The 144,179-nt window shown below is 42.6% G+C and overlaps 1 protein-coding gene and 1 long non-coding RNA gene across 2 annotated transcripts; one reads left to right on the forward strand and one right to left on the reverse strand.

Moving 5' to 3' along the window:
• Positions 1-21,998: 21,998 nt before the first annotated feature.
• On the forward strand, positions 21,999-27,665 carry LOC129834304 (uncharacterized). Its single transcript, XR_008756236.1, has 3 exons — positions 21,999-22,423; positions 26,829-27,200; positions 27,325-27,665. It is a non-coding gene; the product is annotated as an uncharacterized LOC129834304 (long non-coding RNA).
• A 20,654-nt stretch (positions 27,666-48,319) lies between these two features.
• Positions 48,320-99,755, reverse strand: kcnk5a (potassium channel, subfamily K, member 5a). The gene is made up of 5 exons (XM_055899168.1): positions 99,271-99,755; positions 60,155-60,266; positions 59,401-59,567; positions 59,065-59,233; positions 48,320-53,200 (listed from the first exon to the last, which is right to left on the reverse strand). The coding sequence occupies exons 1-5, from the start codon at positions 99,454-99,456 to the stop codon at positions 52,245-52,247; spliced, it is 1,590 nt and encodes a 529-aa protein (XP_055755143.1). The 5' UTR covers positions 99,457-99,755; the 3' UTR covers positions 48,320-52,244.
• Positions 99,756-144,179: the final 44,424 nt, after the last annotated feature.

Consider the following 144,179-nt stretch of genomic DNA (forward strand, 5'->3'; position numbering starts at 1 on the left):
ACATTCACCGTTGACGGAGGGTGTTCACTAGCAAACGGTGCCCGGAGGTTGTTCATTTGCAAGCGGTGGCGCGCGGTGATGTTCAATGGAAGGAAGGAAAACGGTGAGAAACGGAGAGGGCGGGGACCTTTGGGTGGTGCGTGGGAGGCGGTGAATAAGAAACACTTTTCCCAACTTTATGTAAATCACCATCGGCAACAGCTGGGTGATGACCAATCATATCAAGTTCCCATGATGAATTTGAAGCTATGCTACCCAACCCAAGGCTGGAGACTTTCTTCAGCGAAGATGACTGACAAAAATACTAGGATGGAAGCAAATGTAAGTGATATTAAGGTCATTTCGAATCATGCAAAAAAAATGTACAGTTAAGAGGAATATGTTAGTTAATGTAGAGACAAACGGTAATGCATCTTCTTTTGTCATGAAGTTAATTTACAAAAAAATCACGATTTAGCAAGCTAGCTGACTAGCTAATATTAGCCTGCTAGCTTTATGGGTGTTGTGACATGAGTATGTAATTGAAAACAAAAAAAAATTAGTATGAAATTGTAATTCTGGTTGTTTCATGTTTTATGGACTCTTGAAACAACCAGCAAAGCAGACTGTCGTCTTGTTTAACAGTGGATTTAAAGAATCTAGCTAGCTAAAGCATTTACTGCAAATTTAATGTACAATTTTGTAAGTTTGCCTTGCTGATATTTGCCATGCAGTGCAGATAGCTAACTACTTTACTTCAACTATCTATTTTCTTGCTTATTGTGCAGTGGAGGATAAAAAATAACTGTATGCCTATGGATGTGTAGCTAGCTATGTAGCCAATCTGTGTATAGACCCTAAAACATTTGGTATACATATTAGTTCAGAACCTAGCTATGAACCTCAGCTATCATAGCCAGTTGTATCAATTTCAAAACTGTTTGAATGACATTAATGAAGCCAATGGATTGAGTAGAATATAACTTTGTGCCAAGGATGCAAGTCGTTATTACATGTAGTTATTACCATGCAAAAGATCCCCACATTGTAGCCTGTACATTTAATATATTCACTGAAACATGCAGTTCAGGTATGAATGTCTGAGATTCTTTTTCAGTCATATCCAATACCAGGAATATCAAATTCCAATCTTTGAATGATGCTGTGTCTGCATTGTATGTATTACAATTATACACTTGAACAGTGTTTACCAATCTTGATCCTTACAATGGTTACACATTTGAACTATACAATAGACTATAAACATGATTTAACTAGTTAAAGGCTGATCTTTAATTCATGTATTCAGAAATAGAATAAAAAAAACAGTACACTACACTTCCTATGCATCATGTAAATACTCTAAAATCTCACTATCTAATTTCCTTCATCTGGATTGATCTGATAAACACAGGATAGGTTTAGCATTTCATCAAATGAAAAACATATTTTTTGTATTTATTTAACCTTTATTTAACTAGGCAAGTCAGTTAAGAAATTTTTATTTAGAAGTTGGGTGAATTTTGGCCCATTCCTCCTGACAGAGCTGGTGCAACCGAGTCAGGTTTGTAGGCCTCTTTGCTCGCACACGCTTTTTCAGTTCTGCCCACAAATGTTCTATAGGATTGAGGTCAGGGCTTTGTGATGGCCACTCCAATACCTTGACTTTGTTGTCATTATGCCATTTTTCCACAACTTTGGAAGTATGCTTGGGGTCATTGTCCATTTGGAAGACCCATTTGCGACCAAGCTTTAACTTCCTGACTGATGTTTTGAGATGTTGCTTCAATATATCCACATAATTTTCCTTCTCATGATGCAATCTATTTTGTGAAGTGCACCAGTCCCTCCTGCAGTAATGCACCCCTCCAACATGATGCTGGCACCCCCATGCCTCACGGTTGGGATGGTGTTCTTCAGCTTGCAAGCATCCCCCTTTTTCCTCCAAACATAACGAGGGTCATTATGGCCAAACAGTTCTATTTTTGTTTCATCAGACCAGAGGACATTTCTCTAAAAAGTACAATCTTTGTCCCCATGTGCAGTTGCAAACCGTAGTCTGGCTTTTTTATGGCGGTTTTGGAGTAGTGGCTTCTTCCATGCTGAGTGGCCTTTCAGGTTATGTCTATAGGACTCGTTTTACTGTGGATAAAGATACTTTTGTACCTGTTTCCTCCAGCGTCTTCACAAAGTCCTTTGCTGTTGTTCTGGGATTGATTTTCACTTTTCGTGCCAAAGTACGTTAATCTCTAGGAGACAGAATGCGTCCCCTTCCTGAGCGGTATGATGGCTGCGTGGTCCCATGGTGTTTATACTTGCATACTATTGTTTGTACAGATGAACGTGGTACCTTCAGGCATTTATCAATTGTGGAGGTCTACAATTTTTTCCCGAGGTCTTGTCTGATTTCTTTTGATTTTCCCGTGATGTCAAGCAGAGGCACTGAGTTTGAAGGTAGGCCTTGAAATACATCCACAGGTGCACCTCCAATTGACTCAAATGATGTCAATTAGCCTATCAGAAGCTTCTTAAGCCATGACATATTCAAAAAGTTTAAAGGCACAGTCAACTTAGTGTATGTAAACTTCTGACCCACTGTAATTGTGATACAGTGAAATAATCTGTCTGTAAACAATTGTTGAAAAAATTACTTGCATTTACATTTTAGTCATTTAGCAGACGCTCTTATCCAGAGCGACTTACAGTAGAGTGCATACATTTTTATTACATTTTACATACTGAGACAAGGATATCCCTACCGGCCAAACCCTCCCTAACCCGGGCGAAGCTATGCCAATTGTGCGTCGCCCCACAGACCTCCCGGTTGCGGCCGGCTGCGACAGAGCCTGGGCGCGAACCCAGCCCAGCCTGTGTCATACACAAAGTAGATCTCTTAACCGACTTGCCAAAACTGTAGTTTGTTTACAAGAAATGTATGGAGTGGTTGAAAAATTAGTTTGAATGAGTTGAATGAGTTGAATGAGTTTCAATGACTCAAGTGTATGATCACTCGATTAAGCATGCCTCTCCTTAATGTAAATATGCCTTGTCCATTGCTGTTCTGGTTAGTGTTTATTGGCTTATTTCACTGTAGAGCCTCTAGCCCTGCTCACTATATATCCAACCTCTCAGTTCCACCACCCACATATGCGATGACATCACCTGGTTTCAATGATGTTTCTAGAGACTATATCTCTCTCATCATCAACATTACCTAGGTTTACCTCCACTGTATTCACATCCTACCATACGTTTGTCTGTACATTATTCCTTGAAGCTATTTTATCGCCCCCAGAAACTTCCTTTTACTCTCTGTTCTAGACGTTCCAAACGACCAATTCTCATAGCTTTTAGCCGTACCCTTATCCTACTCCTCCTCTGTTCCTCTGGTGATGTAGAGGTGAATCCAGGCCCTGCAGTACCTAGCTCCACTCCTATTCCCCAGGCGCTCTCTTTTGATGACTTCTGTAACCGTAATAGCCTTGGTTTCATGCATGTTAACATTAGAAGCCTCCTCCCTAAGTTTGTTTTGTTCACTGCTTTAGCACACTCTGCCAACCCAGATGTTTTAGCCGTGTCTGAATCCTGGCTTAGGAAGACCACCAAAAATTCTGACATTTTCATCCCTAACTACAAGATTTTCAGACAAGATAGAACGGCCAAAGGGGGCGGTGTTGCAATCTACTGCAAGGATTGCCTGCAGAGTTCTGTTTTACTATCCAGGTCTGTTCCGAAACAATTTGAACTCCTACTTTTAAAAATCCACCTCTCTAAAAACAAGTCTCTCACTGTTGCCGCCTGCTATAGACCACCCTCTGCCCCCAGCTGTGCTCTGGACACCATATGTGAACTGATTGCCCCCCATCTATCTTCAGAGCTTGTGCTTCTAGGCGACCTAAATTGGAACATGCTTAACACCCCAGCCATCCTACAATCTAAGCTTGATGCCCTCAATCTCACACAAATTATCAATGAACCTACCAGGTATCACCCCAATTCCGTAAACACGGGTACCCTCATAGACATCATCCTAACCAACTTGCCCTCCAAATACACCTCTGCTGTTTTCAACCAAGATCTCAGCGATCACTGCCTCATTGCCTGTATCCGTAATGGGTCAGCGATCAAACGACCTCCACTCATCACTGTCAAACGCTCCCTGAAACACTTCAGCGAGCAGGCCTTTCTAATCGACCTGGCCGAGGTATCCTGGAAGGATATTGATCTCATCCCGTCAGTAGAGGATGCCTGGATATTTTTTTTAAATGCCTTCCTCACCATCTTGAATAAGCATGCCCCATTCAAGAAATTTAGAACCAGGAACAGATATAGCCCTTGGTTCTCTCCTGACCTGACTGCCCTTAACCAACAGAAAAACATCCTATGGCGTTCTGCATTAGCATCGAACAGCCCCCGTGATATGCAACTTTTCAGGGAAGCTAGAAACCAGTATACACAGGCAGTTAGAAAAGCCAAGGCTAGCTTTTTCAAGCAGAAATTTGCTTCCTGCAACACAAACTCAAAAAAGTTCTGGGACACTGTAAAGTCCATGGAGAATAAGAACACCTCCTCCCAGCTTCCAACTGCACTGAAGATAGGAAATACTGTCACCACCGACAAATCCATTATAATTGAGAATTTCAATAAGCATTTTTCTACGGCTGGCCATGCTTTCCACCTGGCTACCCCTACCCTGGTCAACAGCACTGCCCTCCCCTCTGCTACTCGCCCAAGCCTTCCCCATTTCTCTTTCTCCCAAATACAGTCAGCTGATGTTCTGAAAGAGCTGCAAAATCTGGACCCTTACAAATCAGCCGGGCTAGATAATCTGGACCCTTTCTTTCTAAAACTATCTGCTGAAATTGTTGCCGCCCCTATTACCAGCCTTTTCAACCTCTCTTTCGTGTCGTCTGAGATTCCCAAAGATTGGAAAGCAGCTGCGGTTATCCCCCTCTTCAAAGGGGGAGACACTCCAGACCCAAACTGCTACAGACCTATATCTATCCTACCCTGCCTTTCTAAGGTCTTCGAAAGCCAAGTCAACAAACAGATTACCGACCATCTCGAATCCCACCATACCTTCTCCGCAATGCAATCTGGTTTCAGAGCTGGTCATGGGTGCACCTCAGCCACGCTCAAGGTCATAAACGATATCTTAACCGCTATCGATAGGAAACAGTACTGTGCAGCCATATTCATTGACCTGGCCAAGGCTTTTGACTCTGTCAATCACCACATCCTCATCGGCAGACTCGACAGCCTTGGTTTCTCTAATGATTGCCTCGCCTGGTTCACCAACTACTTCTCTGATCGAGTTCAGTGTGTCAAATCGGAGGGTCTGTTGTCCGGACCTCTGGCAGTCTCTATGGGGGTGCCACAGGGTTCAATTCTTGGACCGACTCTCTTCTCTGTATACATCAATGATGTCGCTCTTGCTGCTGGTGAGTCTCTGATCCACCTCTACGCAGACGACACTATTCTGTATACTTCTGGCCCTTCTCTTGACACTGTGTTAACAACCCTCCAGGCGAGCTTCAATGCCATACAACTCTCCTTCCGTGGCCTCCAATTGCTCTTAAATACAAGTAAAACTAAATGCATGCTCTTCAACCGATCGCTGCCTGCACCTGCCCGCCTGTCCAGCATCACTACTCTGGACGGCTCTGACTTAGAATATGTGGACAACTACAAATACCTAGGTGTCTGGTTAGACTGTAAACTCTCCTTCCAGACTCACATCAAGCATCTCCAATCCAAAGTTAAATCTAGAATCGGCTTCCTATTCCGCAACAAAGCATCCTTCACTCATGCTGCCAAACATACCCTTGTAAAACTGACCATCCTACCAATCCTCAACTTCGGTGATGTCATGTACAAAATAGCCTCCAAAACCCTACTCAATAAATTGGATGCAGTCTATCACAGTGCCATCCGTTTTGTCACCAAAGCCCCATATACTACCCACCACTGCGACCTGTACGCTCTCGTTGGCTGGCCCTCGCTTCACACTCGTCGCCAAACCCACTGGCTCCAGGTCATCTACAAGACCCTGCTAGGTAAAGTCCCCCCTTATCTCAGCTCGCTGGTCACCATAGCAACGCCCACCCGTAGCACGCGCTCCAGCAGGTATATCTCTCTGGTCACCCCCAAAACCAATTCTTCCTTTGGCTGCCTCTCCTTCCAGTTCTCTGCTGCCAATGACTGGAACGAACTACAAAAATCTCTGAAACTGGAAACACTTATCTCCCTCACTAGCTTTAAGCACCAGCTGTCAGAGCAGCTCATAGATTACTGCACCTGTACATAGCCCATCTATAATTTAGCCCAAACAACTACCTCTTTACCTACTGTATTTATTTATTTTGCTCCTTTGCACCCCATTATTTCTATCTCTACTTTGCACCTTCTTCCACTGCAAACCAACCATTCCAGTGTTATTTTTTTTACTTGCTATATTGTATTTACTTCGCCACCATGGCCTTTTTATATATTTTTTATTTATTTATATATATATATTTTGTTTGCCTTCACCTCCATAATCTCACCTCACTTGCTCATATTGTATATAGACTTATTTTCACTGTATTATTGACTGTATGTTTGTTTTACTCCATGTGTAACTATGTGTTGTTGTATGTGTCGAACTGCTTTGCCTTATCTTGGCCAGGTCGCAATTGTAAATGAGAACGTGTTCTCAATTTGCCTACCTGGTTAAATAAAGGTGAAATGGAGTACTTCTCCTGTCTTATCCAGTGTCCTGTGTGAATTTAAGTATGCTCTCTCTAATTCTCTCGTTCTCTCTTTCTCTCTGAGAACCTGAGCCCTAGGACCATACGTCAGGACTACCGGGCATGCTGACACCTTGCTGTCCCCAGTCCGCCCGGCCTTGCTGCTATTCCAGTTTCAACTGTTTCTGCCTGCGGTTACGAAACCCCTACCTGTCCCAGACCTGCTGTTTTCAACTCTTAATGATCGGCTATGAAAAGCCAACTGAGATTTATTCCTGATTATTATTTGACCATGCTTGTCATTTATGAACATTTTGAAAATCTTGGCTCTCTCTAATTTTCTCCTTCTCTCTTTCTTTCTCTCGGAGGACCTGAGCCCTAGGACCATACGTCGGGACTACCGGCCGTGGTGACTCCTTGCTGCCCTCAGTCCGCCTGGCCTTGCTGCTATTCCAGTTTCAACTCTTCTGCCTGCGGTTATGGAACCCCTACCTGTCCCAGACCTGCTGTTTTCAACTCTTAATGATCGGCTATGAAAAGCCAACTGAGATTTATTCCTGATTATTATTTGACCATGCTTGTCATTTATGAACATTTTGAAAATCTTGGCTCTCTCTAATTTTCTCCTTCTCTCTTTCTTTCTCTCGGAGGACCTGGGCCCTAGGACCATGCGTCGGGACTGCCGCCCGTGGTGACTCCTTGCTGTCCCCAGTCCGCCTGGCCTTGCTGCTATTCCAGTTTCAGCTGTTCTGCCTGCGGTTATGGAACCGCCACCTGTCCCAGACCTGTTGTTTTTCAACTCTTAATGATCAGCTATGAAAAGCCAACTGAAAATTATTCATGATTATTATTTGACCATGCTTGTCACTTATGAACATTTTTGAACATCTTGGCATAGTTCTGTTATAATCTCCACCCGGCACAGCCAGAAGAGGACTGGCCACCCCTCATAGCCTGGTTCCTCTCTAGGTTTCTTCCTAGGTTTTGGCCTTTCTAGGGAGTTTTTCCTAGCCACCGTGCTTCTACACCTGCATTCTAGCTGTTTGGGGTTTTAGGCTGGGTTTCTGTACAGCACTTCGAGATATTATCTGATGTACGAAGGGCTATATAAAATAAAATTGATTGATTGATTGATTGAAATAAAAAAATAAAAAAAGTAAATTTATGACTTAAACTGTAAATACAAGTTTAATCTGTACAGAATGTGCACATCTGGTATGCACTATAAAAACAGAGGAAGGAACAGGTGGCTCCCGAATGGCGCAGTGGTCTATGATAGCGCAAGAGGCAGTACCTGGTTCGAATCCAGGCAGCATCACATCCGGCTGTGATTGGGAGTCCCATAGAGATGTGAAACAATTGGCCCAGCGCTGTCTGAGTTTGGCTGTCATTGTAAATAAGAATTTGTTCTTAACTGACTTACCTCAATGGGAGAGAGGTAAGAGCAGGGAAGGCAGCAAATGATTAATGAATCACAGAAATCACACAATCACTAATATTCTCTCAGTTCATCACAATTACATAATGGTGTCTCCTAACCAGACTTGGGCTCGCAGTCGGAAGGTTATCTTAAGAGCAGGTGACGGGACTGGGGGTTGGTATCCTCTCACGTCAAAACATACCTGCAGACGAGAGAGAGATTTTTTTTTTAAACACAAAGCTTAAACATGCTAACACTGTCAGTCATAATCATAACCAGGAGGTGAAATGCAAAACTGACCTTGGATCATTAACTCTGCGACTACTGCATCTCTATCTGTATTTCAATGTATAGCATCTCTTTAATAATACTTCCTGTTGACCTGACCAAGTGACCTCTGATCATGCTGTGCCTTCTATGTAGCCAGTTCAGATGCGGCAGGGGTTCACCGACACAGCTGATATAACCTAGATGATTTAGGGAGAAGGGAAAGAGCCATGAAGTGAAGGACTTATTGAGAAAATAAGGTAGTTAAAGACAGTGTTCAACAGGAATCTGTGTGTTGACTCACCTGGTGAGTCCACACACTTCTATTTTTTTTAATGTACATATTCTTATTCATGCCTTTACACTTGTGTGTATAAGGTCATTGTCGTGAAATTGTTAAGTTAGATTACTCGTTGGATATTACTGCATTGTCGGAACTAAAAGCACAAGCATTTCGCTACACTCGCATTAACATCTGCTAACCATGTGTATGTGACAAATAAAATTTGATTTGATTCATAGCGTAGTTATAGAAATCATGAAGTGTCTTACTATTCTCCATGGTTGGCCCTCTTGCCTATTCTTTGAAGGTGGAAGGAGCAACAGTTATACACCTGAGCCTGCTTACTGCACAACACAATCCATCAATCAGATTGATACATGAGTGTGTAGGTGTGGATTTTAGGGTGTCTAATTGTTAAAAAATGTTTCAATATGGGTGGCTTAAAACAGCCTGTTTTGTTTTTGTACAGACATCACACCCTTAACTGAGAAGTAGAAATCAAAAGGAGAGAAACTGGGAAATGAATAAATGCAGTTGACGTAGCTAAGTAAATGGAAGAATACTCTTATTGCAATGTGGTTGTGCATAGTGTAGTCTATGGGAACAGGGAACAGGGAGGTGCAGATCTCTTAGTTTCCCATAATTTTCACCCTAATTATTCATTTACATAATAATAACAAGATGGCGCCGACAGACACGGTCGCCCTGTTGCTAACTCCTTGCCAGCTTTGCAGTATTTTGTTTGTTGAGTGTTATTTCTTGCATTATTTGCTCAGAAAGTTTCTAGTATTATTACCTACAGCTGAAAATAACTTTTGGATATTATATCGGTGGTCACTCACCAGAAATGTGTTCAGACGTTCAACTTCCCTGACCTGGATCCTTTGTTTGAACTTCCTGAGGCAGCCCTATTAATTCTGGGTGCTACACCAAAACGTCGAAGAGGGAGGAGAAGTTAGGTTCTTGTCAGACTCAGGCACCGTCCACCGCTTCTGAGTATATTACTCGCTAAAGTTCAGTCCTTGGACAATAAAGTAGACAAGCTCAGGGCGAGGATCTCCTTCCAGAGAGACATAAGGGACTGTAACATATTCTGTTTCATGTAATTATGGCTTTCTCTGGATATATTGTCCCCAGCTCCGTTCATAGCATGGACAGAAATAAGGAACCTCCGGGGAACACAGAGGTGGAGAGGGTATGTCTCATCTTTAAATAATGGTGTGATTGTGGTAACGTACAGGAAATTAAGTCATATTGTTCTCCCGATCTGGAATACCTCACAATCAAATGCCAATCGCATTGCCCCATGAGAGAATTTTCCTTGGTTATTGTCACTGCCGTGTATATTCCATCCCAAGCCGACACCATGACGGCGAACTACACTGGACTTTGTGCGAACTGGAAACGGCATATCCTGAGGCAACATTAATTGTAGCTGGGGACATTAATAAAGGAAATCTGAAGAAAACGCTCCCAGAAATTCTATCATGTCTTGTAATACACGCGGGGAGAACACCCTTAATCATTGTTACTCTAATTTCCAGGATTGGTACAAAGCCCTCCCTTCGGCAAGTCAGATCACGCCTCCCCCTGCTCCTCCATGCCTATAGACAGAAACATAAGCAGGAAGCACCCGTAGTAAGGACTGTTCAACATTGGTCTGACCAATTGTAATCTGTGCATCAAGATTTTTTTGTAACCCTTTTAACCCTTATTTTACCAGGTAAGTTGACTGAGAACACATGATCATTTACAGCAGCGGCCTGGGGAATAGTTACAGGAGGGAGGAGAGGGGATGAATAATCTAATTGGAGGCTGTGGATGTTTAGGTGGCCATGACTGGACACTGGTTATCTTGGCCTTCGTCAGGGAGTACAAAGAAATAATACAATGTCCTCTTTTGAACAGCTTTTCCAATTAGCCCTAATTTGAAGAGGGAGTGGTTACACAATTGATTGGACACACCTAGTAAGCCATGGGATCTTTAAATAGGTTAATATGAGAAAAACTTGGATTATATTGATATTTATGGAAAGAAATGATTGCACTATTATGAATTGTTATTCGGCTCTTTGGATTCATCAACTTTTTTTTAAACCTTTTTTATCAACAGATTTTGTCACAGATTTCCTTTGCAACTTTGAAGCATTAGAAGATTTTGCTGCTTCTGAACCAGACTGCTGAAGCAAGACAGAACAAGAGCGCTAAGCTGAGCTGAGCAGCCCAGGCAGCGGCTCATTTGTAGGGAGGGGCCCTCTTATTAAAACTAGTATTATTTTCTTTAATTTTGCCCAAGTCACAAGGCTCCTGATGATGTGAAGCCTGAAGCAATTTCCTCTTCTGCCTAATGGTAACTCCACCAGTACAACAATGACATCACTGTCAAACTGGAGCACCATCCACTATACAGCTCCTTCTGCAATTCCTGTTCACAGCCTTCACTGTGGCAGAACAGGCTGACAAGGAGAAGCTGAAGGAGGTCTACGCCTTCTGTGGGATTGTCTCTGCTAACCCCACCAAGCAGCACATTCGGGAGCACTGCAGAATGAAGGTGCCACACCCAAGAGAGCTGGTGAAGAGAGTGGCAGATGTCCTACACCACTTCCTCCTGGCCAAGGACCCCAATGATGTTCTGCTCTTCAAGCCGTCGAAGCTGAAGGTGTGGAGAATCCAGCAGGTAAACATGCTGAGAGGCTGCCTGAATGACACGGAGGTGGAGGAAGGGAACCTCTACAGGTATGGTGGAACCCTGCAGCTCAATCACATCCAAGGTGAGTGGGCAACTGTGCCCATCTGGATCCCTGTCAGGGGCACCTCTCAGGAGTAAGGCTACCATTTCCAGCAGGCTCAGTGGGTGACAGGTAACCACGTCTCCACTGAGCTGTTCCAGGTCCAGGGTATGACTGGAGTATCACGCTGGAACATCCAGAGGCTAGTGAACTTGAAGCAGCCTGATGTGGTCATACCTGCTGTTTTTGACCTGTTGAACATGGCCTCTGTGAAGGTGACGGGGTGGGCTAAGTATCCAGCAATGCATGTCACCAACAGGGACACAGGACCCTCGACCCTCGACTGGGAAAAACACGAGACCCAGAAGAAGACGGACATGTCTGTGTTTCTGACTCCCCTCCCTGCTGATACCGACCCAGCCCTCAAAGCATCAGTCGTCTGCTGTGATGTTTCACCTTCCTGCTGCCCCAGCTCCTTTTGCTACACTGGCCGTGACAGGAGATATAAGTTATAATCACACAAACGTATACACTCACTCACTCACTCACTCTGTTTACTTGTATAATCAGTTAAGAAAATTGTGCTTGTCTTTTAGATCTGACATCCAGCTCAACCACAACTCTCACAGCTGCATTCGTCTGCCCCGGCATTTGCTACACTGGCTGTGACAGGTGATACAAATAATTATCACATGCATGTACAGTGGTTGCTCAACTAAAAGTTTTAAGATTATGCGGCGGGACTTGGAGGTAATTTGTGGATTAGTACGGTACCCTGCGTCACTTTCATTGCTCCAGACCAGAGCAAGGGGGAGTTAGAGCACTGATTAAGCTTTTGGGTCCCAAGGCGCAAACGTGTCTCTAACTGACAATGAATGGGCAACATAAACCAAATAGAAACTAATAATTGTGCACAACTTCAAAATTGAATTTCAGTGAACTGAATGATGAGGATGAAGAAGGTGATTGAGTTTAGAACAATAGTATAAGAATTGCTATCCCTGTGTCCTGCACTCGCACACCCTGAAAAATACACTTATTTTATTGTTACTACTCGTCAGTATTACTTACTAAAACTGTTGTTACACATTCCATGATGTTTTTAAGATATAAACTCAGCAAAAAAAGAAACGTAATCTCACTGTGAACTGCGTTTATTTTCAGAAAACTTAAAATGTGTAAATATTTGTACGAACATAACAAGATTCAACAACTGAGACATAAAATGAACAGACATGTGATTAGCATAAATGGAATAATGTGTCCCTGAACAAAGGGGGGGATCAAAATCAAAAGTAACAGTCAGTATCGGGTGTGGCCACCAGCTGCATTAAGTACTGCAGTGCATCTCCTCCTCATGGACTGCACCAGATTTTCCAGTTCTTGCAGTGAGATGTTACCCCACTCTTCCACCAAGGCACCTGCAATTTCTGTGAAATTTCTGTGGGGAATGGCCCTAGCCCTCACCCTCCAATCGAACAGGTCCCAGACGTGCTCAATGGGATTGAGATCCGGGCTCTTCGCTGGCCATGGCAGAACACTGACATTCCTGTCTTGCAGGAAATCACGCACAGATTGAGCAGTATGGCATGCTGGAGGGTCATGTCAGGATGAGGGAGGAGGTACATCATGAGGGAGGAGGATGTCTTCCCTGTAACTCACAGCGTTGAGATTGCCTGCAATGACAACAAGCTCAGTGCAATGATGCTGTGACACACCGCCCCAGACCATGACAGACCCTCCACCTCCAAATCGATCCCACTCCAGAGTACAGGCCTCGGTGTAACACTCATTCCTTCAACATTGAACGCAAATCCGACCATCACCCCTGGTGAGACAAAACCGCAACTCGTCACTGAAGAGCGCTTTTTGCCAGTCCTGTCTGGTCCAGCAACGGTGGGTTTGTGCCCATGGGCAACGTTGTTGCCGGTGATGTCTGGTGAGGACCTGCCTTACAACAGGCCTACAGGCCCTCAGTCCAGCCTCTCTCAGCCTATTGCGGACAGTCTGAGCACTGATGGAGGGATTGTGCGTTCCTGGTTTAACTCGGGCAGTTGTTGTTACCATCCTGTACCTGTTGTTGTGGAATATCTTGAGTCCAATATTTGCACAGATACCGGAACTTGTGAATTCAATTGAGACTTTATTACAAACGTAACAGAGCCGGGCCCTTCCATGGAAAATACTAAACACTCTAATCACAGAGTTCTGACTTTATAGTTTTAACGTTCTTTGCATTGCACGAATAGTCACTCCTTGTATGTACATGAACCACTCCTATTGGCCTTATAGTTCTCCCATCTTTGCATTACGTATAGAATCCCCTCCCTCTATACGAAAATAACTCCTCTTGACTTTTCTCCACCATTATCTTTCCATCTCAGTTCTTGCTTGTTAACGCCCACATCTGACAGCTGTATAGGTTATAATGGTAGCAGGCCCTGTTCATATATGTTCCATTCCTTATATAGCCACTCTGTCTTAGCACTTCAAAGTGGACAGTCTAAACACTGCCTGCTAATATTAGAGTCATGAGTTTTGCATGAGTTTCACTACTACACTGTCCCACAGGTGTGGTGTTCGGATGTACCGATCCTGTACAGGTGTTACACGTGGTCTGCCACTGCGAGGACGATCAGGTGTCCGTCCTGTCTCCCTGTAGCGCTGTCTTAGGCGTCTCACAGTACGGACATTGCAATTTATTGCCCTGGCCACATCTGCAGTCCTCATGCCTCCTTGCAGATGAGCAGGAACCCTGGGCATCTTTCTTTTTGTGTTTTTCAGAGTCAGTAGAAAGGCCTCTTTAGTGTACTAAGTTTCATAACAGTGACCTTAATTGCCTACCGTCTGTAAACTGTTAGTGTCTTAACAACCGTTCCAGAGGTGCATGTTCATTAATTGTTTATGGTTCATTGAACAAGCATGGGAAACAGTGTTTAAACCCTTTACAATAATCTGTGAAGTTATTTTGATTTTGACGGATTAACTTTGAAAGACAGGGTCCTGAAACAGGGCTGTTTCTTTTTTAGTTGAGATTGTGCTGAGTTTATGTGTTGACTGAATATAAGCAAGTGATGTCTTCTAAATAATCAAGTTGATGGCGCAGTCATATAGCCCCGGCACCTACATGAGGCTAAGTGACTCAGTCATTCATGTCTTTGGATCAAAATAAAGAAGTAACAACATTCTTTCTGATAGTCTTTAATAAAGAAATGTTTTGGTTATCCTGACCTGAACACCATGTATTATAGTCTCTAAAAGGAAAAATATTACCACCGTCTCTTGCACATGTAATTTTACATATGGATCCATAACAAATTACTTTGAGGATAAATATCACTGAATTACAGAAATATTGGCACAAAGTAGGCTATTGAAGGTAAACTAATTGTTGCTTACTGGAAAATACAGCATTCAGAGGTCCAATTTGTAAGTCGCTCTGGATAAGAGCGTCTGCTAAATGACTTAAATGTAATGTAAATGTAATGTAATGTCAAGACAGCGCTGCTCTGAGACAAGCATGGGGACTGGTCTTGATATATCAACAAGATTTTTATTTTCACTGAATCTCCGTTTGGGTATTCGTTAGACTACAGTTAGGGTGTGGAAATGTTAGGATTATTTTGCTCTTACTGTAGTACTGTATCCTACTCCCGACCGGTCACGTTGTACAGCACCATTATGGGCTATTGGCAGGACAATAGACTCTTGCCAACACCTCTCTGTAGTTTGATACTTTGTGCAAGGCAATTGATCAGCATTAAAAACTTTGTGGATGGGGCCTCCTGAGTGGCGCAGCGGTCTAAGACACTTCCTCGCAGTGCAAACGTCATTGCTACAGATGCTGGTTCGATACCTGTGCCGGCCGCGACCGAGACCTATGAGACGCACAATTGGCACAGCGTCGTCCAGGTTAGGGGATGGTTTGGCCGGCTGGGGATGTCCTTGTCCAAAAAATAGGCACGGTGGGCTTTTGGTTTCTCTCCCTCTAAAAACAGAAATAAATATTTTGACCTTTGTAAATCTTATTTTGTCCTTTATTCAGTTTACAATCGCTCACTTTCGGTTATTTGAAAACAAAATAATTTCCAAAATATCGTTATTTTTTAATCAAACAATTTAGAATCCTCCAATCCTCGAAATGTTAGTATTGGCGGAGAGCCATATAGATTGCAAAATAGTTGGGAAGAGATTTTCGATGGCACAGGGTTTATGAATTGACATGCAATTTTCCGTTACTCCTGAACAATAGTGTAATATTTGCTATTCCTCTGTCCTGCACGCACACCCCAAAAAAAGACAGTTATTTTTTTGTTTCTACTTGATCAGACTGGACTGTAGCATATTACTTACACATTTGTAAATCCCAAACTCTAAAAGTAATTGGAAAGGTAGATACAAATTGTTTGTGACATGGGGGTTACAATAAAGAACGTAACCAAGATGCTTTGTTTTATTTACAGTAGTGATGGACAGCTGGAGGCATTTTGAAAGCAGGTTTTCAAACACTTGTTTTTCACTGTAGTACTGTAGCAGGTGTAGCCTATCGTGCAAACAATGTTTCCTATCAGCAGGACAATAGACTCTTCACAGCCCGGCTACTGTAGGTGTGAAAATCCCCCAATTTGCAATGTATTTGATGCTTAAGTACTATAAAGTGTTATATTTCTAACTCGGTGTCTGTATGTAGCCTCGCTACTGTATATAGCCTGTCTTTTTACTGTTGTTTTATTTCTTTACTTACCTATTGTTCACCTATTACCTATTTGGCACTATTGGTTAGAGCCTGTAAGTAAACATTTCACTGTTGTATTCGGCTTTCGTGACAAATAAACTTTGATTTGATTTGAATACCTCGATCTTGTGAATAAAGCCACCATTTCAGATTTTTAAAATGTTTTACAGGGAAGACACAATATGTAAATCTATTAGCTAACCACATTAGCAAAAGACACTATTTTTCTTTGTCCACCATTTTTTCTCAACACCAGTAGCTATCACCAATTCGGCTAAACTAATATATTGATAGCCACTAACCAAGAAAAAACCTCATCAGATGACAGTCTAACATATTTAGGTTATAGGATAGGTTTTGTTAGAAAAATGTGCATATTTCAGGTATAAATCATAGTTTGCCATTGCAGCCACCATCACAAATCTCACCAAAGCGACTAGAATTACTACAGAGAGCAACTTGTATTACCAATTTACTCATCATAAAACATTTCTTAAAAATACACAGCACATAGCAATGGAAAGACACAGATCTTGTGAATTCAGACAACATTTCAGATTTTCTAAGTGTTTTACGGCGAAAACACAATAAATCGTTATATTAGCATACCACATATGCAAACGTTACCCCAGCATGAATTCAAGCCAAAGGGAGCGATATCGTTATCATCCAAAATATATTAATTTTTTCACTAACCTTCTCAGAATTCTTCCGATGACACTCCTGTAACATCATATTACAACATACATATAGAGTTTGTTCGAAAATGTGCATATTTAGCCATAAAAAAACGTTGTTATGCAATGAAAATAGTAGCAAAACAAGCCTGGAAATGTCAGTCGCCATCTTTGAGTGATCTAGTTTAATCAATAGCTAATCATAAACTTGACTAAAAAATACAGGGTTGACAGGAATCGAAAGACAAATTAGTTCTTAATGCAATCGCTGATTTACATTTTTTTAATTATCCTTACTTTTCAATACAGGTTGCGCCAAGCGAAGCTATACAAAACAAAATGGCGGCATAAGCGTTTAACATTTTTCGACAGAAACACGATTTATCATCATAAATTGTTCTTACTGTGAGCTGTTCTTCCATCAGAATCTTGGGCAAAGAATCCTTTCTTGGGTCTAATCGTCTTTTGGTCGAAAGCTGTCCTCTTGCCATGTGGAAATGCCCACTAACGTTCGGCATGAACTGGAAACGTGCCCAGCGGTTCAAAGTGTCTCAGAAATAAATGCCTCAAAATCGCACTAAACGGATATAAATTGCTATAAAACGGTTTAAATTAACTACCTTATGATGTTTTTAACACCTCTAACGAGTAAAAACATGACCAGAGAAATATTACTGGCTAAACAAAAGGTTGGAAGGAGGCGAGTCCGACGTCCTTCTTGCGCCAGGCGCAGGCAGCAAAGGGAAGCTACTTCCGCTATTTGGTGTCTTATAGAGGCACTGATTGCGCAATCGACACCATTCAAAGCGTCATCACGCACTGACATCCAGGGGAAGACGTAAGAAGTGTCTGTTTCTCCATAGCATTTACACAGACCTTTAAACTGACTCCAGATCAGGTGCCAAGATGTCTGAAATCTGACTCCCTATCATGAAAAGTGCTGTAGATGGAGTTCTGTTTCACTCAGAGACAAAATTCCAACGGCTATAGAAACTAGAGAGTGTTTTCTATCCAATAATAATAATAATATGCATATTGTACGAGCAAGAATTGAGTAGGAAGCTGTTTAATCTGTAGTGCAAATTATGCTAATGAGAAACAGCACCCCCTATAGTTGCAAGAAGTTATACTGTTACACATGGTAAAAAAATGTTTTTTAACTCTTAACAAATTATATAGCCTAGACTAAAATTAGCATTATTACAATATTATTTTCACTGGACCAAGAAAGCTGTGAATTCTGCAAACAACATTTCTAGGATGGGCTATTAGCAGGACAATATATATTGGTCATGGCTCCCGAGGGGTGCAGTGGTCTAAGGCAAAAGGCATCACTAGAGTCCCTAGTTCGAATCCAGGCTGTATTACATCCGACTGTGATTGGGAGTCCCATAGGGTTTTGCACAATTGGCCCAGCATCGTCTGGGTTAGGGAAGTGTTTGGCCAGCCGGATGTCCTTGTCCAAAAAAATAGGCACGATGGGCCTAAAAAAATATATTTTGGCCTTTATAAATATTATTTTGGCCTTTATTCAGATTACAATCGCTCACTTTCAGTTATTTGACAATGAAATATTATCCAAAATATTGTTATTTTTTAAACAAACAATAATTATTATTATTATTAATTCATTTAGAATTATATAAAAGCCACTTAGATATTCTCACAGATCAGATTTTCCCTGATGAAAAATGCCCCTTAGATATTAATTTAGAATCCGCCAATCCTCAATTAAATTTTTGGCAGAGAGTCACATAATTGAAAAAAATATTTTTAGATATACTGTAGGCAAAGCATGGGTACTGGTCTTGATAAATCAATGACATTTTTATTTTCACTGAACCTCCATTGGGGTATTGGTTAGACTACAATTAAGCTGTGGAAATGTTAGGATTATTTTGCTCTTATGTTATGCTCTTAGTACTGTAGCCTACTCCCGACCGTCACGCTGTATAGCGCGTTGTATAGCGCCAAACCCTGGGGGTTTTGTTTTTCTTGCAATAGAAACACCATAATATTAATCAAATGAATTAAGTTAAATATCTTAAAGAATCCCATATACTATGTTCTTACAAGAAAGTTTTTAAATTCTCTAGTACAGCCAATATTGAAGACTATCAAATGCTTCTCAAAGATGCCCTCTGGTGGTCAAACTAGCACTAACTAGCATTAATGGCAACAGTGACTGACAATTAAATAACGTGCCATAGAATTCTGCGGCAGCTCGCAAGGTGCGCAGCAGTATGATGCAACTTTTACAGAAAAACCACTGTATACACACATGCATACTCTCGCTCACTCACTCTGTTAAGTTGTGTGATTTATTGTCTCTCTCTTTTAGATATGACACCCCCAGCACTTCAGCTGCAGTCACAGCTGTGTTATTTCATTTACTGGATGATTCAGTTCCCGCTACACTGGCCTTGAAGTGTAAACATTTAATTGATACAGGTAATTAAGAACTATATTACATAGACACTCACTCACTCCAACAGACGTGCACACACAAACATGTTGTTGAGCTGTATACTTACTGCCACTTTGTGCACCTCTTTCAGATCTGCCATGCACTCCACCACTGCACCGATAGCTACATAATTACTGTAAATATTAAAATGTGATTGTAATACAGTATTGTTTGTCGACGTGTACAGTTGTGCGGAAATTCTGTGTGAGTTTAAAAACATGCCTCTTTTTGCGATTAAGTACATGCACAATTAAAGCGACGTTGTCACGGTGTGATATGAGTGGGCATTCTATGTTGTATGTCTCGTTTGTCTGTTTCTATGTGTTTGGCCTGATATGGTTCTCAATCAGAGGCAGGTGTTTCTCGTTGTCTCTGATTGGGAACCATATTTAGGTAGCCTGTTTTGTATTGTGGGTTGTGGGTTATTGTTCCTGTTTTATGTGTACTTATGTTCGTCGTCGTTTGTTTGTTGGTTTTTTGTTTTTGTTTTGTTCAAGTATTCTATTAAAATGAATACTCACCACGCTGCATCTTGGTCCTCCTCTCTTTCGCCCGACGAAGATCGTGACAGACGTCTTTGGTTTATTGGATATTGCTCTAATTAAAATGTGTGAATAAGTAAGATTGGTGAAAACACTGGTCTGATATTGCTGCAGTTCTAGTGTAACTCTCTAGACTGCAGTTAAAATTATTAAATGAATACATAATAGAATAATCATAATAAAGTGACCAATAGTTACTGTATTGTGATAATTGACCCAGGGTGGGATTGAAACGTGTCTCAAAAGCAGACAGAAAAGGTCAAATAAGGTCCCAAAAATGCAGTTGGGTAAGTGAAGAAAAATAGGCCTCTTATGGATCTCATCAGTCCCCTTCTTCAAAGTGGTGACATCGTCCTGATTTAACCACCAAACGACTCATTCTATTTTTTATTTCATTATGTTTATTTGTCACTTTCAGAGGTTCGGGAGGGCCATGGTCATCACACCCTCCCCCACAACGGCACTGCAATGGTCCCATGGCCGGAATGACACTCATGGGATGAGTGGTGGTTGGGCTTGTCCCTATTCCAACTCAAATTTACCTGGCAGGGGAGACATCTTGATCATGAAGGAGGTTGACCCACGGCGCGGCTCGGCCATTGCACTCTGGCCATCGACTGTATAAGTTGTGGTAGTGGGGGACCGCGTCCGCACTCTCCCTTGATCTTCTGTGTTAAAGGAATGAAAGGACAGGAACTGTAGTAAAAGCGGGGAGGAGGATGATCTCTTCAGTCACCCTCCCATAGCAACATCACACATGAGCACATGAGTGTGTGTCCACACTGTGGCGCTGTGGATTAATGGCCTTGGGCCCTCCACAGGAAGGAGTGCCTAGCAAAACGATGAGGCTTTATTTGAATCTTATTTCAGAGCTTTAGCTGGAGTACCAGTGGGGTTCCAGTGGCCCCTGCTGGAGAAAGGGAGAACAACAGAGAGAAAAAGCTTACAGCCCCTGGTAGTCCCAGGCGGTCTCTGATCCAAGTAATAACCAGGCCTGACCCTGCTTAGCTGCCAAGATCAAATAAGATTGGCCGTGTTGTGGGTGGTATGGCCATAAGCAACGGCACTCGTGGAAAAGAAGCCACTTGTGGCTGGTGTCAGCCCCCTCCTTCAAAGCAGTGTCACCTTTTTAATGTTTTTATTTTTTTCCAGTCACAACATTACAATTAAAACATAAAACTCAGAGGAAATTTGACACAACAGAGAGAATAAACTTAAAGCATCTGGTATTCCCAGGCAGTCTCCCATCCAAGTACTAAGTATGCCCAACCCTGCTTAGCTTCCAATATCAGATTAGATACATTTCCGTCCATTTCCACCTATGCCAACTGATGCTTGTATCTGTGCAGACGTGTAAGTCTGAGCATTGTTAATGTTGGTGACAACCCTCAGCCTAGGGAGAACCTGACATGTCTCTTATCGTGGGTTTGTTCATGTTAGGACAGTGGTGTTCACTAGCGTGAGGACAATGGAATTCCTGAGAGAGGGTTAGGAGGGATTTTCTGTGTGAGTTCAAAGGTCAATGAAACCCATTATGCCCATGCTCCATTAAAGCAGACATTGTTTTAACCCCCACCCCTTGTCTACAAGCACCCCCCCCCCCCCTCTTCCCCTTGTGTTACCAACTCCTGCCCTCGCTCCCTTCCAAACAGTGTAAACAGCGCCTGACCGATTGCGACAGAACCTCCTCCCAGTGTCCCTGCCGGCCATCCCTCTCTCGCCGGTCCCCACCAGGGGTGTCCAAAAGTTCCCGCTCCGGAAGGCCGGTCACAGAAACTCAGCAAACAGTTAGCCTCATGGTGGGCATTCTGTCTGTAGCCCAGACCTTTTTTCTCCTAACCTGCAGGTTGAGGGTGTTGTTGACAGGGATGTGAGCTGGTATTTTCCAGGGTCAATGTGGATACAGTATCTTGACCAAGGTACACAAGGGTGTAGGCACTGCTATGCCTGGAGGTTTATTAATACCCACATTAGCAAGTTGTTGTCCTAGTGCAGCTAGTGGCCCTTGAGCAGGGATTAAAATTATAATTTTACTCTGTCTTTACCAACTGTTTTTATCAGATAACTGTCCTACTCTAGTTAGGCGTCTATGGTACTGTGACGTGAAAAATAAATATTGCCACGTGATTCTATTATTGATTGATCAGAGTTCAACATCAAATGTCAGACCATTGGACAAAGAGGAATAACAATCCATGATTTAAGAGAATGAGCCACATCAGATTATCGTCATCTCATTTGTTTTGGTTGGGGGACTGTTTGAAATGGATAGAAATTCTTATCAACCGATAACATAACATGTTATATTTCTTCCATATATTACAGCCTAGTGATGTGTTGTTCTCAAATGGAGATATATTTTTCAACCCATGTTTCAAGTTTGTTAATTTGCTTGTCAAATTAGGTTAAATTTTTTCTTCCATTTAACCTTCATTTTACCATAAAGTCTACGGATGCTTGTTCCTGCTTTTCAAAAATAGATCTAGACGACTGATCTGTTCAATGAATTGAGGATATACCAACCGTGCCAGTGAATGTGTATGCCAGATCACAGGAGGTTTGTGGCACCTTAATTGGGGAGGACGGGCTCCAAAAGGTATTTCCCCTACAAACACAGACACACAAATAATCTAATGAAGCTAACCTCACCATTATGATGAATCTCCACAGTAAATTGCTAGTATCTATGTTAGCGTTGGCTACTGCTCATTGCCTGTGATTTCTCATTCTACTTATTAATGTCAGACTTCCGCTGTCCATCACACCTGAGCTTAATTTTCCTGTTCCACTATACATGAGTCAAGGTTGTAATTTGTGGGGTGGAACAGGGGAGACATCAATATTTAAACAGTTACATTTGTCACCCCCACATTCAAGTACATTTTTTAAAGATATATGTAACAGGGTTAAGTTCAATTAGAATAAAGTCACTCAATTTAAGAAGTGATTTTTATTTGAAATTCAGAAATGTTTATATAATAGCTTTTCCTTTTCAGTTTATAGCGAAATCATGGAACATGAAGGTGCATAAAGATGTTGCAATACAGAAAAGTATTGTAATGTATTTACAACAACAATTATTTGAAGTGGCTTCCTCTTCTCGTCTCTTTCCTAGTAACCATTTAGGTACACTTTACTCTAAATGATCCATATACCGGTGTATTCTTAATGGCATAACTACAATAATAACATTATATTGCTATAATTATATAGCACTCAACTCCATTATTACGCAATGAAAATGATGGTGTGTTTCAGGTCAAATGAGTGCATAGCGAATCAATTAGGCCCCTAAACCTAGACAGTGTTCTACGTGATAATCCAAAAACATGGGAGAGCCCTTGCAATCTCTCATATTTGTGACCCGTTTCAGGAAGCTAGGCGTATGCCGCACGTCACAACTTCACAGGAGAGGCATTTGAGCAGCACCTAATGCCTTCTGGAACATGTGAACTTTCATGTGCCCTAATAAAAAAAAGTGTATGCCGTCTATAAATAGAACAACATTGTTAATTTACGAGCTTAGTTCATTTAGCCACGGAAAAAGACAGGAACCTTCTCATTAGCCAGGATTAACTGCGATAATGGATGGGTTGGACATGCCGAGAGATGAGTTTGGATTGGTCTACCATGTAGCATGCTTCTGACTATAACATGAGCTTCTCAGTATGTGTAGATAATCCTTGCTACCACAGATTTTTTTTTAAGTTATGGAGAACTGCAAAAGTGTTGCTACTACTCTCAACAACATTGCTGCCCTGAATTTAGTAGGTGCTATCAACAAAGTTCAGTGGGAAAAAGTTTGTTCTTATCTGACTTGCCTAGTTAAATAAAGGTTGATTTAAAAATACAATAAAAGCAGAGTATGATAGCTAAGGAAATGGAGATAATTCTGGCATTTGATTGCAAATGTGAAGGGTGTCAAAAAGAGAACACAGAAGGCTGTTGTATAAAACACCTGACTCCGGATTACATCTTAAAACTAAGGGCAACCATGTCATCTGTGACAGACAGGGAGAAGCGTCCGTTCATGTATACGGGTAAGAGTCTAGCTAGCTACATTTTCAGATATTATACATTTCTAATAGTGTCAGAAAGTTGTTTTCATTGCAAGTTAAAGCGTACTGTTAGCTAGCTAGCTAACGTTAGCTGGCTGGCTCGCTAGCAAACATTACGTGTATGATCTGTGTAGTAATATTATTTGTATCTCAGAAACCCATTTGCATTGCTAGTTATAGCCTAATGTTAGCTAGCTGCTAACATTGAACCTAGTTGGTTAGCTTTACCTACTTCCCAGGTTGAACAAACATCTAGCCTGATTCCGGCATGCCAGATCTAAAACTGCTGGCCCGGGTCTGGCAGCTGGATCCGTCCCGAGTTCAAAATGAATGATGGTACAGACTAGGCCTGAGTCATTCGGCGGCCAGATCGGACATCCTGAACTGAGCCAAAGCTGCCATTTTAGGGCCATAAACGACCCAGCAATGGCCCAAATCCACTCGATTCTACTGCCCAGTATTCATGGATACAGCTCTCAGATGATAAACATATGGTCCGTGCTACTTAGAATACTTTGGACGTCCCCACCCCATTGAAGTTGACATATAAAATGGTTAAGGGATTTGGTTATGTGTAAGGTTTGGGTAAGGGTTAAGGTTAAGGTTATGGTTTATGGAATTTCCAAGGATCCCAGATAAGCCTCACCATAAACATATTGTTGAATTTGCGATTTCCAACTTGTTGTGTAATGTTCATGCCCAATCGGCGATGAGCACTGATACATTTTTTCTATAATGTCTCTGAGACATTATAGAAAAAATGTATCAGTGCTCATCGCCTTCAGCATAGGTAGCAGATTATCAAACGGAAGATATAGACCTACGTTTTTAGAAAAAAACATTATTCTACATCCTAGGCTATAACAACACAGTCCAATGAGGAATTTATTATTGTTAGTACATAATTGTCTAGGCTGTAAACTGCAGTGATGTAGGCTCATTTGAATAACCCCTCAAACGTCCTTTTGAGTTTCATGCCGAAATAAAGCCCTGATTATACAACCATTTGGGATCAGTTATGGATTATTTCTCAACAGTTTACAAGATACAGAAAATTACATTAGGCCACTCATATGGTGTATTTTGTCAGGATGCATTGGCATTTACAGATAGCCGGTTTTTCAATGGTAGGCCTATGACACTGTCGTGGATCATGTATGCCAAGTCGTCCTATAATTAACATGGCCACCAGCAAATGCCTAAAAATCACTAATGCCATTATATTAAGTCAGGATTGGCCGAATGACTGACATAGAATAGTGTGAGTGGGGTTCCTAAAAGAACATCTGTAGTAAAATCTCATTCATTTATAGCATAGATTCTCTAGGGTCCTTCTCCATCTAAGTGTCACACCCTGATCTGTTTCACCTGTTTTTGTCCTTGTCTCCACCCCCCTCCAGGTGTCGCCCATTTGCCCCCATTATCCCCTGTGTATGTATGCCTGTGTTCTCTGTTCGTCTGTTGCCAGTTCGTCTTGTCTCGTCAAGTCTACCAGCGTTTTTCCCATACTCCTGTTTTCGCTCTAGTCCCTGTTTTCTTGTTTTCCCGGTTATGACCATTCTGCCTGCCCTGACCCTGAGCCTGCCTGCCATTTTGTACCTTGTGACACTGCCCTGGATTACTGACCTCTGCCTGCCCTGACCCTGAGCCTGCCTGCCATTTTGTACCTTGTGACACTGCCCTGGATTACTGACCTCTGCCTGCATTGACCCTGAGCCTGCCTGCCGTTCTGTACCATGTCACAACACCCTGGATTACTGACCTCTGCCTGCCCTGACCCTGAGCCTGCCTGCCGTTCTGTACCTTATGGACTCTGCTCTGTATTACTGACTTCTGCCTGCCCTTGACCTGTCGTTTCCCTGCCCCCTGTTTTTGTAATAAACTTTTGTTACTTCAAACTGTCTGCATCTGGGTCTTATCCTGAGGTCTGATACTAATAGCCTAATAGGCCAAAATGTTCCTTGCAAATGACCTGGCATATTCGAGGTGAAATGATTACATTAATTCGTTTTTTTATTCTTCCATCACCTGCCAAATAAAAACCTCATATGGCCCTACTTGTGAAAAAGTTAATCGGAACAGATATGCTGAAGTGGACTCGGTCCGAGTACCATTAGCCGGAACCCATAGTAATATGATTTTGCCAGACTTAGGAAAAGCTCGGCCCATATGAAGCCCCCCGAGTCCGAGTCGATGCCGAGTACCCAGAGACTCAAACGGAATAGACACAAACCCACCGTTTTTACTGGGCTTCAGATTCATATTACTGCGTTTCATGCATCGTGGTTAGCTACGACAATCGGTTTGTTATGCTAGTACTGCATGACTTGGGATTATGGTGCATTGTATAGATAGCTAACTAATTTACATGTCTAAATTCATATTGATGTCTATTTTCTGTAATTTCTGTAATTCAGGGCTCATCTGTAAAAGAGACCTTGGTCTCAGTATAACTGCCTGATAAAATAAAGTTGTATTTTTATATATAAATGGAAAGCAGACACACGTCTTTCACTGACCCGTGTAAAGACAGACTGACAGGGATGTGTACAATTCATTTTAATTTCTCTTAAGATATTATAAATTTCTAATTTTGTCAAACTTGTTTTAATTTCAAGTTAAAGCGTACTGTTAGCCAGCTTCGTGTATGATCTGTGTAGTAATATTATTCGTATCTCAGAAATCCATTTACATTGCTAGTTATAGCCAAATGTTAGCTAGCTAGATAACATTGAACCTAGTTGGTTAGCTTTAGCTACCTGCAGATTCATACTGCAGCATTTTATGCATGTTGGCTAGATATGACAATCGGTTTGTATTGCTAGAATATTATTGGTTGGTATTATGGACCCAGGCACGTGTCTTTCACTGACCTGTGTAAAGAAAGACAAAGGGATGTGACAATTCATTTTCATTTCTCTGTTATTTTGTTGTTGTTTGCAGATTCACTATCCTTCTGACCCTATGCAGCCAGGTCTCATCTACTTTTTAACAAGAACAAGATTGTGCTCTGGTATTGTGCCTGGCGGACCATGCACAAGCTCCACCACAGTCTGGAGCTTCACTTCCTGATCACACCAAGTTTGCCCCTGACTGGTTCTTCGGCCTCATCAAGCAGCGCTTCCGAAAGACCAGAGTGAACACTTTGTCTGAGATTGCTGGTGTTGTGAAGGACAGCACTGTGACAGGGGTCAACATCCCACAGCTGGTTGGACTGGAGGATGGTACGGTGCTGGTGGAAAGCTATGGCTGGCAACAACACCTGACTCCGTACCTCAGGCCACTGCCACAGATCAAGCAGTACCAGCACTTATGGTAAATATCATTTTCATTACATTGTATGAGGTTATTCTTATTATCTAAACTAGGGAGGTGAATTGATGTTATGCAAGGTTGTAATGTCTTCCACATTTGTTTTGTCTATTTTCATGTTTTACAGCTTCAATGCTCTGGTGCCTGGTGTTGATGTTGCCAACGAGTGTTCAAATCATATAAAAATTTAGTTGTCACATACATGTGATTAGCAGATGTTGTTGCTGGTATAGAGAAACGGTTGTGTTTCTAGCTCTAACAGTTCAGTAATATCTAACAAGTAATATCTGACAATTTCCCAACAATACACACAAATCTGAAGTAAAGGAATGGAATTAAGAATATATAAATACTTGGACAAGCAACATCAGTGCGGCATAGACTAAGATACAATAGAATACAGTATATACATATGTGATGAGTAATGCAAAATATGTAAACATTATTAAAGTGACTAGTGTTCCATCATTAAAGTGGCCAGTGATTTCAAGTCTATATATATATATAGGACAGCAGCCTCTAATGTGTTAGTGATGGCTATTTAACAATCTGATGGCCTTGATTCAGTCAGGACCAGGTTTCAGCTGCCTCGCAATGCTGACGTCCTTCCTCCCATAAATTGTCTCACTGTACAACCACCACCTGGACTGGACACAACTAGACAAACATATATTTTTGAGAAGATCAGGGAGTTTTGAGACGAAGAGGGCATGGACGTCACATGCCCTGCACCAAAGTCAAGGGCAGGACCGAAACAAGCTCTCCGAATACAGATTCCCTTGTTCATGCATAGGGCAGACGGACCAGCCCATCACTCGAGGCGCGTTTCCAGTCATCCGGACTATCTCCAATGCCTCTATACACATTCACATGACTCTCTCCTAACACACACACACACACACACACACACAAACACAAACACACACACACACACACACACCATAAGTTTATGCTACTAATAATGTTTTTATCCTGCTGCTCAGCCCCTTTACCCCTGATTGTATGCATATACCTACCTCATCTATCACCGCTATCACTGATATCATTATTGATATTGTTTGTATTCACCCCCTTTGCTATGAAGCCCCTAAATAAGATCTGGTGCAACCAATTACCTTCAGAAGTCACATAATTAGTTAAATATAGTCCACCTAAGTGTCACATGATCTGTTACATGATCTCAGTATATATACACCTGTTCTGAAAGGCCCCAGAATCAGCAACACCACTAAGCAAGGGGCACCACCAAGCAAGCAGCACCATGAAGACCAAGGAGCTCTCCAAACAGGTCAGGGACAAAGTTGTGGAGAAGTACAGATCAGGGCTGGGTTATAAAAAAATATCCGAAACTTTGAACATCCCAAAGAGCACAATTAAATCCATTATTAAAAATTGGAAAGAATATGGCACCACAACAAACCTGCCAAGAGAGGGCTGCCCACCAAAACTCACAGACCAGGCAAGGAGGGCATTAATCAGAGAAGAAACAAAGATACCAAAGATAACCCTGAAGGAGCTGCAAAGCTCCACAGCGGAGATTGGAGTATCTGACCATAGGACCACTTTAAGCCGTACACTCCACAGAGCTGGGCTTTACGGAAGAGTGGCCAGAAAAAAGCTATTTCTTAAAGAAAAAAATAAGCCAACACATTTGGTGTTCGCCAAAAGGCACGTGGGAGACTCCCCCAAACATATGGAAGAAGGTACTCTGGTCAGATGCGACTAAAATTGAGCTTTTTGTGAGTATAACAGAACTCATATGGCAGGCAAAAACCTGAGAAAAAATCCAAACAGGAAGTGAGATTTCTGAGGCTGGTCGATGTTCAACTCATCGCCTATTCAAATCCCTGTAAGATATGGATCTGTTAGCACTTCCTACGCCTTCCACTAGATGTCAACAGTCTGTAGAACGTTGAATGAAGCCTCTACTGTGATGTGGGACCGGATGGTAGGTGTTTCAGTCAGTGGTCTGGCAGAGTGCCAGTTCTTGGTCACGCGCATTCCAAATTATATCGCCTTGCGTTCCATTATTTCTGTAGACACAAAGGAATTCTCTGGTTGGAACGTTATTGGATATTTATGATAACAACATCCTGAAGATTGATTCTCTACTTAGTTTGACCAGGTTATTCGACCTGTAATATAACTTTTTGAAGTTTTCGTCCGAGTTCGCCTGAATCTGCGCGAGCGTTTGGACATGTGTACTAAACGTGCTAGCTACTTGGAGATAAGTAATGGACATTATTGAACAAAACAACGATTTATTGTGGAACTAGGATTCCTGGGAGTGCATTCTGATGAAGATCATCAAAGGTAAGGGAATATTTATGATGTAATTTTGTATTTCTGTTGACAACAACATGGCGGAGAAATGTTGTTATATCTGAGCGCCGTCTCAGATTATTGCATGGTGTGCTTTTTCCGTAAAGTTTTGTTGAAATCTGACACAGTGGTTGCATTAAGAACAAGTGTATCTTTAATTCTATGTAAAACATGTATCTTTCATCAAAGTTTATGATGAGTATTTCTGTTATTTGACTTGGCTCTCTGCAATTTCTCCGGATATTTTGGAGGCATTTCTGAACATGGCGCCAATGTAAACCGAGATTTGTGGCTATAAATATGCACAGTATCGAACAAAACATACATGTATTGTGTAACATGATGTCCTATGAGTGTCATCTGATGAAGACCATCAAAGGTTAGTGATTAATTTTATCTCTTTCTGCTTTTTGTGACTCCTATCTTTGGCTGGGAAAATGGCTGTGTTTTTCCGTGGCTATGTACTGACCTAACATAATCGTTTGGTGTGCTTTCACCGAAAAGTCTATTTGAAATCAGACATGTTGGCTGGATTCACAACATGTGTAGCTTTAATTTGGTATCTTTCATGTGTGATTTAATGAAAGATTCATTTTTATAGTATTTTATTTGAATTTGGCGCGCTCCATTTTCTCTAGCTTTTGGCCAAGTGAGAGTAGCGTCCCGCCTAAACTCAGATTTTTGGTTATAAATATGAAGTTTACAGAACAAAACATTCATGTATTGTGTAACATGAAGTCCTATGAGTGTCATCTGATGAAGATCATCAAAGGTTAGTGATTAATTTGAACTCTTCTGCTTTTTGTTACTCCTCTCTTTGGCTGGAAAAATGGCTGTGTTTTTCTGTGGCTATGTACTGAGCTAACATAATCGCAAGGTGTGCTTTTGCCGTAAGTCCTTTTTGAAATCAGACACTTTGGCTGGATTAATGAGAAGTTTATCTTTAAAATGGTGTATAATACTTGTATGTTTGAGGAATTTTAATTATGACGCTACCGTCCCACATATCCCAGAGAAGTTAAACAAGCGTCAGTATAGAGACAAAGTATAGTCGCAATTCAATGGCTCAGACATGAGAGGTATGTGGCAGGGTCTACAGTCAATCACGGACTATAAAAGGAAAACCAGCTCCGTCGCGGACCAGGATGTCTTGCTCCCAGACAGACTAAACAACTTCTTTGCTCACTTTGAGGACACTACAGTGCCACTGACACGGCCCGCTACCAAAACCTGCGGGCTCTCCTTCACTGCAGCCGACGTGAGCAAAACATTTAAACGTGTCAACCCTCGCAAGGCTGCAGGTCCAGACGGCATCCCCAGCCGCGTCCTCAGAGCATGCGCAGACCAGGTGGCTGGTGTGTTTACGGACATATTCAATCAATCCTTATCCCAGTCTGCTGTCCCCACATGCTTCAAGAGGGCCACCATTGTTCTTGTTCCCAAGAAAGCTAACTGAGCTAAATGACTACCGCCACGTAGCACTCACTTCCGTCATCATGAAGTGCTTTGAGAGACTAGTCAAGGACCATATCACCTCCACCCTACCTGACACCCTAGACCCACTCCAATTTGCTTACCGCCCCAACAGGTCCACAGACGACGCAATCGCAATGACACTGCACACTGCCCTAACCCATCTGGACAAGAGGAATACCTATGTTAGAATGCTGTTCATCGACGACAGCTCAGCATTTAACACCATAGTACCCTCCAAACTCGTCATCAAGCTAGAGACCCTGGGTCTCGACCCCGCCCTGTGCAACTGGGTCCTGGACTTCGTGACGGCCGCCCCCAGGTGGTGAGGGTAGGTAACAACATCTCCACCCCGCTGATCCTCAACACTGGGGCCCCACAAGGGTGCGTTCTCAACCCTCTCCTGTACTCCCTGTTCACCCACGACTGCGTGGCCATGCACGCCTCCAACTCAATCATCAAGTTTGCAGACGACACTACAGTGGTAGGCTTGATTACCAACGACGACGAGATGGCCTACAGGGAGGAGGTGAGGGCCCTCGGAGTGTGGTATCAGGAAAATAACCTCACACTCAACGTCAACAAAACAAAGGAGATGATCGTGGACTTCAGGAAACAGCAGAGGGAGCACCCCCCTATCCACATCGATGGGACAGTAGTGGAGAGGGTAGAAAGTTTTAAGTTCCTCGGCGTACACATCATGGACAAACTGAAATGATCCACCCACACACACAGCATGGTGAAGAAGGCGCAGCAGCGCCTCTTCAACCTCAGGAGGCTGAAGAAATTTGGCTTGTCACCATAAACACTCACAAACTTTTACAGATGCACAATCGAGAGCATCCTGTCAGGCTGTATCACCGACTGGTACGGCAACTGCTCCGTCCTCAACCGCAAGGCTCTCCAGAGGGTAGTGTGGTCTGCACAATGCATCACCGGGGGCAAACTACCTGCCCTCCAGGACACCTACACCACCCGATGTCACAGGAAGGCCAAAAATATCATCAAGGACAACAACCACCCGAGCCACTGCCTGTTCACCCCGCTATCATCCAGAAGGCAAGGTCAGTACAGGTGCATCAAAGCAGGGACCGAGAGACTGAAAAACAGCTTCTATCTCAAGGCCATCAGACTGTTAAACAGCCATCACTAACCTTGAGTGGCTGCTGCCAACATACTGACTCCAATCTTTTTTTTAACCCCCACCCCTTGTCTACAAGCACACCCCCCTCTTCCCCTTGTGTTACCATCTCCTGCCCTCCCTCCCTTCCAAAGAGTGCAAACAGCGCCTGGCCGATTGCCACCGCACATCCTCCCAGTGTCCCTGCCGGCCCTCCCTCTCTGGCCCCCACCAGGGGTGTCCAAAAGTTCCCGCTCCGGAAGGCCGGTCACAGAAACTCAGCAAACAATTAGACTCATGGTGGGCATTCTGTCTGTAGCCCAGACCTAATACCCACATTAGCAAGTTGTTGTCCTAGTGCAGCTAGTGGCCCTTGAGCAGGGATTAAAATTATAATTTTACTCTGTCTTTACCAACCATTGTTTTTATCAGATAACTGTCCTACTCTAGTTAGACCCCTATGGTACTGTGACGTGAAAAATAAATATTGCCACGTGATTCTATTATTGATTGATCAGAGTTCAACATCAAATGTCAGACCATTGGACAAAGAGGAATAACAATCCATGATTTATGAAAATGAGCCACATCAGATTATCAGATTATCGTCATCTCATTTGTTTTGGTTGGGGGACTGTTTGAAATGGATATAAAACCTATAACATAACATTATATATTTCTTCCATATATTACAGCCTAGTGATGTGTTCTCACATGGAGATATATTTTTCAACCCACGTTTCAAGTTTGTTCATTTGCTTGTCAAATTAGATTTACATTTTTTATTTGGTTGTTTACTACACTACTTTACTTACTGTCACATCTACTCCCCCTCCCCGGCGCTCAACGCAGTTTACTAATCACTAAGTCACAAGGTCTGACTACTATCAATACACACACACCTGGCACCTTCGTTAAGTGCACCTGCATCTCATCATGAGACACACCTGGACTCCATTACTTCACAGAACTCCCTTAGTCAGTTCCCTTCTCCAGGCAGAACTTTGTGTTTCATGTCTCGACGCTACTCTTGTCTTGTATCATTCCATGTTCATTATATTATTAAACTCGCCACCTGCTTCTCGACTTCCCAGAGTCTACGTTACACTCACTCTGTTTAACATATGGCCTCACACGTTAGTCCTTAAAAAGATAGGTGAGGCTAAGGCTTAAGAGGGTGTGAACAATGCTGAATGAGTGTAGACTAAGAAGAGCTCTCCAGTAGGTGTACCAAAACATTTTCTCAAAAGTGGAGTTACAAGTTTATCAACTGCAGTGTATAATATTGCATTTTGTAGCTCTGAGTCTATACTTTATCCAATGTAAAAAACACAATTTGAAATTTTGCTACGTTACACTGAATCGAGGCAGTCGGTCACATTTGTACTTCCCAAATACATTTTTTGACCTTGTGACTTAGAAAGGCATCTTGTGAGCCGCATTGAAGACAGTGTTTGAAAACGCAACAGGGCCACACAAAGTGCATTTGACTGTGAGCCATATTTGTCTCCCTCCTTAAGGAATGTGATCGATGACATTGAGTCTTTGAGATGGCACAGTTACCCATTTCAATCACACGGCTGGGAAGTGTGGAGTGTGAATAATTGGGAATATCTATTAAAAGATCAATGGCAAGCCTGCTAGTGCCACATGTATGGTGTTCCCGAGGAGTTTGTTGAACTTGTGATGAGGAGGGCGGAATCTGTCTCGTGGTTTACCAGTAACACTGCACTCTGTGTCAGCCTCAGCGCAATCAATGGATGTATTGTCAAATACTTATCAAGGCCCCCAGATAGCACCTCGTTTCTCTTTTAAACAGATAAAATGATGGTAATGGGAAATGTGCTCTCCTGAGCATCTTAAATATCTGCCATGTAAATGAAGAGATGCCGAGTATACTTAAGGATTTGGATATGGATAATAGATGTGATGAGCCTGGCACTCTTGTTAAGTTGTGTGGCATTTTGGTGTCTTTGAATATTGTGTTAACATCTCGATCTTGAGGAATTACGCTCAAATATTTGTTATAGACTAATAATATAATATTTGAGTTTGTGACCCCTTACTGAGCCACAAATTACTTATATATCTACAGGAACTGCTGTGTACCATGGACACATTACTGGACATTTTTACTACAGTAGCTGAAAATATCAAAATTCATGCATATCTTTTAGTTGAATGGCGCAAAGGACAAACCTTTCCCTGCTCCCTAAATGAACTCTTGGTTGGGGCCTCCGGCATCCCACTCTGAAACATCTTATCCACTTTCTGTAAAGGAGATAGACACACACATTTCAATGGTATTTCATGAGATAGTCGTGAGAAGTTGTTACAAGAAGATGTACTGAGTAAGATGGTAGGAATGTGAGGACCAGGGAATGGAGAATGAAGTCAAGATGTGGAGGATGAAAAGGAGGAGGACGAAAGATATCTGGGGATACCAGGGTATTTGATCTGGAGTCTAGGATCATGTTCAATATATCTAGGGCAGTGGTCATTCACCTTTTCTCAGTCAACATTGCTTTACTAGCTTCACGAATCAAAATACAAGCCAAATACAAGCGATCTTCCACTCAGAATTTTTAAAAGGTAAAAATGTTACCTTTTAAAAGTGTAGGAATGAGGTTTGTGCAATAGGTCTAATCCATTATCACAGTATATTGACTATGCTTGCCAATGCTGTTCTTCTCAGACCACAATTAGATTTCAAAACTCGATGATACTGTATATGATAATACGGGTAATATATCAATTGTTGTGTTACTTGAGGCACAGCTGAGAATACATTGAAATAATTAGCTTTTAGACTGAAGGTACCTGTAGCTGTTTGTTTTGAAAACCCCTCCACTGAGACTGACAGAGTCCACAAGACACAGAACTCTGTGGCTTTTTGCAAAACAGTAAATGCCTTTTTCAAAATGTAGATGCCTTCTCAAAAAATAAATACATGAATCAAAACTATATTTTAGCGTCGAAATTGCAAATACATTCATCAAAAGAACACGACTGCCTGCAAAATATAATTATCCAACAATACTTATCTCTTGAGTCCAAGCAGACAAAACAAAAAGATAGTCACTGTTTGAAAAATCCCAGTAGATCAATACATTTTCTTTACAGTCACTACATCATGATGACTACAACTATCAAAAGGTACAGAATTATGGGCAATTACTATTCTTTTATGCATACAGTATTTCACTGAACAATTTCATACACATCAAATCAAATATGATTCATGATAAAACATTCAATATAAAAAAAGCACAGTGTGCAGGATTCATTCATCGGTATCATCACAATCCAATTCAATCTATTCAATAGAAAGGTTTGTTTAGACTTTCAATTGGTGCAAAGAAACACAATCCACAATAGAATAAAGGAAAGTTGAATACAATGGAGGAACACAACTGATATGCATGTACTGTATATGTCTAAATCCACACCAAAGCAAAGCTCTATAATGGAAGGTCACAATGTTGGAGATGATCATTTAGGAGTAACCCAACTTTATTCTCTGCATCTCTGCATGTGCGCAATAATGCAAAATAAAAAAAATTAGACCAGGGCTTTCCAATGTTCCTGGAGAGCTACCATCCTGTAGGCTTTTGCTCCAACCTAATCTAGCGCACCTGATTCGAATAATTAGCTGGTTGATAAACTGCATCAGGTTAATTACAACTCGGGTTTGAGGGAAAACCTGCACGAGGGTATCTCTCCAGGAACAGGGTTGGAGAACCCTGAATTAGACAGTCCCAATTTCCTAGACCTTTCCATATATCCTTATTTCAACACCAAACCCACAACTGGTGTGCATGGCAAAAGTGTCATCTGACCTTAGCACCGGTTCCAATCCAAGTGCCAATGCCGTTTACGTTTGTTGGATGACATGAAAACAGAGCTCTTTGGCCACACGCACGAGTTGTGGGTTTGGCGTCGAAAAAATTATGCATAAGCAGAAAAGTACCCCATACCTAATGTAAAATATGGTGGTGGATCTTTGACATTATGGGGCTATTTTGCTTCCACTGGTCCTGGGCCCGTTGTTAAGGTGAACGGCATCATGAACTTGACTTAGTATCAGGACATTTTTTTGCAAAAAACCTGGTTGCATCTGCCAGGAGGCTGCTGCAAGTATACCTTCCAGCAAGACAATATCCTCAAGCTCACAGCAAAATCCACGAAGAAATGGTTAATTGACCACAAAATCAGGCTCTAAACCCCATTGAAAACCTTTGGTTTGAATTGAAGATGGCAGTCCATAGGCACAGATGAAGGATATCAAGGATCTGGGAATATTCTGTAAGGAGGAATGGTCTAAGATCACTCCCAAATTGTGATCCCTCCCAAACTCCAATCTCATAAGAAAAAAGGCTCAGTGCCATTATCCTCGAAAGGTGAGTTATTGAAGGTTATAAAATGGATGGTTAAAAGCGCATTCCAGCTGGTGTCTATTGCACAAGTTACCACCGGCTAAAACTATGAGGTTAAAATGCCTATTTACTCTATTCCATCTGACTGCGCCAACTAATGTATTATCAGCCCAGCCAGTCAATTTATAAACTTGAGCACCACTATAAAAAATAATCTAGACATTATCTCCCATTTCTTTTAAACTAGCGTTTTCCACAGCAGAGATATGTATAAACCTTGCTGTCTTTTTCTCCCATATTTGCAACATTGTTTCAATATTGAACTCAAGCTGCCCCGTAGTAATGAACGTGTCGGGGGTCGGAACGAAACAGACCGGCAGGCAGCTTTTCTTAGCCAGTCGAAATCATGAATCAGCTGGCATCATTTTTTAGCTGTAGTTGGCTAGCTAGCAAGCAAGGGATAAGAGCATTGCCAGCCAGCATGGCAATGGAACATTTAGAACGAACGATGAGGTCGCGTCCATAGATACAGAACAAAAAGACTGATCGACTGGGTCGCGTCCCTGGCAACCGAACCGAGAGAACGAACGACCACCCGGCTTGGGTAGCAACCCTAGATTTGTGTCGAGACTATATATTGTGGAAGGATGAAATAGTATGAAGAAATGAATCAAAATAATGTTTTTAATGAAAATATGTCAATCGTTATTTGAATATGTTGGTACCCATTGTATTAAAGTGATAATGCCCTTGAAGCCCGTGTTTGGAGGATATGGAGTATTGGCACAGTTTACAACACGCGTTCCAACACATCCTCCATACACCAGCTTCTCGGGCAATATCACTTAATTTTTACCTTTCATTTGAGAAAAAATATATTATTTGTTAAACATTACTTGCTAAGCTTTACCTGGGCAATTGTATGAGTATAAAATAATTGAAACAAATGCATGCAATATAGCTCAGTACTTGAATTATTTTAAACAGTATTTTCTGCTCATTTTTATCAAGGGTACCAATCATTTTGGATCTGACTGTATATTGTACATGGTATGACAGCCCAAAAGCCGGCAGATTGCGATATTGAGGGTTTCATCTTACCCTCCAAACACATTGTAAGCAGATGGCAATACACTCGTATACCACGTGGACTGGTTCGTACCTAAAACATTCTCCATTCAGGTTGCAAATGCGTTGATTTCCTCCTTAACTAGATTTAATGGCGAGAAGGCAGACAAATCATCTTTATAGCAGAAAAGCAATGATCAAATAGATGTACAGAACTTTTGACTTTTGTTTGCCTTAGTACCTGACTTTTACATTTACATTTTAGTCATTTAGCAGACGCTCTTATCCAGAGCAACTTACAGTAGAGTGCATACATTTTATTACATTTCTTACATACTGAGACAAGGATATCCCTACCGGCCAAACCCTCCCTAACCCGGACGACGCTATACCAATTGTGCGTCGCCCCACGGACCTCCCGGTTGCGGCCGTCTGCGACAGAGCCTGGGCGCGAACCCAGACACTCTGGTGGCGCAGCTAGCACTGCGATGCAGTGCCCTAGACCACTGCGCCACCCGGGAGGCCTACCGGGTGACTTGAACGCATACTCTCATATAAATCTGCAGCACCTATCTAACCTATAATTTAATAAAATAATATTAATTGATTGATTTAATGGTTATAATGTATTATTACAGTATAGGTATATAAGTGCTCCAGATTTTTACAAGGGTATGCGTCAGTTACTAAGGCAAGAAAATGGTCAGATGTTCTGTATATGTTTTTGAGCATTTGATCATTGCTGTTCTGTTTGCCTTGATGACAGCTTTGCACACACTTGGCATTCTCTTAACCAGCTTCACCTGGAATGGTTTCCCAACAGTCTTGAATGAGTTCCCACATATACTGAGCACTTGTTGGCTGCTTTTCCTTCACTCTGTGGTCCAACTCATCCCAAACCATCTTCATTGGGTTGAGGTCAGGTGACTGTGGAGGCCAGGCCATCTGATGCAGCACTCCATCACTCCCCTTCTTGGTCAAATAGCCCTTACACAGCCTGGAGGTGTATTGGGTCATTGTCCTGTAGAAAAACAAATGATAGTCCCACTAAAGTGGTTCAGAGAATGGCAAGAGTGTGCAATGCTGCCATCAAGGCAAAGGGTGGCTATTTGAAGAATCTCAAATATACAATATATTTTGATTTGTTTAACACACACACAAACAAGTTTGGGGTCACTTAGAAATGTCCTTGTTTTTGAAAGAAAAGCACATTTTTCCCCCATTAAAATAACAGTGTAGACATTGATAATTTTGTAAATGACTATTGTAGCTGGAAATATTTAATGGAATATCTACATAGGTGTACAGGGGCCCATTATCAGCAACCATCACTCCTGTTCCAATGGCACATTGTGTTCGCTAATCGAAGTTTATAATTTTAAAAGGTTAATTGATCATTAGAACACTCTTTTGCAGTTATGTTAGCACAGCTGAAAACTGTTGTCCTGATTAAAGAAGCAATAAAACTGGCCTTGTTTAGAATAGTTGAGTATCTGGAGCATCAGCATTTGTGGGTTCGATTACAGGCTCAAAATGGCCAGAAATAAAGTCCTTTCTTCTGAAACTCGTCAGTTTATTCTTGTTCTGAGAAATGAAGGCTATTCCATGCCAGAAATTGCCAAGAAACAGAATAGCTCATACAACGCTGTGTACTACTCCCTTCACAGAACAGCACAAACTGTCTCAAACCAGAATAGAATAGTACCCGCAAAACACCAGTCTCAACATCAATAGTGAAGAGGCGACTCCAGGATGCTGGCCTTCTAGGCAGAGTTCCTCTGTCCATTGTTTGTGTTCTTTTGCCCATCTTAATCTTTTATTTTTATTCGACAGTCTGAGATATGGCGTTGTCTTTGCAACTCTCTTGGGGTATGTCTCTATAAGCTTTGCACATCTAGCCACTGGGATTTTTGCCCATTCTTCAAGGAAAAACTGCTCCAGCTCCTTCAAGTTGGATGGGTACCGCTGGTGCACAGCAATCTTTAAGTCATACCACAGATTCTCAATTGGATTGAGGTCTGGGCTTTGACTAGGACATTTTTTATTTTTTTATTTTTTATTTTATTTCACCTTTATTTAACCAGGTAGGCTAGTTGAGAACAAGTTCTCATTTGCAACTGCGACCTGGCCAAGATAAAGCATAGCAGTGTGAACAGACAACACAGAGTTACACATGGAGTAAACAATAAACAAGTCAATAACATGGTAGGAAAAAGAGAATCTATATACAATGTGTGCAAAAGGCATGAGGTAGGCAATAAATCGAATAATTACAATTTAGCAGATTAACACTGGAGTGATAAATCATCAGATGATCATGTGCAAGAAGAGATACTGGTGTGCAAAAGAGCAGAAAAGTAAATAAATAAAAGCAGTATGGGGGTGAGGTAGGTAAATTGGGTGGGTAGTTTACAGATTGACTATGTACAGCTGCAGCGATCGGTTAGCTGCTTGGATAGCAGATTTTTAAAGTTGTTTAGGGAGATAAAAGTCTCCAACTTCAGAGATTTTTGCAATTCGTTCCAGTCGCAGGCAGCAGAGAACTGGAAGGAAAGGCGTCCAAATGAGGTTTTGGCTTTAGGGATGATCAGTGAGATACACCTGCTGGAGCGCGTGCTACGGGTGGATGTAGCCATCGTGACCAGTGAACTGAGATAAGGCGGCACTTTACCTAGCATAGCCTTGTAGATGACCTGGAGCCAGTGGGTCTGACGACGAACATGTAGCGAGGGCCAGCCGACTAGGGCATACAGGTCGCAGTGGTGGGTCGTATAAGGTGCTTTAGTAACAAAACGGATGGCACTGTGATAAACTGCATCCAGTTTGCTGAGTAGAGTATCGGTAGGATAGTCAGTTTTACTAAGGTAAGTTTGGCGGCGTGAGTGAAGGAGGCTTTGTTCCGGAATAGAAAGCCGACTCTAGATTTGATTTTGGATTGGAGATGTTTGATATGAGTCTGGAAGGAGAGTTTGCAGTCTAGCCAGACACCTAGGTACTTATAGATGTCCACATATTCTAGGTCGGAACCGTCCAGGGTGGTGATACTAGTCGGGCGTGCGGGTGCAGGCAGCGAACGGTTGAAAAGCATGCATTTGGTTTACTAGCATTTAAGAGCAGTTGGAGGCCACGGAAGGAGTGTTGTATGGCATTGAAGCTCGTTTGGAGGTTAGATAGCACAGTGTCCAGGGAAGGGCCGGAAGTATACAGAATGGTGTCGTCTGCGTAGAGGTGGATCAGGGAATCGCCCGCAGCAAGAGCAACATCATTGATGTATACAGAGAAAAGAGTCGGCCCGAGAATTGAACCCTGTGGTACCCCCATAGAGACTGCCAGAGGACCGGACAACATGCCCTCCGATTTGACACACTGAACTCTGTCTGCAAAGTAGTTGGTGAACCAGGCAAGGCAGTCATTAGAAAAACCGAGGCTATTGAGTCTGCCGATAAGAATATGGTGATTGACAGAGTCGAAAGCCTTGGCCAGGTCGATGAAGACGGCTGCACAGTAGTGTCTTTTATCGATGGCGGTTATGATATCGTTTAGTACCTTGAGCGTGGCTGAGGTGCACCCGTGACCGGCTCGGAAACCGGATTGCACAGCGGAGAAGGTACGGTGGGATTCGAGATGGTCAGTGATCTGTTTGTTGACTTGGCTTTCGAAGACCTTAGCTAGGCAGGGCAGGATGGATATAGGTCTGTAACAGTTTGGGTCCAGGGTGTCTCCCCCTTTGAAGAGGGGGATGACAGCGGCAGCTTTCCAATCCTTGGGGATCTCAGATGATACGAAGGAGAGGTTGAACAGGCTGGTAATAGGGGGTGCGACAATGGCGGCGGACAGTTTCAGAAATAGGGGGTCCAGATTGTCAAGCCCAGCTGATTTGTATGGGTCCAGGTTTTCCAGCTCTTTCAGAACATCTGCTATCTGGATATGGGTAAAGGAGAAGCTGGGGAGGCTTGGGCGAGTAACAGCGGGGGGGCGGGGCTGTTGGCCAAGGTTGGAGTCGCCAGGTGGAAGGCATGGCCAGCCATTGAGAAATGTTTGTTGAAGTTTTCGATTATCACGGACTTATCAGTGGTGACCGTGTTATCTAGCCTCAGTGCAGTGGGCAGCTGGGAGGAGGTGCTCTTGTTTTCCATGGACTTTACAGTATCCCAGAACTTTTTGGAGTTAGAGCTACAGGATGCAAATTTCTGCTTGAAAAAGCTGGCCTTTGCTTTCCTGACTGACTGCGTGTATTGGTTCCTGACTTCCCTGAACAGTTGCATATCACGGGGGCTCTTCGATGCTATTGCAGTTCGCCACAGGATGTTTTTGTGCTGGTCGAGGGCAGTCAGGTCTGGAGTGAACCAAGGGCTATATCTGTTCTTGGTTCTGCATTTTTTGAACGGAGCATGCTTGTCTAATATGGTGAGGAAGTAACTTTTAAAGAATGACCAGGCATCCTCAACTGACGGGATGAGGTCAATATCCTTCCAGGGTACCCGGAAGGTACCCGGACATGCCAATACATTTACATGTTTCCCCTTAAACCACTCAAGAGTTGCTTTAGCAGTATGCTTAGTCATTGTTCTGCTGGAAGGTGAACCTCTGTCCAAGTCACAAATCTCTGGAAGACAAACAGGTTTCCCTGTATTTAGCGCCATCCATCATTCCTTCAATTCTGACCAGTTTCCCAGTCCCTGCTGATGAAAACATCCCCACAGCATGATGCTGCCACCACCATGTTTCACTGTGTGGATGGTGTTTTCGGGGTGATGAAAGGTGTTGGGTTTGCGCCAGACATAGCGTTTTCCTTGATGGACAAAAATATACATTTTAGTCTCATCTGACCAGAGTACCTTCTTCCATATGTTTGGGAAGTCTCCCACATGCCTTTTGGCGAACACCAAATGTGTTTGCTTATTTTTTTCTTTAAGCAATGGCTATTTTCTGGCCACTCTTCCGTAAGCCCAGCTCTGTGGAGTGTATGGCTTAAAGTGGTCCTATGGTCAGATACTCCAATCTTCGCTGTGGAGCTTTGCAACTTCTTCAGGGTTATCTTTGGTCTCTTTGTTGACTCTCTGATTAATTCCTCCTTGCCTGGTCTGTGAGTTTTGGTATGCGGCCCTTTCTTGGCAGGTTTGTTGTGGTACCATATTCTTCAATTATTTTAATATTGGAATTAATGGTGCTCCTTGGGATGTTCAAAGTTTCTGATATTTTTTATAACACAACCCTGATCTGTACTTCTCCACAACTTTGTCCCTGACCTGTTTGGAGAGCTCCTTGGTCTTCATGGTGCTGCTTGCTTGGTGGTGCCCTTTGCTTAGTGGTGTTGCAGACTGGGGCCTTTCAGAACAGGTCTATATATACTGAGATCATGTAACAGATCATGTGACACTTAGGTGGACTTTATTTAACTAATTATGTGACTTCTGAAGGTAATTGGTTGCACCAGATCTTATTTAGGGGCAAAGGTGGTGAATACATATGCACACACCACTTTTCCATTTTACATTTTTTTTGCATTTATTGAAACAAGTAAAAAAAAAAAAATTCACTCCACTAATTTGGACTATTTTGTGTATGTCCATTACATGAAATCCAATTAAAAATCAATTTAAATGACAGGTTGTAATGCAACAAAATAGAAAAACGCCAATGGGGATGAATACTTTTGGAAGGCACTGTATATACAGAGGGGAGAACAAGTATTTGATACACTGCCGATTTTGCAGGTTTTCCTACTTACAAAGCATGTAGAGGTCTGTAATTTTTATCATAGGTACACTTCAAATGTGAGAGACGGAATCTAAAACATAAATCCAGAAAATCACATTGTATGATCTTTAAGTAATTAATTTGCATTTTATTGCATGACATAAGTATTTGATACATCAGTAAAGCAGAACTTCCGTATTGAGCGAGTTACTGGTACTTCCTGCTTAAATCTTTGCTTGTAAGCAGGAATCAGGAGGATAGAATTGTGGCCAGATTTGCCAAATGGAGGGCAAGGGAGAGCTTTGTATGCATCTCTGTGTGTGGAATAAATGTGGTCCAGAGTTTTTTCACCCCTCTGGTTACACGTGACATGCTGGTAGGAATGAGGTAAAACGGATTTAAGCTTGCCTGCATTAAAGTCCCCGGCCACTAGGAGCACCGCTTCTGGAGGGGCATTTTCTTGTTTTCTTATGGCCTTATAAAGCTTGTTGAGGGCGGTCTTAGTGCCAGCATCGGTTTGTGGTGGTAAATAGACGTCTACGAATAATATAAATGAGAACTCTCTTGGTAGAAGGTGTGGTCTACAGCTTACCATTAAGTATTCTACCTCAGGCAAGCACTACCTAGAGACTTCTTTAATATTAGACATTGCACACCAGCAGTTATTGACAAATAGAAACACACCCCCACCCCTCGTTTTAACAGACATAGCTGCTCTGTCCTGCCAAAAGACGGAGAAGCCAGCCAGCTCTATATTATCTGTGTCGTCGTTCAGCCAAGTCTCTGTGAAACATAAGGCATTACAATTTTTTATGTCCCGTTGGTAGGATAGTCTTGATCGTAGACAGTCCAGTTTGTTTTCCAATGATTGCACGTTGGGCAATAATACTTGTCGGTGAATTATTCATGCTGATAATGGGGATTTGGGCCTTGTCTCCATAAAGCAGTATATCCGTCGCATCGGACTCATTAAAGAAAACATCTTATCCAGTTCAAGGTGAGTAATCGCTGTTCTGATGTCCAAAAGGTATTTTCAGTCATAAGAGATGGTAGCAGCAACATTACGTATAGAATGAGTTACAAACAATGCAAAAAAAATCTTTTAGAAGCCCGTAAAACAGCAGCCCTCCTCTCCGGCGCCTTTATTACCACTGTCTGGATTACATCTTCAAACCAAGAGCAACCATGGCATCCGTGACAGAGAGGGAGAAGCGTCCATCCATGCATACGGGTAAGAGAGTCTAACTAGCTACATTTTCAGTTATTAAACATTTCTAATTTTGTCAGAAAGTCGTTTTCATTTCAAGTTAAAGTATACCGTTAGCTAGCTAGCTAACATTAGCTTGCCCCGTTAGCTAGCTAACGTTATGTGTATGATCTGTGTAGTAATATTATTCATATCTCAGAGCCATTTGCATTGCTAGTTATAGCCTAATGTTAACTAACATTGAACCTGGTTGGTTAGTTATCTGCAGATTCATGCAACGTTATGAGTTGGGATTATGATTCATTGTTTCGCTAGCTAGGTACATGTCTAAACACAAGACTCCACTATTCAAGTAACTACACTACCGGTCAAAGGTTTTAGAACATGTACTCATTCAAGGGTTTTTCTTTATTATTACTATTTTTTACATTGTAGAATAATAGTGAAGACATCAAAATGATGAAATAACACATATGGAATCATGTAGTAACCAAAAAAGAAATTAAACAAATCAAAACATATTTTATATTTCAGATTCTTCAAATAGCCACCTTTTGCCTTGATAACATTCTTGGCAGTCTCTCAATGAGCTTCCAGGAAGTCACCTGGAATGCATTTAAATTAATAGGTGTGCTTGGTTAAGTGTTAAATGTGGAATTTCTTTCCATCTTAATGCATTTGAGCCAATCAGTTGTGTTGTGACAAGGTAGGGAGGTATACAGAAAATTGCCCTATTTGGTAAAAGACCTTATTATGGCAAGAACAGCTCAAATAAGAAAAGAGAAGAGAAACGACAGTCCATCATTACTTTAAGACATGAAGGTCAGTCAATACGGAACATTTCAAGAACTTTGAAAGTATCTTCAAGTCGCAAAAACCATCAAGTGCTATGATGAAACTGTCTCTCTTGAGGAATGGAAGACCCAGAGTTACCTCTACCGCAGAGGATAAGTTCATTAGAGTTAACAGCCTCAGAAATTGCAGCCCAAATAAATGCTTCACAGAGTTCAAGTAACAGACACATCTCAACATCAACTGTTCAGAGGAGACTATGTGAATCAGGCCTTTGTGGTCGAATTGCTGCATAGAAACCACTACTAAAGGACACCAAAAATAAGAAGACTTGCTTGGGCCAAGAAACACGAGCAATGGACATTAGACTGGTGAAAATGTGTCCTTTGGTCTGATGAGTCCAAATTTGCGATTTTTGGTTCCAACCACCGTGTCTTTGTGAGACGCAGAGTAGGTGAACGGATCTCCGCATGTGTGGTTCCCACAGTCAAGCATGGAGGAGGTGGTGTGATGGTGTGGGGCTGCTTTGCTGGTGACACTGTCTGTGATTTATTTGGAATTCAAGGTACACTTAACCAGCATGGCTACCACAGCATTCTGCAGCGATACGCAATTCCATCTGGTTTGCGCTTAGTGGGACTATCATTTGTTTTTCAACAGGACAATGACCCAACACACCTACAGGCCGTGTAAGGGCTATTTTACCAAGGAGAGCGATGAGGTGCTGCATCAGATGACCTGGCCGCCACAATCCCCCAACCTCAACCAACCAAATTGAGATGGTTTGGAATGAGTCGGATCGCAGAGTGAAGGAAAAGCAGCCAACAAGTGCTCAACATATGTGGGAACACCTTCAAGACTGTTGGAAAAGCATTCCAGTTGTAGCTGGTTGAGAGAATGCCAAGATTGTGCAAAGCTGTCAAAGGCAAAGGGTGGCTATTTGAAGAAGGTCAAATATAAAATATATTTTGATTTGTTTAACACCTTTTTGGTTACTACATGATTCCATGTGTGTAATTTAATAGTTTATGTCTTCACTATTATTCTACAATGTAGAAAATAGTCAAAATGAAGAAGAACTCTTGAATGAGTAGGTGTTCTAAAACTTTTGACCGGTAGTGTATTTCAATAGAATGTTTATGTCACTGCGACAACTGTCGATAGACGTAGCTGGTAAATTCGCTCTGACTATCTACTCCCGATTTCAGAGCACTCTGGTGAGAGGGGCCAGAGTGCAAAATAACTGACGAATTTAAGAACACTCAACACCCGTTGAATATGGCCGGTGTCAGTAAACGTTGGCAAAAAAAGCGTAATTAAATTGTTGCCAGCAGCACAGTTGCATCACCAATACTTTGGATAACATAAAAACAGCCCAACCAGCCCAACTCACTAGGGTGAGTAAAATGAGCGGTTCTCTCATTTGTGTCTGGAATTAGCTAGCATGCTAGCCAATGTTAGCCAGTTAGCTTGGGTTCTTCACGGCTGCTGTTAGGTCAGAACGCTTGGATCAACCATACTCCTCGGCCAGAGCATCCAGCGTATGCTTTGAGCGCTCCGAGAGTGGAACACTGAATTTACAAAGATGGACAATTTGACAATGCTCTGAGACAATGCTCTGTCACTCAAGATTAAATTCACAAACACACCTGCAGTCTAAGCCAGCCTTTAGTCTTGAAATGTTTTGTTGTTTAGTACATAGCCTCACATGTGACTCTTTAAAGAGATGGGTGGGGCTAAAGCTTAAGATGGCGTGAATGATGCTGAATGGGTGTAGACAAAGAAGAGCTCTCCAGTAGGTACCAAAGCTTTCAATGGGCATATTCTCAAAAGTCAGGTTACAAGTTTTTCAACTTTGAAAGCATAGTTACTTTCCCATTGTTCCTCAACTGTAGTGTATGATATACCATTTTCTTTCTTCGAGTCTCTACTTTTATCCAATGCAAAAAACACAATTTCAAATGTTGCTACATGAGACCGAATCGAGCCGGTCGGTCACATTTGTTGTGGGACTCATCACATAAGCTGCTGCTACTGTTTTATCTCTCCTGTTGCCCAGTCACTTTATTCCTAGGTATATGTACATATCTACCTCATTTACCTTGTACCCCTGCACATCGACTCGGTACTGGTACCGAGTCGTATATATACTCATTGTGTATTTAATATTACTTTCATTGTGTGTTATAACTTTTCTATTATTTCTCTATTTTCTTCCTCTCTGCATTGTTGGGAAGGGCCGTAACTATGCATTTCACTATTCGTTTACACTTGTTGTTTACGTAGCACGTGACAAATAACATTTGACGTGTTGACGTCATTTCACAGGATTCGTTTTTGGACAGAAGCCAATCATTGGATGTAGCCAAATATTTTATCAATTGTTTTAAGCATTAAATGACCTGGTATGATGGTGCATTGATCAGTTATACAGTTTAAAGATGTTCTTTTTGTGTTTACCCAAAGTCTAACTTTAAGCAGAAGTAGTAATTCATGTCCTCTACTGTATGTCCATTTAAAATATATTATCATATCATCAGCTTCATCGACTGAGTGAGGCCTCACACACTAGCGATTCTTTCCATGCAGAGTTAACGGATGAGTAGGCACTGTGTTTTGAGTGTTGGTAGTGCATTGTTTAATGCAACCTCATGCAACTGATGCGCCAACCCCTCGCACCTTCACCATTGAAATACACTGAATTGTCTCCGTCAATTGATGCTGCGTTGCTCAGTGTGAAAAAGCCTTAAGACCATATATTTGTAGGAACGGAGCCATGATGAGCCATGATTTTCCATATCAATTACCTTTGCCATGCCCTGTGTGTGGAGTAACACTACCAAATAATATTAAAAGTCATCCTTGAGTAAGTAACTACTAGCTCCGGTTCATTTAACTCCTTGTTTGAAAGAGTGGAAATTATGATCCTGTGTTTGGTCTTTTTGAGGTTAGCATGCTCTACCGGCACAGTATTTGACACATTTTGACAGTAGATGGTGCTATTTTAATGTTTTACTGTCAAAATCAGGGTTTGATTTAGATGTGAAGAACATTTTTTTAAATAAACACTTTATAAATATGTTTATTCAAAATGAAATATATACAGTTTTGCTGTGATTTCATGTACAAAACAATCATAAAAATTGCAATAATTTAATAATAAAAACAAAAGATGGAGTCAATTTTACACAAAGGAGCAATGACAGGAGTAAAACTTAAGACATAGTCCAACCAACATAACTTGTTCTTTGTTGATAAATGTTGAAACAGTTTAAACGGTTTAATTTAATGAGAATCTCGGAAAGTACCATAGCTGCATTTAAACAATGCTGCACTCAAGTGGTCTGGTGAAACCATTTGTGACTGGTGTAGCCTCAGAATTTAACTCTGTACTCGATCTAACAGGCAGTTGGACAATTTTCTGGAACACACTCACCATTTCCCAGTAGTTCCACATACCTGTTCTGTAGAAAGATGTGAATATAATGTACCATTTTACTGGAGATGGTGAAAGTGTGATGATTTAGGACATTTACATCTGGTGTCGGTATACACAAAATGGACGCACTCTAAAAAATAAACACTAAGATAATGTAAGCAACACTAAAGATTACGCTAACACAGCCATGGAGCATTAAGCGCTCATGAACACCGTTGTAATACAACTGGGGCCATATAAGCAACTCGTTTTTTCCCCTCATGATGTACAGATATGCACTAACAAGGTCACCTCGGATCCATGCTGTATTCAGCACATTGGAAACAACATTCAAGAGTCAGAATGTAGAGGAGTGTGGATTCAATATGGATAGCAGGCAAATAACAAGATGAAAGGTATCTGTCCACTAACAAGATAGGTCAGACGTAACTGAATCTTCTGGGAAGGGGGAAAAAAACACTAGTTGTGAGTAAATGGTATGGGCATCCTTAATATTGCACAACACTTATATAATATGCAGAGTAAGGTTTTTGTGCGGGGGGGGGGGGGGAAGCAATCGCTGTGGATGAACACGGAGGAAAACAAACAGTGAACACTGACATTGCTGCCTCCTTGTCTCATGACGAACCTGATGCTAAGGGAGCATTACGCTGTCACGTGTTAACCTTGACCGCCCACATGAGTTACATTTCAGGCATTCACACCAGCACGAGCCCCCAAGAGTAAATACAGGCAGCAAGGCCATGTCCTGGACAATGCAGAGTGGGTGGCTACTGACGGGCACTTTTCCAATGTTTACATGGCAAATACGAAAAGGTCTCTCAAAAGGGAGACAGTAAATAAAAAGGAGGAGAGATTACGTGAGAAAATGAATATTGTGACTGGAGAAATTCCTTACGAACACCGTTTCAAATGAGCCGATTCAACATTCAAAAGAGGCAAGGGACCATAACATTTTTACAAAAGAATAACAGAGAAAAAGCCATGAGACAAAGTGAGAGAGTAAAAAAAAAAAAAACTTGACACTAGGAAACCAGGCTCTAAACTCAAGGTGGTTCTGTGCCGTGGCGCAGAACTAGCGTGTAAGAAGGCGTCGCATGAATACAATGAAGGGGGCCCTTATGGATATCCCACCTATTGGCTGAAATGTCTAATGGAACACTAATCCCTATTTTGCATGCAAGTCTACTCTACATTGGTCCACAAAAAGACTTCAAGGTTTCACTTTCCAGGTCGGATCCAATTGGTTCAGGAAGCTCTCAAAATGTTATTCGTGTTCAGAATTTGACCCCTAAAAAAATACAGTCAAACAAACATCAATCTCAGACATGGGTTTCACTTAGTGAAACAAAGAAATGATAAGAAAACAAAAGGTGAGAGAAAGAAAAAAAGTGCACGCAAACCCACTCAACCTCTTCAAGGACAAGGGCTTGGCTCAGGTGGTCAACATTAATCTGCATTGAAATGGATTTTACACTGCACTTATCAGTTGATGAAATTGTGCATCGAGAGACATTTACGCCAGTACGCAATTAAAGTTGGCCAATCCCCAATTGAAATAGTTGCAAAGCAGTCAACCTCCCACTGTTTTGTAAAAAAAAGCTGAAGGAGGGGGCTGTAGAAATGTAACCACTCTTAAAGTCATCCACAGAGCTATGGATACAAGGACGAACCATCCGTGATATAACATCGTTTTAACCATGTTTTGAGGCTAAAGTGTTTGTTTACATTTAGAGTTTACAAACACTAGAGTAAAACAAGTTAGTGATGGGGTACAACAGCTGTTCTAGTTATATTCTTCAAGAATCAATGAGTATGCACCGTGTACGAAACATGCTCTTTCAATGACAGAATGACAAGGTGAAACCAGGGGAAAGCTATGATCCCTTATTGAAGTCACCTGTTAAATCCACTTCAATCAGTGTAGATGAAGGGGAGGAGACACGTTCAAGAATGATTTTTAAGCCTCCAGACAATTGATACACGGATTGCGTGTGTGTGCCATTCAGAGGACGAACGGGAAAGACACAATATTTAAGTGCCTTTGAACCGTGTATGGTAGTAGGTGCCAAGCGCACCGGTTTGAGTGTGTCAAGAACTGCAGCGCTGCTGGGTTTCAACAGTTTCCCATGTGTATCAAGAATGGTCCACCATCCAAAGGACATCCAGCCAACTTGACAACTGTGGGAAGCATTGGAGTCAACATGGGCCAGCATCCCTGTGGAACGCTTTCGACACCTTGTAGTGCCCCGGCGAATTGAGGTTGTTCTGAGAGCGAAAAGGGGTGCAACTCAATATTAGGAAGGTGTTCCAAATGTTCTGTACACTCAGTGTATCTCGTTAATGTATAAGTCCAAAAATGTATGTAGCAACTGTGGATTGCCCCTTTAACAAAAGGGCTGCTTTTTCCTTCATGGTATAAATATTACAAAAAAACACCAATATGGTGAATATAAATCAAAGAAGCCAGGAGTAATCCTCTGAAAAATGTATTCACCCTTGCTATTTCCTATTAACCTTTGAGCAAAAGACTAAGGCATCATCTCAAATTGATTGAAAAACTCAATCTTGTTTCAAACAAATGGTAGACGATCATATCTTATGAAAACAGTAGTGAATTAATGTAGGACAAAATCCATCGGTGTCACTCCATTCAGTCTATAACCAGAAGGAGTTAATAAGTTCATAAACTCATTGTTTAACAGACACTCAACCAACCAGAGGTTGGCACATTATTTGATCGTTTGAGGGAAGACTGTTCGTCCTTTTCAATCACTCTGGTGCAATTTTCAAAAGCATCTATTACACTTTTACAATTCTTAGCACAAAAATCTAAACATTTCATCAAAATGGCTGTTTCAAAACTAAGTGCATTTACAAAAAAATTCACAGTCACTTGTCCACTCCAAGTATCTGCTTTTCATTACTTTTTATATGATTATCTTGTAAGTTCTTAATTTAACTATAACCGAATTAACATGCTCAAAACTGAAGACTACTGAAACAAAAGTGTATAGTGCCTATTTACTACATTGTCCATTGTCATCCTTCATCAGCCAGTATTCTTCAATACGATCTATTATTCCTTCGCTTCAGCACTTCAAAAATATCAGTTTTGAAAATTGTACAATGTATTTTCTGCTATCGGATTAAAAGTTAGTTAAAATGACTAAACGGTGAGCCTGTTATTATCTGATGTATTGGTGACTAAGCAAAATGTTCTCATGGTTTTTGAGAAAAAATTGCATGAAAGACTCCAGGACTCGGAGATGAAAGATGTGTTCAACTCCAATGAAAGGTTTTGAACATAAGACACGGGCAATATACCACTTACATCTAAAAAAAAATGCACCAGAGTGATAGACATAAAACCTGTAATGTTAATTTCACAGTCTTTGATTTTAACAGAATATTAAAAGATTTCTCCTTCATTAGATCCAAGTTCAACGAGAATGTGGCAATGCCTTAAATTGTAAAAAATGTTTTTGTCATAGCGATGACAAATGAGGGATTATTCCAAGTTTAGTTCAGTCAAGTCCAGTTCAGTTCCTCAGGACTCTGTGTTGTCCTCCTTTGAATATTCCTCCACAAGCTTCTCATAAGAGTGGTCATGTTCTGATCCATCGCTGGTGAACACAGACTCTTCTGATTCAGAGCCCTGCTCCTCTTTGGAGTCAGTCTCCGACTCTACATTTTCGTCGCATGTGGTGATTGACAGCTTGGCTTTAGCATCATCATCCTCATCCTCCAGGTTGTTGTTGAGGACGTTGTCCTCGTCAATAAAAGTGATGTTCGCATTTTGGAAGATCAGGGACTGGTACTCTTTGGAGTCCCACAGCCGTCGGCCACCCATACCGCAACCTCCACCACCGCCCAGGCCACCACCTCCGCTCTCCTGGTCCACCTCTTTGTCCAGTTGGTTCTCGTACATCCTTTCCTGGTCCCCGTCCAAATCACCCTCCCCATGGTCCTCTGTGAGCAGCATCCCGTTCTCCGAGCCCAGGAGGTAGTTCTTGGACTTTGAGAAGGCCACGGTGACGCGGTCACTGAAGCTGTAGCGCCGCTTCTGCCGCGGTGAGCGGTCCAGGCTGAGGATAGTGTTGCCGTTGCAGGTAACCGTGTCGCTGCAGCTCTGGGAGCGGTTCGCCTCCTTGGCCTTGTTACTGGCATCATTACCACCACAGTGGACCCCGCCACCGTCTGTCTTGACACCAATCTGTTTGATGAGGTCGTTGTAGCCTTCCTGCTTCTTGGACAGGAAGCTGAAGATGTTAACGTCGTTGGCGGTGGGCGGCAGGTGGAGGGCCTTGTGGCTCTCCTTGTAGTGCCTCAGCTCGTCAAGGGAGAGCTTACGCCGCTTGCGTCGTTTCTTCAGAGCCTTGTGGGCCTCCACGACCATGCGCACCTTCCAGTTGAAAAACAGGGAGAGCCAGGCCAGACCCAGGTAAATCCACACCTCCACAAAGTAACGGTACAGAGTAGGGTAGTCTGCATTTGGATCCACACCTGAATAAAGAAAAACAGGAAGGGAAAGTTTGAGTATGTATAAATGTCAATGTCCAATTTTTCGAAAGAGGTACACTGCCGTTCAAAAGTTTGGGGTCACTTAGAAACGTCCTTGTTTTTAAAAGAAAAGCAATTTTTTTGACCATTAAAAAAACATAAAATTGATCAGAAATACAGTGTAGACATTGTTAATATTGTAAATGACTATTGTAGCTGGAAACGGACGATTATTTTACTTTGTTAATTGAATTTTCAACACCAGCATTTACAAAATCATTGCACTTGTAAGTTGGAGTCGGAAGTTCACATAGACTTAGGTTGGGAGTCATTAAAACTCGTTTTTCAACCTCCACAAATTTCTTGGAAATAGGGGGCGCTGTTTTCACTTTGGGAAAAAATCGTGCCCAAATTAAACGGCCTCGTACTCTGTTCTAGATCATACAATATGCATATTATTATTGGATAGAAAACACTCTGAAGTTTCTAAAACTGTTTGAATTACATCTGTGAGTAAAACAGAACTCATTTGGCAGCAAACTTCTGAAAATGGGGCTCTAGGTCAGGGCCTGCCTATTCAATTGCCTTATATTTATGGATCTGTATGCACTTCATACGCCTTCCAGTAGATGTCAACAGGCAGTAGAATGTTGAATGGGGTGTCTAGCTTGATGTGAGACCAAATGAGAGCTTTTGGAGTGACAGGTCCGCCCTATCGTCAGTATTCAGCTGCGCACCAGGGAACACGACATTGTCTTCTGAAATACGTTAGGTATACACGACAAAATGCTCCGTCTCGGACTTTATTGGATACATATGATAATAACATCATAAAGATGGATTTTCAACCAAGTTTGACCAGTTTATTTGACGTTTATTGTGACTTTTGGAGTTTTTCGTTCCATGCGCCAAGACTTGATGGACACGTGTGCGCCACAATGCTAGCCAAAGTTGCTAATTCGACAGAAGAAATGGACATTCTAAAACAAAACAACGATTTATTCTGGAACTAGGACTCCTTGCACTACATTCTGATGGAAGATCAACAAAGGTAAGAGAATATTTATGATGTTATTTCATATTTTTGTGGTTATGTTGGCTCCAGCAAGGCAGAGAATTTCTGGGCGCTGTCTCACAATATTGCATGCTGTACGTTGTACTAAAGTTATTTTTAAAAATCTAACACAGCGGTTGCATTAAGAACCAGTGTATCTTTCATTTGCTGTACAACATGTATTTTTTAGTAAAGTTTATGATGAGTTTTTTGGTTAGATTACGTGACTGTCCAAAATTTGTCCGGACAATTTGGTGCATTATGGCTACGTATTCACAATGTAAAACCACCATTTGTAGCTCTAAATATGCACATTTTCGAACAAAATATAAATGTATTGTATTAACATGATGTTATAAGTCTGTCATCTGATGAAGTTGTTCAAAGTTTAGTGATTCATTTTATCTCTATTTGTGGGTTTTGTGAAAGCTATGTTGGCGGTGAATAAATGGCGTTGTGTGTTTGGCTATTGTGGTGAGCTAATATAAATATATAGTGTTTTCGCTGTAAAACATTTTAAAAATCGGAAATGATCGGCTGGATTCACAAGATGTTTATCTTTCATTTGCTGTATTGGACTTGTGATTTCATGAAATTATATTATATGATATCCCTGTGGCGCTAGACTAGGCTATGCTAGTCAGCTTTTTTGATGAGGAGGATCCCGGATCCGGGAGGGAGAAGCGGTAGAGGTTTAACAAACGATAGTTTTGGCAAGTCAGTTAAGAAATCTACTTTGTGCGTGACACAAGTAATTTTTCCAACAATTCTTTACAGACAGATTATTTCACTTATAATTCACTGTATCACAATTCCAGTGGGTCAGAAGTTAACATTCACCAAGTTGACTGTGCCTTTAAACAGCTTGGACAATTCCAGAAAATTATGTCATGGCTATAGAAGCTTCTGATAGGCTGATTGACATAATTTGAGTCAATTGGAGGTGTACCTGTGGAAGTATTTCAAGGCCTACCTTCAAACTCAGTGCCTCTTTGCTTGACATCATGGGAAATTCAAAAGAAATCAGCCAAGTCCTCAAAAAAGAATTGTAGACCTCCACAGGTCTGGTTCATCCTTGGGAGAAATTTCCAAATGCCTGAAGGTACCAAGTTCATCTGTACAAACAATAGTACGCAAGTATAAACACCATGGGACCACGCAGCCGTCATACCGCTCAGGAAGGAGACACGGTCTGTCTCCTAGAGATTAACGTACTTTGGCGCGAAAAGTGCAAATCAATCGCAGAACAGCAGCAAAGGACCTTGTGAAGATGCTGGAGGAAACCGGTACAAAAGTATCTATATCCACAGTAAAATGAGTCCTATAATCGACATAACCTGAAAGGCCGCTCAGCAAGGAAGAAGCCACTGCTCCAAAACCGGCATAAAAAAGCCAGACTATGGTTTTCAACTGCACATGGGGAAAAATATTGTACTTTTTGGAAAAATGTCATCTGATCTGATGAAATAACAATAGAACTGTTTGGCCATAATGACCATCGTTATGTTATCTCAATACATCAGTCAGGAAGTTAAAGCTTGGTTGCAAATTGGTCTTCCAAATTGACAATGACCCCAAGCATATTTCCAAAGTTGTGGCAAAATGGCTTAAGGACAACAAAGTCAAGGTATTGGAGTGGCCATCACAAAGCCCTGACCTCAAACCTATAGAACATTTGTGGGCAGAACTGAAAACGCATGTGCGAGCAAGGAGGCCTACAAACCTGACTCAGGTACACGTCAGGAGGAATGGGCCAAAATTCACACATCTTATTGTGGGAAGCTTGTGGAAGACTACCAGAAACGTTTGACCCAAGTTAAACAATATAAAGGCAATGCTACCAAATACTAATTGTAAACTACTGATCCACTGGGAATGTGATGAAATAAATAAATCATTCTCTCTACTATTATTATGACATTTCACATTCCTAAAATAAAGTGGTGATCCTAACTGACCTAAAACAGGGAAATTTTACTAGGATTAAATGTCAGGAATTGTGAAAAACAGAGAGTTTAAATGTATTTGGCTAAGGTGTATGTAAAATTCTGACTTCAACTGTACATAGGCGTACAGAGGCCCATCATCAGCAACCATCACTCCTGTGTTCCAATGGCACGTTGTTTTAGCTAATCCAAGTTTATAATTTTAAAAGGGAAAATTGATCATCAGAAAACCCTTTTGCAATTATGTTTTCATAGCTGAAAACTGTTGTGCTGATTAAAGAAGCAATAGAACTGGCCTTATTTAGACTAGTGGAGTATCTGGAGCATCAGCATGTGGGTTCGATTACAGGCTCAAAATGTCCAGAAACAAAGACCTTTCTTCTGAAACTCGTCAGTCTATTCTTGTTCTGAGAAATGAAGGCTATTCCATGCAAGAAATTGCCAAGAAACTGACAATCTCGTGCAATGCTGTGTACTACTCCCTTCACAGAACAGAGCAAACTGTCTCTAACCAGAATAGAAAGAGGAGTGGGAGGCCCTGGTGCACAACTGAGCAAGAGGACAAGTACATCAGAGTTTCTAGTTTGAGAAACAGACGCCTCACAAGTCCTCAACTGGCAGCTTCATTAAATAGTTCCCCCGCAAAACACCAGTCTCAACGTCAACAGTGAAGAGGCGACTCCGGGATGCTGGCCTTCTAGGCAGAGTTCCTCTGTCCAGTGTCTTATTTTGCCCATCTTAATCTTTTATTTTTATTGGCCAGTCTGAGATATGGCTTTTTCTTTGCAACTCTGCAACTCTTGTTTGGTAATTTTTTTTAGCCGAGCAATTGCAAATAGATAATTTTTATGTTACGTAAAACCAGTCTGATTTGCATCTGTCTCAGTGGACTAATCCATTGAGGAGGCCTTGGGGATGCCACGGTCCAATAAGAAGTGAAATCAGCTAATATCTATAAGGCACATCTCTCTCAGGAATGCGCACTTTCCCACCATTTCATGCACATTCATTGTTTCATAAATTGTGTGAATCGTTTGCCCTTTACATGTTTGTCAATCAATTCCCCATTACATACTGTATTTCACCAGTAGTAGCTTACATTGACCGCTAATTCCCATAATAAACTACAATGTTTGTTTGGTTACAGTAAATTCTGTTAATGCATTCCATATATTAGTCGATTACCGTTCTCATATTGTCGGGACAATTTTCAGAGCTCACAACATATGCTACACTTGAGAAACAAATGTTGCTTTATTTCATTCAATTTTCCGAATTGTCAATTTATTCATTGTGTTTTGTTTGGAGCGCTCCTGTCAATGTTAAGGACACACACCTGATTACGCATATAGAAGTAGGCATAGGCTACCTGGCCTGCGCGCAAATGTAGGCCTATAAATTGTCTTAACTTTGGAGCTTCAAAGTCATTTTTTCTTCACCTCAAAACAGGAAGTAAGATTTTAGAATCCATTGAGAATGACAATAGCTTGTCAATGTATGAGAAAAATATTTCCAGCTCTCTCCATTTCGATAACCACTCGGCATGAAAGGGAAAATTGTAATGCTCTGTTCGAGAGGAAACTTCATAAAACACTTGATTACTTTTAATCCCTTGCAGAAATAGCCTACAGTTTTGTCTGGGACGAGCTCACTGGCGCAAGAAACTCTGAGGGCCCAGAATATTTTATACAATGTTGCAAATCAGGCCGGACACAGTTGACAGTTGATACAATGTTTAAAGTTTGTTACAGACGGGCAATGTGTAGCCAATGGGATTTTACAGGATATTTATTTTTAATCATGATATTTTCTACCTGCAGGCTGCAATGTTTTTATTTTTTGACTTTATGTAGGCAATTTTTTACATAGTTGGCAATGGCAGTGTAAGTTACTTTTATATTTGTATCATTTTCATTTAGATAGCATTTAAATTAACCATATGACAATGCTTTTTGAGATCCAAAGACTTATGAATTAAATGAAACTGTTCAAACGAAAATGTGCATATAAAAGTCAGAACCGGTCCTTTCCTGTTTCAGCATGACAATGTTCCTGTGTTCCTGTCCATACAGAAATAGTTTGTAGAGATCGGTGTAGATGAACTTGACTGGCCTGCACAAAGCCCGGACCTCAACCACCTTTGGGATGAATTGGAACAACGACTGCGACCTAATCGCCCTCGCAGCAATGTTCCAACATCTAGTGGAAAGCCTTCTCAGAAGAGTGGAGGCTGTTATAGCAGCAAAGGAGATAGCAACTCCAGATTAATGCCCATGATTTTGTAATGAGATGTTCGACGTGCAGGTGTATAGTTGATTTTATTGAAACACATAGGGTGTGTCTATATATGGAAAAATATATGTTTAAAAATGTAGAACAATTGATTGGTCGAAAGAAAAGACGACTCTATTTCGACCAATATTTTTTGGGGCGGGGACAGTCCTAATGCGAGTAGACTGCTGACTGGCTATGAAATCCTCCTCTATGAGGAAATAGCAAGAATTTTTGAAATGGTCTGTTTGAGATACAAGTTTGAGTTGGGGTTTAAGTGTTTTCTCTCCAATTTATGCTTTGGCCACAAATACAAGTATAGGACGAGTCAACAACATTATTTTTTGTATGCGTTAACAGAATATAAACTTTCAAAAGTGAGATTATCACTTCACAGTTTTATTAAGCACATTTCTGAGGAAGTGGGAACATTGTTGCATGAGAACTACCAAACCATATTGGGTTAAAAGGTATGTTGAAAATAATTAGTACCTTACAAAATACAAGTTGGCAAAAAAATATAACTTGCAAAGTGTAAGGACAAATACCCATAAACATGCGAAGAGCTTGCTAATGCAAAGGGAGGATGAGCTTACCTGCTACAAGGTCACCAAAGCCAATCGTAGTCAAGGTGACAAAGGAAAAGTACAAGCCCTCCACATAGGTCCAACCCTCTTGAGACATAAATACAAATGGGGGGATGACCAGATGGACTAGTACACCCCAAAGGACAAAGATGGCTGTGCAAGTGAACTGGGCCTTTCGCTGAAAAACAAAAAAGAATGCAAAAACCGACGAAGTGAGTCGAATGCAGTGGAATGCAAGGAAACACATTCACCTGATTTCCCTCTGATCATTTTAACTTAGACAAAGACAAATTAGCCATGCTAGATGAAAAAAAATATTTCTAAGACAAAAAGTATCTTTCTTACCAGTGAAACACCTCTCTTGGTAAGGTACTGGCCCAGGTGCTTGGCCCTGCCTCCAAAGAACTTCCCCAGCTCACTGATCCAGGTAAGACAGAGTGGCACCCCGAAGAGCCCATAGAAGATGCAGAACACCCGTCCTGCTGATGTTTTGGGGGCAATGTTGCCATAACCTGTCAGAGCAAGAAAGGACAGGAAGGGGTTTTAATAGTAGTACTCAAATCAACAGCATTCAAACCTTAACACTTCTTTGTTTTGACCAATTCAGATAACACATTCTACCAAAAGAACGCACATTTCATAACCACAGTTTATAAAATATTTTTCAGTGATGAGAAATGATAGAGACTTGGCAAGGCTGAATAAACATATAAAATCATCAGAAAAAAACCTGTTGGCATTCAGAGTACCAAAATAAGATAAATTACTCTGCTGACAAACTAAACCGACAATAAAGACCAGTTCTTTAATATGGCTTTTCTTTACCCGATCCCATTTTATCTGTACCGTACATTTAGATTATACAGACATGGACTAAAAGGGAAAGCAGTCCATCCTAAATGAGAGTTTATCCCATTAGAGTAAAGTTAAGCAGATCATTACTGAAAGATTTTGAAATAAGACCCACAAATCCTTGCACGATAAATTATTATGGAATATATTCCTGTCTTGTTGCATCAATTAAGATATTCCCTTTTCTCCTGACTATAAACCACAATTACATAAGCTCCATGTGACACTCTCAGGACAGTTTGCCTACCTATAGTTGTGATGACAGTAGCAGCAAAGATGACAGCATTGGGCCAGTTCCAGTTGTTGAAAGTCTTGCTGCCAGTGATGGTGACACCTTGGCCGGCAGCATCCGACACCACCTGGGGACAAAAACAGCAGTGTGGCAGTTAGTGAAAGGCAAAACTGGGATGCATGTAATTTCTCTCGCTATAAACAGGTCCATTTCCCAAACCACATCATTCCTGTGAGCCGGTGATTGTATCTCCAGGTGCACTGATGATCCAATGATTGCAGATGCACTGATGAGCCAATGGTCAAAGCGCCTTATACCACCAACCACTGCGACCTGTATGCTCTAGTCGGCTGGCCCTCGCTGCATATTCGTCGCCAGACCCACTGGCTCCAGGTCATCTATAAGTCTATGCTAGGTACAGCTCCGCCTTATCTCAGCTCACTGGTCACGATAACAACACCCTCCCGTAGCAGGCGCTCCAGCAGGTATATCTCACTGGTCATCCCCAAAGCCAACACCATCCTGGATGGGTGGGAGAACAGTCTCAGTGATGCACTGGGCCATCTTCACCACCACCTGGAGGGACATGCGGTCGTGGACGGAGCAATTCCCACACCAGGCCATGACGCAACCGGTCAGGACCTTCTCGATGGTGCAGCTGTAGTTTTTGGACAGGACCCGGGGCGGCATGCCGAATTCAGCCGCCTTAGGAAGTAGAGACGCTGTTGCGCCTTCTTAACAAAAGTGGTGCTGTTGATCCATGTCAAGTCCTCGGTGATGTGGACACCTAGGAACTTAAAACTGCCAACTCTCTACTGCATCCTGCAGTCAACAATCAATTCCTTTGCTTTGCTGACATTGAGGGAGAGGTTGTTGTGCTCGCACCACAATGCCAGTTCCCTTACCTCCTCCCTAAATGCTGACTTGTCGTTGTTGGTTATCAGGCCTAGAACCGGGGTGTCATCAGCAAACTTGATGTCGTCAGCAAACTCCCCGTTTACCCAGTCATGGGTAAAAAGGGAGTACAGCAGAGGGGTAAGGACACACCCCTGGGAGGCCCCTATGTGACGAGTCAGTGTGGAGATGATGTTGTTGCCAATCCTCACAGCCTGTGGTCTGCCCATCAGGAAGTCCAGGATCCAGTTGTGAGGATCCTCACATAGGTGTTTCTCTTGTTCAGATGTGTTAGGGCCATGTGAATAACAATAGAAATGGCATCTTCTGTGGATCTGTTGGAGCGGTAAGCATTTTGGAGTGGGTCCAGTGTGCCTGGCATGCTGGCCATGACCAGCCAGTTGAAGCACTTCATGATGACCGGGGTGAGTGTGACCGGGTGATAGTCATTTGGGCATGTCACCTTGTTTTTCTTGGGCACTGGGACAGGTTGAAGATTTCTAAGATGCTGGTCAGCACTCACTCGGAGGACGTGGCCAGGGATGCCATCTGGGCCGGCGGATTTGTGAGGCTTCACTCGAGAGTTTTCCTAATGTCAGCTTTGGAGAGCGAAAGCACCTGTCCGGACAACCGAGACTCTTCCTGGTTAGCTAGGTATTATCTGCATTGAAATGAGCATAGAATGTGTTAAGCTTATCTGGGAGGGAAGCTTTAGTGGGTACCACACAGCTGGATTTGCCTCTCTAGTCCGTGAAAGACTGTAGTCCTTGCCACATGAGTCGAGTCTGAGTTGTTGAACATCAATTCCAGTTTGAGTCTGTATTATCTTTTTGCGTCCTTAATGGATTTTTGCCGCTCATACCTGCTTTGTACACGTCGCGCCACCGAGTCATCGGAGTTCATTCTGCTGACACTGAATGCTGCAGTATGGGCTCTCAGCATGGTACGGATATCCCTGTTCATCCATGGTTTTTGGTTGGGGTATGTCCGGATTGTTATTCTGGGTACAACATCATCAACATATTCCCTTATGAAGCCTGTAACTAAGGATTTATATTCCTCAATGTTGATGGATGAGTCCTGGATGGATGAATATTTGATATTCCAATCAAAATTTTAAAAAGTCTGCCTCTGTCCAGAGCCTCACTATTCTAGGTGTTGGTAGCTCCCCCTTGGGTTGCTGCTTTTAGGCGGGGAATAGGAACAGAGACATGTGATCCAAATGGCCAAAGTGGGACCGGCTATGTAAGCGTCACGGATGTTTAAATATATATATATAGTGTGTGTATTAGAGGTCGACCGATTAATCGGATTGGCCGATTTCAAGGTTTCATAACAATCGGAAATCGGTACACCGATTTGGCAACAAACAAAAAAATGTACACCTTTATTTAACTAGGCAAGTCAGTTAAGAACACATTCTTATTTTCAATAACGGTTAACTGCCTTGTTCAGGGGCAGAACGACAGATTTTTACTTTGTCAGCTCGGGGATTCAATCTTGCAACCTTACGGTTAACTAGTCCAACGCTCTAACCACCTGCCTCTCATTGCACTCCACGAGGAGCCTGCCTGTTACGCGAATTCAGTAAGAAGCCAAGGTAAGTTGCTAGCTAGCATTAAACAGAATTTTACGTAATTATGACATAACATTGAAGGTTGTGCAATGTAACAGGAATATTTAGGCTTATGGATGCCACCCATTAGATAAAATACGGAACGGTTCCGTATTTCACTGAATACGGAATAAATGTTTTGTTTTCGAGATGATAGTTTCCGGATTCGACCATATTAATGACCAAAGGCTCGTATTTCTGTGTGTTATTATGTTATAATTAAGTCTATGGTTTCATAGAGCAGTCTGACTGAGCGATGGTAGGCACCAGCACGCTCGTAAACATTCATTCAAACAGCACGTTCATGCATTTTGCCAGCAGCTCTGCTGTTTATGACTTCAAGCCTATCAACTCCCGAGATTAGGCTGGTGTAACCGATGTGAAATGGCTAGCTAGTTAGCGGGGTGCGTGCTAATAGTGTTTCAAATGTCACTCGCTCTGAGACTTGGAGTAGTTGTTCCCCTTGCTCTGCATGGGTAACGCTGCTTCGAGGGTGGCTGTTGTCGATGTGTTACTCGTTCGAGCCCAGGTAGGAGCAAGGAGAGGGACGGAAGCTATACTGTTACACTGACAATACTAAAGTGCCTATAAGAACATCCAATAGTCAAAGGTATATGAAATACAAATGGTATAGAGAGAAATAGTCCTCTAATAACTACAACCTAAAACTTCTTACCTGGGAATATTGAAGACTCATGTTAAAAGGAACCACCAGCTTTCATATGTTCTCATGTTTTGAGCAAGGAACTTAAACGTTAGCTTTCTTACATGGCACATATTGCACTTTTACTTTCTTCTCCAACACTTTGTTTTTGCATTATTTACCGTAAACCAAATTGAACATGTTTCATTATTTGAGGCCAAATTGATTTTTATTGATGTATTATATTAAGTTAAATTAAGTGTTCATTCAGTATTGTTGTAATTGTCATTATTACAAATAATAATAAAAAAATTGGCCGATTAATCGGTATCAGCTTTTTTGGTCCTCCAATAAATCGGTACCACATTCATCTGTACAAACAATAGTACGCAAGTATAAACACCATGGGACCACGTAGCCGTCATACTGCTCAGGAAGGAGACATGTTCTGTCTCCTAGAGATGAACGTACTGTGGTGCGAAAAGTGCACAGCAATCCCAGAACAACAGCAAAGGACCTTGTGAAGATGCTGGAGGAAACAGGTACAAAAGTATCTGTATCCACAGTAAAACGAGTCCTATATCGACATAACCTGAAAGGCTGCTTAGCAAGGAAGAAGCCACTGCTCCAAAACCTGCATAAAAAAGCCAGACTACGGTTTGCAACTGCACATGGGGACAAAGATCATACTTTTTGGAGAAATGTTCTCTGGTCTGATGAAACAAAAATAGAACTGTTTGGCCATAATGACCATCGTTATGTTTGGAGGAAAAAGGGGGATAATTGCAAGCCGAAGAACACCATCCCAACCGTGAAGCACGGGGGTGGCAGCATCATGTTGTGGGGGTGCTTTGCTGCAGGAGGGACTGGTGAACTTCCCAAAATAGATGGTTTCATGAGGGAGGAAAAGTATGTGGATATATTGAAGCAACATCTCAAGACATCGGTCAGGAAGTTAAAGCTTGGTTGCAAATGGGTCTTCCAAATGGACAATGACCCCAAGGATACTTCCAAAGTTGTGGCGAAATGGCTTAAGGACAACAAAGTCAAGGTATTGGAGTCACCATCACAAAGCCCTGACCTCAATCCTATAGAAAATGTGTCGGCAGAACTGAAAAAGCGTGTGCGAGCAAGGAGGCCTACAAACCTGACTCAGTTACACCAGCTCTGTCAGGAGGAAAGGGCCAAAATTCACCCAACTTATTGTGGGAAGCTTGTGGAAGGCTACCAAAAACGTTTGACCCACGTTAAACAATTTAAAGGCAATGCTACCAAATACTAATTGAGTGTATGTAAACTTCTGACCCACTGGGAATGTGATGAAAGAAATAAAAGCTGAAATAAATCACTCTCTCTACTATTATTCTGACATTTAACATTCTTAAAATATAGTGGTGATCCTAACTGACCTAAAACAGGGAAAATGTACTCGGATTAAATGTAAGGAATTGTGAAAAACTGAGTTTAAATGTATTTGTCTTAGGTGTATGTAATCTTCTGACTTCAACTGTATATACACACACATATCTATTAGACACACACACACACACACACACACACACAGAACAAAAATATAAATGCAACATGTAAAGTGTTGATCCCATGTTTCATGAGCTGAAATAAAAGATCCCAGAAATGTTCCATATTATGCACAAATTTGCTTACAACCCCATTATTGAGCATTTCTCCTTTGCCAAGACAATCCGTCTACCTAACAGGTGTGACAAATCAAGAAGCTGATTAAACAGGATGATCATCACACAGGTGCACCTTGTGCTGGGGACAAAAGAATGCCACTCTAAAATGTGCAGTTTTGTCACAACACAATGCCACAGATGTCTCAAGTTGAGAAAGCATGCAATTGGCATGCTGACTGCAGGAATGTCCACCAGAGCTGTTGCCAGATAAATGAATGTTAATTTCTCTACTAGGGTACATGTTGGTGATATTTTGTGGGAAAATGTTGTGAAAACTTGCTTGTTTAAAATCTCCCACCACAATAAAAGACTGCTCCGGGTGAGAGGACTCTTGCTGGCAAATGTTCTTGCACAGTTCGTTGAGTGCCAGCTTGATGTTTGCTTGAGGCGGTATTGTACACAGCTGTGATAACTCACGTGAATTCACTCGGCATATAGAATAGTTGCTATTTTAGCATCAGAAACTCCAGGTCGGGTGAACAGGAGCTCATGATCTTTTAAACTTTGGTACACCAGGAATTGTTCATGAAGAAGGCACTCACAAGAATTCTATTCTTACAAGAAGCCGCCGTTCGATCCATACGGAAAATGGAAAAGCCATCTGGTCGAATAGCAGAGTCGCATGTATTGTCCGTAAGCCATGTCCTGTAAAAACAACGCTGCAATTGAAGCTTTGCTCCGAGTTCAAAGATCATTTTCCAGCGATTGGACATTAGTCATCAGGATACTAGGAAGAGGAGGCTGTAGCCAGTCTTTCACCGTAGCTTGGAGTCACCCTTTCCTTCGTCTCAGGCATTGCTTTCAGTTATCTAGATCAGCAGCAACAAGTAAGCCTGCTGTGTGGGGAACAAAGGAGCTTATGTGGTATTCCAGTTCTGGGAGGCTGAGAGATAAGTGCGGTAGCTTCCGATTCATGACCCAGAAGTATTTGTCGTCGTAGGAAATTATTGGACAAACATTCTGAGCAAACAAAGTAATAATTCATGCAAAAATAGCCATAAAAAAAAGGTTGAGTAGGAACGGGAAAGACGGGGCACGCTCCTCAGCACCACCATCTTATAACTTTAATTACAGAATCCATCAAGCTATGCGTGTGCTTGAGCAGCCACAAGGAAAAGCCAAAGAAGCCCATTCCCCCAGGTATGAGTGTACACCCTTAGGCAATAACTTCTAAACTGGGATGGGGCAATGCATTCCCACACACCAAAGCTCTTTTAGATTCATCCAAATGTGCTCGAGGGCAAAATGTGCTTGAGCTCATAAGTGCTGGCAGTGCAGCAGATGAGGGCTCTCTCTAATAACGGGCCTGCGACAGTTCAGCTCTGTAATTAGTCAAGCACTAGAGGAGCCAATTCCTTTGCCTGCTGAATCAACAGTCATTCTTCGTCTCCATCAGGCCCCATGACAAGGGAATTGATGGACTCGTTAAAGAAGAGACACAGAGGACCGATGCTCGGGCCGAAAGCAGTAGGTGGCCATCCTATCGCTTGCTGTCGCCACAGTGTGTCATAGGGACCACTTGCATGTAGAATCGGAAAATCCGTTGGTGCTTCGTTTTCACACCCTTGTGCCAAATCAGAGTGCTAGAGAGCTTCCCCCCAATGAAAACAAGTGTTTAGCTGTTATCTGGGCAGACAACCCAGTTAATAAAGGCACCGAGTAGCAGTTATTTTGGTAAATTTTGGGCTTGATGAGTTTTGAGTAATGGGCAAACAGATGGAAAAGGGGTCTTACAAAAAGACAATGTATTATAAATACATCAAAACACAATCAAGTCAAGTAGCTTATTTGCAGGTATTAAAAGTAATAAATAGGAATTCTTTGTTGGAGTTGAAGTAAAGAACACAGCTAACTAATATCAACACATTTCATTTTGGAGAAATTATTTGGCTTCTGTCAGACTATACACCTATTGCCTGGTGCGTTGTCATTTCGTTACAAAAACCCCACATATCTTTAAGATATTTTCTACTTTCTCTCCCTCATGGGGGTGGATGATGAAAGTTTGCAGACGTTACAAGTATCATTTTTACTGATATACATTATAAAACTCATCATTACATTACCAAATCGGTAACGAAATTTCCCCCAAAATTTAACGGAATAACAGCAATTAAATTGACTACAATGGCAAATCATAGTAGTCACAAACTACCGTTGGGTCACCTGCTACTGTCCTCCCTTCTTGGCATACTGTTCAGCTCATAGCTATTTTCTTTCTCTTTGTCGTCTGGCGGTCAAAGCGTGAGTGTGAAAACAGTCTGGCTAGCCCCTTGCTCGCTCTCCCTTTCGCCCTCTGGAAATTGTTAAGAAGTCATTCTCGTGCATAGAGTTACATGGTTTGTTAAACTTTGCAATCACTGTTTATTGTTTGGGATACATTTGAAAGTGAAACATCTGTCTCAATAAATTTCCGTTGACGTGGAATTGCCCTTCATAAGTGGGGAAATGACTCTCTGGCGAGAACCTGCGGTGAGCAATGAAGCAATTTTTATAATCTGCAATGTCAATTTATTCCTGCACGTCTTGAAAGGAATTTAACCCCGACCCAAGATAAAGTTTTGAGTTGTCATTCCTGAATGTGTTTTTTGTTGTTGTATTTTTTTCAGATGGGGATTACCTTAAATGGCAGTGGCAAGCCTATCAGACTACCGACCGTGAGAAAGGAGCACCTGCCGACAGCAGCTGAAAGTATTTTACACTAATGGAAACAAGTCAAATATTGTGAGTCGAGGGCTGCACATAAACAGGAACTGAAACGAAGCCATTTCATTAGGACATTCTGCTTCGCTCCAGACATTTTGCTCCGAAAAAAAGAAGAATTGGAAGGCCTGCTCGCGAAAAGTAAACACAAAGGCTATAGATTGTGTCCGTCATCTCGTCTCCAAGGAACTGTTCCTCTCTCTGGAAGTAGTTGCTTAGAAAGGCAAAGTAAAAGATCCATAATCCTCCAAAACAAACATCAATGCATTACAGTGAACCCTTTGGAGATCAGCTTGTAATATTTACTCTAGGATGTTATTTCACCCCCCTCCCACACGGGATAAACAGCTGCTTTTTGTGGCTGTATTATAGATATGTTTTGGGGTTTTGAAGATGATGATGTCTGTATATCCATATCTGTGGCCTGATGTGGTCAGTACTCTTGTGCTTTAACCCAAATACTTGCATGGCATCTAGAAACTGATAAAAAAGCATATACCGCTTGAGGAAAAGTGCTTAAGTGTGGAGAGTCAGAGAAAATGCTGACTCCGAGGAAAAGGCACGGAAGAATTGTCAGGGCATAACGACAGCTGTTCCCATCTCAAGCTGAAGAGCAGCCAAAAATAAGTTTATGATTTAATGGTCGATTACGGAGCAAATTGAAAAGCAGTTGCAAGGTCGTGGGAGTGAACCTAGAGAGCCTGCTCCATTTCTTCATCCTATTGTAAGACCCGGGTTTACTTTTGAAAAGCTACAGATATCCAATGGTAGGCTGGCTGACAAACACTGCCGCTAAGTTGGGCTGCGTCTAAAGTGTGCATTTGTCATGGATTTAAAAGCATTGGATTTGGTGTATAGATTGGTCTATGTATTGGCTGTGGGGAGCCCCCATGGTGACTCAAATCCATGAGAGTGCACACTAAATGAGAGTGAAGAATTGGGATCAAGTCATGTTATTTGTCACATGCGCTGAATACAACAGGTGTAGACCTTACAGTGAAATGCTTACTTACAGGCCCTTATCCAACAATGAAACAAAGAAAAAGTGTTAAGTAAAAATTTTTTTTTTTTTAAATAATTAAAGATCAGCAGAAAAATAACAGTAGCGAGGCTATACACAGGATGCAGCCTTTGTTTCGCTGCACTAACGTGGAAGGTCAATGGAAGGTCAGCTCTAGCTCAGCAAAGGGTGCAGGAATCACTCTTGGAGGCCATGAACCCAGAGCTATGTGTGATTCACTGTGGCCAGTGGTGCTAGACCTGCTCTGTAGGAAGCTGTAAAGTAGGATAGTACATTTTACAGCCATAGGGAAGGATACGGAATATGTCTAACATTTCTGCAATATCTTTGAGTTTGCTAGCTTGAACAATGGGTCTGTCTGTAAAATGGATTTATGTAACCGTAACAAATAGATGGTGACAGAAACATAATTTCACCTTTTAAAATGGGCAAATGTTCTACAACACCCCACGTTCATGCCGGAACAGTTGCAAAAGAAAATGGGATCTAGATCTGTCAAAAAATTCCCCAACACAATTACACAATTAATTACAGGGCTCATCTGTAAAATCGACCTTGTCAAAATAACCCTATCGAAATAAAGGTTACGTACAAATAGCTAAACTGCTGTGTGAGGTGAAATGGTAGCTACACACACACAGCTTGCACACCTTATCTTTAGTTGACATGAGCAAATTAACTTCGGGCCTGACTGCCTTTTCGCAAAAGACTTCTTGTTCCTACAAATATTTTGAAAAAGTAAAGTAGAATCAAATAGATTTCAAGATGGCGTAGCAGTTCAGACGTCTTTGTCTTGTCGTGTCCTGTGGATATATCTTTTTATATTTGTATATTTTATATTCTTTTTTTATATTTTTAACCTCAGTTTCAACATACTCTCCTGCAACCCGCCTCACCAAATGTGGTATGGATCTGCTATTTTCTATACTTTAGAACTAGAACCCCCAACAGAAGCTAGCCAGCTAACTAACTACTAGCTAGTAGTCAGTTAGCCACTGCTAGCGGTCATCCGCTAACCTTAGCCCGGGTCAACTCCTGCCAGTTTGCACAGCGCGATTCAAACCAGAGCATACTGGACTGCTTTTTCACCACATCTCCGGTTTCCTACCGCAAGCTCCAAACCTTTTCACCTGGATCACGCAGCTAGCTAACGTCTCTGTCCCGAAGCAAGCACCAGTGAGCCTGGAACTAGCCTCGTGCTAGGCCCATCTCCCGGCTAGCTGAAGAGGTCAATCAGCCAATCCTTGGGCTACAATACATATTTTGACAATTGGCCTGGACCCCTTTTACTGCCGACACGGAGCCCCGCCGATTTCATCACGACTGGTCTACCGACATAATCCACCCGAGAGGTTTCAACAGGCTCCTCCGTCGCGACGTCCCCTGAAGGCCCATCTGCTAGCCTGCTAGCCGCGGCCCGCTAGCTGTCTAGAGCATAGTGGACTGTTAGCTGAAGAGGACCATCAGCCAATTTCTTGGGCTACTATACCTATTTTGCCAATTGACCTGGACCGTTATACTGCCCACACGGAGCCCTGCAGATCCAACACGACTGGTCTGCCGACGTAACCGTCCGAGGGGGCTACAAAAGACTTCTTCCGTCACGATGTCACCCTAAGGCCCTTCTGCTAGCTGTCTGAATCGCCATGTCTCCAGCTTGCCACTGGTCCCTATGATCACTTGGCTACGCATGCCTCTCCCTAATGTCAATATGTCTTGTCCATTGCTGTTTGGATTAGTGATTGTCTTATTTCACTGTAGAGCCTCCAGACCTAATCAATATGCCTTAGCTAGCCCTTTTGTTTCAGCTCCCACACATGCGGCGACCTCACCTGGTCTAAATGATGTCCCTAGAGACGAAACCTCTCTCATCGTCACTCAATGCCTAGGTTTACCCCCACTGTATTCATATCCTACCATACCCTTGTCTGTACATTATGCCTTGACTCTATTCTTCCGCGCCCAGAAACCTGCTCCTTTTACTCTCTGTTCCCGAACGCACTAGATGACCAGTTCCTACAGCCTTTAGCCCGTACCCTTATCCTACTCCTCCTCTGTTACTCTGGTGATGTAGAGGTTAATCCAGGCCCTGCAGCACCTAGCTCCACACCCATTCCCCAAACACTCTCATTTGTTGACTTCTGTAACCGTAAAAGCCTTGGTATCATGCATGTTAACATTAGAAGCCTCCTCCCTAAGTTATTTTTACTCACTGATTTAGCACACTCTGCCAACCCAGATGTCCTAGCTGTGTCTGAATCCTGGCTTGGGAAGGTCAGCAAAAATCCAAGATATAACTGCCAAAGGGGGCGTGTTGCAATCTACTGCAGAGATAGCATGCAGAGTTCTGTCATACTATCCAGGTATGTGCCCAAACAATTTGAGCTTCTACTTAAATCAACGTTGCCGGTTGTTATAGACCACCCTCTGCCCCCAGCTGTGCCTTAGACACCATATGTGAATTGATTGCCCCCCATCTATCTTCAGAGCTCGTACTGCTAGGTGACTTAAACTGGGACATGCTTAACACCTCGGCTGTCCTAAAATCTAAGCTAGATGACCTCAATCTCACACAAATGATCAATGAACCTACCAGGTACAACCCCAAATCTGTAAACACGGGAACCCTCATAGATATCATCCTGACCAACATGCCCTCTACACCTCTGCTGTCTTCAACCAGGATCTCAGCCTCATTGCCTGCATCCGTAATGGGTCTGCGGTCAAACGACCACCCCTCATGACTATCAAACGCTCTCTAAAACACTTCAGCGAGCAGGCCTTTCTAATTGACCTGGCACAGGTATCCTGGAAGGATATTGACATCATTCCATCAGTAAAGGATGCCTGGTTATTCTTTAAAAGTGCTTTCCTCACCATCTTAACTTCACTAGAGTAGGGGGCAGCATTCAGCATTTTGGATGAAAAGCGTGCCTAAATTAAACTGCCTGCTACTCAGCCACAAAAGCTAGAATATGAGATTAGAGTTCTCGTTGTTTTGTCACTCTGTCCTCGCTGCCACACGTAAGGCTGCTGCTAGGTCCAAATTGTAGATTTGGATAGGAAACACTCTGAAGTTTCTAAAACTGTTGGAATGATGTCTGTGAGTATAACAGAACTCATATGGCAGGCAAAAACCTGAGAAAAAATCCAACCCGGAAGTGGGAAATCTGAGGTTTGTAGTTTTTCAAGTCATTGCCTATCGAATATACAGTGTCTATGGGGTCATATTGCACTTCTTAAGGCTTCCACTAGATGTCAACAGTCTTTAGAACCTTGTTTGCGCCTTGTGAGTTTGGATTGTGTACTAAACGCGCAAACAAAAAGGAGATATTTGGAAGTAAATGGACTTTATCGAACAAATCAAACATTTATTGTGGAACTGGGATTCCTGGGAGTGCATTTCGATGAAGATCAAAGGTAAGTGAATATTTATAATGCTATTTTTGACTTCTGTTGACTCCACAAGATGGCGGATATCTGTATGACCTGGTTTTGTGTCTGAGCGCTGTACTCAGATTATTGCATGGTGTGCTTTTTCCGTAAAGTTGTTTTGAAATCTGACACAGCGGTTGCATTAAGGAGAAGTGGATCTAAAATTCCATGCACAACAGTTGTATCTTTTAGCAATGTTTATTATGAGTATTTCTGTAAATTGATGTGGCTCTCTGCAAAATCACCAGATGTTTTGGAACTACTAAACATAACGCGCCAATGTAAACTGAGATTTTTGGATATAAATATGAACTTTACCGAACAAGACATACATGTATTGTGTAACATGAAGTCCTATGAGTGTCATCTGATGAAGATCATCAAAGGTTAGTGATTAATTTTCTCTCTATTTCTGCATTTTGTGACTCCTCTCTTTGGCTGGAAAAATGGCTGTGTTTCTCTGTAACTTGGCTCTGACCTAACATAATCGTTTGGTGTGCTTTCGTCGTAAAGCCTTTTGAAATCGGACACTGTGGCAGGATTTACAACAAGTGTATCTTTAAAATGGTGTAAAAGGAATGTTTGAGGAATTTTAATTATGGGATTTCTGTTGTTTTGAATTTGGTGCCCTGCAGTTTCACTGGCTGTTGATTAACTTCTTGTGAATACAACTACGGTGTCAGATTTAAAAAATGCTTTACGGCGAAAGCATACCGTACGATTATTTGAAAACATAGCCCAGCAGACAAATCATTACAAACCGTAACCAGCCAAGTAGAAGTGTTACACAAGTTAGAAATAGAGATAAAATTAATCCCTTTGATGATCTTCATATGGTTGCACTCAGCAGACATTCATTTACTCAATAAATGTTCCTTTTGTTCGATAAAGTCTCTTTATATCCAAAAACCTCAGTTTTGTTCGCACGTTTTCTTCAGTAATCCACAGGCTCAAACACAGTCAAAACAGGCAGACAAAAAAAAACAAAAATTGTATCCGTAAAGTTCATAGAAACATGTCAAACTAAGTTTATATTCAATCCTCAGGTTGTTTTTACCCTAAATAATCGATAATATTTAAACCGGACAATAACGTAGTCAATTTAAAAGGTAAACAAGAAAGGCACTCTCGGTTGTGCGCATGAAAAAGCTCTGTGACACTTTAGGGTCCACTCATTCAGACTGCTCTTACTTCCTCATTTTTCAGAATACAAGCGTGAAACTATTTCTAACGACTGCTGACATCTAGTGGAAGGCATAGGAACTGCAACCATTTGAGTCCTAAGTCAATGGATACTGTAATGGCATTGAATAGAAAACTACAAAAATAAAAAATAAACACTTCCGGAATGTATTTTTTATCATGTTTGCGCCTGCCAGTTATACACACAGACACTATTTTAACAGTTTTGGAAATTTTAGAGTGTTTTCTATCCAAATCTACCAGTTATATGCATATCATATCTTCTGGGCACGAGAAGCAGGGAGTTTAATTTGGGCATGCTTTTCATCCAAAATTCCGAATGCTGGCCCCTACCCTAGAGAAGTTAAACAGGTCAACATACACAAGGCTGCGGGGCCAGACGGATTACCAGGACGTGTGCTCCAAGCATGTGCTGACCAACTGGCAGGTGTCTTCACTGACATTTTCAACATGTCCCTGATTGAGTCTGTAATACCAACATGCTTCAAGCAGACCACCATAGTCCCTGTGCCCAAGAACACAAAGGCAACCTGCCTATATGACTACAGACCCATAGCACTCACGTCCGTAGTCATGAAGTGCTGTGAAAGGCTGGTAATGGCTCACATCAACACCATTATCCCAGAAACCCTAGACCCAGTCCAATTTGCATACCGCCCAAAAAGATCCACAGATGATGCAATCTCTATTGCACTCCACACTGCCCTTTCCCACCTGGACAAAAGCAACAGCTATGTGAGAATGCTGTTTATTGACTACAGCTCAGCGTTCAACACCATAGTACCCTCAAAGCTCATCACCAAGCTAAGGAACCTGGGACTAAACACCTCCCTCTGCAACTGGATCCTGGACTTCCTGACAGGCCGCCCCCAGGTGGTGAGGGTAGGTAGCAACACATCTGCCACGCTGATCCTCAACACTGTAGCTCCCCAGGGGTGCGTGCTCAGTCCCCGCCTGTACTCCCTGTTCACCCACGACTGCATGGCCAGGCACGACTCCAACACCATCCTTAAGTTTGCTGACGACGCAACAGTGGTAGGCCTGATCACGACAACAACGAGACAGCCTATAGGGAGGTCAGAGACCTGGCCGGGTGTTGCCAGAATAACAACCTATCCAAGACTAAGGAGATGATTGTGGACTACAGGAAAAGGAGCACCGAGCACGTCCCCATTCTCATCGACGGGGCTGTAGTGGAGCAGGTTGAGAGCTTCAAATTCCTTGGTGTCCACATCAACAACAAACTAGATTGGTCCAAACACGCCAAGACAGTCGAGAAGAGGGCACGACAAAGCCTATTCCCCCTCAGGAAACTAAAAAGATTGGCATGGGTCCTGAGATCCTCAAAAGGTTCTACAGCTGCAACATCGAGAGCATCCTGAACGGTTGCATCACTTCCTGGTACGGCAATTGCTCAGCCTCCGACCGCAAGGCACTTCAGAGGGTAGTGCGTACGGCCCAGTACATCACTGGGGCAAAGCTGCCTGCCATCCAGGACCTCTACACCAGGCAGTGTCAGAGGAAGGCCCTAAAAATTGTCAAAGACCCCAGCCACCCCAGTCATAGACTGTTCTCTCTACTAACGCATGGCAAGCGGTACCAGTGTTCCAAGTCTAGGACAAAAAGGCTTCTCAACAGTTTTTATTCCCAAGCCATAAGACACCTGAACAGGTAACCAAATGGTTACCCGGACTATTTGTATTGTGTGCCCCCCCCAACCCCTCTTTTACGCTGCTGCTACTCTGTTTATCTTATATGCATAGTCACTTTAACTATACATTCATGTACATACTACCTAAATTGGCCCGACCAACCAGGCTCCCGCACATTGGCTAACCGGGCTATCTGCATTGTGTCCCACCACCCGCCAACCCCTCTTTTTACGCTTCTGCTACTCTCTGTTCATTATATATGCATAGTCACTTTAACGATACCTACATGTACATGCTACCTCAATAAGCCTGACTAACGGGTGTCTGTATATAGCCTTGCTACTCTTTTTTCAAATGTCTTTTTACTGTTGTTTTATTTCTTTACTTTCCTACAAACACACAGACACCTTTTTTCCCACACCATTGGTTACAACCTGTCGGTAAGCATTTCACTGTAAGGTCTACACCTGTTGTATTCGGCGCACGTGACAAATAAACTTTGATTTGATTTGACTACACAACTACAACCATAAAACCTGACCACAACTGCACAACATCTGACCACATGTGGGGACCATAACAACATAACTACTGGCCACTACCACACAACTTCTGACTACAACACAACTGCTCAACACATCTTGTGACCAAAACCACACAACTGCTTATAACATCTAGTGACCACAACCACACTACTACTGACCACATCATCACAACTACTGACTACTACCATACAACTACTGACCACATTTGGGGACCACAACCACACAATTACTGACCACACAACAACAGACCACAGCCACACCACGACTGACCACACAACAATTGACCACAATACAACTACTGACCACAACTTCTGACCACAAACCACACAACTACTGTCCACTCAACTGCTTACCACATGTAGTGACCACAACAACATAACTAATGACCACACAACTACTGATCAACCACACAACCTCTGACCACAGCCACACAACAACTGACCACAGCCACACACCTTCTGACCACACAACTACTGACCACATTTGGGGAACATAACCTCACAATTACAGACAACTACTAAAATATTGACAACAGACCACAACCACACCATTACTGACCACAACTAAACAACTTCTGACCAGAACTACACTACTTCTGACCACAACCACACAACTGCTTACCACATCTAGTGACCACAACAACACAATTACTGACCACAACATCTGACCACAACCAAAGAACTGCTTACCAAAATTTGTGATGACAACACAACTACTGACCACAACCACTCATCGACTGACCTCTCAACTGCAGAGCACAACTACACAACTACTGACTTCAACCATACAACCTGACGACAACTACACAACTTCTGACCACATGCAGGGACCATAACCACATAACTACTGGCCACTACCACACAATTTCTGACTACAACACAACTGCTCAACACATCTAGTGACCAAAACCACACAACTGCTTATAACATCTAGTGACCACAACCACACTACTACTGACCACATCAACACAGCTGCTCCCCATTACCATACAACTATACAAAGTTGTTCCTTATCATTCATTGCAGGTGTTGAAAACCAGTACTTTCTGGTGGATGTCATTTTCATGGACAGATGCAACTACTCAACGTTTTCCCAGCTGTACTAGCCTCCCTCCACAGCAACAATCTGAACCTGAAAGATGCCCGGGCAGTGGTCACAGATAATGCCTCCTACTTCCTTAAGGCATGCAAGGAGGTTCTGAAAGGAGTGATTCCCAACAGTGTCCATGTAACCGGTCTCTGCCATGCCATCAATCTGGTGGGTGAGACCTGGCAGCACAACAAATACTTCTCTGAAGTTGCATCAATTGTGACATGGAGGAGATCTGTCTTCTTCAAGAATCCTGCCAGAAAGAGAAGATGGGTGAGCTTCCTCATTATGAAGGAGTTTGTGCAGGCCAAGGCTCCTCCTGAAGCAGTGAGATCCAGATGGAATAGCTGGTTTGAGGCAGTGAAGTACCATGCAGAGCATGTTCATCTGTACGGAGAGTTTTTGTTGGCAGAAAAGTCATAATCCCAGGCAGTCACAAACATCCTTAGCCAGCTGGAAACAGAGAAGGTGAAGGCCCTCACTGTTAAGCTAACCTTCATCTCCGGGGGCTGCTCCAAACTGATGACAGCTCTGTCAATCCTGGAAGGAACCCACCGTCCCACAGCAGTGTCTGCATACAATATCATGGAGGATCTGGTCTCTTACCTAGTGAATGGAACGTGGCAAAAACACGTGGGTATGGTGACAAGACAGATGTGCTATTGAGAAAGATGGGGATTGGAGAGAGGAGGGAGGTGCCTGACCATCTCCATGATACATTCCACTCGGCCTTCACAAAGTTCTCAAAGCACTGCGACACACATTCAGCCAGAGAGGTCTACAGGCCGACTAGAGTGTTCGATCCTAGGCAGGCTGAAGCCATGGAAAAGCAGATTGAAGGCTACACACAACTGAAACCCATGGCAAGCCCATCAACAGAGTTGAGTGAAGAATGGATTGCCTATCAGCTCTGTGTGTCCAGGGAGCTTTGGCGCTTGCTAATTACTGGAGGGGCCTGAGTGCGAGATTCCCAAGAGTTGCAGAAGTGGCAGTGCCCTACATCTCTTTCCCAGTCAGCTTAGTCGACTGTGAGAGGAGTTTCAGCGAATACAAGACTCGACAAGCGAGAAGCACTCACCGTGCTCAACACAAGGAGGCTGACAATCATAGTAGTAGTTCCATAGGTTTTGCCTATTGCTGCAATATTACCTAGTTTCTTGCATTAATCTTTTTTTCTCACATTTATAATGAAACACTTATGTGAAGCACTTTATTTTACAAAAAACAATGAATGCAACAGTTTTTTTTACACATAAGTATAACTCTAGGTTTTGCCTATTGCTTGCTGCAATGTTGCCTAGATTATTGCATTACTTTTTTTCATTTATAATGAAACACTTAGAAATCTGTATTGAAGCATTTGCCTTGATAAAAAAATAGTGCAATGTTTAGTTGCATCATTACAAATGTACTGTTATATCTTAAATAGCTGACGTTTTATTCATTCACGTTAAGACACTCTTTCTGATGCTAAAATTAGCGTCAATCGCAAAACACAGAATTCAGATTTTTTTTATAGAAAAAAATGGAATTTGAAAAATAATAATATGATTTTATAGGGCCCTACAGCTGCTTTTAAAATCTAGAGACCAAACTACACAACTACTGACCACAACCACATAACTGCTTATAACATCTCGTGACCACAACCACAAAACTACTGACCACAACCACAAAACTGACCACATTTGGGGACCACAACCACACAATGACTGACCACACAACAACAGACCAGACCTATAACACAACTGATCAAACAACAGACCACAACCACAAAAATATTGACCACACAACAGACCACAACCACACCACTAATGACCACAATATCCCTACTGACAACCACCAAAAGACTTCTAACCACAACTAAACAACTTCTGACCACACTACTTCTGATCACAACCATACAAATGCTTACCACATCGTGGTCACATAGTGACCAAAACCACACAATTACTGACCTCAACCACAGAGCACAGAACTTCTTACCACATCTAGCGATAACAACCACACAACTAGTGACAACAACCACACAACTTGACCACACAACTACTTGACTACAAACACACTACTTCTGACAACATATAGTGACCACAACTACACACCTACTGACCACAACCACACACTTTTGACCACTCAACTACTGACCACAACTGCTGACCACCACCACAAAACTACTGACCACCACCACACAACTACTGACTACAACCACACAACTGATTACCACAGTTAGTGACCACAAAACAACAACTGACCACAACCACACATCTGACCACAACTTCAGAGCACACATCACACATTTGCTGATCACAGAACTTTTGACCACACATCTAAAATCACCATAACTACTGACCACCACCATCAGGCAACAACTGCTGACCACATCTAGCGACCACAACCACACAACTACTGACCACAACCACACAATTTATAACCACACAACTATTGACCACTCAACTACTGAACGCAACTAATCACCACAGCATCTGACCACAACCACACATATTTTGTCACACAACTACTGACCAAACATCTAAATCACCATAACTACTGAACACCACAATTACTGACCACAACTACTGACCGCAAAACTACTGATTATTACTGTGACCACCACTACAGCTCTGGTTTGCACTAGATCTGGTGCAGGTCTGCACCTGGGAGTAGCTAGCTAGCACTGCCTCGCACTAGCTCTCGTCTAGCTGTGCTCTATAAATTAGCATATAATTACTACAAACAATAATTGTAACTCTTAAATCATTCAAACTACATATACCAAACCAACTATCACATGTTCAGGCTATCCTTTCTTCAAATTATTTTAAACTTAGATCAACTATAACTATATAAAATGTGCGTAAAATAACTCGCCAATATGAATTCTTGAACCGTTCAAGCTAAAAGACACCAAACCAACTTTCACATGTTTACGCTATCCTAAGTTCACATTCTTATTTTGATTCTCATCTATCATTAAACAAATTAGATTAAGTTAGCATAGCCCAACAACAGTCACTCAAATCATTCAAGCAAAATTCAAAACCAACTTTCATATGTTCAGGCTATTCTAACTTTTCATCTACCTACTTTTCAACTATAACCAGTCGCCACCATTACTACTGCAGACACTATCACTACAAAGTTTTCTAAACCATACATACTAAAAAACGTATTTGCTTTAAATAGTACAGTAAAACTTTTTAAATATCTACCACTACCACAAAAATTCTTAAAGATTAAAGCAAATCCCATCATTTGTACTTCATGAACAATTACCATCTAGTTTCGATTTGCTTTCATAGATATACAACTTTAGCACCCATTAGTTGAACAATCTAAATAACTGTAACAACGGATTATAGACATAATGTATGCACTTCAATGACCATATTGAAAAATAAGGTCAATTATTTGGTCTGTTGATGGCGCGACCACAAAACTACTGATGATGGTGTGAATGCCAATGGGGGTTTGTTTGTTTGTTGTTTAATCTGACTCGAAAACATCCGAGTCCGTAAAAAGAGCCAAACTTCCTATCACTAATTATTTGGCACTGCTAACCTCTGATAACCAAAGAGCGGCTAAACCACAATGACAAACTCTGTTACCAGGACAGCTGGCTGCAGAGAGCTGGGCTCCACTCCATAGGTACTTTTTCCATTTACAGCATGAGTGCAAGAGACAGTGGTGGAAGGGACTGGGAACAGCTGCTATCGGGGCTGATTGCCTTATAGTGGCAAAACAATGGAGTCACTTATAAGCCCATCCTTGTCAGGACAACTGCTCACCAGCAATGGGGTGATTTGTACTACAATCAATGCAACCAGGAACACTCGGTTGAGAATTGTCTGGTCATTCTCTACAGAGCATGAGAAGGTTTTTTTTTTAAAAGAGGGGGAGTCCCTCTTTATAGGTAGAGGTGTGAATGGTCATTAGCTAGGTTTCCCTCAATTTGATTTGTCCAAAGATTTAAGTGAATAATAGTCACACCAAAAAATATGCACATTTTACCAGCAGCGATGAGTTTCCATCAAAATGTCTTATTGTGAATAGAAATAGAAATGCATAAAATGCAGTCATAAACTTTAGATTTACCAAATAAAATACAGATGTTCTGTGTTTCCATCCCACTTTTAATATTGTCAATGGTTTTGGCACAAAAAACAGTCTGCGAGATATAGCAAATGTGCCCACTGTTACATGCGCTCCAGCCAATGTCTTGCAGATGCAGTGTGTAGAGGCTATATGATGAGATTATGGATAAGAGCAAGATCCTTTTTCTTTGTCAATTGGGAACCAAGCAAATGTCACCTGCAAAAAAATTGAGAAACCTCTATTTTCTTTTTTTATTTATTTCACATTTACTTAACCTGGTAGGCTAGTTGAGAACAAGTTCTCATTTACAACTGCGACCTGGCCAAGATAAAGCAAAGCAGTTCAACACAAACAACACAGAGTTACACATGGAATGAACAAACATACAGTCAATAATACAGTAGAAATGTCTATATACGGTGTGTGCAAATGAGGTAGGATAAGGAAGGTAAGGCGATAAATAGGCCACGGTGGCGAAGTAATTACAATATAGCAATTAAACACTGGAATGATAGATGTGCAGAAGATGAATGTGCAAGTGGAGATACTGGGGTGCAAAGGAGCAAAATAAATAAATACAGTATGGGGATGAGGTAGTTGGATGGGCTATTTACAGATGGGCTATGTACAGGTGCAGTGATCTGTGAGCTGCTCTGACAGCTGGTTCTTAAAGCTAGTGAGGGAGATAGGAGTCTCCAGCTTCAGTGATTTTTGCAGTTCGTTCCAGTTATTGTCTGCAGAGAACTGGAAGGAAAGGCGGCCAAAGGAAGAATTGGCTTTGGGGGTGACCAGTGAGATATACCTGCTGGAGTGCGTGCTACAGGTGGGTGCTGCTATGATGACCAATGAGCTAAGATAAGGCGGGGCTATACCTATCAGAGACTTGTAGATGACCTGGAGCCAGTGGGTTTGGCGTCAAGTATGAAGCGAGGGCCATCCAATGAGAGCATAGAGGTCGCAGTGGTGGGTAGTATATGGGGCTTTGGTGACAAAACGGATGGCACTGTGATAGACTGCATCCAATTTGTTGAGTAGAGTGTTGGAGGCTATTTTGTAAATGACATCACCGAAGTCAAGGATCGGTAGGATGGTCAGTTTTACTAGGGTATGTTAGGCAGCATGAGTGAAGGATGCTTTGTTGCGAAATCGCTTTGTTTGCGAAAACCGATTCTAGATTTAATTTTGGATTGGAGATGCTTAATATGAGTATGGAAGGAGAGTTTACAGTCTAACCAGACACCTAGGTATTTGTAGTTGTCCACATATTCTAAGTCAGAACCGTCCAGAGTAGTGATGCTGGACGGGCAGGTGCGGGCAGCGATCGGTTAAAGAGCATGCATTTAGTTTTACTTGCATTTAAGAGCAGTTGGAGGCCACGGAAGGAGAGTTGTATGGCATTGAAGCTCGTCTGGAGGTTAGTTAACACAGTGTCCAAAGAAGGGCCAGAGGTATACAGTATGATGTCGTCTGCGTAGAGGTGGATCAGAGAATCACCAGCAGCAAAAGCAACATCATTGATGTATACAGAAAAGAGAGTCGGCCCGAGAATTGAACCCTGTGGCACACCCATAGAGACTGCCAGAGGTCCGTACAACAGGCCCTCCGATTTGACACACTGAGCTCTATCAGAGAAGTAGTTGGTGAACCAGGCAAGGAAATCATTTGAGAAACCAAGGCTGTTGAGTGTGCCGATAATAATGTGGTGATTGAGTCTATGGTGATTGACAGAGTCGAAAGCCTTGGCCAGGTCGATGAATACGGCGGCACAGTAATGTCTCTTATCGATGGCGGTTATGATATCGTTTAGGACCTTGACTCTGGCTGAGACAGAACTCTGCAGGCTATCTCTGCAGTAGATTGCAACACCGCCCCCTTTGGCAGTTCTATCTTGTCGGAAGATGTTATAGTTAGGGATGGAAATATCAGGGTTTTTGGTGGTCTTCCTTAGCCAGGATTCCGACACGGCTAGGACATCCGGGTTGGCAGAGTGTGCTAAAGCAGTGAATAACACAAACTTAGGGAGGAGGCTTCGAATGTTAACATGCATGAAACCAAGGCTTTTACGGTTACAGAAGTCAACAAATGAGAGCACCTGGGGAGTAGGAGTGGAGCTAGGCACTGCAGGGCTTGGATTAACCTCTACATCACCAAAGGAACAGAGGAGGAGTAGGATAAGGGTACAGCTAAAGGCTATCAGAACTGGTCGTCCGGTACGTTCGGAACAGAGAGTAAAAGGAGCAGGTTTCTGGGTGCGATAGAAAAGATTCAAGGCATAATGTACAGACAAAGGTATGGTAGGATGTGAGTACATTGGAGGTAAACCTAGTCATTGAGTAATGATGAGAGAGATATCGTCTCTAGAGACGTTTAAACTAGGTGATGTCACCGCATATGTGGGAGGTGGAACTAAATGGTTGGTTAACATTTTCACTTTTGGATGAATAGCGTGCCCAGAGTGAACTGACTCCTACTCAGTCCCAGATGCTAATATATGCATATTATTAGTATTGGATAGAAAACACTCTGAAGTTTCTAAAAATGTTTGAATGATGTCTGTGAGTATAACAGAACTCATATGGCAGGCAAAAACCCGAGAAAAAATCCAAACAGGAAGTGGGAAATCTGAGGTTAATAGTTTTTGAACTCACCCCTATCGAATACACAGTGGGATATGGTTTATTTTTCACCTCCTAAGGCTTCCACTAGATGTCAACCGTCTTTAGAACGTGGTTTCAGGCTGCTCATGTGAAGGAGGGCTGGATGGGAGATGTTTGAGTAAGGGGTCTGCCTACAGCCTCGTTCTCAGTCACGCGCTTTCACTTGAGAGGTTGCTCTCGTTCCAGTGCATTTCTACAGACAATGGAATTCTCCGGTTGGAACATTATTGAACTTTTATGATAAAAACATCCTAAGGATTGATTCTATACTTAGTTTGACAAGTTTCTTCGACATGTAATATAACTTTTTGAACGTTTCGTCCGAATGGACCAGATCACACTTTTGGTTTGTTTACCAAACGCCCTAACAAAAGAAGCTATTGGACATAAATGGACATAAATTATGTGGAACTGCGATTCCTGGGAGTGCATTCTGATGAAGATCATCAAAGGTAAGTGAATATTTCTAATGCTATTTATGAATAATGTTGACTACCCAACATGGCGGATACCACTTTGGGTTAATTTGCCGTCTGAGCGCCGTACTCAGATTATTGCATGGTTTGCTTTTTCCGTAAAGTTTTAAAAAAATCTGACACAGCGGTTGCATTAAGGAGAAGTGGATCTAAAATTCCATGCATAACAGTTTTATCTTTTATCAATGTTTATCATGAGTATTTCTGTAAATTGATGTGGCTCTCTGCAAAATCACCGGATGTTTTGGAGGAAAAACATTACTGAACATAACGCGCTAAAGTAAACTAAGATTTTTGGATATAAATATGAACTTTACCGAACAAAACATACATATATTGTGTAACATGTTGTCCCGGGAGTGTCATTGATGAGGAATATCAAAAGTTAGTGATTCATTAATAATAATATGCATATCTTAGCTTCTGGGACAGAGTAGCAGGCAGTTTACTCTGGGCACCTTATTCATCCAAGCTACTCAATACTGCCCCCAGCCATAAGAAGTCAACACAGGTGTGAGTGTTGACAAGGACAAGGCTGGAGATCACTCTGTCATGCTGATTGAGTTCGAATAACAGACTGGAAGCTTCAAAATGAGGGTGGTGCTTGGAATCATTGTTTTTCCTCTGTCAACCATGTTTACCTGCAAGGAAACACGTGCCGTCATCATTGCTTTGCAAAAAAAGGGCTTCACAGGCAAGAATATTGCTGCCAGTAAGATTGCACCTAAATCAACCATTTATCGGATCATCAAGAACTTCAAGTAGAGCGGTTCAATTGTTGTGAAGAAGGCTTCAGGGCGCCCAAGAAAGTCCAGCAAGCGCCAGGACCATCTCCTAAAGTTGATTCAGCTATGGGATCAGGACACCACCAGTACAGAGTTTGCTCAGGAATGGCTGCAGGCAGGTGTGAGTGCATCTGCATGCACAGTGAGGCAAAGACTTTTGGAGGATGCCCTGGTGTCAAGAAGGGCAGCAAAGAAGAAACTACTCTCCAGGAAAAACATCAGGGACAGACTGATATTCTGCAAAAGGTACAGGGATTGAACTGCTGAGGACTGGGGTGAAGTAATTTTCTCTGATGAATCCCCTTTCCGATTGTTTGGGGCATCTGGGAAAAAAGCTTGTCCGGAGAAGAGGTGAGCGCTACCATCAGTTCTGTGTCATGCCAACAGTAAAGCATCCTGAGACCCTTCATGTGTGGGGTTGCTTCTCAGCCAAGGGAGTGGGCTCACTCACAATTTTGCCTAAGAACACAGCCATGAATAAAGAATGGTACCAACACATTAGAGGTCGACCGATTATGATTTTTCAACACCGATACCGATTATTGGAGGACCCAAAAAATGCTGATACTGATTAAATCGGTCATTTTTTTTCCTTTATTTGTAATAATGACAATTACAACAATACTGAATGAACACTTATTTTAACTTAATATAATACATCAATTAAATTAATTTAGCCTCAAATAAATAATGAAACATGTTCAATTTGGTTTAAATAATGCAAAAACAAAGTGTTGGAGAAGAAAGTAAAAATGCAATATGCGCCATGTAAGAAAGCTAACGTTTAAGTTCCTTGCTCAGAACATGAGAACATATGAAAGCTGGTGGTTCCTTTTAAGATGAGTCTTCAATATTCCCAGGTAAGAAGTTTTAGGTTCTAGTTATTATAGGACTATTTCTCTCTATACCATTTGTATTTCATATACCTTTGACTATTGGATGTTCTTATAGGCACTTTAGTATTGCCAGTGTAACAGTATAGCTTCCGTCCCTCTCCTCGCTCCTAGCTGGGCTCGAACAAGGAACACAACGACAACAGCCACCCTCGAAGCAGCGTTACCCATGCAGAGCAAGGGGAACAACTACTCCAAGTCTCAGAGCGAGTGACGTTTGAAACGCTATTAGCGCGCACCCCGCTAACTAGCTAGCCATTTCACATCGGTTACACCAGCCTAATCTCGGGAGTTGATAGGCTTGAAGTCATAAACAGCAGAGGTGCTGGCAAAACGCACAAAAGTGCTGTTTGAATGAATGCTTACGAGCCTGCTGGTGCCCACCATCGCTCAGTCAGACTGCTCTATCAAACCATAGACTTAATTTTAACATAATAACACACAGAAATACAAGCCTTAGGTCATTAATATGGTCGAATCCGGAAACTATCATCTCAAATAAAAAAAATATTCCGTATTCAGTGAAATACGGAACCGTTCCGTATTTTATCTAACGGGTGGCATCCATAAGTCTAAATATTCCTGTTACATTGCACAACCTTCAATGTTATGTCATAATTACATAAAATTCTGGCAAATTTGTTCGCAACGAGCCTGGCGGCCCAAACTGTTGCATTTACCCTGACTCTGTGTGCAATGAATGCAAGACAAGTGACACAATTTCACCTGGTTAATATTGCCTGCTAACCTCGACTTCTTTTAGCTAAATATGCAGGTTTTAAAATATATACTTCTGTGTATTGATTTTAAGAAAGGCATTGATGTTTATGGTTAGGTACAGTCGCGAAATGATTGTGCTTTTTTCGCAAATGCGCTTTTGTTAAATCATCCCCCTTTTGGCGAAGTTGGCTGTCTTTGTTAGGAAGAAATAGTCTTCACACAGTTCGCAACGAGCCAGGCCTCCCAAACTGCTGAATATACCCTGACTTAAAAATATATAGTTCTGTGTATTGATTTTAAGAAAGGAATTGATGTTTATGGTTAGGTACCTTTTTCGCGAATGCGCACCGCATCGATTATATGCAACGCAGGACACGCTAGATAAACTAGTAATATCATCAACCATGTGTAGTTAACTAGTGATTATGATTGAATGATTGTTTTTTATAAGATAAGTTTAATGCTAGCTTGCAACTTACCTTGGCTTCTTACTGCATTCGCGTAACAGGCAGGCTCCTCGTGGAGTGCAATGAGAGGCAGGTGGTTAGAGCGTTGGACTAGTTAACCGCAAGGTTGCAAGATTGAATCCCCGAGCTGACAAGGTAAAAGTCTGTCGTTCTGCCCCTGAACAAGGCAGTTAACCCACCGTTCCTAGGCCGTCATTGAAAATAAGAATGTGTTCTTAATTAACAAGAGAATCACTGACATGATGTCAGCTGGCCCTTTTGTGGCAGGGCTGAAATGCAGTGGTACTTTTTTGGGGGGATTCAGGTCATTTGCATGGCAAAGAGGGACTTCGCAATGAATTGCAATTCATCTGATCACTCTTCATAACATTCTGGAGTATATGCAAATTGCCATCATACAAACTGAGGCAGCAGACTTTGTGAAAATGTATATTTGTGTCATTCTCAAATCTTTTGGCCACGACTGTACAGTACTAAATCCATGTGTATGTATAGTGTGCATCTTATCGTATGTGTGTGTGTGTGTCTGTGCCAACGTTTGTGTTGCTTCACAGTCCCCGCTGTTCCATAAGGTGTTTTTTTTATCTGTTTCTAAAATCTAATTTTACTGCTTGCGTCAGTTACTTGATGTGGAATAGAGATCCATGTAGTCATGGCTCTATGTAGTACTGTGTGCCTCCCATAGCCTGTTCTGGACTTTGGGTCTGTGAAGAGACCTCTTGTGGCATGTCTTGTGGGTTATGCATGGGTGTCCGAGTAGTTTAGACAGACCGCTTGGTGCATTCAACATAAATATAACTAATGATGAAGTCAATCTCTCCTCTACTTTCAGCCAGGAGAGATTGACATGCATATTATTAATATTAGCTCTCTGTGTACATCCAAAGGCCAGCCGGGCTTGCCCTGTTCTGAGCAAATTGCAATTTTCCTAAGTCCTTTTTTGTAGCACCTGACCACACGACTGAACAATCGTCAAGGTTGCGACAAAACTAGGGCGTGTAGGATCTGCCTTGTTGATAGTGTTGTTAAGAAGGCAGAGCATCGCTTTATTACAGACAGACTTCTCCCCATCTTAGCTACAAATGCATCAATATGTTTTGACCATGACGGTTTACAATCTAGTGTTACTCCAAGCAGTTTAGTCATCTCAACTTGTTCAATTTCCACATTTTGTACAATATTTAGTCGAGGTTTAGTGAGTGTTTTATTCCAAATAACATGCTTTTAGTTTTAGAAATATTTAGGCCTAACTTATTCCTTGCCAACCACTCTGAAACTAACTGCAGCTCTTTGTTAAGTGTTGCAGTCATTTCAGTCGCTGTAGTAGCTGACGTATATAGTGTTGAGTCATCCACATACATAGAAACTCTGGCTTTACTCAAAGTCAGTAGCATGTCATGAGTAAAAATGTAATTTTGATAAGACCAACACAACCTTAAATGGTTTGAAAAATGGTGGCATAAACATTGAAACAGCTATGCATTCTAAGACACCAGGCATTATTAAATTATGCCCCGTCTTAGTGCTACATGTAGTAATACTACAGAATAGTCGCTTCACTTTTGGTTGACGTTTGACTGAACAGTATAAAACAAACAACATGAAGAAATCCCCATTTAAATCACTTAGTGTTGCAACCCTGGGGTCGTGCACAACTCAAAGCAAATGTTGAACTTTTACTATTCAAAATCATATTGCCATCATACTGCCAGAAAGGTGGAAAATATTGTGATATTATATTTTGCCCATGTCACCCAGCCATATCCTACAATCTAATGTTGAACACAGACAAATACACGGACTGATTTAGGTTCATTTCAGTATCCACATAAAAGTGCAGTTCATGCTTCGGCTATGTACAATTAAATGTCATTCCTTCCACATAATGATATCCATTACTGAGTTCAAGGTCTAGATTGTCAGTGATAGACAGATCATTTATTGGTTTGTCGCAGCTCCAGACAAGTAATCAAATTGATTCTGGTGAAAGGGGCAAAACAATAAACAAATAAAAATTCCAGTAATTATTAACCTAGTTTCATGGTTTTTTGATGGCTGCTTTACATGGAACTACGTGACAGACTGAGACTTATCTTACTTTTGGACTTCTTTCACATAAGTAGAATTCAATATTGTTGCTGTCCGAAGCAAGCAGTGGATTCACCAAAGAAGCTTTGCAGCAGTGGCTTGTGCCAACACTGACGGTATTTTCATTGGGCACCAAACCTGTGTTCGAAGTGCAATTGGTCCATTTTATCAACATAACATATTACCCTTAAAAGAGGATAAGTCAAAAAAAGTGCAGGTTAATGACTAACCTTCTTGAGGGCTGGTTGGACTCGGTTCCTTGGACCGATTTCTCCATGGTCGTTTAACTAGTGGCATGTTAGTTAATCTGTAAATCATCAAGAATGTCTTAACCTCAAAAGCAGAAATTGAAAAGTGTATCGCGCTTGAAAACCATTATTTCTACAGGGGGACTTCACCTCTGTACAGGGGAGACTTGAGGTGTGTGAAGGGTTAGACCTGCAAGAGCATGAATCAAATTGCAGCAAGTTGACACGGTAGGACAACTTTTGCTATTTATAGCCAAAAGCATTCAATGTTTAAAACCCAGGACGATTGAGGCACATGCAGAATCAGCTGAACACTCAAAGGTTATCGCGATAAGAGATGAAGCACTAAGCACCACTGTCGTTAAATCTGACTTAACTCAATCCTCCTGACACCAGCAACTTTTCAAGAGACAGAGAAGAAGTCCAACAAATGTATAGCCTGTTTATTAGGGATGTAAGGATTCACCAATACAGATGGGAATCCAATTCCAACGTTTAAGATACCAGTGCATCGGTTCTTGGGACCCCAAACCAATACGATTGTAGTATGTGTCGGTCATAAAACGTTTTCTATTGCTTTCCTCCTTCCTCCCGAAAATACCTAATTTTTTATGACTGAACTGGTGCGTCCTCAATTGCATATGTAACTGTGTGTGACAGTAATTGATCTACAAGTCATTTTGCATGCCAAGCAACCCCAATACCTGTCAATAGTTTTTGTAACAACTCTGCGCACAGGGCTCAGCTTCCCATGTTGTCCAACGAGAGGTAGGCCTATCCCTGATCAAATATTTGCTCATCTGCGCAGCACCTTCAGCATTCAAATGCTTGTAAAAATGACTTAGGCAATATTTAATCATTGGCTTCATTAGTTAGGTGACAACCAATGTAATTTGCTGGGATATTGTTATCAAATGTGCTGTAGAAAATGGTGGTTTACTGGAATAAAAGTAGGCTACCGGACAGACAACAGTTGGGGCTTACATCATTTATATTATTGTTGCACGGTACACCGAGTTTTGATACTAGAACATGAAACATGTTGTTTCGGTACTAGAATTTTTGTTACTTTCGGTACTTTTGTAAAATGTGGCTCGTGTCATCTACTGATTGAGAGAAGATCAAGTCTGTCTATCAGCACAGCCAATGTCCCCTTATAGCGCAAGCCTTCTCCATCAGTGCCTGCTCTACTTTCTCATTGCTAGCTCTAGCCTGTCCTGAGGAACCACTGCACTCACTGGGTGTCTGGGATGCATCACCACTTATGCAGCACAGAAGTGAACACACTTGAATAATGCAACACTGCGTTTAGAAAGGTTGAAACTGATAATTACTGTTCGCAAAATAATGTGCATTACAGGCTAGAACACTTGACAATGCAAGAAGATACTGGTAGCTTCAAGCTTTGTAGGGCAACTTTCCTTGCTAGCTTACAGCTGAAACTAACATCAATTCACTACCCTAGTACCTCGTTTGTGTTCATGTCAACTATAACGCAAAATATTGATGATTTCAAAACTGATTCTCATCAAAAACTATTCATTCATTTCGTCTATCCCGCTTCACGTCTCTCCCTGTCAAGATCATCTTAGCGACCGCATTGGTCTAAGGTTCAGCAATGGCTGAAGAATTGCAACATTTACCTGGAGCTAACTCTGCAAATAGCACTGTTGGGTGACTTGAAAAGTCATAGTCAATAGATCAATAGTATAAAAATACTTTAAGTACAAATATTCATTAAAATTTGCAATCTGGAGAAACTATGAGAATAGAAAGGCTCAGAATTTTGTGAAACATTACAGCACAGTTGAAAAATATATGGCAATTAGAAAGTTTTCAGAGATCGATGGGAGGGGTTTAGGGTAGCTGAAGAGTGTGACTAAAAATAAATAAAAACAAATTTAAAAAAGATAACTCATAAAATATACAGTGTCTGTAATATGTATATAGTATAAGCTGTACGTAGAAGCCTAAGTATCGTTGTTCATTATTTTTCTCCAATAAGGGGAAGGGTGGTAGGATTATGGTAAAATAATAAAGTAAAAAATTATTTAAAATAAATATATATTGGGTATTGGAAATTATGCAGACAATTACATTGATAGAACCCATAATCTTTCTGCAATATTAAAGCAGATTCACCCCAAAAATAACAAACGGACTGTGTGTGTGAGAATGACGTCATCGGTCTTAAAGATACACTTTAATAAAAGAAGAGATTGCTTTTTATGCAAATGTTGTTGATTAGCATAATATAATAAGTGGAAGGGAAACTGATTGTTTTTCATCTGTAGCCTCAAGAAATCAGCAAAAACAAGCTCAATAACTCAATGAATGCACACAGTCTCTTGTGTATTGTAAATAGGCCCAAGCTACATCTTGATTTACCCAGCTTATCAATAAAGATGTATCATTCAAATAAACTATTACTATTAAGTTATATGTAGATAGATCAGTAAGAAAAACAAAGTCTAATTGATTATTTTGCTCAGGGTCACCGTCATAAATTATTGTGGTAGTTTTGCTTTAAAAAGTTCATTTTATAAAAAAGGACAGCAATCGTTTTTGCAAGCCTCACAGCACCGAATAGTTCCAAACGGTCAAAACCACTCACTTTTGAGACGGGTCAAATCCAAAGCCGTCTAATATTCATCGGCTATGTCTCCATTTTTTTTAAGATAACGATACATTACTAGCTCAAAACACTTAGGGCTCCTGAGCTCCATCAGCAGCAGATTTAGAATGGAAAATCACTGTCTTCATGCAAATGTTAGTATATCGAACCACATATCAAACCGAATTGTTCCGGTCCTCTGATCAAACTGCATCGCACAGAATCGTTTTGACCGAAAATGTATTGTTCCTGTATCGTATCGGAGCTGATGCATCTGGATGCAAATCATTGAAAGGGAAACACCCTATTGTTTATCTACTGCTCCCAGGCAACATCCTAAAGAGGATATAAAACGGGTTGCTAGCCACGAACCAAGTTCCGCCGTCCAAGACACCACCAGTATATTCAATTCTTATTTGTACAGAGGATAATGAACAGCTCCAGTCTTTTATGACTGTTTCTTGAGGACAAGCACTTGATAGGCCATAACACGGCAATCACAAAACCTTTAAAACAGCAAGCACTTCACCGCACAGCGCTCACTGTGAGCAGTTACCTCCCTGTTAATGAACTTTTTGCTAGTGTCCCAATTTACAGATTAACACTGCTTTTAAACTTTTACAAATAATTTAACAGGTCAGAGTTCACATTGGCCATTTGATACATGTAGTTGACATGTGTTGAGCCACACAACTCTTTATAAATGAATTGTGTGTGTGCCTGAGTGGTTACGCCCCAAACAAAGTACAAATGAGTCTAGAAGTTCATGGTTTAGATCCATGTGACTGCCTCTCCTGCATTCTCTCCTCCTGCTCTATATTCTCCTCTGTTTTTGAATATATAAAAGAATGGATTCTAGTCTCAACATATAAAAATGTACATGTCAAAATGGCAAAAATACTGACAAGGGACATTTATTTTCAAATAACGGAGCTTAAAATAATTACATAATTACTTAAGCCTCCTCTGAATTATGGAAGGGGAAAAAATCTGGGAATTGAGTCTGGGAAATGTAATTAAGTCAACCATCCTGACCCCCAGTAATAATTTTTGGAGGCTTTTGAAATCCCATGGCTGGTATAATGCATTCTTTGTTTTCTAGACTAGATCCAGTTAAAGTTGAGCCTTAAGTCCACTGGCCCCTTCCCCCAGTTACCGAGCTCACAGCACCAACTGTTCCAAAGATAGAATACAACAGTCCCTTACTCTTCCTTCTCACCCTATTCATCAGAAATGTTCCTGTAACCAAGAAAGTGAGGTAAGTGAACTAAATGACTTATCGTCCCTTAACAGTCACTTCTGTCATGATGAGGTGCTTGGAGAAGCTAGTTAAGGACCATATCGCCTCCACCTTACCTGACACCCTAGACTAAATACAATTTGCATATCGCCCAAACAGATCCACAGACTACGCAATCGCCAATGCACTGCACAGTGCCTATCCCACCTGGACAAGAGAAATACCTATGTAAGAATGTTGTTCATTGACTACAGCTCAGCCTTCAACACCATAGTGCCCTCCAAGCTCATCACTAAGCTCAGGGCCGTGGGTCTGAACCCCTCCCTGTGCAACTGGATCCTGGACGCAGATCCGCAACACGAGGGAAACCCACATGGGTGCGTGCTTACCACCCTCCTGTACTTCCCGTTTACCCATGACAGCGTGGCCACGCATGTCTCAAACTCAACAACGAGACAGCATACAGGGAGGAGGTGAAAGGCTTGGCGGAGTGGTGCCATGAAAATAACCTCTCCCTCAAAGTCAAAACGAAGGAGCTGATCATGGACTACAGGAGACAGCAGAGAGTGCACATCCACACCGACGGGGCCACAGTAGAGTGGGTCAAAAGCTTAAAGTTCCTCAGCATGCACATTACTGACAACCGGAAATGCTGAAGAAATGCGGCCCTTAAGACAGTCACAAACTTCTACAGATGCACCATTGAGACCATCCTGTCGGGCTGTATCACCACCTAGTACGGCAATTTCACCGTCCACAACCTCAGGGCTCTCCAGAGGGTGGTGCGGACAGCCCAATGCATCACCGGTGCACACTGCCTGCACTTCAGGACATTTACAAGCACCCGGTTTCACAGGAAGTCCAAGAAGATCATCAAGGACCTCAACCACCCGAGCCACTGCTTGTTCATCCCGCTACCATCTAGAAGGCGGAGACAGTACAGGTGCATCAAAGCTGGGACCGAGAGACTGAGAAACAGCTTCCATCTCCAGGCCATCAGACTGTTGAACAATCGTCACCTCTAGCCGGCCTCCACCCAGTACCATGCCCTGAATCTTAGTCACTGTTCTAGCCAGCAACCACCCGGTACTCTACCCTGCACCTCAGAAACTGATGCCCTACGTACATAGAGTCATTGTTTTGGATTAGACAGCCAAATAGGGCAGTGTTAGTCTTATCAGATGTTCTATAAAACACAGGAAAACTTAATTTTGACTACACTTGGCCTTTAAAAGAATCCCGAGGAGGATTCACCATCTTCATCAAATGTTTTAAATAATTTATCTGCAATTAAATAACCAAAAAGCCAAATTTGGGAGCCAAATGAACAGCTTTCTTACCAATGCAATTCGGTAAACTACTGACAAGTCACTCAATTGAACGTCACTGTCTGGAAAGTCTTGATGGACTTCGTATTGAAAAAAAATGAGATCTTTAGTATACTTGTCCAGATGCGATACCGTGGACATAACAACTGTGTATGATTTTATTAATAGCAAGGATATACTTTATTCAGCCGGTTCTATACCTTTTATAAACTAGTCAAGCTTGCTGTCAATCAAAGAACTCCGTGGCTGCATATGAAACACGCCAGGGTCCAACGTTAACTTTTGTTGTTTTGTCACTGGCCCGGTTGGCCAAAAATCTACTGGGCCAAATTCCGGCTAGCAGTGTTCACCCCTGTCCCTTCTTCTCTGGGGTTTATCAGCAGCTGGCAACTAATGTTATTGTGCATTAACGCCACCTACTGTACTGGAGCGCCTCCACCTCTCCTAACTTAAAATTTGACCAATAGAAGTATAAAGGGTTCCTGAATTGCAGGCCGCAATTGCACCCTTCTCCTATATCTATTAAAAATGATTAATTTGTATTAGCAAGCTGTTTAGTATAATTAAGCAATGCAAGTCATAACTATTCTTTAGATTTGAATTGTTTTATTCATTTCTGCATTAATTTTTGTTTCTAAAGCATGACATTGAAAATATGACGCTACCCCTTTAAGACAAACGTTCCAAAATAGATATCAACATGGCTACCGTAGGCCAATAGAGTTGTCCTTTTTTTCTTTCTTCATTTAGCAGACTATCAACAGTAGCCAGCATATTGCTAGTACGTTCACTATTGAAGGTTTACTTTTGTAAATCAAATGCCTAAAATAAATAAACTTCACGAGTAGATTGATGGGCGGTTCTTTTTGATCTGGACAGCTGAAGTGTGAAGGCATCAACTCATGTACTGCTCGAGAAGTTGTAACTCGCGGGAGCGTGGTGGTGCTTGAATGAACAGCCAAGAATATTGCTTAAATACAAATAGCATGACATTTACGCGTGTAGTCTTCAATGGTTATATTTGGCAACAGAGCAGGTGAATGTTTATCTGGAATGCAAAAATGCGCTGAGAAGTTACTGGTCACTGACAAAATCCACTGGCCAACATGTTTTTACCGGTGGTGTAAAGTACTTAAGTAAAAATACTTTTAAAGTACTACTTAAGTAGTTTGAGTATCTGTACTTGACCTTTTTTTTTAACCCCTCCTCCACCACACGTCTTCGGAGGACAAATATCTTTGTTTTTCGACAGCTTTTCTGCTACATATCCATACATTTTAAGAAGTCGCATAACAATAAAACAAGCTCTTTAATCCCAACCCATCCCACCTATCACCATAGAGCACCCTCGTTTGGTTTCCATGCGCCATATATTTTTCCGTTGTGCCGTGACGTTTCACTTTTTTTAAAACCTTTCTAATCGTATAGTTTCCATAGATTGTGAGCTAAAGATGAAAACCTTTCCTACGAGTATTTTTATATTATTTATTGACTGACTGAGGCTTTCCAAATCGCCCAACACTGCTACTTGTAAGGTACATTTTAAGTGTATGTTGTGATTTTTTAACCATTCCTGAACCTGTGACCAGAAACAAGCTTTACTTTAGTGTAGTCGTTAAAAAAAACGCTATGATGAAACTGCCTCTCACGAGGACCGCTCATTAGAGTTAACTGCTCCTCAGATTGCATCCCAAACAAATGCTTCACAGAGTTCAAGTAACAGACACATCTCAACATCAACTGTTCAGAGGATACTGCGTGAATCAGGCCTTCGTGGTCGAATTGCTGCAAAGAAACCACTACTAAAAGGTCACCAATATGAAGAAGAGACTTGCTTGGGCCAAGAAACACAAGCAATGGACATTTTACTGGTGGAAATCTGTCCTTTGGTCTGATGAGTCCATATTTAAGATTTTTGGCTCCAACCGCCGTGTCTAGACGCAGAGTAGGTGAATGGATGATCTCCGCTTGTGTGGTTCCCACCATGAAGCATGGAGGAGGAGGTGTGATGGTGTGGGGTGCTATGCTGGTGACACTGTCAGTCGTTTATTCAGAATTTAAGGCGCACTTAACCAGCATGGCTATCACAGCATTCTGAAGCGATACGCCATCCCATATGGTTTGCACTTAGTCGGACTATCATTTGTTTTTCAACAGGTCAATGACCTAAAACACACCTCCAGGCTGTGTACGGGCTATTTGACCAAGAAGGAGAGTGATTGAATGCTGCATCAGATGACCTGGCCTCCATAGTCACCCAACCTCAACCCAATTGAGATGGTTTGGGATAAGTTGGATCGCAGAGTGAAGGAAAAGCAGCCAACAAGTGCTCAGCATATGTGGGAACTCCTTCAAGACTCCTTCAAGGCAAAGGGTGGCTACCTTGCGGAATCTCAAATATAAAATATATGTTGATTTGTTTAACACTTTTTTGGTTACTACATGATTCCACATCTGTCTTCACTATTATTCTACAATGTAAAAAAAATAGCAAAAATAAAGAAAAACCCTTGAATGAGTAGGTGTGTGCAAACTTTTGACTTGGTACTGTATGTATGTATATATAAATAAAACTACATTTGGGGGATTGTGTGTGTAGTGATTTGTTTTGGGATTATTGCTAGGTATTACGGCATTGATGGTGCTAGAAACACAAGCGTTTCGCTGCCCCTGCGATAATATCTGCACATCTGTGTACACGACCAATAAACTTTGATTTCATTTTAAAAAGTACCATGGGCGGGGGAATAGGTATGGAGCATGCATGCATATACCATTTCCTTCCACAGCCAGAAGGGGCGAGACAGAAGGGTGTGGGGTAAAGGTATGGGTGTAGGTGTTTTAAATCAGCCTAATTCCTCAGCATATGTGGAGCAGAGAGGGGGACATGTTAAGACATGCGCTCTGTTTTGGCCAGACGCAATCAGGCGATAGAGAATAGTATCCATGCCTACAAACCCAACCACAAATGTAATATTATAATATCCCTCACCTGGGATCCCTCACCTCACAATACATTTTTCAGTGTCAGAATGTGTTTTAAGACTATTGCTTCGAGGTCATTCTCTTCCTGATGGCATTCTCTTCCCGGTGGAAGAGATTCATTCAAACAGAAAGCAAAACAGACAGAAAACATTGATTCCGCAACGTCTTCCATCTCAAAGGACACCATGAAGGTAAGGCATGGATTTTACAATAGACTTGAAAGTTTCAAGGGTGTGAGTTGTAATATTCTCTCTCTCAAACTGTCTTCATCTATAAATATCTACATCCACATCCCTGACAAAAACTGAGGCAAGTCATCAAAACGTGTGGCAACTGACAGGGACTTGAGGATAACAACAAAATATGTCATAGGGGGCTTGTCAAATCACCCCACTTAATTATGGGGTGTAGACTCTGGTCATTTGAGCACAGCACACTTCTGACAGAGAGGCCATGCATGGAGTTCAATGACACTACACCTACTTTGCTGCTGGGAGCATTATCATTTGTACACGGGAGTAAAATCTTTGCCATTGGAACAACACTGTGTACGAAAACGTATAAAAAGACACAAAGGTTATGGATTGGCCTACAGTACACACCCAAACATATTGGCACATTTTGTCCCTGCTCCAGAAAAAGGATATTCTATAACACACAGGCCCCATAATCTAAACCACATAAATGCAACTTAACCAGGTCATAAAACAGGTTATAGCCAAGTCAAAATGATCTTACATAAAACCAATTAAGCCAAATTAGACAGACAAGTCTATGTGGAGGAAACAACCCATAGTGACATGAACACTCAAATCAAATTTGATTGGTCGCGTACATATATTTTGCAAATGTTATCGTGGTTGTAGCTAAATGCTTATGTTCCTAGCTCCAAAAGTGTAGTTACACCTAACAACACAACAAACACATGTAAATAAAGGAATTAAGAAATATTAGAACGAGCCATACCAGAGTCCAGAATATAAATATGTAACGATGGTGTGTATAGACATTTTGGATGGTATACGAATAGAAAAGGTGTGTACAGCAGTAGTTCTATAGGATGAGCCTTGACTTGAATACAGTATATACAGATGAAGTGGGTAAAACAGCATGTGAACATGATTAAAGTGACCAGTATTCAACGACTGTGTGCATAGGGCAGCAGGTCTCTAAAGTGCAGGTTTGAGTACCCGTACACAGTGCGCAAAGACAAATACAAGTAGCCACAAAGCAGGATACATATGCGATCAATATGAGTGGGATAGGTTCTACAGTGGTGTGTAATCTTATTTCAAAAAATATCTGCATTTGGCTGGTCAACAATGGTCCCATCGGGATCTTACATATCAGCTTGGTTCGTAAGTGGAGTCAGGAGTCACACCTGAGTTAGGGTGAGATACGAGCTGTTCACTGATGGGGTACTGAGTTGAGGATAAGGTTGGGATGAGCTGATTCTAGATTTGTGGTAAATTGCAACTTCAAGATTAAGAACAATTTTGCAAAAGACAGGCTGTAATTAATTGAGGAAGTGAGCATAATGACAGGTGTTTATCTAGTGAACTTGCAGGTTGACTCAATGCATTTAGGCACTATGTACCTAATATCTACTTCCCAACTGTTACGCTGGCCAGGTGTGCACTCTTCTGATAATAAATATACAATGACATTGGCAGGATTTTGGCTTTATGAACTAGATCCCGTTACGTAAAATCATAAACATTTTGATCACTCCTCGGGACGTTTGTAAGACAAACACCATTCAAGCTTAGATGTCTAGTATTTAGTTAAATGCATGAATCAATCCCTCAACGAATTCTTGTTCTCTTCACAGGTACAAATTAATATACTACATTAAAATATCCAACAGCAAACGAGGGATTGTTGTCATACAGTAAGTGAATGATGCACGCAGAACTGTGACTTTTAGGCTACTCAAAACAACACCAGATAACACAGCTAATTACCACTATTAGTGCAATCTCGCAATCAGCGTGAATGACATTTCGACCAATAGAATATTCTGAAATTATTATCATCATACCTCCAAAATCTTGTCCAAGTCATCTTTGGTGAGACAGGGGTAGTCTTCTAGTATTTTATCCCTTTGTGCATTGTACTGTTTTGCAGCAAGTTTCCAATTCGGTTCCTCGAGAACTTGGAATATTGCTGCCCCGATGGACAGATAAAAAATGATCGCAGAAGTCAATAGAGGACCTTTATCCACCATACTTAAATGGCTCAACTTTTCAATTTGCGGGAGAGGGGTCCCAATTTAAATGTTTAAGTGTTGTCCCAAGCACATGCTCAACAGTCTTTTGGGGCGGCTTGACTTTTATTCCTTACGAGTCTTTTGAAAAACTTGTCGAAAATACCTCTGGTACCATTTGCTCTGGTGAAAATAATAAGAAGGTGTACATAAATGTATCCGAACTGGGCGAATGGGAAGGCTGTGCTGAAATGTCAACACAGATGCGTGTTTATTCGGTTGCCGCAGTTTGCCCTCCACGTGCGCTGCTCGGTTGCAAATGATTACGGGCTACGGAGATGCCATGCCAAGGCTACTACTGAAACTTGTGGGGGAGTGGAGAAACGCACAAAAAGATCCGCCCATTAGAATAGGCTCTTCTAGTCTTCTAGTCTGGGGGGTGGGGGTTCTGCTGGTAATGCCTTCTCCTCCAGCCTAAATTGAAAGCATTACTTTTTATTTCACGTTTCAGTTTTCATTTGAAGCTGACTTTCGCTTCGGCTTGCCAGGTTATTATTGTGGTGAAATTGTTTAATGTTTTTCCTTCAACTCATTTATTCAGTGGTGTTCGATGACGTGGGCCCCCAAGGCGTTTGCCAGGGATAATTACAATACATTATTATTTTATAATTTCGAGGCCACATAACTTTATTTTTCCCAGAAGGAACTTCAGTTGTGGCAAACATTTCACACATGACAAATCCAAGAACATTGTGCAACAATAATGGCACTAATAAAAGGAAGCTGTCATTGTTGTTATCATTGCAGAGGCCTATCTAAAAATATTTTACTTTGTCAGGCAGCGGTGGAAAAAGTACCCAATTGTCACAGATACTAAAGATACTTTAGTAGAAAATGACTAATGTAAAAGTGAAAGTCACTCAGTAAAATACTACTTTAGTAAAAGTCTACAAATATTTTTTATTTTACCTTTATTTACCTAGACAAGTCAGTTTAAAACAACTTCTTATTTACAACGACGGCCTACCAAATTGCAACTGCATGCAACGTCGTGAGGGAGACAAATATTTTAGCTCCTAGGTTAGGGCCCTTAATTTTGAATAAATCTAACAAATGTGAGTTGTTAGAATATATAAAAGGTAACCGTTTCTATGAAGTACATATGTTCTTTTCACCAACTACTCTAAGTAACTATCTGTCTTATGTACCCATACCAAATGTAAAATATCATACTAATTTGAGCGTTCCAGATTTATATTTACTATGTTACGTCTAGTCTATGAGACCAGACTGAGTAGGTCTGTGACATTGCATGTTGTCATTACTGGCAAATTAATACTCTTAATTACACCAGGAAAATTCTGGCTTATAAAATGTCCATGCCTTTTACCAGTTCTGAATACCAGTAATACGAAGACGGTCTGATGGGGTCAATTGAGCCAAAATATGAATCCGACTTAGTTATCACGCAGCAGTCAGAAGAATGGCCATAATAAGACTCATCTCCCGAACGCAACACAAGCCCACAAGCAACGTGTGACTATCCTCTCACATCTGTGGTAAACCACAATGGAAACAGAAGCAATTAATATGAACCTCTCTAAAGGATGTTACATTTGGAGTCGAATGCCAGAGCTGTGAATCAGTAGTGGAGTTATAATAAAACATCTACTGTACAGTCGACTCATTTATCTAGTCCGACTACGACTGTCTGATAAAGCTCTTTTGACAATCCATCTGAAGCCTTTAAAATAGTTTTGTGACCCACCAAGTAAACAAATAAATGTTCCTAACCACAACACATTCAAATTCATTTTCTAAAGCTCTTTTTACAACAATTGTCACAATGTGTGTGACCCACCAACAAAGCAATTCTTCCAACCACCCCACACACACACACGTTGTGCTTTAAAGTAACCCGGACTAGACCACCACACAGTATTTAGCTGCCCTCCTAGTATTTAGCTGCAACCCATTGGTCAGTCTCCGACCCACTAAGAAACACTGTCCTAGACAACACATGACAACACAAGCTCCATGTGACCACCCACCCACCCACAGTTTGGTGCTTGTCCCATTGGACTCTGGTCAAAAGTAGTCCACCGGATAGGGAATAGGGTACCGTTTGGGACACCGCCTCCTCTTCACTTGCTGTCCTGACGAATAGCATATGTCCGATAAAGAGGTAAACAAACGCAGGGCACTGTTTGGATGTGGCTTCCCTTCTCAGGACAAAGTGGATGTTGTTGTGACCACTAACCTGAGGGACGCAGGCCCCTGTTTGTAACCTTGTTATTGTATCTGCCTCTCAGGCCAAGAAAGGTGTGGGGGAAGGAAGCGTTGTGAGATGGACGTCTTTATCTTAAGCCCTCGTGTATTAAACAGAGCCTTTCTTTCATGTTGAACCAACCAGCTTGGCCCTCTGTTCTCTCTCTCTCTCTTCGTGTGCGTGTGCGTGCGTGTGCGTGTACGCGTGTGTTTTGCCCTTCCACTAATACTACTCACTCCAGCCATTACTCCGTGCCAGCCCTCCCCAATTAAGGTTCCACTAACCTCCTGCGATACAGTGTTTAAAAAAAAAACATTTACCTTGTTTACAACAAAGGAGTGAAACAGGAAAAGAAGAAAATCTATGTGTACTATATCATTAATTTAAACGTCTATAAATGGATGTAGCTACAGCAGATTGTCCCTTTAAATTCATGGAGGCGTTTTCAATCCATTGCCCCTCACTGATGCTCACGTGTCACAGGTGAAAATGATCAGGTTATCTGGTCAGCAAGTTAAACTGTTTACACATCATCTTTGTGGCTCGGTTGGTAGAGCATGGTGCTTACAGCATCAGAGTCATAGGTTCAATTCCTGCTAGGATGCTTCCTATGAAAAAGTATGCAGACATTGCTTTGGATAGAAGTGTCTGTGTAACGTTCGTCTGGTGGTGTATGAACGGACCAAGGCACAGCGGGTGATGAATACATAACTATTTGTTACAAACAGACGAAACACTGACAAAACACTAGAACAAACTACAAAACAATAAACGAAGGCACCAGACCTGAAACAAACGAACTTACATACAGACGAAGGACGCAAGAACAGGAACAGACTACCTAAAACGAATGAACAAACGAAACAGTCCCATGTGGATTACACAGACACAGGAACAATCACCCACAAACAAACAGTGAGAACAACCTACCTTAATATGACTCTCAATCAGAGGAAATGAAAACCACCTGCCTCTAATTGAGAGCCATACCAGGCAACCCATTAACCCAACATAGAAAACACATAACATAGACTACCCACCCAAACTCACGCCCTGACCAATTAAACACATACCAAACAACAGAAAACAGGTCAGGAACGTGACAGAACCCCCCCCCCCCCTCAAGGTGCGAACTCCGGGCGCACCCCTAAAACTCAAGGGGAGGGTCAGGGTGGGCATCTGTCCGCGGTGGCGGCTCCGGCGGTGGACGAGGACACCACTCCACCACTGTCTTTGTCCACCTCCTTAGCGTCCCTTGAGTGGCGACCCTCGCCCCTGACCATGGTCCAGGAACCTTCACCAACGCCCCTCTACAATAGAGGAGACAACTCAGGACAAAGAGGTAGTTCAGGACAAAGAGGTAGCTAATGACAGAGAGGTAGCTCAGGACAGAGAGGCAACTCCGGACTAGTGGCAGCTCCGGACTGTAGGGCAGCTCCGGACTGTAGGGCAGCTCCGGACTGTAGGGCAGCTCCGGACTGTAGGGCAGCTCATGACTGGAAGGCAGCTCATGACTGGAAGGCATCTCATGACTGGAAGGCAGCTCATGACTGGAAGGCAGCTCATGACTGGAAGGCAGCTCATGACTGGAAGGCAGCTCATGACTGGAGGGCAGCTCATGACTGGAGGGCAGCTCATGACTGGAGGGCAGCTCATGACTGGCTGGCGGCTCTGGCAGCTCCTGACTGGCTGGCGGCTCTGGCAGCTCCTGACTGGCTGGCGGCTCTGGCAGCTCCTGACTGGCTGGCGGCTCTGGCAGCTCCTGACTGGCTGGCGGCTCTGGCAGCTCCTGACTGGCTGGCGGCTCTGGCAGCTCCTGACTGGCTGGCGGCTCTGGCGGCTCCTGACTGGCTGGCGGCTCTGGCGGCTCCTGACTGGCTGGCGGCTCTGGCGGCTCCTGACTGACGGACGGCTCTAGCGGCTCCTGACTGACGGACGGCTCTAATGGCTCGGGACAGACGGGCGGCTCAGACGGCGCTGGGCAGACGGATGGCTCAGACGGCGCTGGGCAGACGGATGGCTCAGACGGCGCTGGGCAGACGGATGGCTCAGACGGCGCTGGGCAGGCAGGCAGCTCAGACGGCGCTGGACAGACGAGCAGTGCAGGCGGCGTTGAGCAGACGAGCAGTGCAGGCAGTTCAGACGGCACTGGGCAGGCAGGCAGCTCTGACCCGCTGAGGCGCACAGTAGGCCTGGTGCGTGGTGCCGGAACTGGTGGTACCGGACTGGAGACACGCACCTCAAGGATAGTGCGGGGAGCAGGAACAGGGCACACTGGACTCTCGATGCGCACTATAGGCCTGGTGCGTGGTACAGGAACTGGAGGTACCGGGCTGAGGGCACGCTCCTCAGGGCGAGTGCGGGGAGAAGGAACAGTGCGTACAGGGCTCTTGAGCCGCACAGGAGGCTTGATGCGTGGTGCCGAAACTGGAGGCACTGAGCTTGAGACACGCACCACAGGGAGAGTGCGTGGAGGAGGAACAGGGCTCTGGAGACGCACTGGAAGCCTGGTGCGTGGTGTAGGCACTGGTGGTACTGAGCTGGGGCGGGAAGGTGGCGCAGGATATACCGGACCGTGTAGGCGTACTGGCTCCCTTGAGCACTGAACCTGCCCAACCTTACCTGGTTGTATGCTCCCCATCGCGGGGAGGTACCGGGCTATGTAGGCGAACCGGGGACACCATGTGTAAGGCTGGTGCCATGTAAGCCGGCCCAAGGAGACGTACTGGTGGCCAGATATGTAGAGCCGGCTTCATGGCACTTGGCTCAATGCTCAATCTAGCCCTACCAGTGCGGGGAGGTGGAATAACCCGCACCGGGCTATGCACACATACAGGAGACACCGTGCGCTCTACTGCGTAACACGGTGTCTGCCCGTACTCTCGCTCTCCACGGTTAGCCTGGGAAGTGGGCGCAGGTCTCCTACCTGCCCTAGACCCACTACCTCTTAGACCCCCCCCCCCCCCCCCCCCCAAGAAATTTTTGAGTTGTACTTGAGGGCTTTTCGGGCTTCCGTGCTAGACACCTCGCCTCATAATGCCGGTTCCTCTCTCCGGTTTCCTCCGCTCTCCGAGCTGCCTCCAGCTGTTCCCATGGGCGGCGATTCACTTCAACTTTAGCCCATGGTCCTTTTCCTTCCATGATTTCCTCCCAAGACCAGAAATCCTGTTTCGTGCGCTGTCCGTTAACCCGCTGCTTGATCCGGGTTTGGTGGGTGATTCTGTAACGTTAGTCTGGTGGTGTATGAACGGACCAAGGCGCAGCGGGTGATGAATACATAACTATTTATTACAAACAGACGAAACACTGACAAAACACTAGAACAAACTACAAAACAATAAACGAAGGCACCAGACCTGAAACAAACGAACTTACATATAGACGAAGGACGCAAGAACAGGAACAGACTACCTAAAACGAATGAACAAACGAAACAGTCCCATGTGGATTACACAGACACAGGAACAATCACCCACAAACAAACAGTGAGAACAACCTACCTTAATATGACTCTCAATCAGAGGAAATGAAAACCACCTGCCTCTAATTGAGAGCCATACCAGGCAACCCATTAACCCAACATAGAAAACACATAACATAGACTACCCACCCAAACTCACACCCTGACCAATTAAACACATACCAAACAACAGAAAACAGGTCAGGAACGTGACAGTCTGCTTAATATTAATGCTTAATGCTTATATTTTTTTTTATCGCTTTGGTACTATTTTCACAAGTTTGTGGTAAAATTTCACAACTCTTAGTACAAAACAGATCATCAAAAAGGCTGTTTTTTCCTAACTTTAAGCACATTTTCAATTGACTAAAGACCACACACAAAATCACACAGTAACTTTTTCACCAAACCTAATCAGTGTTTCATCTAGAAATACCTTTCATATAAAGTAATTGCTTTTCACATTGCAGTGCTCACAATACCTTTCATATGATTCTCTTCTCATTTGTTAAAATAAATTTGACCATCATTTAATTAATACAACCGGGCTTAATGGTTCATACATTTACATTTAAGTCATTTAGCAGACGCTCTTATCCAGAGCGACTTACAAATCACTTAACCGTTTGGTAAACCTATAGATTTTAAAGTGATTTGTCTACTACATATGGATTTTGAGAACTACAGAAATAAAAGGTGTGTTTGTAAAGTATAAACATCTGAATTACATGTATGATACATGATAACAGTACATATTGACTACACCATATTGCTAATAGATTTCACATGGTGGTAACCACAACTGGTCACCATATAAAAGGGTGGGTGAACACTTACAATTTTCTTTCAACATGGAGCAGGATAGACAGCGAGGAAGAAATCAACGAGCTTGTGGACAAGGGGCCCATCAGAAAGGTGGGCATTGGCGCCATCAAAAGGTTCAAAGAGGTGGGAATGGCCCCCAACAAAGAGGTCAAAGAGGTGGGCATGGGCCCTGTCAAAGAGGTGGACATCAGAGAGAGGGAGGCAGACGGCAGGGAACTGTTGTGTCTAATAGTCTGGGCCATCGTCGTTGACCGGGTGGTAAATAGAGGCCTCCGTGGTAAACAGAAGCTGCCAGATTAGTTCAACCCAATCTGAAAAAAATCCGCTGTCAATTTGATCGTGAGAACATTTCACCAAGAAAACCTGTAAGTCTGCAGGATATGCACTATGCTTTACATTACATTTACAATAAATTACATTGTAATGCATGTAAATTAACAAAAGTCACACCCTGATCTGTTTCACCTGTCTTTGTGCTTGTCTCCACCCCCCTCCAGGTGTCGCCCATCTTCCCCATTATCCCACGTGTAATTATACCTGTGTTTTCTGTTTATCTGTTGCCAGTTCGTCTTGTCAAGCTTACCAGCATTTGTCCTGTCAGTTCCATTTTCTTCCACCTAGACTCTTTTTCTCACCCTCCTGATTTTTGACCCTTGCCTGTCCTGACCCTGAACCCAGATGCCTGACCACTCTGCCTGCCCCTGAGCCTGCCTGCTGTACTGTACCTTTGCCCCTATCTGGATTTCCGACCTCTGCCTGACCTGAGCCTAGCTGCCGTCCTGTACCTTTGCCCCTGTAATAAATATTGTTAGCCTCGACACGGTCTGCATCTGGGTCTTACCTTATCTTGATAGTCATGGCCAGTTCGTACTGACTCAGCAGACCCGGGCCAGCTGCGCGATGCCATCTCCTCCCAAGGAGCCACCATTAGGAGGCACGAGGAACTGCTTCGTGGCCTTGTGGAGAGGGGCCAAACGTTGGCTGAACACCATGACCTGGCATTTGACGGTTTGCTGGAGCAATTATGTAGGTTGTCTGGGAGGCAGCCTACCACGGTGGTAGCCCCGCAGTAACCCTGAGTAACCCCTCAGTAAGCGCCGTCTCATCGGCCACCTTCTCGGGAGCCCCGAAAGTCTTCACACCCTTTGCAGTTTTCATAATTTGCTGATTTAAGTCCAAAAAAAAAAAAAAAGTATTACATTGGTATTTGTTTTCCACTGACAGGCACAATAGTGACCATGAATTACTTTAAGTCTTATGCAAGCCCAATATGAATATAATGTCAGTAAAGAGATTCGTTTTATTTATTGATTTAACCTATATTCTTTCTCCGTTCCCTTTTTCATAAATAATCGTTACAAGTTTTTACTTGAATGTCTTAAGTGAAATTAATTGCCAACTTTACTCTGAAATAAATCAATTGGCGCTGAATAAAAATTAGAATGTATACGAAGTTGCCTTAGAAAATAGGCTAATCATGTTTGTTAATCTGACTCGTATGGGTAACCAGAAATGGGTTATATAATAGTATTAGCTGTGAGAAAATAAGTACCTTATAAAATGCGTCCCATATCAAACGAATGTGTCAGCATTCACAGAGAGAGATACTATATTTCATTTATCAGTTTTAGTTCCACATTTTTTGTAAACAGTTTGCTTTGCTTGCCAACAAACGATAGACCATAACTACAATCTTGTTATGGACTTAATGGGTCAATCCAGGATTCGAAAAACAGTTTGCACAGTTAATACAAAGCTAAGGGATGAGGGTGGAGAATTGTAATGACTCAAATTCATCGACAGAGCTATGGAAACAACTGTCCATCCATTAGATCAAAATTATAGTTTTAACCATGTTTTGAAGCTATACAGTGTTTCTTTACAAGCTTATATTTTGAATTCTGATGGTGTACGACAGTTGAACTAGCTCATGAGGCATTTATAATACATTTTCTTGAAGAGTTAATGGTGATATATTATTGATTTAGAAGTCCAAAAATGGCTGCTCCAACCTTGGATTGCCCCTTTAAAATGATCAAACCTGAGTGGGAGTCTCTTTGCAGCAGGATGTCAATGCTAGTAGAAAGGCCTAACCGCTTGGGAGTGACTGTAGAACAGATAGTTATCGAGGGCCACCGTGGTGGCCTTTTGAAGAGAAGAGGGAGGTCCACATGCCACTGGGGGGACACAAACTACTTCCTACTGGTCAGAGAAGTCAGATAAGAGGGTCAGAAGAGTCCTATCAGATGAATGAGTGGCAGAATTCTGCTGTTTGTGTCAGGCATATTCAGCAGGGACTCTTGTCTAAGAATCTCGGGTGAAACAATGCCATCCCATGACATCCTGTATTGCTCAGTTGGAAAAGCATGGTGCTTGCTACGTCAGGATTGTGGATTAGATTCCCTGGGCCACCCATATTATTTTTAATTTTATTTATATTAACATTCAGCTCTTCAATATGAGAAATGGCCTCAATTGAACCAAATCTATTAAAAACAAAAAGTAGGCATTGATACGAAGCCGAACAATAAAGGAGATTCACATGAGCACCATATTGCTTAATCCACCCATGCTCTACAAAGGTGGCAGATACTGTAGCTTAACGCAGAGATCATCAACTAGATTCAGGCGATTTTTTCTTGAGCAGATGGTCCGGGGGCCGGAACATAATTACAAATAATTTGTAGACTGCAAATTGACCGCAAGAAACCCAAACAGATACAATATTTGACAAAAACATAACCATTTCAAACGTTTCTTACATTTGTATATAACCACATACACTCACTAACCAGTTTATTTGGTACACCCATCTACAACTGGATCGGCCCCACTTTACCTCCAGAACAGCTTGACTTATTCGGGGAATTTTACAAGGTGTCAAAAACGTTCCACAGGGATGTTGGTCCATGCTGACGCGATGGCATCACGTAGTTGCTGCAGATTGGACAGCGGTACATTCATGCTGTGAACAGCCCGTTCTATTACATTTACATTACATTTTAGTCATTTAGCAGACGCTCTTATCCAGAGCGACTTACAGTAGAGTGCATACATTTTTTATTACATTTTTACATACTGAGACAAGGATATCCCTACCGACCAATATCCCTACCGACCAAACCCTCCCAATGCCAATTGTGCATCGCCCCACGGACCTCCCGGTTGCGGCCGGCTGCGACAGAGCCTGGTCGCGAACCCAGCCCAGGCGCGAACCCAGAGACTCTGGTGGCGCAGCTAGCACTGCGATGCAGTGCCCTAGACCACTGCGCCACCCGGGAGATAGTAGTATCTCATCCTATAGTATCTCATCCCAAAGATGCTCTCTTGGGTTGAGGTCTAGGGACTGCACAGGCCACTCAAGTAAACCAAACTCACTGTCATGTTCCAGGCAATGTTTTCCACTCCTTGATTGTCCAGTGTTGGTGATTGTGTGCCAACTGGAGCTTCTTCTTGCTTCTTCTTGTTTTTAACTGATAAGAGTGGAACCAGGTGTGGTCATCTGCTGCAATAGCCCATCCGTGACAAGGACCGTCAAGTTGTGCGCTTCCAGATGCCGTTCTGCACACCACCGCGCCATTATTCATCTGTTAGTGTTAGCTTGCGCGATTCTTTCTGTTCTCTTTCGAACTCTCTCATCAACGAGCTGTTTTCGCCCACAGGACTGCCGCTGGCTGGATGTTTTTTGTTTCTCGCATTTTTGGTAAACCCTAGACACTCTCGAGCGTGAAAAGCCCAGGAGGGCATCCGTTTCTACGATATTGGAACCGGCGTGCCTGACACCGACAATCATACCACCCTCAAAGCTGCTTAGGTTACAAGTTTTTTCCATTCTAACGTTCAATTGAACAGTAACTAATTGCCTCGATGCCTGTCTGGCTGCTTTATATAGCAAGTCTCACAGTCTGTAGGAGAGATCCATTTTCGTGAACAGGGTGGTGTACCTAATAAACCTATGAGTGGGAATACTTTGGAACACATTTCCAAAATTCCAAAACAAAAATTAAAAAACATGTTTTGGAACTCTGACCTACTGGTTAGAGCATAGGGACAGTGCCCGAAAAGTTGCTAGTTTGAATTGCTGAGCCGACAAAGTGAAAAATCTGTTGATGTGCTCTTGAGCTAGGCACTTGGGATATTGGGGTATGCTATAAACACATTTCCAATTCACACATGCGTATTAATACACACATGTACGTGTATGAAATAAGACAAATATAACCACCAACCAAATTATTGTTTTCCCACAGCTTTGACCTACTACAGTAGCTATGTTGGTCTATTGTACACAGGTTGCTTAGGATTCAAACCTTCTCAATCAGCATAATTCATACGGTTGGAGGACGGGCTCCCACAATAATGTGATTTGTACTGCATTTTAACTTGAGTGAGCAGTTTGTCTTGTAGTAATGTGGTGTCTGCCTGTATTCCCTTCAGTTTCGACCCACTTGTGATATAATAATAATATACACTGAAGAAAATTATAAACGCAACATGTAAAGAGTCCCATTGTTCATGAGCTGAAATAAAATATCCTAGACATTTTCCATACGCAAAAATATCTTATCTCAAATGTTGGGTACAAATTTGTTTACATTCCTGTTAGTGAGCATTCCTCAAGTTTAGAGGGAGCGTGCAATTGGCATGCTGACTGCAATAATGTCCACCAGAGATGGTACCAGAGAATTGTATATTCATTTCTCTACCATAAGCTGCCTCCAAAGTTGTTTTAGAGAATTTGGCAGTACCAACAACCGGCCTCAAAACCGCAGACCACGTGTGTATGGCGTTGCGCTGGCGCACCGTTTGCTGATGTGAGGCCCATTTTTTTTTAACCTCTAACGCCTACCAAACCCGGATCCGGGAGCACCCCCATCACAAAAGCTGACTAGCATAGCCTAGCCTAAAGCCACAGGGATATCATATAATAAAATGTTCATGAAATCACAAGTCCAAGACACCAAATGAAAGATACACATCTTGTGAATAAAGCCATCATTTCTGATTTTTAAAATGTTTTACAGGGAAGACATAATAAGTAAATCTATTAGCTAACCACGTTAGCAAAAGACACCACTTCCATACTGCATTTTTTTTACTCCATCAGCAGCTATCACAAATTCGACCAAATAAAGATATAAATAGCCACTAACCAAGAAACAACCTCATCAGATGACAGTGATAACATATTTATTGTATAGCATAGGTTTTGTTAGAAAAATGTGCATATTTCAGGTATAAATCAGAGTTTACCATTGCAGCCACCATTACAACTCTCACCAAAGCCACTAGATAACTACAGAGACCATCGTGTATTACCTAATTACTCATCATAAAACATTTCTTAAAAATACACATCGTGCAGCAGATGAAAGACACAGATCTAGTGAATCAAGACAATATTTCAGATTTTCTAAGTGTTTTACAGCGAAAACACAATATAGCGTTATATTAGCTTAGCACAATAGCGAACATCACACCAGCATTGATTCAAGGCAAAAATAGCTTTAACGTATAAACCAGCAAAATATATTAATTTTTTCACTAACCTTCTCAGAATTTTTCAGATGACAGTCCTGTAACATCATATTACACAATTCATATAGAGTTTGTTCGAAAATGTGCATATTTAGCGGCACAAAACGTGCTTATACATTGAGAATAGTGTTCAAAATCTCAAGCAATCTGTCCGGCGCCATCTTGGAACGGCACCTATTCTTATCGGAAACTATTCATAAACTTGACAAAAAAAATACAGGTTGGACAGCAATTGAAAGACAAATTAGTTCTTAATGCAATCGCTGAATTACATTTTTAAAATTATCGTTACTGCGCAATACAGGCTGCGATAACGCAATGCTACACTGCAAGAAATGGCATCTCATGCAGTTTACTTTTTTCAACAGAACAATGAATTAACAGCATAAAGACTGCTTACTATTAGCTGAGCTTCAATCAGAATTTTGGGCAAGGTGTCCTTTCTTCAAAACAATCGTCTTTTGGCTGAAAGATCTCCTCTTGTCCTGTCGAATTAGCCGCTAAACGTTAGCCACCCACTGGAGAGGTGCCCAACTAGTGGAAGCGCGTCACAAAGAAATCCAGGAAATTCGCAATAAACTGCTATAAACTGCTATAAGTCGGTTTAAATTAACTACCTTATGATGTCTTTAACACCTATAACGAATAAAAACATGACCGGAGATATAGAACTACTAAAACAAAAGCGTTTGCAGGACGTCATTGTGATGTCTTCTTGGGCCAGGCGCACCGTTGAAAAGGACGGTACTTCCTGTTCCACGGTCTTATATAAGGTCCAAGATTGCGCAATCGACTCCATTCAAATTCTCACCGCTTACTGACATCTAGAGGAAGGCGTATGCAGTGCATGTACCCTCATAGCTTACATTGGGACTTATAAACTGACCCCAGAACAGGGACCTCGATTTCTGAAATCTCACTCCCTGACAATAAATGTGCTGCAGAATGAGTTCTGTTTCACTCAGAGAAATAATTCAAACGATTTTAGAAACTAGAGAGTGTTTTCTATCCAATAGTAATAATAATATGCATATTGTACGAGCAAGAATTGAGTACGAGGCAGTTTAATTTTGGCACTATTTTTTCCAATGGTGAAACAGCGCCCCCATATTGACAAGAAGTTGGTATCTGTGACCAACAGATGCATATCTATATTCTCACTCATGTGAAACCTATAGACTAGGGCCTAATGGATGTATTTCAATTGACTGATTTCCTTAAATGAAATATAACTCAGTAAAATCTTGTTGCGTTTATATTCTTGTACAGTATATATTATACAATTCATGGCTTATGTTTAAAAAGTGTGATAAATGCGTACATTTTCCTGTTTCTAAAATATATTGCTCAAAACAAGTTGTTCAGTTACTTACTCCTCTGCCCCTCAGTGACTGTCAGCAGCAGCAGCAGCGTCACCACTGCGGGTGCATAGGCTGTGCGAAAATTGCTTAGATTGTTTTGTCAGCTATTTGCTATGAGGGGGAACTGCCCCAATGTAATGGCTGGATTTCATAATAATAAATTATAGCACAAAGTGAGTGGACCGTCGTGGGGCGCTCAATGTGAATTCAATCAGAAGTTCTCCTTCCCAATGAGTTGTCACGTTCCTGACCTATTTATGTTAGTTTGTTGTATGTGTTAGTTGGTCAGGACGTGAGTTTGGGTGGGCATTCTATGTTGTCTGTTTCTATGTTGGTTTATGGGTTGCCTGGTATGGCTCTTAATTAGAGGCAGGTGTTTGGCGTTCCTCTAATTGAGAGTCATATTTAGGTAGGTTGTTTCACATTGTTCGGGGTGGGTGGTTGTCTCCTGTGTGTATGTAAGTTCGTCGTCCAGGTCTGTCTACTCCGTTTGTTATTTTGTTTATTAGTCAAGTGTATTTTGTTTTCGTGTTTTTCCGTCTTTACTTTAATAAATATCATGTCTTCACAATCCGCTGCATTTTGGTTCAATCCCTGCTCCTCCTCTTCATCCGAAGAGGAGGAGGACAACCGTTACATGAGTCTTCCGCACGTGAGACTAGATCTGCGCTTTCAGGTACAGATGGCACTAAAGCAAAAAGCTAATTTATTTACAAGTTAGCTAATTACAATGATCATAACAGTTATGGGAGCCTGGGACCTGATAAACCGGACATTTACATCCAACAAGAGTCGAAGGACAGAGGGATACACTATCTAGAACCTTCTCATCGCGGATCTGGTAGGACAAAAAAACATGACGTTGCCTGGCCAATTTGACTGTTTCCCCCCATGTTGTTCATCAGGTATTACTGTGACAGGCCGACATGTTATGTGGACTAAAATAGTACACAACCAGGTGCATCACAAAGCATGATCAAATGAATTATCCAGCTAGTCATTTTGAGAAAGATTGACAAATAGTTTGGTCGATTTCTTGGGTTCAAATTAACCTGTTATCTACCTTTGATAAGCAGCTAAATAGCTATAGGTACCTGGTAGCTTGCTAGTTAGTTAGCTCCTATGCTAATTTCAAGTCTTTCTAAACTAATATCTTACTAACTCTGAAATATTAAATTATTTCTGAATGAAAGTTAACTGGGAGCACATCATCATGCTTTGTGACATTATGTTAGCTAGCTATCCCCAGTTAGATAATGTGTGTCACTTATTGCATCTGCATGCTTGTTGCATTCTCCCTGGTGCAATCATTTGTTTGTGAGCTAGCTGCTCATTCGTAATAATATTGTAATGACCTGACTAGATCATAAAGGAACAATTGTCCAGACAGAGGATTGAGTTTACAAATTGACGGTTTATTAAACCAACTTTACACAGGCTACTGTTTGGCCGTAGCCCACGCCAAAGAAATGAAAGATAACCCACAAGCCAATCGTGACCTTCTCTTGTGAAGCCCAGACGTAAAGAGAGAGAACAAAGGCTAAACCTGGTCTTAACTTCCAATGCTCCATCCCCCTGCCCAACCCCCCACCACGCCACTCCGCCAACCGCCAGGATGCCCGGCATCAGAACATTCCAGGCATTCCCGTGATTGGCAGATAGCAGGTTGATTGACATGTCGGACCCCGCGAACACTGGGTACTGGTAGGTACAACACAACCACCTACTAGCCTAACACATAACACACAGCTGTCTGTGTGGGTCGCTACACAGCCCCCCCACCACAAAGTCCCTCGTCCCCGAGGGAACAAACAAAAGTCTCTGAAGCGACCCGGAGGTCTCCTTTGCCTGCGTGGCCGTGATGGTCACAGAGTGCCACCCTGGGAACCAGGGGATGAAGGCAGGGATATACGGGACAAGGAATATAGTCCGTGGCTCTGGGGAACCACGCGGTGACACAGGGGGGGAGACAGGAGGAGTGGGCTGTCTGGAGCCTTGTCTGCGGCACCTGGGGGTGGGTGCCTGGAGAATGTCATTGCCAGAGAGGGGAATTGTGGGGGTTCCTGGGGTTTGGGGAGAAGAGGCCCCTCTGTATGGGGCTAAACTGTCACCGTGCAGTGTCAGCTTTCTCCCCCTGGGAGGAAGCTGCACCCGGTAAACAACCTCCCCTACCCTCTCCAGGACACTGCAGGGTCCCACCCAGTGACTGTCCAACTTGGGGCATCTGCCTTATTTCCTTAGCGGGCTGTAGACCCAGACCAGCTCCCCAGCCACAAAGTGCCTTCCCCGGGTGTGCACGTCATAGTTCCTCTTCTGCCTCACACCTGCATTCAGCAGCTGCTCTCTGGCGAAGGTGTGGGCTGTCTCCAGGCGGTCCTGGAGTCTCCGGGCATACTCCGGCCCCGGGGGAACATGAGGGCTATCCAGGGGCCGACCAAACGCCATCTCCGCAGAGGTACGGATCTACATCAACTACATCCACTCTCACCCTCTCCATGGGAGCCCCCACTGGGAACTGTTGGAGCTGAGTACTCTGGAGCACAGCCTCCCGCAATGCTTTTGGGACCACCACCTGCCACCTATCCTCCCCCGTAGCTGACTCCTTCCATGCCCGCTGTAGCATGCCATCAGCCAGCCGCAGTCTCTCAAACTTTGACCACAACCCTTTGGTCGCGAGTGAGACCATCTTCCCATGGTGGCCTCACCTGCGCCTCTACCCACTGTAGCACTGGCTGTAGGTCTGTGTCCCGTCCCTGGTGCTGCCCCCATTCAGCCACGTCGACAGTCTGCAGCTCACAGCAGACAGGCCCGCTCGCCCGACACACTGTGGCGGCAGCCGTCTGCAGTACAGGTCCGATGGGACATGGCGTCGGCGTTGGAGTGGCGTGCCCCTGCCCTGTGCACCACCGTGAAGTCATACGGCTGAAGCTCCTCCAACCAGCGTGCCACCTGCCCCTCTGGCTCTCTGAAAGACATGAGCTACTGGAGAGCAGAGGGGTCAGTCCTTACAGTAAAGGGCAGACCACCCAGGTAGTACTTGAAGTGTTTGACGGAAGCCACAACAGCCAAGAGCTCCAGCTGGGTGACACAGTAGCGGCGCTCATGTTTGTCAAATGTTTTGCTGAAGTACGCCACCACTCTCTCCCCCTCTGGCCCCACCTGGGCCAGCACCCCACCCATGCCCACATTGCTCGCGTCTGTGTCCAGGATAAAGGGCAAGGTGAGGTCAGGGGGGGCGAGCACGGGGGCCTCGATCAGTGCACGTCCTCACACTCCACTGTCAAAGTGAAAGCCTTGTCCTTCGGCAGCAGGCGGTTCAGTGGAGCAGCAACGCTTGAGAAGCCCCGTCCGTACAAACCTCCTGTAGTACGAGGCCAGGCCCCGGAAGCTCTTCAGCTGACGCTGGTCGTTGGGGGTGGGCCAGTCTCTGACAGACCCTACCTTGTCCTCCATGGTGCTGATCCCCTCCTTCCCCACTCGGTGGCCCAAGAAGGACATCTCTCTCCTCATGAAGTGGCACTTCTCGGGTGGAGCTTCAGACCTGCGGCAGCCACCCTCTCCAGCACACGCCGTAGCGCCCCCAGGGCTGACTGGAAGGAGCTGCCATGGGCCAGGATGTCATCGAGGTATACCAAACACTGCTGTCGGGGGATGCCATCCAGCACCCTGTCCATCAAACGCTCAAAAGTAGCTGGAGCGTTGCACAGGCCAAAGCACAGGAACTTGAACTGCCAGTGTCCTCTGTTAGTGGAGAACGCAGTTTTGGCTCTGGCCTCTGTGGAGAGGGGCACCTGCCAGTAGCCACTGCGGAGGTCTAGTGAGAAGAACCAGGAGGACCCCCTAACCAGGTCCAGCAACTCATCGATACGTGGTATGGGGTATGAGTCCTTCCTGGTTACCTCATTCAGCCGCCTGTAGTCCGCACAGAACCTCAGCTCGCCCCCCTTCTTTGGAACCATGACGACTGGCGCCGCCCAGGGGCTGTCTGAGGGCTCAATGAAGTCTGCCCGCTGCATCTCCAACACAGCCTTGTCTGGCGCCTCCTGGCGTGCCAGCGGGATACGGCGGGGACGCATCTTGATGGGTTGAGCATCACCTGTGTCAATCTCATGCTGCACCAGATGAGTCTGATCCACCTCTTCCTCACTCAGCGCAAAGTTGTCTCTGAATTCAAACAGCAACTGCCACAACCGTTCCTGCTGCTCGGGGTCAAGACCAACACAGTTCCTCCCCCATATCTCCTTCACTGCAGACAGTGTCCCCTCCTCTCCCATCTGGGGTAGCTGGGCTGGGGGGGCGCGGCCCGGGCTCACAGAGGGCTGTGTCATGGAGGTAGCTGGGGGAATGTAACACACCGCCGTAGGTGACAGGGGGGCTGGGGAAAACTCACACACAGATGTGGGGAGGGGGGGGGGGGGGCAGCCATGAGTCTCTGCTGCTTTAACTGTTGGAGTAAAGGGTTTGTTGGGTTGAGTGAATGTGACAATGGGGGGGTCATAGTGACTTCCGGCCCTCCCTGGAAGCTCAGTGTGCCCCTATTTAGGTCTAACTGGCAGCCTGTGCTCCTAAGAATGTCCAACCCCAGGATGCAAGGGTCCTGCACAGCCGCCACCCACACAGGATGACGCACAGTCCTGCCCCCTACGGTCAGAGTCATTATTCCCTTCCCTTTCATGGTTGCCAGCTCACCTGTGACTGTGCGGAGCTGCACAGTTGTAGGCTCACACCGAGTCCAACCTGGCACAATATCTGGCCTCACCAGGGTTACTGTGGACCCAGTGTCCACCAGGGCGGAGCAGGGCACCCCTTCCACAGTGACAGGGACATGAAAAAAGTCCCCAACACAGGTCCGGCCCACCACAACAACAGGCTCCATCCGCTTGCTCTCGTCTACTTCTGGGGGAAGTGGAGCCTTGCTTCCCCGTCTGTGCCGGTGGGCTCCTCCTGAAGAAGATGGTGGTTGGGATAGAAAGCCAGGGGTCCGCACTACCCGGTCTATGCGGACCCAGAACCGTTTCCCTGAGCTCTGGGGGACATGGGGCAATCTCGGCGCAGATGGCCTGGCTGGCCACAACCCCAGCAGACCCTGGAACCAGGGCGTGTGTTTCGTGCCGCCTGTAGCGACACAGCATGAATGAGTTCTGTCATTTCAGCCACCCATGCAGGCTTTTACGGCTCCGGGCTGCTCTGCCCCCCAGCTCGCACAGAGGGTCTGTCTCCCTGCACCCCCACCAAAGCCCCAGCTGAAGCCCCAGCCCACACCAGCTCCCTCTCCAAAGCCATCTCCAAGGCAACCTGTAATGACTCAGGATGAGCCAGCTGGGTCTGTATGCGCAGCTCCGTAGGAGAGAGTGCCTGTATGAACTGGTCCCATGCTAGCTCGCTCTGCACGGAGGGGGGCATGTGAGCATATGCCCGCCGAGAGAGGCTCTCAATGTCATTAGCTAGCACTGTAGAGGCTCTCCAGGCTGCCTGCGTCTATTACTCAGTTCGGAGCGCAGTAGCCCGGGCTGTACACACTGTCCATAGCGCCTCCTCAGTTCTCCCACTAAAGCACCATAATCACGTCTGTCCTCGGGGCTAATTAATATCAAACAGGCCAGAGCTTCATCCGTGAGGCATAAAGCCAACTGCAGTGCCCTATCTTAATTCGACCACCCCCTAAAATGAGCTAACAGTTCAAACTGAGCATGAAAAGCTTCCCAATCCGCCTTACCGGAATACTTCCCACTTCTGACACCAGTGTAATGAAACAGCAGGGAGCAGGTCTCGAACCCTCTAGCCAGAAGGTCCGGCACGCTATCGACTGTGCCGCAAAAGCATGCTCGTGTGGCAGAGTTGATTTCCGCGCTTATAAACCCATGGTTGTTACACTACTCCCTCATTTCAAAGAGCGCGTCCTCGCGCTAGCTTGCGACTCTACGTCTTACAGGAAAGCGCTCACCGGCCAAGCACATGCACTGTCGTGGATGCAAGGTCCGATCACTTCTGACACCAGTGTAATGACCTGACTAGATCATAAAGGAACAATTGTCCAGACAGAGGATTGAGTTTACGAATTGACGGTTTATTAAACCAACTTTACACAGGCTACTGTTTGGCCGTAGCCCATGCCAAATAAATAAAAGATAACCCACAAGCCAATCGTGACCTTCTCTTGTGAAGCCCAGACGTAAAGAGAGAGAACAAAGGCTAAACCTGGTCTTAACTTCCAATGCTCCATCCCCCTGCCCAACCCCCCTCCACGCCACTCCGCCAACCGCCAGGATGCCCGGCATCAGAACATTCCAGGCATTCCCGTGATTGGCAGATAGCAGGTTGATTGACATGTCGGACCCCACGAACACTGCGTACTGGTAGGTACAACACAACCACCTACTAGCCTAACACATAACACACAGCTGTCTGTGCGGGTCTCTACAATATAATATAATCTATTCTGTTCAAAACAGTGGCAGCAGTGGTCATTCGCTTTTTGACATGGAAAAGGGAAATAAATATAGGTGTATTTATGCTGTTGTTCAAATGCTGGGGACGGGGTAGGGTGTTTGCATTTTTGTCCACCACCAGTTTTATCATTGCAATGTGATACAAAAAGCGGCTACGTGTGCTTTAGGACCATGCGGACGCCTCTGAGAAGTTGGGTAGGCTGTTTGAAGTGTTCAGCCAGCTGAATTTAGGACCAGGCAGACACCACAGAGAGGGCTGACAGGCTGTGTGAAGGCAAAGATTCCGGAAAGCTGGCTGGACCAGCACAGGAGAGTTGAGCATCGTTCAGTGTGTATGTGTTGTGCTCTTTCACTGAGTTGTTAAAAGCAAGCAGAGCAGAAACGCACTAGTCTTTATTTGACTGATGTAACTGCTGTTGAACTTAACAACATTTAAAATGAAACTAGTGTTGCAGTGCTGAGCTAGTATTGTGACTGACATGTATTGTTTCATCCCCTCTCGACTGAGGTGAATGAATAAGCTACTCTAGCAAATTATTTTTGCCTCAATCACACTAGACCTAGATATTAGATATTTTGATATTAGATATTCTGACATTCTTTCAGTGCAATGGGAGTTTTCTTGGTCAGAATGGCAATGTAACATTATTGATCTGTCAGTTTCCCTAGCAAATTCCCTATTTTTCACACTGACACAAGTAATAAACAACTCTAACATGGTGCACAGTAGAGGTCTGCATGGGACTGATTTCTTCAGCCTCTTCCCGCCCACGCCCTCTGGCTTTCTGTCCGACTCCCATTTGCTACCACAAGAACTGGTCCCAAACCCAACCACAGTCCCGCAATGTTATTTTAGGCGTATGTGACAAAGCTAACTTGCCAGCCATGGTCCCAGCAATTTTGCACCCTAAAGGCAATTTCAAATGTGCAAACATTACTTAAGAAATAGGTTAAATTACCAGAGATCCCAATGGCCCTTACATTGTGTTACTGGGCTACAGTATATCAGCCAATATGCTAGATGTAGTTGGAGCCTACCTTTTAAGAGTCGGGAAAATTTTCAGACTGAGAAATAAGGGTCATCAATATTTAGGCCTATTTCTAAGCAATGTAGTGAACTATAGCTTAATCATAGGCCTATTTAGGCTTATCATAGGCCTATTTCCTTGGAAAGATAACTTCCCTGTGCTTCTCTGCCCATGCATTAGCCTACTCTATTTCATTTAGACCACAAGCGCACCTGATCTCACAGGTAGGGCTACTGAACTGGAAGCAGCAAGAATGATGACAGCAACGCATGCTACGTTTTGCATAGGCCTATAGGATATATAGCCTACTTTTTAGGAGGATGATTTGCAGGCAGAGACAAATAATTGGTTAATCAATACTTATTGAAAGTGAAAAGGTGCAACGCTCGCTCATCATAGTAACCTAACCTACGTGTGCATTGTGCCTTTTCCTTTTCAATGATGATTACATTTTGATTGCACTTCGGCTCACGTTGGTTGAGGGCCCTTCCACTTCATTTCATTATCAATATTTATTTACAGACACCGTAGTAATCTACAGTCAATTCATATTGAAGTTAATTTCATATTGAAGTTAAGTGACACGCGATTCTTCGCCCATTTAGGCAGCCTACTCTATTTCAGTGAGACCACACATACTAGAACTCTCATGCCCAACTAGGAGAGGTAGGCTACTGAAGTTGAAGCAGCGAATTCTGCTTCAACTCATGTGAATGATGCAAAAAATATGTGATTTTAATACAATAGATAGGCTAACGCATACAAAGCAGAAACATAATCTGTGTGTCACGACTTCTGCCGAAGTCGTTGCCTCTCCTTGTCCGGGCGGTGTTCGGCGGTCGACTTCACCGGTCTTCTAGCCATCATCGATCCATTTTTCATTTTCCATTGGTTTTGTCTTGTCTTCCCACACACCTGTTGTCAATCCCATTCATTACCTGTTGTGTATTTAACCCTCTGTTTCCCTTCATGTGTTTGTCAGAGATTGTTCGTTGTCAAGTGTTGTGTTGTTTGTGTATAGGTGTGCGATGGGTCTTCGTACCCAGATTGATATTATATTTTTTCCGTGAGTGTTATGGAGCAGATTACTGGGACTTTATTAAAGTACTCCATTCTACACTCTATTTGACTCTCCTGCGCCTGACTTCCTCTGCCACTTATACACGCCATTGTGACACTGTGGGACAACAAAAAATACATCAAAAGTATGTGGACACCCCTTCATATTAGTGGATTCGGCTTTGCCAGCCAAAATCGAAAAAGCCAAAATTGCTGCTGACAGGTGTATAAATTGCAATCTCCATAGACAAACATTGTCAGTTGAATGGCTCGTACTGAATAGCTCAGTGACTTTCAACATGGCACCGTCATAGAATGTAACGTTTCCAACAAGTCAGTTCCTCAAATTTCTGCCCTGCTAGAGCTGCCCCGGTCAACTGTAAATGTTGTTATTCTGAAGTGGAAAGTCTAGGAGCAATAACGGCTCAGCCACGAAGTGGTAGGCCACACAAGCTCACAGAATGGTACCGCTGAGTGCTGAAGCGAGTAAAAATCATCTGTCCTCTGTTGCAACCCTCACTACCGAGTTCCAAACTGCCTCTGGAAACAACGTCAGCACAAGAACTGTTCGTAGGGAGCTTCATGAAATGGATTTCCATGGCCGAGCAACCTCACACAAGGCGAAGATCACCATGCAAAATGCTACGCGTCGGCTGGAGTGGCGTAAAGCTCGCTGCCATTGGACTCTGGAGCAGTGGAAACACGTTCTCTGGAGTGATGAATCACGCTTCACCATCTAGCAGTCCGATGGACAAATCTGGGTTTGCCAGGAGAACGCTACCTGCCCGAATGCATATAGCCAAGTTTGGTGGAGGAGGAATAATGGTTGTTAATGGGGCTGTTTTTCATGGTTTGGGCTAGGCCCCTTAGTTCCAGTGAAGGGAAATATTTACATTACAGCATACAATGACATTCTAGATGATTCTGTGTTTCCAATTTGGGGAATGCCTTTTCCTGTTTCAGCATGACAATGCCCCTGTGCACAAAGCGAGGTCCATACAGAAATGGTTTGTCGAGATTGGTGTGGAAGACCTTGACTGGCCCACACAGAGCCCTGACATGAACCTCATCGAACACCTTTGGGATGAATTGGAATGCCGACTGCGAGCAAGGCCTAATCACCCAACATCAGTGTCTGACCTCACTAATGCTCTTGTGGCTGAATGGAAGCAAGTAGGTCTGTGATGGTCACAAAATTTGGTCAGCCGGTGATTGTCAAGCAAATAACTACTGCTCTCACGGTAATTGATCGTTAATTAACCTAAACAGCTTTAGTATCCCCTGACTTCCGTACAAGCCATTGATGCAGACCTTTGGAACATCTACAATCTAAAAAGTTCAAATAGATCCATGTAATATAGCCTACAACGTCACAATAAATCCATTTCCATCTATTTCTGAAGAACAGAATAGCATACTCTGAGTTGTCCTCATGTTAGGTCCTGATCTGGCTATGCCATATGGCTGTGGGCTACACTAGTTCATTTAGCAGACAAGATTTGCTTAGAATTCCATGGCATTATTTTCTATTATGTTATATTATGAAGAATAGATTTGAACAAAGCTGAATAAAATAGAAAGTATATTTTCGAGGGAGTGCGCACATGCGGCTATTCTGTGTTGAGCGGTTAAAAAATAAATAGGTTTTCCTATATGCTTAACCTGTTGGGGATGGGGGCGCTGTTTAGACTATTTATGCTAATGTGGCTAATTTTTTAAACGGCTTCCCACAAAATCCTTGATCGTACAATATGCATATTATTATTATTATTGGATAGAAAACAGTCTATAGTTTCTATAGGAGTTGAAATTTTGTCTCTAAGTGGAACAGAGCCCATTCTACAGCAATTTCCCTGACATGGAGTCAGATTTGAGAAACGTTGGCCACTTTTCTGAAGTCATTTAAACGGGCACTGTCGTTGCTATGACTATACGGACACTTCTTACGTCTTCCCCTGGATGCCTTTACGTGATGACGATTCCAACGGGCTCGATTGCTCGTTCACAGGCCCTACAAATGAAAAAAACCTTTAGCTAGCAAGTCTTTTCTTGCTGCGTAACGCGCGTGGAAGACACCGACCCTCTCCTGTTCCAAGCGTTAGTTTAGCCTGTTATATTTCTCCGGTCATCTTTTCACTCGTTATAGGAGTTACAAACATCACAAAGTAGTTAATTTAAAGCGTTTTATAGCAATTTATATCCGTTTAGTGCGATTTTGGGACATTTATTTTTGCAACGATGTGAAAAGTTGGGCACGCTTTTCAGTTCATCCCGAACGTAGTTGACATTTCCACATGGCAAGAGGACAGCTTTCCACCAAAAGACGATTTCTCCCAAGAAAGGATCCTTTGCCCAAGATACTGATGGAAGAACAGCTCAAGGTAGGACATTTTTATTATGATAAATCGTGTTTCTGTCGAAACATTTTAGTGGCTTAGGACGCCATGTTTTTTGACGTAGCTTCGCTTGGCGCAAACTGTATTGAAAAGTAAGGATAAATTAAAAAATGTAATAACGCAATTGTATTAAGAATTAAATTGTCTATCAATCCCTGTCCACCCTATATTTTTTAGTCACGTTTATGAGTATTTATGTATAAGAGTAGATCACTGTCTAAGTGGCGCAAGGACGTTTTCTTTACCAGCTTGTCTACATTTCACATTGTCTAACCATGATTTTGGTGGCTAAATATAAACATTTTCGATCAAACTGTATATGCATGTTGTAATGTGATGTTACAGGAGTGTCATCGGAAGAATTCTGAGAAGGTTAGTGAAAAAATTAATATCTTTTGGCGATGTTGACTTTTATCGCTCACTTTGGCTAGAATCAATGCTGGGCTGCTAATTGCTATGTGCTAAGCTAATATAACGATTTATTGTGTTTTCGCTGTAAGACACTTAGAAAATCTGAAATATTGTCTGTATTCACAGGATCTGTGTCTTTCGATTCGTGTATGCTGTGTATTTTTACGAAATGTTTGATGATTAGTAGTTAGGTAAACACGTTGCTCATTGTAATTATTCTAGTCCATTTGTGATGGTGGGTGCAATTGTAAACTATGCCATATACCTGAAATATGCACTTTTTTCTAACAAAACCTATCCCATACCATAAATATGTTATCAGACTGTCATCTAATGAGTTTTTTTGTTGGTTAGGGGCTATAAATATCTTAGTTTAGCCGAATTGGTGATGGCTACTGGTGTTGGTGGACAAATAAAAGATGGTGGATTATGCTAATGTGTTTTTAGGTAATAGATGTACATCTTTACATATTGTGTCTTCCCTGTAAAACATTTTAAAAATCGGAAATGTTGACTGGATTCATAAGATCTGTGTCTTTCATTAGCTGTATTGGACTTTAATGTGTGAAAGTTAAATATTTAAAAAAAAAAAATTTTTTGAATTTCGCGGCACTGGTTTTTCAGTGGGGGGGGGGGGGGGTGTGCCGCTAGCGCCACGCTGATCCTAGACAGGTTAATATTGGATTGTTTATGTAACTTTAGTTACAAATGTTGGGCTATATAATTACATTTTTAATACACTCTAAGGCTGCATGATGCGACTCTAATGATGATTTGAAAAAAGTCGCTTGAATGGCATGAGTCTGCTTTGTTTTTTGCACAGGCTGTACATACTTCAACAGATATAGCCCTTGGTTCACTCCAGACCTGACTGCCCTTGACCAGCACAAAAACATCCTGTGGCGGACTGCAATAGCATCGAATAGTCCAATATGCAACTGTTCAGGGAAGTCAGGAACCAATACACGCAGTCATTCAGAAAAGCAAAGGCTAGCTTTTTCAAACAGAAATGTGCATCATGTTGCTCTAGCTCCAAAAAGTTTTGGGACACTGTAAAGTCCATGGAGAACAAGAGCACCTCCTCCCAGCTGCCCACTGCACTGAGGCTAAGTAACACGGTCACCAACGATAAATCCATGATAGTCGAAAATTTCAAGAAGCATTTCTCTACGGCTGGCCATGCTTTCCTCCGGGCTACCCCAACAATGGCCAACAGCTCTGCACCACCCGCAGCTACTTGCCCGAGCCTCCCCAGCTTCTCCTTCACCCAAATCCAGATATCAGATGTTCGGAAAGAGCTGCAAAACATGGACCCGTTCAAATCAGCTGGGCTAGACAATCTGGACCCTCTCTTTCTTAAATTATCCGCCGCCATTGTTGCAACCCCTATTACCAGTCTGTTCAACCTCTCTTTCATATCGTCCGAGATCCCTAAAGATTGGAAGGCTGCCGTGGTCATCCCCCTCTTCAAAGGGGGTGACACTCTAGACCCAAACTGTTATAGACCTATATCCATCCTGCCTTGCCTTTCTAAAGTCTTCGAAAGCCAAGTTAACTTTTTAGGGATAGGGGGCAGCATTTTCACTTTGGATGAATAGCGTGCCCAGAGTGAACTGCCTCCTACTCTGTCCCAGATGCTAATATATGCATATTATTATTACTATTGGATAGAAAACACTGAAGTTTCTTAAACTGTTTGAATGATCTCTGTGAGTATAACAGAACTCATATGGCAGGCAAAAACCAGAGAAAAAATTCAAACAGGAAGTGGGAATTCTGAGGCTGGTCGATTTTCAACTCATCGCCTATTGAAATCCCAGTGGGATATGGATCTGTTTGCACTTCCTACGGCTTCCACTGGATGTCACAAGTCTGTAGAACGTTGAATGAAGCTTCTACTGTGATGTGGAGCCGGATGGGAGCTGTTTGAGTCAGTGGTCTGGCAGAGAGCCAGAGCCAGGTCCTGGTCATGCGCATTCCACAAGATATCGACTTGCGTTCTATTACTTCTATAGACACACAGGAATTCTCCGGTTGGAACGTTATTGAATATTTATGATAACAACATCCTAAAGATTGATTCTATACTTAGTTTGACAAGTTTATTCGTCCTGAAATATAACTTTTTGACTTTGTCTGCACCTAGTGATCGCGCCTCATGAATTTTGATTACTGGGCTAAACTCGCAAACAAAAAGGAGGTATTTGGACATAAATTATGGACTTTATCGAACAAATCAAACAGTTATTGTGGAACTGGGATTCCTGGGAGTGCATTCTGGTGAAGATCATCAAAGGTAAGTGAATATTTATAATGCTATTTCTGACTTCTGTTGACTATACAACATGGCGGATATCTGTATGGCTTGGTTTTGTGTCTGAGCGCTGTACTCAGATTATTGCATGGTGTGCTTTTTCCGCAAAGTTTTTTGAAATCTGACAGCGGTTGCATTAAGAAGAAGTTCATCTAAAATTCCATGCATAACAGTTGTATCTTTTAGCAATGTTTATTATGAGTATTTCTGTAAATTGATGTGGCTCTCTGCAAAATCACCGGATGTTTTGGAACTACTGAACATAAAGCGCCAATGTAAACTCAGATTTTTGGATATAAATATGAACTTTACCAAACATACATGTATTGTGTAACATGAAGTCCTATGAGTGTCATCTGATGAAGATCATCAAAGGTTAGTGATTCATTTTATCTCTATTTCTGCTTTTTGTGACTCCTCTCTTTGCCTGGAAAAATCGCTGCGTTTTTCTGTGACTTGGCTCTGACCTAACATAATCGTTTGGTGTGCTTCAGTCGTAAAGCCTTTTTGAAATCGGACACTGTGGCTGGATTTACATCAAGTGTATCTTTAAAATGGTGTAAAATACTTGTATGTTTGAGGAATTTTAATTATGGGATTTCTGTTGTTTTGAATTTGGCGCCCTGCAGTTTCACTGGCTAGCGTCTAACACATACCCTAGTGAAGTTAAGTACTTTAGTCTAGTAAACGTGACCAAGAACCACCGGGTGGTACTCTGGAAGATCCACTCTAAAGAACATTTCCCTATCAAACGACCATTGGTACGTCTGATGTATTAATTATAACAGAGCCCGCTGAACCAGCTACAACTACGAAAGACTTTGATCTCTGCTGGACAACCAGAGACTTTTTGTCGAATAACTCCCCGTAGATGGATCGAGTGTGGGGGCGGCTATGGAAGAGGTTCTTTGCAGTCTTCAATGTCACAAACATGTCCGAGAGGTGTTGCCTTCCACTAGTGGAGGATACTCTGCCACCAGTCGACTCAGCGAGCCAGCACATCAGTCCGTTCAGCAGTCCGCCCAGGTCAGCAATGCCCATTTGTCCCTGTCGGATAAATATGACGGAACCCCATCTAAATGCCGTGGCTTCCTTCTCCAGTGCTCCCTCTATTTTTCACATCAGATGGGAGTCCCCACCACCGAGAGGTCCAAGCTTGCCACGGTTATTTCTTTGCTGACTGTGCGGGCATTGGAGTGGGCTACGGCCGTCTGGGAGAGAGGAGAGGAGAAGCGGCTTCGTATGATGGGTTCATGTCTCTGTTCCGAGGTATTTTTGATCATCCACTGGAGGGCTGAGAGAGGGGTGAGCGCCTACTCCAACAACGGCAGGATAACAAGACCGTTGCCGAGTACGCACTCACCTTCTGGAAAGTAGCAGCATCCAGCATGAGCCGGCTCTCCGTATGCTATTCCAAAGAGGACTGTGCGAGGAGGTCCAAAAGGAACTGACATGTCGTGACAACAACCTCTCCTTGGACACACTCATTGCGATGGCCATCCGGTTGGATAATCTACTTCGAGAACGTCGGTACCCACATCGCTTCTCTCCCTCCCTCAGTGAACACTCTGTAGCAGAACCTGAAACTATGGAGGTAGGGGTCACACACCTCCCCACGGCGGAGCGACGCAGACTGAGAATGTTTATTTTGTGGTCAAGGGGGGCTTCAGAAGTGTCCGGTACGTCCCAATTTGGGATCCACGAGAGCAGAGGGACGGTCACGTGATCTTCCACCTCCTGGGGCAGGTGTGAGCATCCCATCTTCATCAGTTTCTGCTAAACCTTTTTTAGTGTCGATCACACTAGCTGGCTGTCCCTCATGTACTTTTTCTACAGTGGTAGTGGAATCCAGTGCCGTGAGAAACTTTATTGAGCAGACACTTGCCGCCTCGCCTCTCATCCCCTCATACCCGCTCTCCTCTCTGTTTCCAGTTCAAACCTTTGATAAATCGGCGACTTGGATCCGGAACCATCACACACATCACCACACCACTCACCCTCACCGTGGAGTCCATTCATCAGGAAAACATCCCCTTCATCACTAGTGCACCAGCTCACAAGATCCTCCTCGCACCTCATGGCTCCAATGCCATAACCCCACCATCTCATGGTGAGGATGAAAATCATGGACTGGTCACCTGAATGCCGGAGGACCTGTTTTCCTGTTCCCTCTTGTGTCATAGCCCCTGTGGTCTGAGATGTAGATGTGAACATTCGCCAGGCTGTGGAGAGGGATTCCGCTCCCACTACCTGTCCTCCTGAGGGTATCAACGTTCCCATGTGGATAAGGGAGTGACTGTTGACCTGGACACACACAGCTGTCGTTGCTGGACATCCTGTGATCACCCGTACTTTACAATCACTCTCAGAAAAGTATTGATGGCCCACCTTGGCTCAGGACATTACTCGCTACGTCAACTCCTGTTCTGTTTGTGCCCAAACTAAGTCTCCCCGGCACACTCCAGCAGGGAAACTCCTTCCCCTTCCCGTGCCTCAGCATCCCTGGTCTCATCTGTCCATTGACTTTGTTACCGCTTTCCCCTCCTGGCGGTTTCACCACCATTCTGGTGGTTGTGTACAGATTTTCTAAACCTTATAGGTTTATACCACTCTGCAGGTCATTGAGGCACTGTTCCAGCAGGTCTTCCGGCACTATGGCCTTCCAGAGAACATCGTCTCTGATTGTGGCCCCCATTTCACGTCACAGGTATGGAGGGCTTTCATGGAGAAACTTGGAGCACGGTCAGCTTCACTTCCATGTACTGGCCTCAGTCCAACAGGCAGGTGGAGAAGATGAACCAGGTGCTGGGAAGATTCCTGAGGAGTCACTTCCAGAACCGGCAGGGGGGTGGGCCCGACTCCTTCCCTGGGTGGAATACGCCCATAATTTATTACGTTACTCCTCCACTGGGCTTACTCCCTTCCAGTGTGTCCTGGGTTATGAGCCGGCCCTGGCTCCGTGAACTCCGAGCCAGACCGAGGCCCCTGCGGTAGACGAATGGTTCCAGCAGGCAGTTGAGGTTTGGAGTGATGCTCATGTGAGGCTCCAGCGTGCGTCTGGCTCTCCACCAGGAACCTCCCACTCCGCCTGCCCTACGTATAGGTTACAACTTCCCAGTGACTATCGTATCTCACCCTCATTTCACGTCTCCCTTCTCGGGGGGGGGGGGGGGGGGTGGGGGTGGTGGGTACTGTCACGTCTCCTCCCCTCCTGTGTTCAACATCGCCGGTTTACTAGCCACTGGTTCTGGCATTCATCATTACGCGTACCTGGCATTCATCATTACGCGTACCTGCGCTTCATCATTATGCACACCTGGACTCACTTCACTGATTACCCTCCCCTAAATCTGTCACTCCCTTAGTGCCATTCCCCAGGCAGTATTGACTATGTGTTTCATGTCTGTACACTACCCGTGTTTCTTGTTTTGTGCCATGTCCTGTTTATTATTAAACTTGTCTAGGACTGGTTTAATATTTTTTCGAAATATTTAACTTTCACACATTAACAAGTCCAATACAGCAAATGAAAGATAAACATCTTGTGAATCCAGCCAACATGTCCGATTTTTTAAATGTTTTACAGCGAAAACACCACGTATATTAATATTAGCTCACCACCAAATCCAAAAAAGCACAGACATTTCTTTCACAGCACAGGTAGCTTATACAAAACCCACAAATAGAGATATAATTAATCACTAACCTTGGAAGATCTTCATCAGATGAGTCATATAACATCATGTTACACAATACATTTATGTTTTGTTCGATAATGTGCATATATATGTATAAAAAAAAATCTCAGTTTACATTGGCGCGTTATGTGCAGTAATGTTTTGATTCCAAAACATCTGGTGATTTTGCAGAAATACTCATAATAAACATTGATAAAAGATGCAAGTGTTATTCACATAATTAAAGATAAACGTATCCTCTATGCAACCGCTGTGTCAGATTTCAAAATAAACTTTACGGAAAAAGATTCATCTGAGAACGGCGCCCAGAGCCCAAACCAGCCAAAGAAATAGTCACCATTTTGGCGTCAGCAAAAGCTACAAAAACACTATAAATATGCACTTACCTTCAAATAACTTCATCAGAAGGCACTCCCAGGAATCCCAGTTCGACAGAAATGACTGAAAAGTTCCATAAAACCCATCATTTAGCCACTTGTTGTTAGCATGTTCAGCCCAGGAATCCATTTTCTTGACGCAGGAGCAATCCCTCCAGACAAAAACTCAAAAAGTTCCGTTACAGGTCGTAGAAACAGGTCAAATTATGTTTGCAATCCATATTTAGTATGTGTTTTACATTAATCAATAAGGATCCAACCGGAGAATTTCATTGTCTGAAGAAAGAGCATTGGAACGAGAGCCCTCTCTCTCCCTCGCACGCAAAACCAGACTGAAATTTCTGATGACCACTCACTAAAACAGCTCCTATGAGCCCCTCCTTTATAGTAGAATAATAAGACTAAAATCTAAAGACGGCGACATCTAGTGGAAGCCCTAGGAAGTCTTTGTTCAGCCATATCTGAAAGGGGTACCATTTGACACTGTTTTGAAAATCGAATTCTCATTTCCTGTTTTGACCTCTTCTCAGGTTTTTGTCTGCCAAATGAGTTCTGTTATACTTACAGAAATAATTCAAACAGTTTTAGAAACTTCAGAGTGTTTTCTATATAATAGTAATAATAATATGCATGTATTACCTTCTGGGACAGAGTAGGAGGAAATTTCGTTTGGGCACGCAATTTGTTCAAAGTGGAAACACTGCCCCCTATCCCGATGACGTTTTAAACTCTTCACCTGCACCCCGACTCCCAGGGTCTACGTTAGTCTGACAAACCTCCAAAACTGTATAAAGCGTTAACCTGTCTAGGACTGGGGCACCCCCTCCCCCACCCCCACTGAAAAGGCAGAGCCGCGAAATTCAAAAAAAATATATTTTTTAAATATTTAACTTTCACACATTAAAGTCCAATACAGCTAATAAAAGACACAGATCTTGTGAATCCAGCCAACATGTCCGATTTTTTAAATGTTTTACAGGGAAGACACAATATGTAAAGATGTAAATCTATTAGCTAAACACATTAGCATAATCCACCATCTTTTCTTTGTCCACCAACACCAGTAGCTATCACCAATTCGGCTAAACTAAGATATTGATAGCCACTAACCAAGAAAAAAACTCATCAGATGACAGTCTGATAACATATTTATGGTATGGGATAGGTTTTGTTAGAAAAATGTGCATATTTCAGGTAGATGTCATAGTTTACAATTGCACCCACCGTCACAAATGGACTAGAATAATTACATAGAGCAACGTGTTTACCTAATTACTAATCATAAAACATTTCGTAAAAATACACAGCATACACTAATCGAAAGACACAGATCCTGTGAATACAGACAATATTTCAGATTTTCTAAGTGTCTTACAGCGAAAACACAATAAATCGTTATATCAGCATACCACATATGCAAACGTTACCAGAGCATTGATTCTAGCCAAAGAGAGCGATAACGTAAACATCGCCAAAATATATGAATTTTTTCCACTAACCTTCTCAGAATTCTTCCGATGACACTCCTGTAACATCATATTACACAATCCATATACAGTTCGAAAATGTGCATATTTAGCCACCAAAATCATGGTTAGACAATGACAAAAGTAGCTCAGCTGGTCAGATAATGTCCTGCACCATATTAGACAGTGATCTAGTCTTATACATAAATACTCATAAACTTGACTAAAAAATACAGGGTGGACAGCGATTGATAGACAATTTAATTCTTAATACAATCGCGGAATTACATTTTTTAAATTATCCTTAATTTTCAATACAGTTTGCGCCAAGCGAAGCTACGTCAAACAAGATGGCGTCCTAAGCCATTAACATTTTTCGACAGAAACACGATTTATCATAATAAATTGTTCCTACTTTGAGCTGTTCTTTCATCAGAATCTTGGTCAAAGAATCCTTTCTTGGGTCTAATCGTCTTTTGGTCGAAAGCTGTCCTCTTGCCATGTGGAAATGCCCACTGCGTTCGGCATGAACTGGAAACCTGCCCGGCGCTTCAAAGTGTCTCAGAAATAAATGTCCCAAAATCGCACTAAACGGGTATAAATTGCTATAAAACGGTTTAAATTAACTACCTTATGATGTTTTTAACTTCTAAAACGAGTAGAAACATGACCGGAGAAATATTACTCCCTACACTAATGCTTGGAACAAGTGCGGGTCGGTGGCCACCGCGCGCCTGACGCAGCAGGAAAGGAGTTCCTACCTACAGGTTTTTTGGATTTATAGTGGCTGTGATTGGGCAATCGACACCATTCAAATCGTCATCACGTAAAGGCATCCAGGGGAAGACGTAAGCAGTGTCTGTATGCTCATAGCTATAACAGTGGCCTTTAAACTGACTCCAGATCAGGGGCCAAAATGTGTGAAATCTGACTCCATGTCAGGGAAATTGCTGTAGAATGAGTTCTGTTCCACTCAGAGACAAAATTCCAACGCCTATAGAAACTATAGACTGTTTTCTATCCAATAATAGTAACAATATGCATATTGTACGATCAAGAATTTAGTAGGAAGCCGTTTAAAAAATTACACGATTTACATAAATAGTGACAACAGCACCCCCTAGCCTCAACAGGTTAATAGACGCTTTTCCCGATTTACATAAAACATGTAAGCAAAAATGTGAGGAAGACCTGGTAGAAACTATTGATGATGACTGGCTGCAGATATGTTTGAATTCCCATAAATTCATAAATTCCCGCAGTTTAAGATCATCCATAGAACGTGCTATATGCCAGTGAAACTGAATTACATGCACTCAGAACTGTATTTCCTCTGCTGCAGGTGTTAAACACAGAAGGGGACATGTTTGCATATATTCTGGCAAAGAGTATATTCTTTTATCGCAGCATGTCTACAGATTCTCCCCTATTTTTGTTTGCTTGGAAAGGCTGATACTGGAGACGTATCTGAAGAAATTGTGTGACAAAGCATTTATAGCGGCTAAGAAATGCATTGCTGTTAATTGGAAGGTTGGTTATCCTCCCACAACGTGTAGTTATGTATCACTAGGTTTGATTTATTACAAGATTAAGGGTATACTGGGCAACTTTCATAAGGTCTGGATGCCTTCTATGGAATACAGTACGACTGAAGGAGTCTGTATTGAAAACATGTCCACGTCAGGGGAGATACCTATTTAGGCAATCCCTAGCTGATGGGCTGCTCAATCCTGGCCCTGGGGGTCTGCCGTCCTGTGGGTTGCCACTCTGGCTTTGGCCGAACACACCCGAAACCAATAACGAATGTTTCACTAAGATCTAAAAGCTGAGTGGGGTGTGTTGGGTTGGGGCGCTGCAGGGTGGTGGACCCCTAAGGACAGGACGGGGTGACTCAGCTATCATGTGTGCAAGTAAAAAGAGCTCTACAGTACTATTAGTCCTTTGAGATTAATTCTGTGGAGGATTTGCTGTTTCTGTGTGTTAATGTGTATTTGTGATGTAGGCTTGTTTGTTGTCTTTTTTGTTTCCAAACCTTTCCCTTGGGAATAAAATGTGTGAATAGGGCTGTGGCACAGTCTGACATTTTGTCAGACTGTGATTGTCAAGCAAATAACTGCCGGTGTCATGGTGATTAACCGTTAATAAACATAAACACCTTTAGCATCTCCTGGTTTTCCACGCATAGCCTACAAGCCACTGATGCAGACATTTGGAACATTAATATAGCGTAAACCATCATAAAAAATCCATTATGTATTTTCGACAGGTCTAAAAAAACATGACATTATTTTCTTTTAGACTATTTCAGAAGAACAGAATAGCATAGTCTGAATTCTCCTTATGTTAGGCCCTGGCTATATTGTATGGCTTTGGGCTACACTAGTTAATTTAGCCGAAAAGATTTGCTTAGAATTCTATGGCATTATTTTATTGTATGAAGAATACAATTGAACATAGCTAAATAAAATAGAAAGGATATTTTCTCCAAAAGATTTTTTCAAGGGAGTGCACACGTGGCTATTCTGTGTTGAGCGGTTAACAAAGAAACAGGTCCTGCTATATTTATTCAAACTTTAGCTGTGATATAAAAGTTGGGCTATAGGTTTAGATTTATTTTATTTGGGGATTTTACCCCCTTTATCGATCTTGTCTCATCGCTGGAACTCCCCAACGGGCTCGGGAGAGGCGAAGGTTGAGTCCTCCGAAACATGACCCGCCGAACCGCGCTTCTTGACACCTGCTTGCTTAACCCGGAAGCCAGCTGCACCAATGTGTCAGAGGAAACACCATTCAACTGACAACTGAAGTCAGCCTGCAGGCGCCCGGCCCGCTACAAGGAGTCACTAGAGTGCGATGAGACAAGTAAAGTATGCAACATGCAACAACGTCAATAATTTTACTGAGTTACAGTTCATATATTGACATTTACATATTTGGCACTAATCTATGGATTTCACATGACTGGGCAGGGGTGCATCCATGGGTGGACCTAGGAGGGCATAGGCCCACCCACCCCACTTGGGTGTCAGGCCGAGCCAATCCCACAAAAGGGCATTATTACAGACGGAAAACCTCCTCAGGTTCATCAGCTGTCCGGGTGGCTGGTCTTAGATGATCCCGCAGGTGAAGCATCCGGATGTGGAGGTCCTGAGCTGGCGTGGTTACATGTTGTCTGCGATTGTTAGGCCGGTTGGATATACTGCCAAATTCTCTAAAACAATGTTGGAGTTGGCTTATGGTAGAGAAATGAACAATCAGTCCCTACCAACAGCTCTGGTGGACATTCCTGCAGTCAGCATGCCAATTGCATGCGCCATCAAAACCTGAGACATCTGTGGCATTGTGACAAATTTTAGAGTGGCTTTTTATTGTCCCCAGCACAAGGTTTAATGATCATGCTGTTTAATCAGCTGCTTTACATGCCACACATGTCGCATGGATGGATTATCCAGGGATGGAAACAAATTTGTGCACATTTCAGAGAAATAAGCTTTTTGTGCGTATGGAAAATTACTGGCATCTTTTTTTTCAGCTCATGAAACATGGGACCAACACTTTACATTTTGCGTTTATATTTTTGTTCATTATATAATTCCCTTCTTCTGGCTGCTGTGCTCCGAAGCACCTCTCACTGACATGGCTCTCTCATATATTTACATTCTTATTATCACGTGTTCGGTTCCTTTTCACAGGTATCTCAGAAGAAGTAGGTTACAAGTGAAGACAGACGCATCAAATTCCGAGCCCCATATTGATGATGTTAGAAGAACTGTCCATATATAGCCTACTTTGTCAGCCAACAAGATGAGTAGGCCTAACGAACAGCAAAAGTACTAGCCTATGTCAATCTACTATCCCCCATAGTACAAATATTGACCGATGCTGTTGGTCAACTTGTCCCACTGTGCAATAAATAAATATTCCAAACATGCTCTAGGACAGTTGTGGGATGCAATAGATCCCAAATGAATACAACCACTCGCATCAACAACAAAAAAACGTTTAAAAGCAATGAGGCTGAAGCAACAGATCAGAATGTTTGGCTTATAATGTTGATCAACTATTAGGCTATTTATTCACATTACAAGTGCAGCAATGCGCTCATGGCGGTAGGCTATAAGCACGCAAATGTACTAAAATGCAATTAGTTGGAAAACACTGTTCTCAAAAGTAACCGCAAATGCGATTATTAATGCAATGCTTTATTAAAAAGGGTCATTTTAATGGTGAAAACGATCTTCCTATGTATGCAAGTTAGGCGGTACACCGGCTCTAAAGCGGATTCATGTACTTAATTTTAAGAATTTATTTGGCCACTAGTTGTGATACAAACCTTAGCAAAACATACAGGCCTACGGGCTATATAGATGAGGTGTGTTATATGATTTGAAAAAGTCACCAATAAAAGGAATGCTCTGTTTCTTGCCTTACTGCATACGCTTGGCATCATTCCCCACGGATAATACATCATACAAAAATGATAGGCTAATATTGTCACCCATCAGACTACTCTTAATTTAATGTTGTCTCTACATACAGTATACTAAATAATATATGTGTGAAATAATTTTTTATTTAGAATGGACCATTATCATGCACCTATCTCGGAACAGGGGCATTGGGGGAAGAAAATACATGTCATCTACTCGTTTGGCGAATGGAGGACGCTTTTCCCGTGGTTCATTTTCATGCCAGCCTGGTAGGCTCTACTCCAGTTGTAAAGCTAATGAAATGTGCTTAATATTGGAAAATGTGATACATAAAAATAATAGGCCTAGCCTATTGAAAGCTGATGGGGTCCTCCTCTCTCTAATAGAGGCCATTAAAACTCAGTTTTCTCACACAATTGCATAGCCTATAGAAATGTTGTGGAACATGAGCTCATGGGCTCTCATAAAGTGTTTGATTTTATTTTTGATGTCAGGGTGATTAGGGGGACAATAGAGTGCTGAGTATCAGGCAGTTAGCAAGTTTGGTAGGCTACTAATGACCATCAGCAGCATTAGAGAAGCCTAGTTACTGTTACTGTTACTGTGACTAAATGGTCATGTGGAATTTGACTGCTGTCATGACTAGTGGCTTCCGGTGTAGCTACGGCCCGGCGCAGCGGAGGAGCTGGATGTTCCGGTGGGACCAGAAGATAAACAAGTGGTGGGATCAGAAGATAAACAAGTGCGTACAGAGGGCTGGTGTACACATTTCTCTGACAGGAAACACAATCTGCTATCGTGCCATTAAGCAGTGTGTCCTGGGATGTACCATATGGATGGAATGCATCAGAAGGAAGAGAGCAACAAGTATTCCTTGAGAGGCTGTTTGTCTCTCCACATTTCTCTTCTTCTTCATAGTAAGGCTCGCGCAGTAGTACACACACCACACTCCCTGTCCATTGCCATTCAACGATGCTCAACGAGCCCAAAGGCACTTTTAAGAGCCACCTAATAAATGAAAATAAGCACACACTGTGCGTGCGTGTGTGTCGGGACTGGGCTGTCAAAACTATGCACGAAAGAGAAAGGTCAAAATGTCTCCTCCATCCCAGAGGGAGTGTGCTGATTCAAAGCATAAAGTAAGAGCTGTAACATCAGCTAACTACAGTGCTTAGCCAGCCAGTTTGACTAGTGAAGAGGGCACGACAGCACCCCTTCCCCCTCAGGAGGCTGAAAAGATTTGGCATGGACCCTCAGATCCTCAAAAAGTTCTACAGCTGCTCCATCGAGAGCTTATTGTTTGTCTGCATCACCACTTGTTATGGCAAATATACCGTCAGACCGTAAAGTGCTACAGAGGGCGGTGCAGACGGCCCAGTACAGTGCCTTCAGAAGGTATTCACACCTCTTGACTTTTTCCACAGTTTGTTGTGTTAGAAAGTGGTATTAAAAAGGATATAATTGTCATTTTTTTGTCAACAATCTACACCAAATATTTTGTAATGTCAAAGTGTAAGAAAAATTGAAAATAAAACACTACTATATTTTGATTAGATAAGTGTTCAACCCCCTGAGTGAATACATGTTAGAATCACCTCTGGCAGCTATTACAGCTGTGAGTTTTCTCCGTAAATCTCAAAGAGCTTTGCAAACCTGGATTGTATAATGCCCATTTATTCTTTAAAAATTCTTCATGATTTTCAAGCCGATTCAAGTCAAAACTGTAACTAGGCCACTCAGCAACATTGAACATGATCTTGGTAAGCTACTCCAGTGTATAATTGGCCTTATGTTTTTAGGTTATTGTCCCGCTGAATGGTGGATTTGTCTCCCAGTGTCTGTTGGAATGCAGACTGAAGCAGGTTTTCCTCTAGGGCTTTGCCTGTGCTTAGCTATTCATTTTCTTTCTATAGACACACTGGCTTTACTCACATACACACGAATACACATACATACGAATAGGAGGCTGAAGAAATTTGGCTTGTCACCAAAAGCACTCACAAACTTCTACAGATGCACAATCGAGAGCATCCTGTCGGGCTGTATCACCGCCTGGTACGGCAACTGCTCCGCCCACAACCGTAAGGCTCTCCAGAGGGTAGTGAGGTCTGCACAACGCATCACCGGGGGCAAACTACCTGCCCTCCAGGACACCTACACCACCCGATGTCACAGGAAGGCCATAAAGATCATCAAGGACAACAACCACCCGAGCCACTGCCTGTTCACCCCGCTATCATCCAGAAGGCGAGGTCAGTACAGGTGCATCAAAGCAGGGACCGAGAGACTGAAAAACAGCTTCTATCTCAAGGCCATCAGACTGTTAAACAGCCACCACAAACATTTAGTGGCCGCTGCCAACATACTGACTCAACTCCAGCCACTTTAATAATGGGAATTGATGGAAATTATGTAAAAATGTATCACATACCCTACATTACTCATCTCATATGTATATGTATATACTGTACTCTATATCATCTACTGCATCTTGCCATCTTTATGTAATACATGTACCACTAGCCACTTTAAACTATGCCACTTTATTTTTACATACCCTACATTACTCATCTCACGTGTAAAGACTGTACACTATACCATCTACTGCACCTTGCCTATGCCGTTCTGTACCATCACTCATTCATATATCTTTATGTACATATTCTTTATCCCTTTACACTTGTGTGCATAAGGTAGTAGTTGTGGAATTGTTAGGTAAGATTACTCGTTGGTTATTACTGCATTGTCGGAACTAGAAGCACAAGCTTTTCGCTACACTCGCATTAACATCTGCTAACCATGTGTATGTGACAAATAAAATGTTATTTGATTTGATACCGACACAACACACACAGACACACACACACGCACACACAGACGTACACACTATAACACTCATCATATGCTGCTGCTACTCTGTTCTTTATTCTTACTCTTAATATTATCTATCCTGATGTCTAGTCACTTTACCCTGCATTAATGTACATATCGACCTCAAATACCTTATTATTATCTATCCTGATGCCGAATCACTTTACCTTGCCTTTATGTACATATCAACCTCAAATACCTTGTACCCCTGCACATTGGTCTGGTACTCCCTTTATATAGCTTATTTATTCCTCTTGTGTTACTATTTTTTTTACCAGTTGAATGATGTAGCAGAATGTTAATTTCAACCTAAATGGAACTACTCAAATGTACACATTTTTCATGAGATGGCCATAAACAATAACTGGAAATGTAACATAAAATAAATGTCTGGAACTCACCTTTCTGATAAATTGTTGTGATGTACTCACTTTTGAGGACACAAGCACAAGTACATATTACAAATACTATGGAAATATGAAAAATCATGTTTTTCCACTATTCAACAAAAGTGGGGCAATAGGGCTTGAAATGACTGAACTGCTTTCTAAATATAGTATCAATCAAATTCTAAATGACTAAATATAGTATTTCAAATGTCTTATAACTGTAAAATAAATATGATCATACTTACTGACAGTACAATATTGGTATATTTGATATAACTGTCGACAGAGAATTTTGTGCTAAATGTCCACTGAGAGGCACAGCGGTGTGCAGACTCGTTACAACTTCAGCTTTAAGTACAAAGTGATTTTGTCCATCTGTGACAAAGAGAACGTGGTCTTCTTCAATTCTCTTAAATTATTTATATAGTATATTTTCATGTTGAGAGCTCTAAATCTGGCTGATAATATCACTGCGAGATTAAACCACAATGTCAGGACTCGCTAGACTGTCACCGTTAATTTGCTGTCTCCCAAACTGGGCTCACTCGCTCAGAGGAAGAGATAATCGATTTGCTGTCTGGAAAGGCCAGAAAATGTCACTCCCTATGCAAATGTGAGGTCTGAAACTTGACACTTCAAGTCAGCTCTGCTTAGAGAATGGGAACAGAGAGCAGACAGATAGGGCTTTTCAGCATTATAAGGCACTGGACCTTACAGCATTCACATGGCGGCTTGTACACCAACATGTCAGTCGGAACCAGTCCTCAACCGCTCAAAATCCCCCATATTGTCACACCTGCTCCCGCTCCACTTCCCTGGCGCTCAAAGGTGCCAGGCTCCCCAGTATTACGCAATTCTATCCATCCCACGTCAGGCCTCAGCCGGATCGTCAGGTTTTTATGCCCAGCCGGCTCGCCAGGCTGCTACGCCTCAGCCGGATCATCAGGCTCCCATGGTCCAGTGGGATCCTCAGGCTGTCACAACTCAAACAGGTCATCAGGCTCCCATGGTCCAGTGGGATCCTCAGGCTGTCACAGCTCAACCAGGTCATCAGGCTCCCACGCCCCTGCCGGTTCGTCGGGATTCTACGCACAGCCGGTTTGTCCAGTGCCCGTGTCTCAGCCGGCCTGTCAGGCTCGCCCAGGTGGGACGCCAGGTGGTTCACCTAGAGGTAGGGGGTGGGGGGTGGGGGGTGGGGGGTGGGGGGGTGGGGGGTGGGGGGGGTACTGTCATGACTGCTCCCGCTCCCCCTCCCTGGTGCTCGAAGGCGCCAGGCTCCCCAGCATTATGCACTCTTGCCACCATCAGTACGCACCCCTGCCTTTTCCCTGTCACGCGCAGCAGCGTATTATTGGACTCAACTGTACTCAATCACCTGTTTATTACCTCCCCTATATTTGTCAGTTCCCCATCTCTATTCCCCGCTTCTGCATTGATTGTCATTTGTCGTTGTGTATCCGTGTGCTGACGCTGCTCCTGTCTTGCTCTTTGTCTGTTCCTAATTAAATGTCAACTCCCTGTACCTGCTTCTCGTCTCCAGCGTTGGTCTTTACACATATGGGGGATATAAAATCTAAGAGTTAACTCTGCATTGTTGAGAAGGGCTCATAAGCAAGCATTTCACAGTAAAGTCTACACACGTTGTACTTTGCGCATGTGACAAATACAATTTTATTTAATTTAGTGTATGGAGTAGCTAACGTTAGATGAGAAATGGCCATTGCATGTATTATAAATTACCAGCGTAGCAGTTTCCCAAAGTTCCATGTTGACTATGAACTTTGCTAGCTAGCTGTGCTTTGTGGAATAATGTGGGATATATTGTCAACATTGAGTTGTGCTCGTGCACGATCTGTCCAAACAGCTAACATCACATCCTTGTTGGCTTGTAACGGCAGCTAACGTTAGTTGGCTAGCTAACTGGCAATAGCAACCAAGAACGTTCACTATTTTATTTGAGCTTATTTGTTTGTGCTCTGATTAGGTGCAAGTTTCAAAGCCAACAGTTTACACAGATGACTTCAGCCATGTGAAAAACCTTCCATAGCAAAATATAGCTTCCTTTGCTTGTAGCTTGCCTCTCATCCGTATGTTGTTAGCTAGCTGCTAGCACTGTTGCTGCTAGTAGCTAGCTGAGATTTGACTGAGAAATATGTTTGCATTGTCAGAAAAGTTACAGAAAGGTACCACATAACATCTTCTTAATGGAAAGAAATGAGCAGGTGAGGGCGATAAAGTATACATTTAATAAAAAACTGTTACACCTGCAAATGTAACCGATGTGAAATGGCTGGCTAGTTAGCGGTGGTGCGCGCTAATAGCGTTTCAACCGGTGATGTCACTTGCTCTGAGACCTTCAAGTAGTTGTTCCCCTTGCTCTGTAAGGGCCGCGGCTTTTGTGGCACTATGGGTAACGATGCTTCGTGGGTGACTGTTGTTGATGTGTGCAGAGGGTCCCTGGTTTGAGCCCAGGTTGGGGCGAGGAGAGAGAATGGAAGCTAAACTGTTACACAAATTCAGTTAATCCACAATTTTTTAAGTCCAATGGTCACTTTATGGACACCATAGTCTCATTTTAATCTGACGTTGACATTTTGAGCTAGGTGGGCACAGAAAATACTCTGAAAACTCAATTGCTAATGACCCTGTTAAAATATGGTATGTGGTTCTCGGTAACGACCGGATAGCTCATGACAGGAAGCAGGCAGTGTGTTGTGTACCTCCAATCAAGTCGATTTATACATTTTCATCGACATTTCATCAACCAATGCATAATATGTCGCGCCAACCAGCGAGACTTTAATAAATATGTAATATGGATTGTAGATTTATTTTCAATTATACCTCTGTCCCACTTTTGCATAAAGATGCTAGTAAACACAGGTCAATAGAATAAAAAGGTTTCTGATGATATGCATTAAAGTTCCTCTTTCCCAAAGTCAATCAATGTTAAATCCAGGAACACTTTAAGTGTAACAATCTTCTTTTGGAGAAAATGTTTATTACTCTATTCCTTCTCCAATTGTGATGTCTCTTTATTTTCACTGTTTCTATATTTAGCTCAGAGATTCTCTTCAGGCAAGGTAGTTATGGTTCATTGACTTGGAAAAAGGAACAATGACCTTCAGCAAAGTATTTTAAACCAAAGAATGACAACTGGCAGTATTGCTTATTTGTTCGTTTTTTTTCTTCCATCTGCCATGTGCTTTCATTGTTTTATATTGTGACTGAAATTGTATTTTATAGAAAGAAGAAAGACTAAAATGACTTAGAAATTGCTTATTTTCTAAGCTTTGCAGACTCCCTCTCCCACACCCCACTTGCAAGACTCACTGACAGGAAATATGCTGCACCGAACTTCTCTAGTTTCACCTGGATGCCTAGTTAGCAGTTTCTAGAACATTAACATGTTTCAGCATGAGTTGAAATGTATTTAGTCATTCGGTTATAATTAGCCTGAAGCAGAGCTATTCTCCTTCCAGCAGAGAACGGGTACTTTCTAACCACTGTAATGGTATGCTGAGTGTGTGACCTGATTCTTAGGTGGAAAAACCTGTTGAGAAATCGGGGTGAATTGACTTTAAATTAGTTTACATTATTATTTTGCCCCAAGCAACAACGGATGAGTGTCCAATTAAACCACAGACGCAAGTTACAACCACACATATTCAGCATACAGAATGGGCAGCTGCTGAAATAATCTTGTCCCTTGTTGGTTACACTCAAATGTTAGTGCTACATGTCAGTCAAGTACGAAAAATAGCAACTGCAGATCGCTCTTTTATGTCTTAGTTAAATGTATTTGAACAAATCACAACAAAAAAAACAAATCATATAAAAAGAGATGTGAATATTGCATTGTGAAAAGCAGATACTTAGTTTGCACCTGTATGCACACTGAAAGAGTGAACTGGTGTAGCAGTGAACAATTTACTTTGTGACTTTGTCGTACTTAGTCAGTTGAAAATGTACTTGAGCCATTTTGATCATCTGTTTTAGATTTTTGTGCTAATTGTGAAAATGTATTATACACTGTACTTAGGAATCTTTATTTTGAATGTACTCCCTTTGTTCCATGCTAGAAGTAGTCAATGCCTCCGGTACATTTGCATAATTTACTGAAGGTGCTTTTGCAGACTGATTACACTGAATAGCTGAAGCAGCTAGATTGAATACAGGAAGCAGCAAGATGTATTCAATCACACTAAATACAGGAAACAGCTAGAAGTAGTCAATCACACTGAGTAGGCCTACAGGAAGCAACTAGATATCTGAACGATGCCAGCCTGGCTTGACTGGTCTGGACAAGCCTGGCATTTTGTGTGTGTGGGTTACACTTCCTACGAAGTGGTAGATGAAGGGTGGGACTAAAAAATAAATATAAAAAGAAGATAACTCATGTA

This window comes from Salvelinus fontinalis, chromosome 35 (assembly GCF_029448725.1).
Source record: "Salvelinus fontinalis isolate EN_2023a chromosome 35, ASM2944872v1, whole genome shotgun sequence".
Taxonomy (NCBI): Eukaryota; Metazoa; Chordata; class Actinopteri; order Salmoniformes; family Salmonidae; genus Salvelinus; species Salvelinus fontinalis.

Coding starts and splice junctions, on each gene's coding strand:
- kcnk5a (XM_055899168.1), bottom strand. CDS start 99,456: ATGGTGGATAAAGGTCCTCTATTGACTTCTGCGATCATTTTTTATCTG. Junction 59,234..59,400: donor CCAAGAGAGGTGTTTCACTG/GTAAGAAAGATA, acceptor TTTGTTTTTCAG/CGAAAGGCCCAGTTCACTTG. Junction 53,201..59,064: donor CTTTGGTGACCTTGTAGCAG/GTAAGCTCATCC, acceptor TTCTTTATTCAG/GTGTGGATCCAAATGCAGAC.